The 130,649-nt window shown below is 43.5% G+C and overlaps 1 protein-coding gene across 1 annotated transcript; it reads right to left on the bottom strand.

The window, feature by feature from the left end:
• Positions 1-9,599: 9,599 nt before the first annotated feature.
• Positions 9,600-117,102, bottom strand: LOC126291468 (uncharacterized). The gene is made up of 7 exons (XM_049984979.1): positions 117,037-117,102; positions 116,644-116,881; positions 86,087-86,140; positions 70,684-71,680; positions 42,695-44,614; positions 33,391-33,477; positions 9,600-9,836 (listed from the first exon to the last, which is right to left on the bottom strand). The coding sequence occupies exons 3-7, from the start codon at positions 86,137-86,139 to the stop codon at positions 9,600-9,602; spliced, it is 3,294 nt and encodes a 1,097-aa protein (XP_049840936.1). The 5' UTR covers position 86,140; positions 116,644-116,881; positions 117,037-117,102.
• Positions 117,103-130,649: the final 13,547 nt, after the last annotated feature.

Genomic DNA, 130,649 nt, shown 5'->3' with positions numbered 1-130,649 from the left:
CCAACAGAATATCGTCTACGTAAATGGTTACTTGATCTAATATTTCCTGTCCTAATACATGAGCCATAACTCTTACAAAGGCACACACTGAAATATTCAATCCGAACGGAACTACTTTATACTGGTAGCATACTCCTTCATACAAAAATACTGTATACTTACGTGATTCCTTAGCCAGCGGCAAATTCCAGTAACCACATGTTATGTCCATGGAAGTAAAGTACTTAACCCCTCGGAACTTTTGAATTAACTCATCCATATTTTGAGGACGATCACTTTCTCTGATGACAATTTCATTTAACCAGCGTGCATCCAATACTAATCTAACACTTCCATCACGCTTAGGCACTACAACAAGAGGACTATTGTATTCACTAATTGCTTGCTCTATGACACCCCATGCCAACATACGTTTAATTTCATTTCGCACTGCTTGTTTCCTTGCAACATGTATTGGATAAGGCTTCTTAAAAAATACCTTCCCAGGCTTGATATTCAAATGGCATTCATAACCTTTAACTTCACCAGGTGCGTTTGAGAATACATTACTATGCTTAGTTAACACACTCTTTAACTCTGATCTTTGTTCGTCAGCAATTTGCTTTGTTGATTGTACCTTTTCCTCTATTTCCTTTAGGATGTGTCTCTCTTCAACCTTAGCACTTTCCTCATTCTCACTGAAAACCAAATTTTCCTGCAAGTATCCTTTATTCTTTATTACTCTAATAGGCAGTTCCCAAGTTTCATTACTACCGCCTATATGACTTCCTATAAAAGACTCTCTTATCACTATAGAGTCAGGTAAAGTTAAAATTAAGTTGTTCTGATCAAAATTGATCTTTCCCTGGTACTTTGATAAGAAATCAGTACCAATCAACATATCAACACTTAAGCCTAGCACAATCAAACAAGGATGATCTATTACTACGTCATTTATACCAATGGGTATCAAAGCTTCGTGTTGAACTGGTCTAGAGACTTTTCCAGTAGCACCTATAATCTTTAAGCCACTTACTTTCATAACTGTTAACTTCTCTTTATTGGGTATGGTGTCAAAAAATGTTTGTGATAAAGCACTTGCTTCACTGCCACTGTCAAGCAGACAACGCACAGTGACTCCTGATATGTTTACTTTGATAACAGGGTGAGTTATTTTACATTGAACAGGTTGCTCACACACCTCGTCTAATAAATCTCGTTCTATGTTCTTCCAGCTAAAGTAATTCTGATCAGTTGCAATTACATTTACATTTACATCCTGGGGCTTATCATGCTCTATAATCTTAGCTGCTTTCTCTAATCTGTCCACTAACTTTAAATCGAAGCATCTGACGACTTTTTCTACTTTTGTTTGCTGCACATCAGCCAAACTATCCTCTACCTCTGAGCAACTGCGTCCCTGCGCAATATTGCTGTTCATAAGAATGTCGTCACCTTCAACCATTTGTGGCACGTTTACACAGCTACTAGATTCTTTCACCTCGTTACTATTTCTACCCCCTTCATTCATCATTTCCTCCTCTCTAAAGTTTTGCAGTACTGATTCTACTTCTGCTACTTCTACTTCAGCTTTTAGATTGCCATTTTCATCGAAGATGTAAGCTTTTACTTCATCATTATTCCCATCAGACTCAAACCCATTATCTATTTCTTCCCCATTATCTACCTTGAGTTCCTGTTCTTCCTTGACCCATTTTTCTAGTGTATCCAAAATACTATCCACTATTTTGTGAGAGTGGCTCAACACATCACTGGTATTATCTGTATTTATTTCGTCATCCATGTTGTCTGTCTGTGTATGTTGGCTGATTGTCTGTGTTTCCGTTACTGGCTGTGTTACTGTTACCGCCTGGTGAGCGCCAGTTTCCTCATAGACGGGATTTAGTTTCCCACACGCGGCCTGTTGTGTTCATCTGTGACACCACTAGATATAGTAGCATCATGACTCCCTTCTTGTCTTAATGGCATAGTATTTACTTCTCCACTTTCGTCATAGTAGTTGTTACGAAAGCGTGGTGAGTATCTACCCCCTCTTCCTCTGCCACGGCTTTGGTTTCGATAGTTTGTTTTGGTGTGCCTAACTTCCATATTTCTAACGTTCACGTTTCCATTATTTTGTACGTGATTGTTAGAAGATTTGTTATTCTGCTGCACCTGCTCCTCAGCAGCAGCTACTCTTTCCACTCTTTCCAGATATTCAATAAATTTGTCTATATTATCTCTAGGGGCGGAAATGGTTCAAATGGCTCTGAGCACTATGGGACTCAACTGCTGTGGTCATTAGTCCCCTAGAACTTAGAACTACTTAAACCTAACTAACCTAAGGACATCACACACATCCATGCCCGAGGCAGGATTCGAACCTGCGACCGTAGCAGTCGCACGGTTCCAGACTGCGCGCCTAGAACCGCGAGACCACCGCGGGGGGCGGAAATGATCCTCTTCTGCCAGTACCACGGCAGCTTACCTTCTAAACCCATAATGATCATATCTGGCTTCATCTTTTCTGTCAAATGTGACAGTCTTGAAACCCACTTCCTAGCGAAATCCTTTACTGATTCACGCCCTGGGAAAAACTTCTTACCACTCCAGAATTCCCTTAACACATCATTTTGTTTGTTATGTGACCAGTATTCGTTGAGAAATGCAGACTTAAATTCAGATAAAGTTTTACATTTGATCATTACATCCGCTGACCATCGCAAAGCATCACCTGACAAATGACTTCTTATAAATGAAATTTTTTCTCTTTCTGACCAAGTGTTGGGGAGAACATCCTCAAAGTCATTCCAAAATTCAAGAGGGTGAATGTACTTATCAGGATCAAAGCGCAAAAACTGTCGACACCCTATAAAAGCGGCGTCAACTGAAGTCACATGCTGTACAGTAGAATGACTAGAATTAACAGAGGTTACTCTATTTTCTAGGTTAGCAATGTTAGTATTTAATTCCTCTACTTGTGACTCTACTGCTTCTATCCTGGCAGAACATCTTTGTTCCACTGCACCACGAATTTCGGTACAGGTTTCTTTTACTTTCTCAATGTTTTTCTGACAAGTATCTACTTTAATTTGTACCTCTTTAACTTTGTCAGAGCAAAGTTTGGACTCGTTGCTCAATCTTTCGGACAACCTCTCTTCCAAAAGTTCATCTACCTCTTGATAATTTTTTTGAATTTGATCTATTTCACATTTGAAAGTACTATGCATTTTAGTTAACTGTTGCCCTACTTTTACTTGAATGTCATGATGAATAGCATCTATCTTATAATTCAAACTATTCCATTTTGATTGCAGTTCTTCTTTTAGTTCTTTATTACTAACCTCAATTTTATTCTCCAACTCTTTATTACTATTTTCAATTTTAGCCTCAATTTTATTTTGGTTTGATTCGAGTTTGGCAAACAGTATTTGCATCCAATCCGGAGCTTCTACCTTGATACTTTGTATCTCTTGACTTGACTGAGCTGGAGATATATTGAGCTCAGTTTCACTACCTGACAAAGTTAGCAACTCTACTGGCTCCCTTTTGACTTCTATTTCACTTATTGATTGCATCCCTGCACTCTCATTTAAATTAAAGTCATAATTTACTGGTGACAAATTACGTTCTAGTTCAATATTTGAGGGATTAATGGAACCAGCCTCATTAAACTCAATTCCTGATCCTGAGGATTCTTGGTCAGAGACCGGTTCCCTTCTGAAATGTACACTACTTTCCATATCTTTTAGTTTGTTAGCAGCAGTTAATAAATATTTTAAAAGTCTTTGACTTAACTTAAATGCTTGATTTCGACGAATGATGTCGTCGCGGTGTACCAGCAATCGTGATGCGACGCGTCGCGACGTATTGAAGGCAGCAGCAGCAGCTGTAGCGTCGAGTACCGCCACAGGAATCGCCTACTGCAATAGCTCCAGGGGGGGGGCAGCAAGGCACCGTTGACCGCTCGGCGCAGCCGGCAGCTGTCTCGCAGATCAGCGCAGCTCCGCGATGACGCACCGTCTTCCTTAGTCTCAGCGCCGTCGGCAGCCGCGATCCAGCATCGTCGCCTTCCTCACCATCGTCACTAACCAACGTACAGCGGTAGACACTTATTGTTTATACACTACACCCGCCTTTACTGGTAACACTGTTCCCACACTAGTTCAATTCAGTGTCCTGTTATTGCCTACCGAGTTCGTTAATTTATACCAATCGCTTTCACACATCGAGCACTTTTATTTGCTTTTAATTCAGTTTTCCCGGCCGATGCACCATATGTGGGGCGGCGAAGAAGTTGTCGAATGAGTTGTTTGAATGTTCATTTCACGTAACAGACTATTGCCGATGCAACATATGTGGGACGGCGAAGAAGTCGTTGTTTAATGTTGAATGAAAGTTGAACATTGCCACCTTAAATCACGCGAGCCTGGCAACTAATTTGGTGGTCAGTCAGAAAGCGAAGGGAAACTTACTGACCTTAGTTCCCAGTCTGCACGGCCACATTCCTGTACAGCCCAGCTAAACGAAAAATATCCATAGTTCTTCACGGGATTAGGGCTGCTTCAATAAAATTTAAAGTTCCAAACAAGATTTTATTATCTTAAAGGCTCACACAAATTACTCGAAACTTCTGAAAATGCTAAAGACATTAAATATTGTTAATTCAGCCAATCGTTTAATAGTTCAGAGGCGACTTCTACAGCAAGTTCCTCCCGAATAGTTCATTACTCTAACTAACGGTGGTCTATTAATAGTCCGCAATAATGTTAAAAAAAAAGATTAATGCTCGCCTTAAAAGTGGAGTTAGTCACCACTTGCCACGCGGAATTATACTTCACACGGACGGCACAATAACAGTTTGTTACCGAAGTCTAAACGATCCAGGACGGTGTACAGTCCTCGCGATTTTCAATGTCCGTTTACATTGCTAAGTACGCGCATGTCACAGCCCGCTATGACGTCACCCGAGGCGAGGCGCGATCGGACGTTAAGCTCGCGTGGACTAGGCGTTGGTCTAATGCGGAGTGAGCTTACTACTGCCTCTGCCGCTCTTTTTATATAGCTCCGGCGCGTACCGCCAAGAGAGCATCTGTTCTTTCCGTTCCTATGCAGATGCCTGCAGCCTCCAAATGATCGCTATCTCAGGCACATAATCTTAAATATCACATTTAATAATAGCTTTACAAACTTCTCAATTTTTGTATACATACATCTGAGCAGTACAGAAGCACGTAGAAAACCTCAGCCCGCTAAAATTAAAACTTTACTCTCTAGAATTTTTACAATGGAACTAACGGTAGATTGTTACCTCTGAACTATAGCTTTATCAAGACTTGTATCAGCTGTTAATTATGCTACAAGACTAAAACTTGGTGTAGCTTTGTTAATTGTCCTATCTGATCATTGGTCTTAAAGAATTTGTTTTATCATTAAAATTTAAAGTACTTAATCTATAATGCTTATGTACATTTTACTCACAAAAGTAGTTTTTACTAAATTACTAAAAAACTAGAAGAGGTAACTGATTGTGGTATTTCCATTATTATTATTAGGGTGAACTGAAGCATCCTACCAATTTTCAATATTGTAGCTCTATTATTTCACGCCTCTGATTTTTCCGAAAAACGCGGATTCTGGAGTCAATTTTAGTTTTATGGTTTTGGAAACCAGCACCACTCATTAATGACTTCTTACTGCACCTTCTCACCAAATTTTGGCTTCCTAGCGTCATTATTTAGCGCCTCCTATTTTTCTTTCAAAACGTGAATTTTACGTAAACTACTAATTTTATAACATTAAGATTTGTTACCTGAAACATTATTACATAGAACTATACTTTAACAAAGTTTTACACACAAATCTTAATTTTTACTTTTATGTTAAATGTGGTGCAATACTATATGCAGGCGCGTTACGATGACGTGACACTACTAGCAGTGAACTAGGGTAAGTCCCGTGCACTCGCTCGCCTCTGTGTCTTATACATGATACAGCGCTTGCTTTGCTTCAAAGTGTCAGCGTGCGGACCATTCAACGAAGCATAATGGATATGGGCTTTTGAAGCTGAAGGCCCACTCGTGTATCTTTGATGACTGCACGACACAAAGCTTTACGCCTCGCCTGGGCCGACAATGGTCTGGCGATGACTGGAAGCATGTTGCCTCGTCGGACGATTCTCGTTTCAAATTGTATCGAGCGGGAGAAAATGTATGGGTATGGAGACGACCTCATGAATCCATGGACCATCTATAGCAGCAGGGAACTGTTCAAGCTGATGGAGGCTCTGTAATGGTGTGGAGCGTGTGCCGTTGCAGTGATATGGGATCCCTGATACGTCTATATACGATTCTGACAAGTGACACGTACGTAAGCATCCTGTTGATCACCTGCATCCATTCATATGCAGTGTGCATTCTGACGTAGACGGGTAATTCCAGCAGGACAATGCGACACCTCCAAGTCCAGAATTGCTACAGAATGACTCCAGGAACGCTCTTCTGAGTTTAAACAATTCCGCTGGCCATCAAACTCCCCAGACATGAACATTATTAGGCATATATGGGATGCCTTGCAACGTGTTGTTCAGAAGAGATTTCCAGCCCCTGGTACTCTTACGGATTTATGGAGAGCCATGCAGGATTCATGGTGTCAGTTCCCTCCAGCCCTACTTCAGACGTTAGTCGAGTCCATCCCACTACTGAGTGCTCGCGGGAGCCCTACACGATATTGGGCAGGTGTACCAGTGTCTTTGGCTCTTCATTAAAATGAAACATAGTCAGGTGGAAAAAAGCAAGTACATCAACTATTTATTATCAAACTGGTTATTACCAAAAAGTAATCGGTATTAGTGTTAATAGATTTATCCTGCTGTGAGACAAGGTGGTCAATGCTTTTGTGGGAATATGTTCGTGGTTGCCTGGGAGACCACGATTGTAGCCAACTGCGCATCTTCAGCGTTCACAAAAATCTGGAAACGTCGCGGCGAGAGATCGGTACTTCATGGAGGATGTGTAAGGGCTTCGTAGTAAGGGCTAGTTGAAACAATCTCGGCAACATGTGGCGACCATTATCATACAGCAGAGGGATGCGGTCCGCCAACACTCCTGGGCGTTTGAGCTCGTTGGCGCTCTTCAATTTTTGCGAAGTGTTCGCGTACGACTGTGCACTGCGCGTTAATTGTGGCGCCGTGTTCCAGAAAGTTAATAAAAAAGGAGATCAGCACTTTCCCGGAGATGGCGTTCCTTTGTCGACTACGCAGCAGAAATTTGGCTGGGAAGCCCTTACACATCATCTAACACAGCCCCGAACTCTACTCACACGATTTCAATTTTTTTGGAGCCCTGAAGAAAGACATTCGTGACTTTTGACTTGCTTTGGACGAACAGGTGCACGCCTCATCATATCGTCAGTGAATTAAAATAACAATAACTGTTGTTGTTGTTGTTGTTGTCTTCAGTTCTGAGACTGGTTTGATGCAGCTCTTCATGCTACTCTATCCTGTGCCAGCTCCTTCATCTCCCAGTACTTACTGCAACCTACATCCTTCTTAATCTGCTTAGTGTATTCATGTATTGGTCTCCCTCTACGATTTTTACCCTCCACGGTGCCCTCCAATGCTAAATTTGTGATCCCTTGATGCCTCAGAATATGTCCTACCAACCGGTCCCTTCTTCTTGTCAAGTTGTGCCACAAACTCCTCTTCTCCCCAATTCTATTCAATACCTCCTCATTAGTTATGTGATCTATCCCCCTAATCTTCTGCATTCTTCTGTAGCGCCGCATTTGGAAAGATTCTATTCTTTTCTTGTCCAAACTATTTATCGTCCACGTTTCACTTCCATACATGGCTACACTCCATACAAATACTTTCAGAAACGACTTCCTGACACTTAAATCTATACTCGATGTTAACAAATTTCTCTTATTGACAAACGCTTTCCTTGCCATTGCCAGTCTACATTTTATATCCTCTCTACTTCGACCATCATCAGTTATTTTGTTCTCCAAATAGCAAAACTCTGTTACTACTTTAAGTGTCTCATTTCCTAATCTAATTCCCTCAGCATCACCCGACTTAATTCGACTACATTCCATTATCCTCGTTTTGCTTTTGTTGATGTTCATCTTGTATCTTCCTTTCAAGACACTGTCCATTCCGTTCAACTGCTCTTCCAAGTCCTTTGCTGTCTCTGGCAGAATTACGATGTCATCGGCGAACCTCAAACTTTTTATTTCTTCTCCATGGGTTTTAATACCTACTCCGAACTTTTCTTTTGTTTCCTTTACTTCTTGCTCAATATACAGATTAAATAACATCGGGGAGAGGCTACAACCCTGTCTCACTCCCTTCCCAACCGCTGCTTCCCTTTCATGCCACTCGACTCTTATAACTGCCATCTGGTAGCTGTACAAATTGTAAATAGCCTTTCGCTCCAGATATTTTATCCCTGCCACCATTAGAATCTGAAAGAGAGTATTCCAGTCAACATTGTCAAAAGATTTCTCTAAGTCTACAAATGAACAATTAAAAATGAACAATAACTATTCCTTTATTTAAATATTAATTTACAGTTTCGTACCACTTACCAACTTTAAAAACCAACCAAAAATTGATTTGGATCACCAGAAGTAGGAAAAATTCATATTTAAGTAAATATATGCAATGCATGAATTAACAAAGTACACGGTGGTTTGAAAAGATTGACCTGATTTTGGGCGGTAATAATTACGAAACCTGGGACGTGCCAGCAATGAAATCAGTGTCGCCTGGAATTGGCGTGACCTAGAGCTTCAGAAAATCGCGTATTTGTCATTCAAAGCGTCTTCTCAGTTTAAAGTCAGCTCAACAGAAAGCGTCTTGTGTGCCGTAGTTTGCAAGGAGTTTCAGTGCAGCGTGCTTTACGTCAGCGCTTTGGGCCTGACCCCCATGCACCCAACAATATTCGTCGTTGGTATCGCCAATGTAAAGAGAGGTTGGTTCGACAAAAGTAAGAGTCCAGGTGATGAAATGGTGGAAAGAATTAGGCGAACGTTTGAGCGGAGTCCAGGAAACTCTACTCGCTACGACTCCAACGACTTCATTTTCCAACAGGATGGAGCTTCACCACAGGGCAGAACAACGTATGTCAGTTCCTCAGTGACGCTCAGCCCCAACGCTGGATAGGGTGCACGGGACCCTCATACACCGCCCTGTATTCTTGGCGTCCAAGATCGCTAGACATGACCCCATGCGGTTTCGTGTTGTGGGAATATGTGAAGGAAAGTGTGTTTATTTCCCCTCCAGCTCGTGGCACAGGTGAAGAACAGAGTAACTGCCGCCGTATCTTCTGTAAAAGCATATACGTTATGTAAAGTTTATGACGAATTAAAAAATTGCCTGGATTTGTTCGCGCAGCTGCTGCAGGACACATAGAGCATTTGTAATAGCTTAGCTAAAACTTTAATATTTTCTGAGTATTTTGTTATTAATCCCATGTTTGTAGTATTTTTTATCAATAAATATTGAGTTTTGAAATCAGGTCATTCTTTTTGAAACACCGTGTACTTCATTTTACAAATATAGTTTTCCCCCTATCTCTTTGACATAAGATACGTTATTTGTGTCGAGAGAAGCTGGCTCAATAACTCAGAAACGAGTCGATGCCACTTTCGTCTGTCCCCGTGTTCTGTGCCTCTGACTGCCCACTGCCACTGGTGGTCACTGAAGACAGCACGTCTGTCTGGGGTGTGGCGCCACCATCTGGAACCTCCGTGGCAAAACTGTAGCTGAAACTGCTCCTTTCTCTCTTCTGGCCAAAAAACATAACTTCTTCTGATATTCTCAAGTTCTCAACTGCCAGGAGGAAGGTGCACACCTGAAAAACAACATCAGTCTTTAGCGTGTAAACGTGGCACTGTACTAGTGTAATAAAAACTCTCACTGTAAATGTTTGTACTACTGTCATGTGCAAAAAATGTTCAAATGTGTGTGAAATCTTATGGGACTTAACTGATAAGGTCATCAGTCCCTAAGCTTACACACTACTTAACCTAAATTATCCTAAGGCCAAACACACACACACACTCATGCCCTAGGGAGGACTCGAACCTCCGCCGGGATCAGCTGCACAGTTCATGACTGCAGCGGCTGAGACCGCTCGGCTAATCCCGTGCGGCTGTCATGTGCAAAGAATGTTTCAAAATAAGGCGCATTCTTACAGCGAATAGATGAATGTTTTGCGCTAATAAACTGGAGGTAGGGTAGTGTGAGTAGCATAGCTCGAAAATTTGTAGTTTGTTCTTCCTAATAGCGCATATTTTAAAATTAATTTCGTTGTGTTGTTTAAGACATTCCTGATGTAATAACTGCTTCATTGGTTCATGCTGTGAAACTATGCCTCGTCCGAACAGGCCTCGAAAGCGTCAACGGTATCGACCGACCGCCGTGTCATCCTCAGATTATAAGCCGTACTGGATACTGATATGAATGAGTATACAGTCTACATCTACATCTACATCCATACTCCGCAAGCCACCTGACGGCGTGTGGCGGAGGGTACCTTGAGTACCTCTATCGGTTCTCCCTTCTATTCCAGTCTCGTATTGCTCGTGGAAAGAAGGATTGTCGGTATGCTTTAGTGTGGACTCTAATCTCTCTGATTTTATCCTCATGGTCTCTTCACGAGATGTACGTAGGAGGGAGCAATATACTGCTTGACTCTTCGGTGAAAGTATGTTCTCGAAACTTTAACAAAAGCCCGTACAGAGCTACTGAGCGTCTCTCCTGCAGAGTCTTCCACTGGAGTTTATCTATCATCTCCGTAACGCTTTCGCGATTACTAAATAATCCTGCAACGAAGCGCGCTGCTCTCCGTTGGATCTTCTGTATCTCTTCTATCAACCCTATCTGGTACGAATCCCACACTGCTGAGCAGTATTCAAGCAGTGGGCGAAAAGCGTACTGTAACCTACTTCCTTTGTTGTCGGATTGTATTTCCTTAGGATTCTTCCAATGAATCTCAGTCTGGCATCTGATTTACTAACGATCAACTTTATATGATCATTCCATTTTAAATCACTCCTAATGCGTACTCCCAGATAATTCATGGAATTAACTGCTTCCAGTTGCTAACCTGCTATTTTGTAGCTAAGTGGTAAGGGATCTATCTTTCTTTGTATTCGCAGCATATTACTCTTGTCTACATTGAGATTCAATTGCCATTCCCTGCATGATGCGTCAGTTCGCTGCAGTCAACACACCACTTTCCGGGCGGTAGTCAGCTTTCGCGGCTGGAGCCGCTGTTTCTAAGTCAAGTAGCTCCTCAGTTTGCCTAACAAGGCCTGAGTGATCCCCGTTTGCCAACAGCGCTCGACAGACCTGGATGGTCAGCCTTACGAGTGCTATCCGAGCCCGACAGCGCTTAACTTCGGTGATCTGACGGGAACGCTGCACGGTTGTGCACGGTACTTCAATTAGATAGCCACTCTTCATCTTCAGGTGCTTACTGGTGTTTTGCTGCAGTGGCTCGCCAGAAAACTCGCTAGAAAAACGCAGGCGCCGGTGGGTGGGGCTATAACGTCATCATAGAGCGCAAGATCGACCAGAGCCCCTTACCAGAGAAATGGACCGCGGTCTATGCTTTCTCAAGCCGCAGCCCTGCGTTCGCGTGGGCAGAGTGTTGCCGACTCCGATTCCCCGTCTGAATTGCTTCATTGGATTCCTTGGTATGCGGCCGACGATGCCGTAGTGTGGCCGTTGCTGGTTCCCACCTCTTGCTGAGTAGTCCCGTGTCTCCATTAATCAGGCAGTTACATCTACATCTACATCCATACTGCGCAAGCCACCTGCCGGTGTGTGGCGGGGGGTACCTTGAGTACCTCTATCGGTTCTCCCCTCTATTCCAGTCTCTTAATTTTCGTGGAAAGGAGGATTGTCGGTATGCTTCTGTGTGGGCTCTAATCTCTCTGATTTTATCCTCATGGTCTCTTCGAGAGATATACGTAGGAGGAAGCAATATACTGCTTGACTCTTCGGTGAAGCTATGTTCGCGAAACTTACTTACACTCATTTCGATTGCTTCTTTAATGATAGTCCCAGCACGTAGAGGCAGACGAAAGGATCTCTGTCTCTCCGTAGTTCATGCTATATCCTCTGTGTAGACAGTGCTCAGAACAGCAGACTTTTCTGGCTGACCCGATCTGGTGAGATGTCTGTGTTCACTGCGACACGTCTTGCTAAAGTATGATTTCCCACATTGGATTTTAGACATCCCTGATCTCCTTAGGTCAAGGTTGTATTTAACAGAACCTATCTTCGTTTGTACTCGTGTTGGACGGCGGAAGATACTTTTTTTTTTTTTTTTTTTTTTTTTTTTTTTTTTTTTTTTTTGAAATGGGGACGGGGCTATACGAGCAGCGGAACAAATCCTAACAGGTGAATCCCAATCGCCGTTTGTTTATGTGGTTGATCCGGAGTGCGAATTATCAGCGTTGTTATAATTATTAGCGAAAACCATAGATTCCAACTACCTGAATGGAAATAAACGAATAATTGGTAAGGAATAACTGGCAAGAAAAATTACGTATTAATCTCCTCGTTGTATCCAAGAAAATGAAATTTTGACAGAAAATGTTTGCCAGATTGCTACACTACTAAGGGTCACCTAGCATCCACTCAAGTTCTGTTCGCGGAATAGCGCGGAAAACGGCTTGTACGAAAACTTAGCCTACCGGTGAATAAACGCGGGATAACTAACTGGTGATTCTGGCAGGGTTATGGAAGTTAAGCGGAGAATAAATGTCGACAATGGCAGGAATAGTTACAGAATTAGTGGTGACAAGATTGTTTTTAGAATGATCAAGGAGAAAAATTGGCGATTCCAAATTTAAATAAAAATTTCGTACTACTGCTTTTCGATCTCACGCTTGAAAAACTTGTGTATAAATGTAATGTGAAACTATTTCTATACATAAAACTTTTTGTTTGTGGTAGGCCTAATAGGCATTTCGTATTGGTACTTCGTGAATTATATTCTGTCGTGTTATTTATGTAAATAAGGTAGATAAAAATGATCATTTGTGCCAAGACCGTCTTGCTTATTTGACGTATTTTACAATTGCTACAATATTAGGAAGGCTTATTTCGTTTTATCTAGCAGTGACAAAATGGACGTAATCAAACCGAGACACGATACCAGTCTTGGGTAATATTCGTATTACCAGCTTTTTCAGTATTAGACAACGATAGTTTGATTTCTCATGTAGCAAAACGTTTGACGAACTTTGATGAGGTAACTGATTCTTCTGCAGAAAGTGAAATGAGCGTTTGGCGTCATTGGCCGGGAGGCCCTTTGCGGGGCAGGTCCGGCCGCCTCGGTGCAGGTCTTATTACATTCGACGCCACATCGGGCAACTTGCGCGACGGATGGGGATGAAATGATGATGAAGACAACGCAACACCCAGTCCCTGAGCGGAGAAAATCTCCGACCCAGCCGGGAATCGAACCCGGCCCCGTAGGACGGTAATCCGTCACGCTGACCTTCTTCTTTTTCATTTTGTTCGTTGTTGATTGTTGTGTTTGGTCGTTGCGAACGTCACATGACATCCTTTCAGGTTCGTTCTTGATCCTTTCACACCTTTTTTATTACAGAGGTCAACCAGGTCTCTGACCGAGCATGCTGAGCTACCATGCCGGCTGTCCATTCAGCTATCGGGGCGGACACCGCAGAGAGTAAAGCACGCTGTGTAAAGCTGTAATAAGATTAGAGAGAAAAAATGCAGCGACCAAAGCGCTGAAGAAATGTGTACTGCCTTGCCTGTGTCTTGTCTTTACTGGTATTATGTTTCCTATATTTAATTTTATGTCACCAAAAAGAGAAAGTTGTTAGCTGATAGGCAATGAAGAGTGCAACTTTAAGAAAAGTTCTTATTCTCCCACTTACAAATAATCCTATCCAGTATTCATTGTGAGTTTTTTTAAGGAGGTCAGGCTGTCAACCTGGGAACAGGAGAGCACCACAGAACATTTTAATTTCCACTGTCGTAAATACAGGTTGGCGGCTTCCATTGCAAAGGATACACGTTTGAATTCCACAGAACGAAATACAGTTACGTGCGACAGAAGAATCCTGTGTACAGAGACGTGACACTGCACTTTGGCACATGCAAGATCGAATAACATGTCTTGCATATCAAACTCTTCAGAAAGAAGTGAGCTACAAAATGAACATATTTTGGAAAAATTGATTTTTTTTTTAAATTTTTGATGTCAAACGGTTTGATCTCAAACGCTCCAGGCGGGGGTGTTCGAGAACGGAAAGGAGGAGGGGGACTCAACTATCAAGTTTTGCCCCAGTTCGGAAATATCATAGATCTGGGGATGTTAATACAGTCAGGGGATTTCAACTCATCGAGGCATGGGAACCAGCAGTGGCAACACTAATGCACTGACGGCCGCAGACCAGGGAATCAAACTGGGCGCCAACACACTGCCCGCGATTTCAGGTCACGCTTTAGTCGCATCGTGTTGCGTAGACTATGACTCGTTTTTCGAACGTCGCGGCGCTCTGTGATTGGTCCTCGATTCCTTTATAACTCCATCCCTTGGCATCTCGGTTCTTCTAGCGAGCCAGCACATACACTATGTGATCAAAAGTATCCGGACAACCCCAAATACATTCGCTTTTCATATTAGGTGCATTGTGCTTCCACCTACTGCCACGTACTCGACATCGGCGACTTCAGTAGTCATTAGGTATCGTGAGAGAGCAGAATGGGGCGCTCCACGAACGTGATTGGGTGACAATTGTGTCATACGTCTGTAAGCGAGATTTCCACACTCCTAAACATCCCTAGGTCCACTGTTTCCAATGTGATGATGAAGTGGAAACGTGAAGGGACATGTACTGCACAAAAACGTACAGGCCGACCTCGTCTGTTGACTGACAGAGACTGCCAACAGTTGGAGAGGATCGTAATGTGTAATAGACAGACATCTATCCAGGCCATCACACAGGAATTCCAAACTGCATCAGGATCCACTGCAAGTACTATGACAGTTAGGCGTGGGAGGGGGGGGGGAGAAAACTTGCATTTCATGGTCGAGCGGCTGCTCATAAGCCACACATCATACCGGTAAATGCCAAACGATGCTTCGCTTGGTGTAAAGAGCGTAAACATTGGACGATTGAACACTGGAAAAACGTTGTACAGAGTGACGAATCACGGTACACAATGTGGCGATCCGATGGCAGGGTGTGGGTATGCCGGGTGAACGTCATCTGCCAGCGTGTGTAGTGCCAAAAGTAAAATTCGGAGGCGGTGGTGTTATGGTGTGGTCGTGTTCTTCATGGATGGGGCTTGCACCCCTTGTTGTTTTGGGTGGCACTATCACAGCACATTGATGTTTCCAGCTCGTTCTTGCTTCCCACTGTTGAAGAGCAATTCGGGGATGGCGATTGCATCTTTCAACAAGATCGAGCGTCTGTTCATATTGCAAGGCCTGTGCTGGAGTGATTACATGGTAATAACTTCCCTATAATGGACTGGCCTGCACAGAGTCCTGAAATGAATCTTATAGAACGCCTTTGGGATGATTTTGAACGCCGTCTTCGTAACAGGCCTCACCCACCGACTTCGATACCTCTCCTTAGTGCAGCACTCAATGAAGAATGGCCTGCCATTCTCCAAGAAGCCTTCCAGTACCTGATTGAACGTATGTCTGCGAGAGTGGAAGCTGTCATCAACGCTAAAGGTGAGCTAACACTACTGAATTCCTGCATTACCGATAGAGGTCGCTACGAACTTGTAAGTCATGTTCAGCCATGTGTCCGAATACTTTTGATCACATGATCACATGGTGTATATTGGCGAGCCACTGAAGCAACGCGTCAGTAAGCCCCTGATGATAACGAGCAGCTGTCTCTTTGAAACACTGTGCAGCATCCATATTAACCGACGCGAAGCTCGAGCACCATTGAAGCATTAATTTCGTTATTTATATGTAAAGACGTTCAGCACCAATAAGAGATTTTCATACAAACAGAGAAGTTTGATTTAATGGGTTAATGAACTGTGGAGAACTCACGCTCCCTCGATATCGCAGTCTGAGGAAAACAAGGGACTCGTTCGGAAGATGCTAATATTTGGCTATTTGGCCGCCATAAATAGGTAAAGGTCAATCTCGAAACTAGCAAAATAGATACACTGTACCTGCAGTCCTCATGGATCAAAAGTTTTACGTGTGAGGAAGCCATGATGTACAGGAAGTTGCACATAAAAATAGTCGTTGCGGAATAGAATTTGGGAGTAAATGTTGAATTGCGACAAGAATTGGAAACGTTTCCTGGAAAATGTTATATTAACTGGTGGAGATAATTTCCACGCCGGTAGTTTCATAAGTAGGTGCAACTGACATTTGTGCTCTGAATAAAACCTTGTAACGTGACTGTAGGGAAAGCACAGAGCGAACGATCAGTGACAGCATGGCATGGTATGACAGCCAGAGGGGAAACTGACCAATATCTGCTACATGACCCCACGAATGTCGACTATCAATTTCTAGTATTAAGTAAATATGTTCGGTACATGATACGTGATTGGCGAAATGTCAATAAAGTAGCTTTCATGCTAGACTGTGCACAAAGTCTTCACACTTGATTGGACGAGCTACTCCAAAGACATCAGCTGCTAATACGAGAATGTAAGAAAAATATAACAGAAGCTCTGGTCTCACGCTTTTGTGGTATTTGACAAAAAAAGTATATTGTCCAAAACTGGATGCACGAAATGAGCCGGAGGAGAGGTAGAATAAGCTACACGAGACATCCCAAACGTACTCTTTCAAAAGATTGTAGACTCATTACCCTCGTGTTTAAGCAGTCTGATTGACGCCGCTTGTGCCTAAGTGTGTTCCCAAACCAGACTGCAGTTCTAGATGAAGAATATGAAACAGTAGTTCAGAAGGGATTGTACACGGTTGTATTTCACATATTTTTCTTTCTGTACTCAGAGCATGGATGAAACGAAACCAAGGAGAAATTTGAAAATGGAATTAAAGTTCAGAGAGAAGAAACGACGTCAAAGAACTAGGAAGATCAAGTGAATGGAACGGATAATGTCTTGTGTAGCTCCACAACAGATGATTGTATATGACGACGGACTCTATGAAAGTAACTCTAAGTAAATATAGGCGCGAATTTTTTTTTGATCAACAAATTTACATTTGCAGATATAGCAACTTCATAACTTCCCTCTCAAACTTACAATGACATCATCATTTCCTTGCAAATAGAAAGCTATACAGTGAAGTAGGGAATGTCCTACAGAAACTAACAGTCACAAAATAAGGCAATAATCACGTCCGACATTAACTGTTGTTATGCATAATTTTCGTTACATTAATTATTACTTAAAACATGTTTGAATTTTTTAGAACTGAGTAAAAGTACCTATCGATGACGGCGCAGGGGTGCCGAAACATGTTTGGTAAAGTGCATTGTTCGAATTTTAAAATCAAAATTGGTATTACTTTTTGCTAGCCATATATGTGAGAGGCTCCTACAGATTTGTGAACTGGAGATAAAGGTACTTAGCAACTGGCTTTTTAGCAGACGGATACTACAAGGCTTTAGAACCTAAATTAAGAAACCAAATCAGAGGTTTGGGAGCCCGAATAAAGAAACCGACCTCTGCCAGGTATTGCACGGTTACCAGGTGTGACCCTACGGCGAGGGGGTTTGCCGGTTCCTGTTCTTGAACCGGTAGTTACAATGTCACCATGGATCAACGCAATAGAAAGAGATGTTACGTCTCAATTTAAAAATAAAAACAACGTGCAATGAAAAACAGACAATAGCTTGCTGCAATATTGTTACCTGGAACATTCCCTCAGATTTGTCTGTCATTTTCAGGTGTTGCTAAAGGACGTTGGAAAATCGACCACGATTTTTTAAATGCTTGAAAACATGCTCTCTCCAACTGAGGTTAGTTTGAAATCAGTTATGCAAAAGAGATTTACTAAAAGCAAATTGAATGTGATTTTTTCTGGTAATTTTTGTAATTTTTACGAAAATCAAGTCTGAGCTAGGGGTTCAAGAATGCAGTACGTGAATGATATTTTATACTAGAAATCCTTATGTTGCTAAGTTGTTGTGTCCAAAGTTTTACTTAGATTGTTGTACTACTGCTTCTTTGTTTTAGCTTCTCTTACACAAATATGGCACCGACCTTTCACTGCAGGAGGCTGACGTGCTTTTGTTGTCACTTCTTTGATTTTCTTTTGTAGAATAGTCTCCATTGATTGAACAATTTGGTTAGGTAACCCTTTTGCATTGGCACTTCTTTCTTCTACCTGCAATTTCACTAGTTCCATTCCAGCTTGCAGAATATAAAGTTTCCGTTTGTTGTGTTTCTTTTCATTCCATCTTGGATGTTGCTGGATGAATATGATGGTTGCATTGATAGCACGAATGTCTATGAGAGAGTAAAATACAGATAGAGGCCATCCCTTTGTTCTCCTCTTGCATGTGTACATATGCCCCATTTGATCAATGGTATCAATTCCACCTTTAGTGGAATTATAATATACATTTATCTCGGTTTTATTCTTCTCTCCTCCAACAGTGCCTTAATCTTGGCGCATTGTTGACAACATCAGTAAGTTTTTACTTTGTTTCGTTTTTGCTATGTAGGGCACCAAAGTTACTGTAGGCCTAGCTGATGATGGGTCTGTGAACAAGAACATTGATGAATATAGCTCTCGATTTGACGTGTTCTTAATTATGTCTGGAATATGCTTCCTGTTTGACTGGAGAGTTCCTACTGTAGTAACTTTGTAGTCTTTGTATAATTCGTCCGCCAAATCCATCTATGTGTAGTATCGGTCGCAGTAATATTTCGACCAGCATTTTTCACAGGTGTTACCAGACGTTTGATGACAGCTGCTGAACCCCGTTCTTCTTTCGACAAATACTGAACATTACCTGCATAGGGAACCATATTCAAGACGTATCTGTCAACTGCATACGGCATCATGCGTATAAGGATGCCATACTTGGCCGGTTTGTCCTTCATAAATACTTTGAAGGGGCAGCGCCCTCTAAACAAGCATCTCATCAATGGTGAGGTGGGCACCTGGTTTATATAGTAGTGGAAACCTATCATTCACTTTGTTGAGTACATCACGGATTGCTGTAAACTTCTCTGCTTCCCTTCTGGCGGGTACTTTTGTCATCAAACCTTATAACTGCAATAAGTTCCTTGAAACGTTCTCTTGCCATAATACTCTTGTAAACTGGCTGACCCATTAGGTCTGACCAAAGATCGTGTACACTGACAGAATTGCCCTCATTTGCCCCCATAAGTTTCAGGATTCCTATAAAGGCTAACAATTCTTTCTCATTAGTCAAAGTAACATTTCGCCTAACTGCCTCTTCATTTGAATGTTTCACTATAAAATCCATGATGTCAGGTATAAGAAGTAACTTCAAGGCTTCTTCAGGTGTATAGCAAACACCAGCTGGAGTTACTCCTGCCTGCTCTGTTACTATATTAGCAACAGACCTCCGAGGAATTCTACGTACCTTCTTCGAGACTTGGCCACAATAACAACCTGATGGTCACTGCCTGAAGCTGCGCTATCTTCATCTTCTCTAACATCCACATTACTTATCCGATCTGAACCATACTCCATAACACCATCCTCATATTCATTTTCAGTGCCAAAGTCAGAATCTTCATCTAAAATTTCATTCAGAACTCTTTCTAAAGACGAGTCACGTATTCTTTTAGTCATTTCTAGGGAACAGCACTAACTCACTGCAAGTTTACAAAATAAATAACAGCTGACTGACATCAACAATCATTTCCTCTGAAAGTAAACCGATTGTTGTGAATACCAAGAATACTAACCAACAAGAAACTAACTTGCATTGTTGTAGGGATGAGGAATACTAAATCCTACTAAGGGAAATTTTCTATAGCATGGAAGCCTAAGGGGGAGGGGGGTTTGTTGGGCCCATAATAAGTTTATTTATTTTTCTTTAAAAGCAGGAATTTTCTATAAAGTACATTGACACTAACGTTTCATAAAATAGCCAACAAACAATAACTCAAAGGGAATATGTAGTATGAAAGTTACTAAGGCAAAAGAAGGGGACATAAAAAAATTGTGGGTTCAACGAACCCCCCCCCCCTAAAGCGTCTTAGGATTAACAAGATATAAAAATCCAAAATTTGCATTTTTTTCATGCCACAATTTTCACCTTCAACTTTGATTCAAATTACATAGTATTGTTGGCTCAAGTTAGATAATGAAATATAATTTTTTAGGCGGGTAAAATAACGGTCTTTCTAGTGAGCCCAGTTTGGAGAGTTTTATAGAAAACAGCTTTTTGCAAAATGAGGTAGAGAAGAGCGCATTTTTGACCTTTTTACATAATCTTCAACTTGCACTTGATTTATTCAGTATCTGAAAATGATACATAAATGAAACTTTATATTTGAGATCCTTGTGTTATTAGGTTACTACGCGCCAGTGTTCACGTTCGTCACACCTTTAGTTCCGTAGGTATAAGAAGCTAAACTGAAATTTTTTCGGACGTCGATTTTGTATGGAATTTTGTCTAAAATTTTCCGACTGAAAATGATTCATAAAATTCTTTTCATTATTGTTCTTAAGAGAAAGCTTTTGGTTGTACAAGATGCCCTAATTTCATTTCTTTCAACAAAATATTGCCCGAGGTATAAGAGCTCAAATTCGCTAGAAATTCACGCTCGCTCTGTCCAAAGTTGCGCATGGAGCCGAACAAATGACTATATATCTCGGTCAGTATTGCTTTGACCAACATCAGTGTTCATTGGAGACATATGCGAATATTTGCATAACAGTTCGACGAAATCCGTGAGCGAGCAGGAAAATGTTCCGAAATTAGACGATTTGACATGAAATGACCTTTAGGCAGGTAGATTCTTTCGTGGGACACAGACACTTTGTTGCCCCGTTTGGATGAGGTAAGGCACTGGGTGGATGGGGAAAATGGTTCAAATGGCTCTGAGCTCTATGGGACTCAACTGCTGTTGTCATTAGTCCTCTAGAACTTAGAACTACTTAAACCTAACTAACCTAAGGACATCACACACATCCATGCCCGAGGCAGGATTCGAACCTGCGACCGTAGCAGTCGCACAGTTCCGGACTGCGCGCCTAGAACCACGAGACCACCGCGGCCGGCGATGGGGAAAATATGTACCGCTATGAGTACTGTAGAAAGGCCGTTATTCTATTTCTCGTTTGAGCTGAAATGAATATAAGTACTGTGATTAGCTTCCATATTGTCTTGCAACCACTGCTTCTTTGTTGACGCCACTTCTCGGCAAGCACGTGTGCTGTTTTTAGATTAGATTAGATTACTACTTGTTCCATAGATAATGAATACGACACTTTGTAATGATGCGGAACGTGTTAGGGTAATAAAAAGTATATATACAAGGTATTACATTACACAAAATATTACATGACACTTAATACTTTTCTTTTTTTTCTAAATTCTTTTGGTAGGTATTGGGGAATCCACTTACTATATCCAAATATTCATCTAATGAGTAGAAGGAGTTGCCATTAAGAAATTCTTTTAATTTCCTTTTAAATGCTATATAGCTATCTGTCAGACTTTTGATGCTATTAGTTAAGTGACCAAAGACTTTTGTGGCAGCATAATTTACCCCCTTGTGAGCCAAAGTTTTATTTAACCTTGAGTAGTGAACATCAACCTTTCTCCTAGTGTTGAAGCCATGTACACTGCTATTACTTTTGAATTCGTACGGATTGTAATAACAAATTTCATAAGTGAATATATATATATATATATATATTGTGAGGCTACAGTGAAGATCTCTAGCTCTTTAGATAAGTGTCTGTAGGATGATCTTGGATGAGCTCCAGCAATTATTCTGATTATACGCCTTTGTGCAATGGACACTCTTTTACTCAATGATGAGTTACCACAGAATCTGATGCCATACGAAAGCAAAGAATGAAAATAGGCGTGGTAAGCTAATTTACTGAGATGTATAACGCCAAAATTTGCAAGGACTCTAATAGCATAAGTAGCTGAACTCAAACGTTTCAGCAGATCTTCAGTGTGTTTTTTCCAGTTCAACCCCTCAGCAATGCATAAACCTAGTAATTTTGAATATTCTACCTTAGCTACCGATTTCTGATCGAAGTCTATATTAATGGTGTCATTTCATTTACTGCATGGAACTGTATATACTGTGTTTTGTCAAAGTTTAATGAGAGCCCATTTGCAGAAAACCACTTAATGATTTTCTGAAAAACATCTTTTACAATTTCAACAGTTCATTCTTGTCTGTTGAGTGTGATAGCTATACTTGTATCATCGGCAAGAAGTACCAGCTTTGCATCTTCGTGAATATAGAATGGCAAGTCATTAATATATATTAAGAATGGCAGAGGCCCCATGACCGAACCTTGCGGCACCCCATTCTTGATTATTCCCCAGTTTGAGAAATCACAAGTAGTTTTTATATTATGTGAACTCTCTGCACTCTTCCAGTTAGGTATGATTTAAACCATTTGAGAGCTGTCCCATTAATATCACAGTACTTGAGCTTACCTAGAAGTATTCCATGATTCACACAATCAAAAGCTTTTGAGAGATCACAAAAAATCCCAACAGGTAACTTCCAGTTACGCAGAGCATTTAATAATTCATTAATGAAAGTATATATAGCATTTTCCGTTGAAAAACCATTCTGGAAACCAAACTGACATTTTGTTAAAACTTTATTTTTACAAAGGTGTGAAGCTACTCTACAAAACGTTACTTTCTCAAGAATTTTGGATAAGGCAGTCAGAAGAGAGATTGGGCAGTAGTTGTTGATATCAGACGTATCTCCTTTTTTATGCAGTGGTTTAACAATAGCATACTTCAGACTATCTGGTAAAAAAACCTGCTGCAGAGAGCTATTACATATGTGGCTAAGAATCACACTTATCTCTTGGGAACAAGCTTTTATTATTCTGCTGGAAATGCCATCAATTCTACGTGAGCTTTTATTCTTGAGAGAGTTTATTATCTTCCTAATTTCAGAAGGAGAGGTGGGTGGATTTTCAATTGTATCAAATTGTGTGGGTAAGGTCTCTTCCATTAACTGCCTTCCATCTTCCAATGAACATTTAGGTACTACTTTCTCTACAACATTTAAAAAATGATTATTCAAAATGTTTTTGACTTTTAGCGTGTTGTTTGTCAATTTTCCATTCGCTTTGATGGTAATGCCATCATCCTGTACTCTTGGTTGCCTTTCGTCCTTGTAATAATATCCCAAACTGTTTTGATTTTGTTATCTGAGGTATTAATCTGAGACACGATGCACATGTTTCTGGACTTTTTAATAACCTTTCTTAATGTAGCACAGTAGTTTTTATAATATTTGGCTGTTTCTAGGTCATCACCCTTTCTTGTTGTTAGATACAGTTCCCTTTTGCGGTTACAAGATTTTTTATTCTTTTAGTAAGTCAATGTTTTTTGCATGGTTTCTTACAATTAGATTTAGCTACTTCCTTGGGGAAACAGTTTCCAAATTCTCTCACAAGTGTATCATGAAATGAGTTATATTTTAAATTAGCATCGGGTTCCTTGTACACCTCATCCCAGTCTAACTGCTGAAGATTTTCCCTAAAATTTCTAATTGTTGAATCATTAATTGAACTTTGGAGGGTAGTATTGAATTACTGAATGGAGCTATGTCATATACTGTAACTAGCTGAGCACCATGATCAGAAAGGCCATTCTCTACAGGACAAGAATTTATGTTTTTAAACTTATATTGGTTTATAAAAGTGTTGTCTATCAATGTGCTGTTGTCCTTTACTGCCCGAGTAGGAAAATTAATGACAGATGTCAAATTGAAAGAACCAAACTGAAAGGTTATTCCTTTTTTTGTGGGGTGAGTTGTAGTAGTGGTAGTGTGCGTGCTGATCTCTTTTGGTGGTTATCAGGAGAAATTACATTCGAAAGCTGGTCAAGTTTCTGACATGGATATTGTGGTTTGGAAAGTTCCACATGTTATGCACTTTTGTAGTGAAATATACCAGGCTGGTGCAGAAGTTCGTAGCATTTCTCCGTAATTTTAATAAATGCAACGGATACACATAACATCATCAATGATTTATTCTCCTTCACTATATACAACTATCTGCCAACGCTAGGATAACTTTTCGATGCAGCGACTGTAGAAATCACGTGGCTTTGAGGCGATGGACGCTTCGAGCCATGTCAGGAGCGCATTTTCCTTGAAGGTTGTTCAATGAGAGAGGGAAAGATTAAAATCTGAGGGAGCAAGATGAAGTGAACAGCAACTACTACCGACCCAATTTCTGTGTAGTGTTTTTTGTCAGTCTAGCAGAATGCGCTACCGTGGAGTAGCATCACTTCACACAGTCTTTCTGGTCGTTGTTCTTGTCTTCTTATTTGTTGACAATAAAGGTCAGCAGCGATGTTTACACCTCGGGGAAGCAATTTGTCTCGCACCACAACGTCGCTGCTCCAACAGACGCATAACATTATTCTTTGTGGATATTTGGTCTTTTTTTGTTGGATTGCTTCTTCGTTTGGGCTCCACCATTCCTTTCTTTTCCTTATGTTAGCGTAGTCGCTGTTGTTCATAAGCCAAATGCTGTCGGTGGCCGAGCGGTTCTAGGCGCTTCAGTCTGGAACCACGCGACTGCTACGTTCACAGGTTCGAATCCTGCCTCGGGCATGGATGTATGTCATATCCTTAGGTTAGTTAGGTTTGAATAGTTCTAAGGTCTGATGACCACAGAAGTTAAGTCCCATAGTGCTCAGAGCCATTTGAACCAATTGATGTCGCCCAAGAAGAGACGCACTTATGGCAACCCCATGATTTTCTGATTTTGGCTTAGACCGTGTGGTAGCCATACGCCCTCTTTGTAAACCTTCCTCACTGCATACAAATGTAACACGATGTCGGGATGTCCGCAGCTCGTGGTCGTGCGGTAACGTTATAGCTTCCCGCGCCCGGGTTCCTGGGTTCGATTCCCGGCGGGGTCAGGGATTTTCTCTGCGTCGTGATGACTGGGTGTTGTGTGATGTCCTTAGTTAGGTTTAAGTAGTTCTAAGTTCAAGGGTCTGATGACCATAGCTGTTAAGTCCCATAGTGCTCAGAGCCATTTGAACCTATTTTTTTGATGTCGGGATGATCGCAGGGTATCACATTTGACTGTTCTCGAGTTCACTGACGTGAATCATTGTGGACTCATGACATTGAACTATCTTCGTCAAAGACCGAAGTTCTTCTTGAAAGAGCCGGCCGTTGTGGAAAGCGGTTCGTGGCGCTTCAGTCTGGAGCCGCGCGTTCGCTACGGTCGCAGGTTCGAATCCTGCCTCGGGCATGGATGTATGTGATGTCCTAAGGTTAGTTAGGTTGAAGTAGTTCTAAGTTCTAGGGGTCTGGTGGCCTCAGATGTTAAGTTCAATAGTGCTCAGAACCATTTGAACCAACTGATGTCGCCCAAGAAGAGTCGCACTTACGGCAACTCACTGATTTTCTAATTTTGGCTTAGACCGTGTGGTATCCATACAACCGATTTATGAACCTTTCTCATTGCATACAAATGTCGCACGATGTCGGAATGATCGCAGTGTATCACATTTGGCTGTTCTCGAGTTCACTGACGTGAATAATTGTGGATTAATGCCTTTAAACTACCTTCATCAAAGACCTAAGTTCTCATTGAAAAAGCCGGCCGCGGGACCAAGCGGTTCTAGGCGGTTCAGTCTGGAACCGCGCGATCGCAGGTTCGAATTCTGTCTCGGGCATGGATGTGTATGATGTCCTTAGGTTAGTTAGGTTTAATTAGTTCTAAGTTCTAGAGGACTGATGACCTCCGAAGTTAAGTCCCGTAGTGCTCAGAGCCATTTGAAGCATCTTCTTGAAAGAGATGAGTTGTTAATGTCAAAACAATCCTCCTTAAAACGAGAACGTGCTCTATTCAATGGTGTTATTGCCCTACATGGCTCGAATGTTTGTGGCTGCCTCTGCTGTCACTCCTCTATTGAGCTCAAACAGAAGAGTATGTCGGGAATGAAAATTCCTGGCAGGCTACAACTGCGTGCCGATCCGGATCTCGAATTCGTGGTCTTGCAGGACTAGTGCTCGTGAAAGAACGGATACTGCGGGCATGACTTGGCAATAGCCTGGGGGATGTTTCGAGAAGGGAATTTTCAATCTGCAGCCGAGCGTGCTCCGATATGGAACTTCCTGACAGACTAAAACTGTGTGTCCGACAGAGACTCGAACACAGGAAGTGTTGTCAGTAGTGCTTGGATAACTTACTTAGCAGAGCGCTTGTGTGCGAATGGCAAAGGCCCCGAGTTCGGATCTCAGTCCGGTACACGGTTTTAATCTGGCAGGAAGTTTCGTAACAGAGCATACTCCGCTACAGAGTGAAAATTACATGTTGAGAATGTTCCGATTTCTCCTCTTGACGCTCCATTTTCTAGCAACCTCAGCTCCACTCACTATCTTCAAATGACTACACGGCAATATATAAACTCAAATAGCAACAGTGAATTACAAAAGAAAGGAATACCAACATGCAAAACAAGAACGCTACGAAGTTACTCACCAACCTAATATGTTGGCGTTGATCAATAGATCATTTCGTGTGTAGGCCTGTGGTGTGCGTACTGTAAGACCTTCGGCTCACACACCATCAGATTATTTGACTTGTCGCTCTATGCGAGTGTCAGCAATATGTATCGTGGTCTTATCGTGGCGTGTTTATCTTCTGCCGTTAGGTCAGACGATAGAAATGCCACTTGCACGCTTAGAGTAGCAGATTGACGGTGACCAACTTTAAACAGAACTTGATTAATTTTCACACACATTTATTAAAATAATAAAAAGCATAAACATTACTTAACTTGGTTCTAGATGCTATTTACAATTGACAATCGGAAGTTCCTTTCGTCTTGGTACGTTAATCTTATTCTCACATATCTCTGATTAATTTTTCTTCATGGCTATGTACAGCAATAGGGTAATCTTACTAGGCGCAGACTGAAACTTGACTATAGACTGTTACAGACAAATGTAGACTAATGCAGACTAATGTAGACTGACTAATCGGAGGTCTTTACACTCGTTATAATACCTCACGCGTTCATGTATCACTGCACGAGTGTGATCCGCGAGGAGAAAAGGTTCTACGTTAGCAGCGATCTCATTGGCTGCGTTACATATTAATACGCGGATCGGCGGAAGCAGAATTAGGTCCGTCTTTATGGCTGCGCCATCTCGTAGAGCGGAGATGAACGAGTGCTGCGCCTGCGCTGTTGTGCTTAGCGGGGCGCGCTCTAGTGAGAAAGTTGTGTACGCGCTGACTACGCGGAACTATGTACACAACAAGGCCCATGAAGAGATTCTGAATCCTAACTTGATTTCCAGGTTGTCTGATGTTTGATTCATATTAGTTTTCCCCCCAATTTGCAGTAGTTTGAACGGGTTATCAGTACTACGTATTGTTCAGATGTTGTTTAAATGACACCTGGTTATGTATTTGAATGTACATCGATGTGCCAGAACATTATAAGTATCTGCATGATAGCACGTTGGGCCGCATTTCGGACGCAATACAGCAGCGATTCTGCTTAGCCACTGCTCGGTACGTCTCCGGAGGTACGTGGCACCAGTCACATAGTCACAGATCACGAAATTCCCGTGAATCAGGGGCCGCTGGTTTGCATGCGTGGATCGATATCTAGTACTGTGGTACTGTCTATTGAAGGACGTGTAAAGTTTTATGGTTCGCGTCTGTCGGGAGTTCGGTTGGGACGGAGGTGGAGGGAAGTCCTGCAGTGTGGCGACCTGCCGGGACCCCTGGCGGCACGCAGGCATTGCCGGATCGAAGGGCTGTAGTTACGAGGGCCACAACCTCATTGTCCACAGGACCCAGCACGTTGAGTTGAGTGAACATTACTCCAGTAGTGAAACCTCCACTGTTTTGTGATCACACCATTTGTTCGTGCGTTGCTGCTCGTAGGGTCGCCGTGAGACGAACAGCAGCAAGTGGAGAGACCTACACTCCTGGAAATTGAAATAAGAACACCGTGAATTCATTGTCCCAGAAAGGGGAAACTTTATTGACACATTCCTGGGGTCAGATACATCACATGATCACACTGACAGAACCACAGGCACATAGACACAGGCAACAGAGCATGCACAATCTTGGCACTAGTACAGTGTATATCCACCTTTCGCAGCAATGCAGGCTGCTATTCTCCCATGGAGACGATCGTAGAGATGCTGGATGTAGTCCTGTGGAACGGCTTGCTATGCCATTTCCACCTGGCGCCTCAGTTGGACCAGCGTTCGTGCTGGACGTGCAGACCGCGTGAGACGACGCTTCATCCAGTCCCAAACATGCTCAATGGGGGACAGATCCGGAGATCTTGCTAGCCAGGGTAGTTGACTTACACCTTCTAGAGCACGTTGGGTGGCACGGGATACATGCGGACGTGCATTGTCCTGTTGGAACAGCAAGTTCCCTTGCCGGTCTAGGAATGGTAGAACGATGGGTTCGATGACGGTTTGGATCTACCGTGCACTATTCAGTGTCCCCTCGGCGATCACCAGAGGTGTACGGCCAGTGTAGGAGATCGCTCCCCACACCATGATGCCGGGTGTTGGCCCTGTGTGCCTCGGTCGTATGCAGTCCTGATTGTGGCGCTCACCTGCACGGCGCCAAACACGCATACGACCATCATTGGCACCAAGGCAGAAGCGACTCTCATCGCTGAAGACGACACGTCTCCATTCGTCCCTCCATTCACGCCTGTCACGACACCACTGGAGGCGGGCTGCACGTGTTGGGGCGTGAGCGGAAGACGGCCGAACGGTGTGCGGGACCGTAGCCCAGCTTCATGAAGGCGGTTGCGAATGGTCCTCGCCGATACCTCAGGAGCAACAGTGTCCCTAATTTGCTGGGAAGTGGCGGTGCGGTCCCCTGCGGCACTGCGTAGGATCCTACGGTCTTGGCGTGCATCCGTGCGTCGCTGCGGTCCGGTCCCAGGTCGACGGGCACGTGCACCTTCCGCCGATCACTGGCGACAACATCGATGTACTGTGGAGACCTCACGCCCCACGTGTTGAGCAATTCGGCGGTACGTCCACCCGGCCTCCCGCATGCCCACTATACGCCCTCGCTCAAAGTCCGTCAACTGCACATACGGTTCACGTCCACGCTGTCGCGGCATGCTACCAGTGTTAAAGACTGCGATGGAGCTCCATATGCCACGGCAAACTGGCTGACACAGACGGCGGCGGTGCACAAATGCTGCGCAGCTAGCGCCATTCGACGGCCAACACCGCGGTTCCTGGTGTGTCCGCTGTGCCGTGCGTGTGATCATTGCTTGTACAGCCCTTTCGCAGTGTCCGGAGCAAGTATGGTGGGTCTGACACACCGGTGTCAATGTGTTCTGTTTTCCATTTCCAGGACTGTATATCTCTGACGTCGATCTGTTGCAGAATTTTAGAAAATGTTTTTTGCTCGCGTATCATGTCGTTTTTGGAAATCCAGAATCTACTCTGTAGGAATCAACATGGATTCCGGAAGCAGCGATCGTGTGAGACCCAACTCGATTTATTTGTTCATGAGACCCAGAAAATATTAGATACAGGCTCCCAGGTAGATGCTATTTTCCTTGACTTCCGGAAGGCGTTCGATACAGTTCCGCACTGTCGCCTGATAAAGTAAGAGCCTACGGAATATTAGACCAGCTGTGTGGCTGGATAGCGGAACAAACACTGGTAGCAGTTACATCTGTAAAATATCTGGGAGTATGCGTGCGGAACGATTTGAAGTGGAATGACCATATAAAATTAATTGTTGGTAAGTTTTTAGCAAACAGAACACAGCATGTTGTTATCAATGGAGAGACGTCTACAGGCGTTAAAGTAACCTCTGACGTGCCGCAGGGGAGTGTTATGGGACCATTGCTTTTCACAATATATATGAATGACCAAGTAGATAGTACCAGAAGTTCCATGCGGCTTTTCGCGGATGATGCTGTAGTATACAGAGAAGTTGCAGCATTAGAAAATTGTAGCGAAATGCAGGAGGATCTGCAGCGGATAGGCACTTGGTGCAGGGAGTGGCAACTGACCCTTAGCATAGACAAATGTAATGTATTGCGAATACATAGAAAGAAGGATCCTTTATTGTATGATTATATGATAGCGGAACAAACACTGGTAGCAGTTACATCTGTAAAATATCTGGGAGTATGCGTGTGGAACGATTTAAAGTGGAATGATCATATAAAATTAATTGTTGGTAAGGCGGGTACCAGGTTGAGATTCATTGGGAGAGTCCTTAGAAAATGTAGTCCATCAACAAAGGAGGTGGCTTACAAAACACTCGTTCGACCTATACTTGAGTATTGCTCATCAGTGTGGGATCGGTACCAGATCGGGTTGACGGAAGAGATAGAGAAGATCCAAAGAAGAGCGGCGCGTTTCGTCACAGGGTTATTTGGTAACCGTGATAGGATTACGGAGATGTTTAGCAAACTCAAGTGGCAGACTCTGCAAGAGAGGCGCTCTGCATCGCGGTGTAGTTTGCTCGCCAGGTTTCGAGAGGGTGCGTGTCTGGATGAGGTATCGAATATATTGCTTCCCCCTACTTATACCTCCCGAGGAGATCACGAATGTAAAACTAGAGAGATTCGAGCGCGCACGGAGGCTTTCCGGCAGTCGTTCTTCCCGCGAACCATACGCTACTGGAACAGAAAAGAGAGGTAAAGACAGTGGCACGTAAAGTGCCCTCCGCCACACACCGTTGGGTGGCTTGCAGAGTACAAATGTAGATGTAGATGTAGAGCGTGTCGAGTTGGCGGAATCTATAAGCCGTCTTCTACTGCCTATTATTAGTTTTTGAATTTTGTTTTCTTATTTGGTGAGGTGCAACCAGAGGTATTTTACTGCCTAGTGGCAGCTAACGCCGCAGTTACCTGCCTTGGAAGTTAGCGTATTTTGCGGCAGTGTACTTTTCTTCGTTTTGCCGATGCTGTCCGGCATGACATGTAGTTCGGCAGCCTCCTTGACTGGGGTGTGTATTGTGGTTTCTTTTGTCTACCTTGCTTGTAGTGGTTAATTGTGCCTTTCGGTGTTTTAAACAGTGGATTCTGAAGAGGCAGTGCTGTGTGTCACTTTGCCCACACTTGAATTATTCCATCGTTGTACTGGTTATCACACTTTAGATGGATTTGCTAAGAGGATTGATCGACGTTTAAACGGTCCCTAGTTTGAGTTGCCATCCTATTAGGTGATCATAGCTCTTGGCTGCCTGTCTCACAGCTTACGCAGCTGTAGGGACTTTTCTCAGGTCGATTCTTGGAGCACTGTCAGTGGATCACTCCAGTTTTATTTGGACTGATTGTGTTATTGTTTAAAAATAATATTTGTTTAAATTATTCCTATTGCTTGTGGCCTTCAGCCGACAAATAATTTTGGATTATCTCTTAATAAAGCCTTCAGCCGTTGGTATAGTTTGTGTTGCAGTCAACTTTTTTAAAAAAATAATTGTTTTAATAAATATTATTTCCTTAAGTGTATATGTTTACTGTACAACCAACGGTAACTGATTAGGCCCAGTCCACATCTTTTCCTGCTTTCCCTAAGTCTCACGTTTCATAGCTGTAGTACAATATTCCTCTCTTTCCTGCGCTGGCCGGTGTGGTCGAGCGTTTCTAGGCGCTTCAGTCTGGAAATGCGCGACCGCTACGGTCGCAGGTTCGAATCCTGCCTTGGGAATGGATGTGTGGAATGTCCTTAGGTTAGTTAGGTTTAAGTAGTTAAGTTCTAGGGGACTGATGACCTCAGCAGTAAAGTCCCATAGTGCCCAGAGCCATTTGAACCATTTTCTTCCCCTGCTTCGTACCTAATGTCACAATAAATTACAAGTCATATCCTCCTACACCTCCTATCTCTTGAGCATACTACTTCTAAGGTAAGTTTTTCCAGACTCTCGGTCTACGAGTCGCGTGGATAAGTTAAAAAGAGTTCCCACTGCGGTAATTACAGCGAATGTCATCGACAGACTAATCGTATTGATTAAGTTCAGGACTGTGCGCTTCAACACTGATTCTTAGAACCGTACTAAAGCAGTAGGAATTTCTAGACAACCGACGGGTATTCATGGTCAGTTGGGTTTCTTCTTCGATACTTAGGAATCGGATTGTATATGAGGTAACAATGGGCTTCATCAGGTGTCAAAGGTAATGCATATTTTCAGGTCTGACTTTAGTGATATTGAAGCTGTTATTCTTGTCGTATCTGAATATGTGATTGAATGTGGCCACGCACGTTTCATTGTTACAGGACAGTCAAACATTTTGGTATTACTATTACTGTTAGCTTTATATTATTATTATGATGTACTTATAAGCTTTACATAGCTTTACATAGTTAGAAGTTGGCGCGACAATGTTGAGATAGACTTGTCTCTCATTCCGATTGTCTCTCCAATTGTTAATTCTCAAAAATCTTACATTCTTGTCGACATTATTATAAAATGAGCTATCCTCATTTTCCTCATTCTTAGGATTATTTTACCGCAATATTCGTGATTGCGTATACGTGTAATCTAATTACATTATCAATCCACTTAATGTTCTAGCATTTAGCTTTACTATAATGTTAGGTTCTTTAACTAATTCTTGAGCATGCGCCATCCCTTAGTGGCGTGGCCCCTCATTACACCAAATAATTTGCTATCTTCCTCTCGAGTATCCTTCGCACCGCATATGTTAAAACTGCAGTATAAGTGATCTACAGATCCCCGTCTTGCTTTTGCTATAGGTATATTTGATCCTTATGACTTCGCACAGGGCATAAAACACTTCATTTACGCCTTCAATGGTGATTTTAGCGTTATCTTTCATGCACTACATTTAGAAAACCACCCGTCTCAGATAGTAAACGACATATATTTGTTCAAATGTTTCGGTTTAGCCTTTCAAAGTTATCATTATCTTCGGTAGTATAAGCGAACACAGAATATTTTGTTGTTAATGTTTTACTGTAAAACTCTTGAAGGTAAAGTTAAGAAACTATAATTGATCCTCTCGGTAACACTAGTACAGTTTCGTGCAAATACGTTTAATATTATAATTCTACTCAAACAAAATACTGCAAATTTTTAATATGCATGGACCAATGAAAAATTTCATTATAGGATCAGTTGTGCAAAAACGCAATAAGAATAAAACTTTTATACAAATGGTCAGACTGTGTCAGTCATAAAAAAAGCTCCACATATCTTAGTGTGACGCCTCGATCATAGTTAAAAAACATTTATTGCAAACAACCGTCGTACTTACCGTCATATGCCCTTTCTTCCTGGCCTTGTGGCAGATGAGATTGAGACATTTTCTTCGCATCTTTGCAGAGATCAAGGATACAGCAAACTGCAAACCATGAGACTATGTCAATGCTTTTTTACTGTCTTGATGGTAATAAAAGAAACATTTAGCAGTAGTTCACAGAGAAACAAATAAGCTACTTTACAAGCCTACATATTTTCCATCAATGGAAATGTATTTTGAGTCCAATGTCGTCGTAAAGCACCCATGAAATTGTATGGAACTAGCAAACCTGTTAAAGCGCCGCAACTGCTAAAGATGCTTGGGAATTGGATATACATCCTAAGCTCCTAACCCCCCTCTCTTCTCTCTTTCCCCTCGTTTCTACCATCTCCTCCTCCTCCTTTCCCCCTCTCTCTGTCCATCTCCTTCTCCACCTTCTCTATATTCACTTCCCCCCCCCCCCCCTCCCCCGCCTGTCCGCTTACCCCTCTCTGACGTTGAGCCTTGTTTATTGTTATTGCAAACGAAACCTTGACTGCATACTGAAGTTGCTTAAAGAGAACGGGTAAAACAGCTGACACCACCGGCGTACTACGGGTATGCGAACACCTCTCCAGATAATGTATATGAGAAGCATGCACCTTCAGTGACGGTATTTCGCAATGTTTTAATATGTGAATGGATAGGATTACTAACTTTCGGACGATTCAAATTCCGTAGTAGTATTCTAACCATAAGCCCTAAACACAGCTTTCCTGTATTCTGTAAAAACGATGGCGAGGAATAAAACAAAACATCACACTGTTATCTGCAGAATTTTTGTTTGAAAATAAATATAAGGAGAAAAAGTATACATGGGAGAAAAAAGTTTGCCTAGTGGTTTACCTGCCCACTATCGTAGTTGAAACTGTCCGCGAGAAAAAAGAAACTGAAACTGCACATTTTTGCAGCACTCCATTTTGTTTTTTAGAGACGGTTTTAAGAAAAAACACTGCCGTTTAAAAGAATAAATCAGTCAAGAAAATTTCGAGATTTTGGGGTAACAACGTTTCCACTTTATAAATGAATATTTAAATTATATATAGCCTCTATCCGTCCGAAAGTTCATTAGAGTATCATGTAAAAATTTGAAGTAATATGGACAAAAAATTTTCGCAATTTTTGGTAACAACGTTTTCTACTTATACGTTACACATGTATTTATAGTTTATATACAGCCTACGTCTGTCCGAAGGTTCATTAGAGTACCGTGTAAAAATCCGAAGCAAACCAGTCAAGCACTTTTCGAGTTTTTCGGTAAGAATGGTAAACAACGACTTTATGCATTGCTGTAGTAGTTCGAATATGCGGCGCATTATATACGAAAAACCTCGCAAAGCTCTGAACAACGTGATCACAGTGTCCGTTTCTGGAGGGCCAACTGCTGAGCGGATACACCGAAAATGATGTAACGCGTCCGCGTGTTGACCTTGTCAAGTGTGGATCTGCTCCTGTGGCCGAAGTGGCCGAGCGGTTCTAGGCGCTACAGTCTGGAGCCGCGCGACCGCTACGGCCGCAGGTTCGAATCCTGCCTCGGGCATGGATGTGTGTGATGTCTTTAGGTTAGTTAGGTTTAAGTAGTTCTAAGTTCTAGGGGACTGATGACCTCAGAAGTTAACTCCCATACTGCTCAGAGCCATTTGAAGCATCTACTCCTGTCCTCTGCGTTTTTGTCACATCATTCAAACAAACCACACATTAGCACTCTGATAACGAATAATCGAGGAACAAACAACACAGCACCTTCTGTTTTGTGGAATATGACTCTGTAAGCAAGTGTTAACATGTTGTTGTTGTGGTTGTGGTTTTCAGTCCTGAGACTGGTTTGATGCAGCTCTCCATGCTACTCTATCCTGTGCAAGCTCCTTCACCTCCCACTACCTACTGCAACCTACATCCTTTTGAATCTGCTTAGTGTATTCATCTCTTGGTCTCCCTCTACGATTTTTACCCTCTATGCTGCCCTCCAATGCTAAATTTGAGATCCCTTGATGCCTCAGAACATGTCCTACCAACCGGCCCCTTCTTCTTGTCAAGTTGTGCTACAAACTCCACTTCTCCCCAATTCTATTCAATACCTCCTCGTTAGTTACGTGATCTACCAATCTAATCTTCAGCATTCTTCTGTAGCACCGTATTTCAAAAGCTTCTAATCTGTTCTTGTGTAAACTATTTATCGTCCACGTTTCACTTCCATACATGGCTACACTCCATACAAATACTTTCAGAAACTACTTCCTGACACTTAAATCTATACTCGATGTTCAAAATGGCTCTGAGCACTATGGGACTCAACTGCTGTGGTTATTAGTCCCCTAGAACTTAGAACTACTTAAACCTAACTAACCTAAGGACATCACACACATCCATGCCCGAGGCAGGATTGGAACCTGCGGCCGTAGCAGTCGCATGGTTCCGGACTGCGCGCCTAGAACCTCGAGACCACAGCGCCCGGCTATACTCGATGTTAACAAATTTCTATTCTTCAGAAACGCTTTCCTTGCCATTGTCAGTCTACATTTTATATCTTCTCTACTTCAACCATCATCAGTTATTTTGCTCCCCAAATAGCAAAACTCCTTTCCAATTTTAACTGTTTCATTTCCTAATGAAATTTCCTCCGCATCACCCGACTTAATTCGACTACATTCCATAATCCTCGCTTTGCTTTTGTTAATGTTCATCTTATATCCTCCTTTCAGGACACTGCCCATTCCGTTCAACTGCTCTTCCAAGTCCTTTGCTGTCTCTGACATAAACACATAAACTGTGTTAATATGTACTGTTTCAAAAAAATGTTAAGCTTTTTGCCAAATAAGAGCTCATTTATGTGATAGTCATAATAATTGCCTGTTACTCGTAATTGTACACTGAAGCGCCAAAGAAACCAATATAGGCACGGACATTCAAATACAGAGATATATAATCCGGCGCTGCGGTCGGCAACGCCTATATAAGACAAGAGTCTGGCGCAACTGTTAGATCGGTTACTGCTGCCACAATGGAGGTTATCAAGATCTAAGTGAGGTTGAACGTGGTGTTATAGTCGGAGCACGAGCGATGGGAGACAGAATCACCGAGGCAGTGATCCGGGGATTTTCCCGTACGACCGCTTCACGAGTATACTGTGAAAATCAGGAATCCGCTAAAACATCAAATCTCTGACATCGTTGCGGTCGGAAAAAGATCCTGCAAGAACGGAACCGACGACGACTAGAGAGAATCGTTCAACCTGACAGAAGTGCAACTCTTCCGTAAACTGCTGCAGATTTCAATGCTGAGCCATCAGCAAGTGTCAGCGTGAGAACCATTCAGCGAAACATTATCAGTATGGGCTTTCGGAGCCGAAGGAAACAACCTCATGAAGCTATAGACCATGCATATCAGGAGGGAACTGTTCAAGCTGATTGAGGCTCTGTAATGGTGTGGGGAGCGTGCAGTTAGAGTGATATCAGACGCGAGACACGTCTAGATACGACTCTGACAGGTGACACGTACTTAAGCATCCTGTATGATTACTTGCAGCTATTCATGTTCATTGCGTATTCCGACGGACTTGGGCAATTCCAGCAGGACAATGCGACACCACATTCGTCCAGAACTGCTACAGAAAGGCTCCAGGAACACTCTTCTGAGTTTAAATACTTTCGATGACCATCAAACTCCCCACTCATGAATATTAGGCACATCTGCAACGTGCCTTGTAACGTGCTGTTCAGAAGAGATCTTCACTTCCTCAGACTCTTACGGATTTAAGAACAGCCCTGCAGGATTCATGGTGTCATTTCCCTTCAGCACTGCTTCAGACATTATTCAAATCCATGCCACATAGTGTTGCGGCACTTCTGCGTGCTCGCGGAGGCCCTACATGATATTAGGCTCTTTCTTTGGCTCTTCTGTGTATATTCAGCAAGCTTATTTGTGTATTCTTTAGATTAGTTAACCATCGAACATTTACTGCACACAATGCAAACATTGATAGATGAATAACCTTGATGGGTGGCAGGAAAGACACGTCTTCGAATTTCAGAATCATTTTTTATTCGGTTTTAGCCGTTTTATTGGTAATTGTGTTTCTTTCCTTTTTGGAAGTGAAAGGCTATTACGTGGAAATGTGAAGTATGTTAACAGATAAATAAAACTGCGAATAACGTCTTTCTCTAAATAAGCTTCAATTTTCTGTTATCGAACCGCCATTACGTTCCGAATTCGCTTCGTATGTTAGTAAAATAATGAAATGAAATCGCATACAAAAACCGAGTACTACAAGATACGTACTATAGCACACAAGTCAATGTAGCATTTGAAGGAAACTGTCATGTTATTATGTAAAGTAAAAAAGGAAGTTAATTTGTGAGCGAGACAAGAGGAGACAAGTGGCGTGCGCAATAAACTCCACATCAATCAAATGAACGCACATTGTCGTCTCAACTGTAACACTGTTTGATATGGTGTTGTAATCCATCTACATGCCACGCCGGGTAGCCATGCGGTCTAAGGCGCTCTGCACGGTCCGCGTGGATCCCCCTGTCAGGGATTCGAGTCCTCCCTAGGGCATGGGTGTGAGTGTGTAGTCCTTAGCGTAAGTTAAAGTTAGATTGAACAGTGTGTAAGCTTAGGGAACGATGACTTCAGCAGTTTGGTTCCATAAGACCTTACCACAAATCTTTTGCCATCAACATGGCTACAGCGTCACAGAGTTGTTTCTGTCCCACCAAAAGTACGAAAAGAATTGTATATAAGTTCCGAATATGTCACTATTGCGGTTCTATGTAACACAAGATCCTTTCAATAGCACGAATGACATCTTACGTCAATGAACATTCATAGTCCGACCAAATTACGTCATTACATGGCAACCGCACGTTATACACTTTTAATGAAATTTACGCAACGACTGGTCGCTAATTCCGTTTTTGTGTAGGTCCATGTGGACCCAATCACTATTTGTTTAATATCAGTTGTTTTTATACAGTTGCGGAAGTTTGAACGAACTGTTAGCTTTACGTGTTGATCAGACTTTGTTTCAGCAAATGTGCTACATAATAGTATGATTCGATACTTATGATATATAACAATAAGTTCACCAAAACGGTCAAAGGTAAGGCGTTGTAATCCAAGTGCGATAATCCGCCCTTTCCCTCGGCCAATAATAAGGTTGCAACTACATCCTTCTCCTCGTACGAAGAGTTACTCCTGTGTCTTAAATTTCACCCTCCAAAGTACTTTTTTCCGAGCCTAGGAGAGATAGAGCATAGCTATGGCTAACCTGTTGTGCTAATCATTATTGTGGATTGAGACTAGAAAACAGTGCATAATGGCTAGGCACTAGCCGAAAACTGGATTTGTCGAATAAAGAACCTGCAAAAAAAGGATGACTGATTGTTATGCTCTATTCTTTATAAATCATATCAGAGTCGCTGAGTGTACCCACGATCGTAATGGAAGTAATCTGATTATATTTCGTTTCCCTATAGTGTATACCACCTAGCAGGGGTCCGCTTTTTAAGGATTTGAATTTTTTTTATTACTAGTTGAGAAGCCAGTGTCGCCTGGATATGTATTTACACTACTGGTCATTAAAATTGCTACACTAAGAAGAAATGCAGATGTTAAACGGGTATCCATAGGACAAATATATTATGCTGGAACTGAAATGATTACATTTTCACGCAATTTGGGTGCATAGATCCTGAGAAATCAGTACCCAGAACAACCACCTCTGGCCGTAATAACGGCCTTCATACGACTGGGCATTGCGTCCAACAGAGCTTGGATGGATTGTACAGGCAGCTTCAACACGATACCACAGTTCATCAAGAGTAGTGACTGGCGTATTGTGAGGAGCCAGTTCCTCGGCCACCATTGACCAGACGTTTTCAATTGGTGAGAGATCTGGAGAATGTGCTGGTCAGGGCAGCAGTCGAGCATTTTCTGTATCCAGAAAGGCCAGCGCAGGACCTGCAACATGCGGTCGTGCAATATGCTGCTGAAATGTAGGGTTTTGCAGGGATCGAATGAAGGGTAGAGCCACGGGTCGTAACACATCTGAAATGTAACACCCATTGTTCAAAGAGCCGTCAATGCGAACAAGAGGTGACCGACACGTGTAATCAATGGCACCCCATACCATCACGCTGGGTGATACGTCAGTATGGCGATGACGAATACAAGCTTCCAATGTGCGTTCACCGCGATGTCGCCAAACACGGATGCGAACATCATGATGCTGTAAACAGAACCTGGATTCATCCGCAAAAAATGGCGTTTGGCCATTCGTGCACCCAGGTTCGTTGTTGAGTACACCATCGCAGGCGCTCCTGTCCATGATGCAGCGTCAAGGTTAACCGCAGCCATGGTCTCCGAGTTGATAGTCCACGCTGCTGCAAACGTTGTCGAACTGTTCGTGCAGATGGTTGTTGTCTTGCAAACGTCCCCATCTGTTGACTCAGGGATCGAGACGTGGCTGAGATACGTTACAGCCATGCGGATAAGATGCCTGTCATCTCGACTGGTAGTGATACGAGGCCGTTGGGATCCAGCACAGCGTTCCGTATTACCCTCCTGAAACCACCGATTCGATATTCTGCTAACAGTCATTGGATCTCGGACAATGCGAGCAGCAATGTCGCAATACGATAAGCCGCAATCGCGATAGGCTACAATCCGACCTTTATCAAATGGTACGCATTTCTCCTCCTTACACGAGGCTCTGAGCATTATGCGACTTAACTTCTGAGGTCATCAGTCGCCTAGAACTTAGAACTAATTAAACCTAACTAACCTAAGGACATCACACACATCCATGCCCGAGGCAGGATTCGAACCTGCGACCGTAGCGGTCGCTCGGCGCCAGACTGTAGCTCCTAGAACCGCGCGGCCACTTCGGCCGGCATTACACGAGGCATCACAACAACGTTTCACCAGGCAACGCCGGTCAACTACTGTTTGTGTATGAGAAATCGGTTGGATACTTTCCTCATGTCAGCACGTTGTAGATGTCGCCACCGGCGCCAACCTTGTGTGAATACTATCTTCTGTTAGTACGTATTTTCCTTGCACCTCCTCCAGCAGCTCTCTGTGCTTATCTCCCCCAACACTCTGTCTATCAGCCCTTCCTCCTCTCTCCGTCCATCTGCTCGTTCCCCTTCTGTCCATTGCCCATCTGCTCCTCTCACCTCTCTCTGTCCATTTCCGCCTCTCACCCTCTCTCTGACCATCACCTGCCCCTTCCCCCCCCCCCTTTCCAATATCGGTGCCCATCTCTCCCTTTCCTCGTTTTGTCTGTCAATCTCCTCCTCCTCCTTCTTCGTCACGTTACCACCAATAGGAGACTGGCAGTTCTTGCTCTCATAATACTATTTCCCAAACATCACAGGAGAACTGCACTAACCTTGCAGAACTAATACTATTGGAAGAAATCATGTTTCGTGTCAGTGCAACGTCACTACAGAGAAAAAATTCAGTCTGAGTGAGCCATATTCCAGAAATATACTTTCTTCTAGGAGTAACAGTCAAGCCAGGAATGCAAGAGACCTTCAATTAGGTTTGCACAGTAGGAGACGAGGGACTGGCGGAAGTAAACCTATGATGGCAGATTGTGAGTCGTGCCTGGATAGCTTATTCCCTAATACAAGGTCCAGTCACATTCATGTTAGCACCACCTATTTATGACATCAACCCACAATAACCAGTCGCAGACTAGCAATGGAGGATATGGATATGTAAACCATATCGGGGAGCATGGAAAACGATGCAGTGATAGTGTTAATGCGATTTATCTGCTATCCCAAAGCCCAAGATCATTGGGTTTCGAGCCATGGGTGGATGAATTCCCGAGATGGCTAAATATAAAAACCAACTGCTTACCACAATGGATAAAGTACATTGTGCCTGGTAAAACGGAGCTACCCAAAACCACCGCCAACACAAATGTGGTGCACCATGGATCATAGGTGACAGAGGTGAATGCCGGACGCGGTGGCCAAGTGGTTCTAGGGGCTTCGGAATGGCGCGAATGCTACAGTCGCAGGTTCGAATCCTGCCTCAGGCATGGGTGTGTGTGATGTGCTTAGGTCAGTTGGGTTTAAGTAGTTCTAAGTTCTAGGGGACTGATGAGCTCCACTGTTAAGTCCTCAGAGTCAGAGTCACAGAGGTAAACGTCTGCTGCAGAGATGCATATGACAAATAGGCAGGCAACTGTTAAGCAACTACCGCCCAAATGAACCAAGGAGCCACTAACACTGTCTCCTCAATGACCGTTCAGTAGGTGCTGCCCCATATGGGCTTCAGCAGCAGGCACCTGGTTCGTGTACCCACGCTGAGTGCTGTGGTTCAGCAACAAAGGCTGGAATAAGCAGTAATGCAACTTGTCGTCCACTGAGTGAAGACACACGCCATTTTCAGACCTAACCAATGTCTGTTGTCGTGCACAACTTGAAATGTGTGGAAGCAGACATCCTGGAACAGAAATGTCAGGGCCACAGGAGGAAGCCTTATTGTCTGGGAATGATTTCGTGGCATACCTTCGGTGATCTAGTCATTCTGGAAGACTCAATGGATCAACACAAGACTGTATGTATCCTAGAGGACCATGTTCACCTCTGCATGGAGTTGGTTTTTCCTTGGCATGAGGGCATATACCAACAGAACAATGCAACATGTCACACAGCGGGCAAGGTACATGTGTGATTCAATGAGCACCAGAATGTGCTACCAAACCCCCGCACAATGAAAATCTCTAGTACCACCTCTATCAGGCTTTTCGCATCATGGATCAAAAAAATGGTTCAACTGGCTCTGAGCACTATGGTACTTAACATTTGAGGTCATCAGTCCCCTAGAACTTAGAACTACTTAAACCTAACCAACCCAAGGACATCACACACACCCATGCCCGAGGCAGGAATCGAACCTGCGACCGTAGCGGTCGCACGGTTCCAGACTGTAGCGCCTAGAACCGCTCGGCCACCCGGACTGGCCATAATGGATCCTCAACCAAGAGACCTAGTGCAGCTGACCATGACACTGAGGTCTTCATGGATCCATATCCCTATCAGTACCTTCCAGAACCTCACTGACACTCTGCCTGTCCATCTTCCACGCTGAAAAAAGTGCCTATTCAGGTTTTTGACAGGTGGTCACCAAAGTGTGACTTGACAATGAAGCGTTAACTAGCAACATGCCAAAGTTCCGGATCCAGTCCCGGCTAGCATGCAGTTTTCATCTGCCAGAAAGTTACAGCTACATATCATGTGGTACATGGTACATTTTGATTTACCTCGATTTGTTCTTCCATGCTTTCCTTTACGTGATGTTTCCCCTCGATGACATGTTTGTACAGCATCCAGTATCCGTACTGTTCGAATATGCCCTGCAGCGTTTCAGGGTCGTGTAGCCCCGCCTGGAAGTCTCCGAGGTGGCTGAGGTCACCGCCAGCGAACAGCAGCTTGTACAAGGCGAACCAGCGTCCACCCTCAACGGCGTACCTCAAGGGAGTCCACCCCAGCAGGCCATCCACAGCAGACAGCGTGGCCTCCCAAGCGTCTCCCCACAGTCGCTGCAGCACAGAGATGGAGAAGACCCCACCGCAGCCTACCGTATCGGTGGCTGCGGTCAGATGCAGTGCGTTGCGCCCGCACTCGTCTGTCTGTCCGGGGTCGGCACCGTCGGCCATCAGCTCCTGCACCTTGCCCTGGTCGCCGTCCAGTACAGCCTCCAGCAGCGGCCGACCCCTCACTGCCCTGCGGTTGAAGGACTCCACAAAGAACTCGAGTCGATTGCGCACGTAGGCCTTGCGGTACACTGCCGCACGACTCTGCTTTCCATCCCCGAGGAAACACCATTTGGCGAGGAAGTGTTCGGCGAACGTCCTGTGCAGAAACGCGGGTTTCCCATCGACAAACTCGTACACAATTCCGGCCTTCACAAAGTAGTCCCTCTTCAATGACGGCTTTACCGGTATGTTTGGACCGCGCAACAGAACCGATGCTGCGAGGAGCATCAACTGTTCCTCATGTTTCTTCTGTGCCTCCTTCACTTCTATCTTCTTCCCAGGAGCGGAAAAGTTGTCACCATATTTCTCCTCGTAAAGCCTCCTGAATTTATTTCGAAAGAAAGCTTCGTACAGCGTCACAATGTCGTATCTCTCACCTAATTCCTGAGGCAGATTTGCAAACATTTCAGCAAACAGAGGGGTTCTCAGAAGATTCCTCACGCCCTTGTTAAGACTACGGAAGCGCTGGATGTTTCCCGCCGAGGAGTGGCGTCTGAAGAATTCTTTTAGTTCTTGGTTACTGAAAGGCTCCAGCGGGTGTGCTTTCACACCCATCTGAGCCTTCAAGAGCTTGACAGTTTCTGGCCTCGTTGTCACCACGAGCTTGCCCTCACGTGGTGAAAGCAGAGGCAACACACCGAAACACCTTCTGATGTAATCTGGGCACACCTCGTCGAAGCCATCCACGAGACAGACCACTCTTGGGGACTCTCGCAGATTGTAGCGAAGTAGTGCGTATTCCAGTTCACCAAACTCGCCCTCACTAAACACTGACCGCCCTAAGATGCCTTCCACAGCTTTCTCGTCGCTATCACTGTGCTCTAAAACCGTGTAAAACTCCAACAGATTGACTCTTAATAGCCAACAGCCGGGGACCCTTTCTTTTATTTTCTTTGCCACATACGACAGCATCATCGACTTGCCCACTCCGGGTCTGCCCACCACGATCACTGTGTTCCTACCAGAGTCCATTGCTTCGAGCTTGACTGTTTGCTGTTTACTTTCATACTCATGAATCCCATCCAGAGACGAGAAGAACTCGTCCGTCAGCAGCCTCTGGTCCACCAACTCCCTTGTTACGTAGTGTGCAGGCAGCGTTTCCAACTCCCGGCCCATCCTCAGAGGTTGCGACAGCCGTGCCAGAGCCAGCAAGAGCGCCGGCTTTTCGTCCAGCAGCGACTTGAGAGCATCGACTCCTGCCACCAGGTCTCGCAGGTGGCATTCGTAGCTGTCCCCGTTCAGTCTGACTTTGATGTCCAGGCAATCATTCCAGCTGTCGTCGGAGACGTCAGATGATTTGTATTTGTCATCCAAGCAGTTAATTCCCTGCGATGACACAATGACGAGACGCCGTTCATCTTTTATCTGGCTTACCAGCTCATCCAAAATGGTAGGACTGCCTTCTTTATCATCGTCTACAATCACCTGTAAATGATTGAAACAGATTAGTTATATATAAATGTTTTCGAAACTTTGTAAAGAAAAAGTACATGATATGCAACTCACCTGAATCAAGGCACAAAGGATTTACAGTCATTGCACCTGGGTTTCTTGCTTAATACGCAGATGCTATGGTCACTAAGCCTTCTGGTCACTGTGGTCTGTGCAACTGCATGCCTCCCGCCAACCCTAAATTCTCAACTTATCCACAGCCCAATCCTATTATGTCCAAGTAAACAGACACGAACTCACACACACACACACACACACACACACACACACACACACATATATATATATATATATATATATATATATATATATATATATATATACTACTGGCTATTAAAATCGCTACACCACGAAGATGACGTGCTATAGAAGCGAAATTTCACCGATAGGAAGAAGATGCTGTGATATGCAAATGGTTAGCTTTTCAGAGCATTCACACAAGGTTGGCGCCGGTGGCGACCCCTACAACGGGCTGACATGAGGAAAGTTACCAGTCGATTCCTCATACACAAACAGCAGTTGACCGGCGTTTCCTGGTGAAACATTGTTGTGACGCCTCGTGTAAGGAGGAGAAATGCGTACCATCCCGTTTCCGACTTTGATAAATGTCGGATTGTAGCCCATCGCGATTGCGGTTTATCGTATCGCGACATTGCTGCTCGCATTGGCCGAGATCCAATGACTGTTAGCAGAATATCGAATTGGTGGTTTCAGGAGGGTAATACGGAACGCTGTGCTGGATCCCAACGGCCTCGTATCACTAGCAGTCGAGATGACAGGCATCTTATCCGCATGGCTGTGACGGATCGTGCAGCCATGTCTCGATCCCTGAGTCGACAGATGCGGACGTTTGCAAGACAACAACCATCTGCACGAACAATTCGACGACGTTTGCAGCAGCATGACCTATCAGCTCGGAGATCATGGCTGCGGTTAACCTTGACGCTGCATCACAGACAGGAGCGCCTGCGATGGTGCACTCAACGACGAACCTTGGTGCACGAATGGCAAAACGTCATTTTTTCGGATGAATCCAGGTTCTGTTTACAGCATCATGATGTTCGCATCCGTGTTTGGCGACATCACGGTGAACGCACATTGGAAGCTTGTATTCGTCATCGCCATACTGACGTATCACCCAGCGTGATGGTATGGGGTGCCATTGATTACACGTGTCGGTCACCTCTTGTTCGCATTGACGGCACTTTGAACAATGGACGTTACATTTCAGATGTGTTACGACCCGTGGCTCTACCCTTCATTCGATCCCTGCAAAACCCTACATTTCAACAGCTTAATGCACGACCGCATGTTGCAGGTCCTGTACGGGCCTTTCTGGATACAGAAAATGCTCGATTGCTGCCCTGGCCAGCACATTCTCCAGATCTCTTACCAATTGAAAACGTCTGGTCAATGGTGGCCGAGCAACTGGCTCGTCACAATACGCCAATCACTAGTCTTGATTAACTGTGGTATCGTGTTGAAGCTGCATGGGCAGCTGTACCAGTACAAGCCATCCAAGCTCTGTTGGACGCAATGCCCAGGCGTATGAAGGCCGTTATTATGGTCAGAGGTGGTTGTTCTGGGTACTGATTTCTCAGGATTTATGCACCCAAACTAAGTGAAAATGTAATCACATGTCAGATGTAGTATAATAAATTTGTCCAATGAATACCTGTTTATCATCTGCAGTTCTTCTTGGTGTAGCAATTTTAATCGCCAGTAATATATATTTTTTGGTGTGGTCTTCAGTCCAGAGAATGGTTTGATGCCGCCCTCCATGCTACTCTATCCTGTGCAAGGTTTTTCCTCCCCAAGTACCTACTACAACCTACATCCTTCTGAATCTGCTTAGTGTATTCGTGTATTGGTCTCCCTCTACGATTTTTACCCTCCACGGTGCCCTCCAGTACTAACGTGGTTATCCCTTGATGCCTCAGAACATGTCCATGCAAATCGATCCATTCTTCTAGTCAAGTTTGCCATAAATTTCTCATCTCCCCAATTCTATTCAGTACCTCCTTATTAGTTACCTGATCTACCCATCTAATCTCCAGCATTCTTCTGTATCACCTCATTTCGAAAGCGTCTTTCCTCTTCTTGTCTAAACTATTTATCGTCCATGTTTCACTTGCATGCAGGGCTACACTCCATACAAATACTTTCAGAAAAGTCTTCTTGACAGTTAAATCTATACTCAATGTTAGCAAATTTCTCATCTTCAGAAACGCTTTCCTTGCCATTGTCTGTCTACATTTTATATCCTCTCTACTTCGACCATCATCAGTTATTTTGCTCCCCAAATAGCAAAACTCATCTAGTGTTTTATGTGTCTCATTTCCTAATCTAATTACCACAACATCACCTGATTTAATTCGACTACATTCCACTATCCTCGTTTTACTTTATTTGATGTTCATCTTATACCCTCCTTTCAAGACACTGTCCATTCCGTTCAACTGCTCTTCCAAGTCCTTTGCTGTCTCTGACAGAATTACAATGTCATCGGCAAAGCTCAAAGTTTTTATTTCTTCTCCATGGGTTTTAATACCTACTCCGAACTTTTCTTTTGTTTCCTTTATTGGTTGTCAGTATACAGATTGAATAACGTCGGGGATAGGCTACAACCCTGTCTCACTCCCTTCCCAACCACTGCTTCCGTTTCGTGATCCTCGACTCTTATAACTGCCATCTGGTTTCTATACAAATTGTAAATAGCCTTTCGCACCCTGTATTTGACCCCTGCCACCTGCAGAATCTGAAAGTGAATATTCCAGACAGCACTGTCAAAAGCTTTAAGTCTACAAATGCTAGAAACGTAGGTTTACCTTTCCTTAATCTAAGATTAGTCGTTGGGTCAGTATAACCTTACGTGTTCCAACATTTCTATGGAATCTAAACTGATCTTCCCGAGGTCGGCTTCTATCAGTTTTTCCATTCGTCTGTAAAGAATTCGTGTTAGTATTTTGCGGCCGGGACTTATTAAGTCCTTCTGAGTAGTTTCCTTCCGGAGACCCGAATGGGGGACTATTTTACCTCCAGAATGTTGTACCCCAGAGGACAACTTCTCATTTAACCATGCAGTAAATCTGCATGCCCTCGAGAAAAATTATGGCTGTAGTTTTCCATTGCTTTGAGCCGTTCGCAGGCCATATAAGTCAATGATCCAGTTGCCCCTGCAACTACTGAAAAGGCCGCTGCCCCTCTTCAGGAACCACACGTTTGCCTCTTAACAGATACCCCTCCACTGTGGTTGCACCCACAATGTGGCTACCGGTATCGCTGAGGCACTGATGGCAAGGTCCATGGTTCTTGGGGGAGGGGGGATATATAAAATTAAGGTGAGGAAGATGTATATGTATACAAAATTAAGGTGAGTATGGCCAATGATCTCTTCAGTGTGGATGTACACCAAGCTCGAACTCTTTGGGAAGCGGCGAAATGCCACGAATGATGCGGAAATGGACAATGGGAGCTACGTTAGTAGCGTATGGATAAGTTGAGACTTTGGGTAGGGCGGGATGTATGCTGGGATGACCACTGTGTCGAGATGGCTTTGTTGTCAGACCGTCTACTTAGTAAGCTGGAGACCCTGATTCGAATTGCGGTCAGGCACAAATTTTCAACCTTCCCCACTGATTTAAATCAATGCCCACTTGCTACCAATGTCTGTAATTCCTTTGCGTCTCAGTTGTGGCCGCTGGGTCAAAAATTGTGTTTTCTCTTTTGGACATGTCGGAAAGAACACACCCCACATCTACACAGGCGAATCGTATACTGCTGGTTACAACATGAAAAGGGTTGATAGTTCTTTTTTTCAGACCAATGATTTCTCTGTTCTGTTAGTTATTTTCATACGATTCAGTTTTCGCTTTTAGTTTCGTTTAAGGACATTAAGCTTAAGCTGGATGAGATCTATTAGCAGCAAGAACTACCATTAGTTTTCAGTGAAATAATAGGGTTTGTGGCGGAGAGCGATCATAGGCTAATTTCAGCAATCTTATGACGCAAGAGCACTGCCATAATCAGCATGAGACACAGTTGAGAAACAGGTTATTAAACAAACTGAATTTTCTGCTTGGAAGTAGGAGTTCAAAACAACTCAGTTGAAAAATGGTTCAAATGGCTCTGAGCACTATGGGACTTAACATCTGAGGTCATCAGTCCCTTAGAACTTAGAACTACTTAAACCTAACTAACCTAAGGACATCACACACATCCATGCCCGAGGCAGGATTCGAACCTGCAACCGTAGCGATCGCGCGGTTCCAGATTGAAGCGCCTAGAACCGCTCGGCCACCAGCGGCCGGCGACTCAGTTCACACACTTTCCCACACGATACTTAGTCTTAACTAACATGAATAAACTAAAAGTTGAGTTTACTTCCACACAGTTTCCTATGTGAAATATGACAGATTCATGTTCCCTATATCAAACAAATCCGATAGTCTGACATGCTTCTCTGTACCATTCCATTCGACTTCTGCTTTAGTAACATTCTAGAGAATTTTTATATGCCACTAACAGTGCTACCTTCATATCAGCCTGTGCAAACAGAACCTTGCTAACATTATTTACATGCTTGAGGAAGTGGTGTTATGTGACTCACTGAAGCACACAAAAAATTCATTACACCGTATCACTAGCAACTACAATGAATTTTTCAACGTACAGTATTTAATAATAATAAACTTTAAAACTGTTCTGATACGCTTACTACATAACACCATTGCCATGTGGACCAAAACAACAGTAATTTTAATAAAAATATGGTAAATATCAAGGAGGTTTTAGGAAAAATGCCTACTCTCCAAGTAGCTTCTTTTGAAACTACTACTCAAAAATAAAAAAATAATATAATTGGAAGATTTTCCACATTTGTAAATTAGAAATGAGCTTATGACTTATAAGCATTCTGAAGACCAGTCCAACTATTAGAGAAACGCTAAATGGCGCAAAATACAAGTAAAAATTTAGGGAAAATTTAAGACAAACATTGAAATTAAATCAGGAATGTGACAAGGAATGTCTATTTGTTTCACACTGCATCACACAAAACTAATGGAATAATTTAACAAATCAAAGATTAAAATAGACCAATCAATCAAATAATGAAGAACGAATATCACGTTAGTCTGCTTAGCGTTGCACACAAACTGGTGATTCTGTGTTGGAGCATTGAAACAGCACAAAAACAAGCAGATATTCTTAAGGAAACTACAGAAGGAGTAAGTGTTCATATCTCATTAGGAACGGAAAAGTACATATTTGGTCCCCAAAGTTTCTCTACAATTTGGCGAAACCTCTCAAGAGACCAACCTAGAAAATATTGTTTATTAAATTCATTGCCACAAAACTGAAACAGGCTTTAGACTTACAGAAAACATTTACTATAAAAGATGCGTCTCAAAATACTGATAAGTAAGACATGAGATCAGAGCTTGTTTAATGGGTTTGAAACACGCATTTTAAACGGAAAAAGATTCACTGAATGAATAGTCCGCCCCGGTAGCTGAGTGGTCAGCGCGACAGACTGTCAATCCAAAGGGCCCCGGTTCAATTCCCGGCTGGGTAGGAGATTTTCTCCACTCAGGGACTGGGTGTTGTGTTGTCCTAATCATCATCATTTCATCCCAACGACGCGCAAGTCGCCGAAGTGGCGTCAAATCGAAAGACTTGCACCAGGCGACCGGTCTACCCGACGGGAGGCCCTCGTCACACGACATTTCACTTCACTGAATGAATATAAAACTGGACTAGACAAGATGCGGGATTCTGCTAAACTTGCGGCAAAGATAAAATGGATCACAGTAGTAAAACAAGACTCTTAAGAAACAGATACAACCCAACGAAATACAAGAGTGTCAGGCAGGATGTGCATGAGTGGGCAGTTCTCGAGGAAGCAAAACCCAAGAAGAGTTGAATCGCTTGGCGTGAAGGTAGGAAAAGAGCTCATTCCCAAAAAATTGGGTGGAACTGGCGATAAATAAAGAGTAAAAGTAAAAATTAAGTTGCACCTGAACGAATATAATATTAATAGTATACTATACTCAGGTGTTACATTTCTATTGTCCCGATTTTGTCAAATGAGGCAAGCTATATTTTTCACTTTATCATGTTTCTTTCGACGAACTGGCCTTTGGAACATTCAGTAATTTAAGAATATAGCAAATTTCGCTTACGAACTGAGTGCTATATTTGAGAATAACAGCGAATGGACGTGACTGAGGTTATATGGGGTTCGCCCAAAAAGAAATGCACCACATTTTTTTTCTTCAACAGTTATTTATCGAACACAATGAAACGTACACACAAAAATAATGATGTTTCCTCTACACTCCCTATTTTCACAGGTGAAGTCTTTCCCATTTTATGGATTTGGTCTTGCACAACACAAGGGCGTGTATACCACGTCGTCTCCACTCCTTGTTCTGATCACGAAGACATTTCTTCACTATCCGGATCACCTCTCTGTCATCTTCAAAATGTCTTCCGCGAATGGCATCCATTAATGGCCCAAAAAAGTGGAAGTCTGAGGGAGCTAGTTCACGGCTCTAGGATGGATGCGATAACACTGTCTAACCTAGTTTTTCCCGAAGTCCTCAAATTTGTGTTAGGTCGAGAGTTCGCCTGTTGAATCAGTCACCTGACTTGTTACGATAATGACATACCAGTTACACTGCTCTTTATATGAGTTGTATGGTGTGAATCACAGTGAGCTAATTTGGCATATTGCCATAGTAACATGTTCTGTAAACACATTAATAGGTGGTAGTCTTTATACTGCAAACAGTAACTATCAATGTTGCCATGTGCTGTCTTTCCTAGAATTTTTATTTATACGTTACTTGGACGTTTGTTGTATGTGTACTGTTATATGTGATTTATACACTCCTGGAAATTGAAATAAGAACACCGTGAATTCATTGTCCCAGGAAGGGGAAACTTTATTGACACATTCCTGGGGTCAGATACATCACATGATCACACTGACAGAACCACAGGCACATAGACACAGGCAACAGAGCATGCACAATGTCGGCACTAGTACATTGTATATCCACCTTTCGCAGCAATGCAGGCTGCTATTCTCCCATGGAGACGATCGTAGAGATGCTGGATGTAGTCCTGTGGAACGGCTTGCCATGCCATTTCCACCTGGCGCCTCAGTTGGACCAGCGTTCGTGCTGGACGTGCAGACCGCGTGAGACGACGCTTCATCCAGTCCCAAACATGCTCAATGGGGGACAAATCCGGAGATCTTGCTGGCCAGGGTAGTTGACTTACACCTTCTAGAGCACGTTGGATGGCACGGGATACATGCGGACGTGCATTGTCCTGTTGGAACAGCAAGTTCCCTTGCCAGTCTAGGAATGGTAGAACGATGGGTTCGATGACGGTTTGGATGTACCGTGCACTATTCAGTGTCCCCTCGACGATCACCAGAGGTGTACGGCCAGTGTAGGAGATGTTGGCTGCACGATGTTGAGGCGTGAGCGGAAGACGGCCTAACGGTGTGCGGGCCGTAGCCCAGCTTCATGGAGACGGTTGCGAATGGTCCTCGCCGATACCCCAGGAGCAACAGTGTTCCTAATTTGCTGGGAAGTGGCGGTGCGGTCCCCTACGGCACTGCGTAGGACCCTACGGTCTTGGCGTGCATCCGTGCGTCGCTGCGGTCTGGTCCCAGGTCGACGGACACGTGCACCTTCCGCCGACCACTGGCGACAACATCGATGTACTGTGGAGACCTCACGCCCCACGTGTTGAGCAATTCGGCGGTACGTCCACCCGGCCTCCCGCATGCCCACTATACGCCCTCGCTCAAAGTCCGTCAACTGCACATACGGTTCACGCCCACGGTGTCAAGGCATGCTACCAGTGTTAAAGACTGCGATGGAGCTCCGTATGCCACGGCAAACTGACTGACACTGACGGCGGCGGTGCACAAATGCTGCGCAGCTAGCGCCATTCGACGGCCAACACCGCGGTTCCTGGTGTGTCCGCTGTGCCGTGCGTGTGGTCATTGCTTGTACTGCCCTCTCGCAGTGTCCGGAGCAAGTACGGTGGGTCTGACACACCGGTGTCAATGTGTTCTTTTTTCCATTTCCAGGAGTGTAGATTAGTCAGTTTTTGCGCGTTGCTTTTTCCCTTGACTGCTTGGATGTCAGTGGATTTGCAATATTACATATTTCTATAGTCACCACTGGTAGTAAGTAAAGTGTGGACATAGTAACCCTCTAAATTACCGAGCACAAAAAATATACTGAAAACCTTATTCTTGTTATAAAACAGGAAAACGCGTAAAATAAACAAACTGGAGATACTAACAACACACATCCATAGTAACAGCATAAACACAACACCGTACTACAAAGATATAACGCCAAGAAAATATCACAACCCTTAAACCATAACAAAATTTTTACGTAAAAAATAAAACATAGTAATCTGAACACAAAACAGACAAAATGACAAAGAGACCTAAGATAATAATGAAAATATAACTGAAGTTTCCACACATCACCTACTTCCAGTGGTTACTATGTAAACAAGTAATATCGGTGATATACTGTCATCCAAGCACTCAAGAGAAAAATAATAAACACAAATTGACTAATATTTGCCTAAAAACCAGACAGAACAATATTCTCTATAAAGTCTAAATACAAATTCCAACAGAGACAGCATATGGCAGTGTCGATATTACAAGTAAGGTAAAAACACCAATTGAAGTTATAATACCTTTACGAACGCAGCAGGTGCATCTGGGCAGGCGTGACAGTTGTGGATGGCCGCCCTGAACACCACAAGTCTTCGAGATCTGCCGAACCACTTCTCGTAACAACCTCATTCTCTTTATCCAGCGACTAATCACACTTCTGCCGACTGCACATGCTCCCTCTACTGCTCACAAACATCTTCATTTGCATAGCCACGTTGTCCGTTATTGCTTTACTTTTGTACCGTCGTTGCAACTACAAGAAAATGCGTGTTTCTCTCACCAGACGCGTTCCGCTTTATTGAAGGAAAACATCATCACTGATCTGTAATTAAAGATATTTACAACTTGTTTTCTTTTTAATGTCGAAAAACAGTTCGTTTACAATTCGTTGGTTTTACTTAGGGTAATTTCTTCTTGGGTTTTCGCCTTCATCAGGAAATTCCCTCTGAAAGCTTTATCGTTGGACACTAGCACTTGTGGCCTAATTTCTAACTGTATTGAGTGGATGGACGTGTACGGGTATGGAGACAACCAGATGAATCCATGCACCCTGCGTGTCAGCAGGGGACTATTCAAGCTGGTGGAGCTCTGTAATGGTGGGGGGCGTGTGCAGGTGGAGTGATATGGGACCCCTAATCCGTCTAGATACGACTCTGACAGGTGACACGTCTGATCACCTGCATCCATTCATATCCATTGAGCATTCCGACGGACTTGGGTAATTACAGCACGACAATGTGACACCCCACTCGTCCAGAGCTACTACAGAGCGGCCCCAGGAGCACTCTTCTGAGTTTAAACACTTCCGCTGGCCACCAAACTCCCCAGACATGAACATTATTGAACATATCTGGGATGCCTTGCAACATGCTGTTCAGAAGAGATCTCCACCCCGTCGTACTCTTACGGATTTATAGAAAGCCCTGCAGGAATCATGGTGTCAGTTCCCTGCAGCACTACTTAAGACTTTAGTCGAGTTTCTGCCAGGTAGTGTTGCGACACTTCTGCATGCTCGCGGGGCCCAACACGTTGTTAGGCAGGTGTACCCGTTTCTTTGGCTCTTCAGTGTACGTGTGCTATTCTATTTAAATATGTTGTGTATTTATGTACTGTGTGAGAGTAATGAAGGAATAGTGATGAAGTTCTTTTGTGTTCAATACGTGGGGAAGGGAAAGCAAATATGAATGGATGTAAGCCATGGTAGTGTAATGGAGTTGCTGAATGACGAAATAAATATTGGAAACCAGAACTGTATAAAATAATTGAAGAAATCACATTTGAAAGAAAAGGGTCTCTTCCATTCTTCACCCTCTCCCACCTAACTCCTCCCTCCAATAACTCCCAGTTTCAGTTCACTTCTTGCTCTCCACCTTTTCCTCCATCACACAACTATGCACTCATTTTTGTTACTCCTCCCCACATTTATTGACTATAAAAACTCCATTACCATTCCTTCATTACTCTTACACAGTATATAAATACACAACAGCTCAATTAAATAGGATAACACACATATAATTAAATGCAGAGAAAAAGAGAAACGTCTAGGTCAAAGACAAAGTAGTGGCAATGTTGTCAACACTATAAAACACAATACAGACATAAAATCACACAAACAGTGAACAGTGGTGTACGAAAAAGTGTCTGTGTAACACGTAATTAATGCATAGTTCTGCAAAGCAGCGAAAAATTAAACCACAACTGTCAGTGAATAATGAAACAAGAAACCAAAGACGTGCTAGCATTTCCTGACGCAGACGAAAAACCAATCAGAAATTACCATAAGCAAAGCAATCTTATAGGCTAAGCAAATCAATTGTAAATATCTTACAGACAACTGATGATCCTTTACTTGAATAAAGCGAAATGCGTTCACTGAAGAAATCTTCTTGTAATTGTAGTGAGGGAACAAAATTTAACACAACCGTTTGCGAATGGTCCCAATAGTTCCTTTTTCTGCAGTGAGAAATTCAATGACGAAACGCTGCTTGTAATTTGTATCACTTATAAGCGCCATGCTGAAACACTGCTGCAGCTACGCAGTCTGTCGGAGGAAACGGAAACCCTGAAAATTTTAAACAGTGCGTACCTGCAGTTTCGCGTTAGTATTATTGTTGTTGGCTGATACGAAAATGTCGTGTATTAACCCTTGGGCGACCCTCGTATATCGGTCTAAAAAGCTCTAATCTAGAGTGATTCCCCATTCATCTCTGCTCTGCTTGTTTACTTTCCTTGCTGCGTCGCGTTTTCACAATGGCGTCAGTCTTCATTTCAGTCTCGCGATAGGCAGTGGTCACAGTGTTTTCGCTCATTCAGTCAAAAGCTTTTGCAGGCTGGATTAAGATAATAGTGAAAAGTTAAGACGCTGGTTTTAATACTTCAAGTCGTGTATGTAGATTGACCCCTTTTAATATAACACGTATAATGTTTGTCCAACTGCGTGAAACTCTCAGAAAAACCTTCTTTAGGTTGTTGTTCAGCTTTTGTGTCATATTTACAATTCGGGCATTGGTGGTCTGATACCCAGACTGCACTTTGTTGTTTTATGATAGGTTCATATTGATAACTCCAGCTCTCGTCTCCTGTGATGTACTTTCCCAGAAAACAACTATCCGAGTTTCTTGCGTTTATTCATTTCACTAAAGTGTACGCCTCGATAGCTGAGTGTTCAGCGCCGCAGACTGCCCTGTAAAGTTGTCTGGGTTCTATTCCCGGCTGGGTCGGAGATTTTGTCCACTCAGGGAGTGAGTGCTGTGTTGTCATCATCATCACCTCATTTCCATCAACACGCAGGGAGATTCTCGCGCGTCCCAATTGAACCTTCTTTCTTCGCTCGAAGAACAATGCCATCATGTGGCTTGTTGGTCATTATGTCCACTACGTGATGGTGTGTGGATATGACGCAGATCCGTTTGCCTCTTCCCAATATATGGCCACCGCACATTGGACGTGGCTCAGGATGCCCCGTTATCGTGAATTTTTTCTAATATGTTGTATCTTGTGTTTCATCGACAAGGCATTGGATGAGTTGCCATGTACCCCCTTTTCTTAAATGTTTATTTTTTATTTTTGTGGACACTTCTATGGATTTAGATGTTCCACCATGTAGAAGTGATGGAAGAAAGAATGTGTGTGCACGTTAAAATTGATGCCCCATTCCTTCCGATACGTTTTTCTGGTTTCTCCCCTTTGTTTTATTTTAATTGACTGCCGTCAATAAGTACTTTGGAAAAAAAAGAGTGAATATTTTCGTTTTTTGAAGGAATACACTGCCATTTGAGTGTTTAATTTCGGTGTTTTTCCTGTGTCGGAAAAGAAGAAGAAAAATTAAAATTGGTCGCGAGCAATGTAAAAAAAGAAAAAGAAAAAAAAACGCGCAAGTCGCCGTAGTGGCGTCAACTAAGAAGACTTGCACCAGGCGACCGGTCTACCTGACGGCAGGCGTCCACTTGCCACTGACTTTGTTCAGAAGTCAAAATGTGTCGGACAAATTTTGCACACTGGAGACTGTCTTGAACAGACGATTTGGAGAAGTTCATTTAATCGCTCCGTTGCGATTTGTGACGCAACTACGTGACCATAATTTGGTCGCACGCCCGCTACTTAATAATTCCTGGTTGGTTGGTTGTTTGAGGAAGGAGACCAGACAGCGTGGTCATCTGTCTCATCGGATTAGGGAAGGATGAGGAAGGAAGTCGGCCGTGCCCTTTCAGAGGAACCATCCCGGCATTTGCCTGGAGTGATTTAGGGAAAGGCCGGATGCGGGATTGAAGCGTCGTCCTTCCGAATGCGAGTCCAGTGTCTAACCACTGCGCCACCTCGCTCGGTAATAATTCCTGCTAGCTGGTTGAATGCACATATGTTTTTTACAATTGTTGGTTCTAGTTACCACTGAGATATTACTGTGGTGACTTCACTTATGCATCAAGAATAAAGTCATTCCAGAAATCGTATATTCATATATTTGAGGAATGTTCAGTGAGTAGGCATACTGCAACACACCTCTTTTCCCAAAGCAGGATGGTTTTATTCCGGATTCAAATACACTATATTATTCCCCATTCTTTCGGCTACAAAACCGTATTCATCGACGTGATCTCCTGTTCAATGCGACGGCCTTAAGCTACGTTACTGGGAGGGCTTGGATGCCCACATCGTACCACTCCACTGATCGATGTTGGAGCCAGCGTAAAGCTGCATCAGTAACTTCACCATGATGCACCCTTCTTTGGGCCAAGGATGGAAGTTGTGAGGTGTTTTCTATAGAGTGTATGAGGAATAACAGTCCAATGAAGTTTAGTGAGGGCTTGTGTTGTCGGGGAGAAGGAGACATTTCTGTAGCGACGAACACGCTGAAAAAATTTCTTCAGTTTTCTGAGGGTCGGTCGGCGCGTGAGGGATCAGACAGGTTGGTGCGACTTTGTTGTGATGATGACAGACACCTCGCCCGACGACTTTATGTGCTTTTGTTCACTGTCAGATTTCCGTAGACATTCTGCAAGTGCCTATGAATACTTGCGATGCTCTGATTTTCCGCCAAAAGACATTCAATGACAGCTGTCTGCTTGGAACGCACCTTCGTTACAGATACCATTTTAGAGACAACGTACAGCGCCCCCGTCCATCGGAACTTCATGAAACTATAGGGGCTGAAGCGGGAATACTCCACCATGTCACACAACAAATTCTGTATTTTTTCAACCAAAATCGGCAGAGAAAAAAATGTGTAGCATCACTTACTGGACGGGCCTCGTACAAGCTAACTGGAAAGTGAAGAAGCTGCAAGATATGGTTGGATGAAAATGATTTGAGTCGCAGTTCTCTGTGACACGTAGAATGGCAACCAGACTGGATTAGTGTCATTTGTGTTGGCTCATAGGTTATACAAAACGCGTGGACGGCATCAGATGTTGAGTAATTACTGTGAAGGATGCGGAAATGGAGCATACTCGTGTGAGACAGTGTTATCAGTACTCGACAGAGCTAGAACCAATTTGCCTAGGATTGACAAGTCGAGCGGTTCTAGGCGCTACAGTCTGGAACCGCCAGACCGCTACGGTCGCAGGTTCGAATCCTGCCTCGGGCATGGATGTGCATGATGTCCTTAGGTTAGTGAGGTTTAAGTAGTTCTCAGCTCTAGGGGACTGATGATCTCAGAAGTTGAGTCCCATAGTGCTCAGAGCCATTGCCAAGTGTTCGGGTTTAACCAGACGTTTCCCGCATTTTGTGGTTGAGGTGGGTCAAATATATAGCCTACAAGTAAAGCCCGGCCACCTTTTCTCAGGCTTTTTGGCAATGGAGAACGCACAATCATGCCATGCTAACGAGCAAAGCTCTGGGAATAAGAAAAGGAGGAATAAGGAGATATACCATACAGATGTTGCGAGCTACTAAGGACGAGAAAAACCCATTTACGAGCTTCGCTGGGTCGAGAACGGGAGAAAAACACTGGTTGCACTGGATGATCACAATAATTTTAGATCAAAGTCAGTTATCTAGTGAAACTAGATGGCTCGGGACCCCACGTGCTTCTGCAGAAAAAAAAACAAACTATTATCACCAAAGCACCTACATAGCATGTACCCCTTGGGGTTCCATAAAATGTGGTTGGACTTATTCTATGAATTAGCTACGTTAGGTCTGAGGGATGCCAACCACATCCGCTGCAATATACACAGTAATTTTAAATTGATGTCAAGTTTATAAAACAAATGTTAGCAGGCATGAATACTTTTTAGTGACTACAACACAGTTTTAGTTAACTGGAATTTATTTTAACTTGTTCAGAACAGATTTGACTGAAGTTAAGTGTTCCTGATTTGACCTAAGATATTTACCGAGTTAGTTCAACAGCGCCACTCAAATATTACTCACAATCGTTCAGCAATTTTTCATTTAATATTGCTTTTAAAATAGCTAAAACCCCAAGATGAACAAAGTTCCGAGCGGAGAATACTTCTCGAAAAATAATAATACGCCAAAGACAATCTTAAGTCCAACCGCAAGCTGAAATCACTATGTCCCACAGCGGTTATTCAGAGTTAAAGTTCGTCACGACTTCGCGGTACGAAAATATTCAAAGTTCAACTCGTGCGCGAAATTTTCACAAGTCTCACAAACGCACCACCGAGAATTCTTCAGAATCCAACAGCGCACAACAGTTTGAATCAGAAGTTCTTTGCGACTTCGCGGTACGAAAAATACTCCAAGACCAGTTCGTGCACGGAATTTCGCCAGTCGCACGTGCTACCCCTTTCAACTCAACTGAAAGACTGCCCTACCTCAGAAAATGGCCGTCGTTAAAAGCTCTCGGTTTGAACACTCTGAAGTCAAATCAAGTTTGTTTGCGCATAAAATTTTCTTTTACACTTAATGTAGATACAATAAAATGCATATAGCGCTTCTATTCAGACGGAAATTTTCCGCTGAATTCCGATTCATCATCAGGAATTTCTGTACGGAATGTTAATCTCTCATTATTAAAATTTATGTGTTCTTCATTTAGAACTTTCCGTTATTTACAATACTCTCAAGGCATAAATAGCTAATATTATTATTGTATTACCTTTTTCCTTATGTCTACTTTTCCGTACTGCCACTATCTTTATAGTTTCAATTTTTTATTTATCAAAATTCTGCATTTTAATCACGAAAACAGCATTCCAGCTCCTTACTTGAATTTTCAAACATGGAAAAAGAAGTTTCATAGATATCTTAATACTACTCATTCAGACCTTTCATTTTAGACCTTCTTCGTAAAATTTGGTCAAAGCGTCTGTAAGATTCCCAATTACAATTTTATTTAGTTACTAAAAGTATTCAATTTATTATAATTCAAAAACTACCAGGGCGCCTGAAGGCGCTTTTATATGGGCACAACCGGCTAATTTTCTGCTTTAAACTGAGCCTGCAAGCTCCTTTGTGCTACACTGGAACCAGTATTTTTTACTTCATACATTCACTTTAGCTCTATGCTAAAAGCAGCCCAGAGAAAGCCCGCCGGCAGTTAGCTTTCCCCGTCACGTGGCTGGACGCCAAACTAACCGTACTCATTTTATAGTACCGCCATCTGTCGGTTGGTGCCGAAAGTAGGATGACTGCGCTGCTGTCAAGACGGCTGATGCACACCCATCTTAGATGTAAACACGCCAGATTCTCAGCTGCCAATCTGTCTCGATTTTTACTACAGAAACTGCGGTCTTCACACCCGCCCCCCAGAGCCTGTCACCTCACAATGTACAGATAATACCAACGAATAATATTGCTATGTATGTGTCCTATGGTTTTCTTCTTAAGCCGAATGAACATAACGCACTACGCCGCCTCCTCGATTTCTATATCACCATCTACGGCCATCCTATCGCCCTCACCCCGACCCTTAGCGTCACCTTCGACCGTCGCCTCTCCTGGATCCCCCACCTCCGGTCGATCCAAGCCAAGGCATGCTCCCGGCTCCATCTCCTCAAGCTCGTTTCTGGCCGTACGTGGGGTCTGGACCCCTCCACCATCCTCCACACCTATAAATCCCTCATCCGCCCTATCCTCTGCTTCGCCCATCCTGCCTGTATCTCCGCCCCTCCTACCTTTTACAAATCCCTTCAAATCCTCAAACGCCATGCTCTGTCCCTCGCCTATCCGTCTCCCCTCCCCCACACGGATCCTGTATGATCTTATTCCGTTGCCCCACCTCCTCCTCTTCCTAGAACGGATACAGATCCTTTACACCTCCCGTAAACTAGATCTCCCTCACCTGCTTGTCTCTCACATCCTCTCCCACCCCCATCTGCTGCCGCACCTGTATTTCCGCGTCCCACCTTCTCTCCATCTCTCCACCCTCCTTACCCTCTCCTAAGGTGGCTTCCGCCAGATCCCCCTCCCTGATGATGCCCTCCTCCCCTCCTTTCAACTTTGATCCTCCCATCCCACTTTCTGTGTTTTTTCCTTAGGGCATCCTCTCTCCCTTCTCTCTCCTTTCCCTCCATCCTCCCTTCCTCCCCCCTCCTCCCCCGGGATTCCCCTACACCCTCCTCCCTTCATTCCTCCCCTCCATTCCCCCCTGCGATTGGCACCCCTGCTCTCCCCTCTCCCACCCCGACCACCTTCCTCTCCTCTTGGCAGGTCCCTGGACTCGCACACGCTAAGTGGACATTCACGCGCCAAAGATAATCGCCATCAGTTTATCGTGTGTGTGCCATCGTCTTTGTGCTTTAGTGTTTTTCGCTGTCACGCTCCTTCGTTCACCTGTACCGTCTAATTCATCAGTGTCTTTGTGCAGTGCCAACAGTTTCTTTCGGTGTCTTTGCGTGTGAACGGCTACGTGTTCTTTGTTTATGTGTCTACTGTTTTTTGCTCCACAATTTTGTTCTGTCTATTCTGTGTCTCCATTGTTTTTTCAATTGTTAAACTTGTGGCTGAAGAGCAGTGTAGTATGCTGCTGCCAGCCTACCTTATGTAAAAGTGTTTAAATGACAATAAAAGAAAAAGAAAACGCACGACGTTACAACCACGCTACACGCATAGCGAGTGATGCAGAGTAGGATATGCCAACTTACAGAAAGCAGATGAAACTTCAGAAACTTTGCCTCGAAGAAACGTAAAGCTGGATAGAGGTAATTTATTTCATCGGTAGCACAATTTCAAAAAATTCATACGAAAAAAATTCAGCCTTTAAAAAACCTTTGGCATACGAAAAGTGGACATTTTGTATCAGATAAATGCGTCATTAAGAATCCTGTTCGGAATTATTGAAATTGGCAGAATATTACTTTGTGTTTCCAGGAGATATTGGCAACGTTTAAAGGGTGTTCTATTTCATAAATATCCAATGGAGAAAGTAACGCAATAAATTGGAAGCCGACACAATCACAAAGAAGATGTTCTTGGTGTGTAATTTAAAATTATACTTTCAAGAGTTATGTGAAACGATTTCCAACAAAAATAACGTTCGGGGCTCAAAACAGAAATTTCAGTACCGGTAATTAGCAACACATTATTATTATTATCTCTTTATATGCCTAATTGTAATTATCAAAGCTATTGAATATCTTCCCGTCTTGCGTCCCAGAAGAATGGATAGTTGTTTATTTTGATTAATGAAGAACTTTTATTATACTTTGGCATAAGATTTTGTTCGGAAGAGGACTGAGCAGTTAAGAAGACTGACAACTTAGTTGCTATCATAATTTCCAAATTAGAAGGATGTTAAGTGATAGTTTAAGCACGTTGAAGACTGATCTCGCAAAACACAGACTGTAAGTGGTTATTAATAAATATTTTAAAATACCTAGCAGATTCTATTTCTACGCAAAATCCAGCTTCTGGAGCATAACGCCTGACTATATGCTACGCAGGGTCCGGGTTTTCTATTCTGGCGGAAGAAAATCGCAACACCGAAAAATAATTAATGTAGACTAATGAAATTTCGTGAATGCGTTTGTCAAGGTAATATATTTCAGGATTCAACATTGCAAGATACAGGTTAATGTGTGTCCGAGAATAGCTATTATAAATGTGAAACATTGATAACTGGTGTAACCTCCAGAATGTTGAATGTAAACACGAAAATTTGCATGCATTATGTTGTACAAGAGTTGGATGTCAGTTTGTGGGATGGACTTCCATGCCTGTTGCACTTGGTCAGTCAATACAGGGACGGTTAAAGCTGTCTGTGGATGACATTGGAGTCGTGTTGTGATGACTCATATGTGCTCGATTGGAGCATGTTGGGTTACAGCAGCGGTATGTGGACGAGTGTTTTTGATGTTTGAAAATACCCCCTGGAATGCTGTTCATTAACAGCAGCACAAGAGGTCGAACCACCAGAGTGGCGAACAAATTTCCAGTTACGGTACACGAGATAACCATGTGAGTGCTCCTGCTGTCATGTTGTTGTTGTTGTTGTTGTGGTCCTCAGTTCTGAGACAAAGCTCTCCATGCTACTCTATCCTGAGCAAGCTTCTTTATCTCCCAATACCTACTGCAACCTACATCCTTCTGAATCTGCTTAGTGTATTCATCTCTTTGTCTCCCTCTACGATTTTTACCGTCCACGCTGCCCTCCAATACTAAACTGGTGATCCATTGATGCCTAAGGATATGTCCTACCAACCGATCCCTTCTTCTAGTCAAGTTGTGCTACCAACTCCTCCTCTCCCCAATTCTATTCAATACCTCCTCATTAGTTATGTGATCTACCCATCTAATCTTCAGCATTCTTCTGTAGCACCACATTTCGAAATCTTCTATTCTCTTCTTGTCCAAACTATTCATCGTCCATGTTTCACTTACATGCAGGGCTACACTCCATACAAATACTTTCAGAAACGACTTCCTGACACTTAAATCTATACGAGATGTTAACAAATTTCTCTTCTTCAGAAACGCTTTCAGTGCCATTGCCAGTCTACATTTTATATCCTCTCTACTTCGACCATCATCAGTTATTTTGCTCCCCAAATAGAAAACCCCTTTACTACTTTAAGTGTCTCATTTCCTAATCTAATTCCCTCAGCATCACCCGACTTAATTCGACCACATTCTATTATCCTCGTTTTGCTTTTGTTGATGTTCATCTTATATCCTCCTTTCAAGACACTGTCCATTCCGTTCAACTGCTCTTCCAAGTCCTTTGCTGTCACTGACGGGAATTTCAGTGTCATCGGCGAACCTCAGAGTTTTTATTTCTTCTACATGGACTTTAATTTCTACTCCGAATTTTTCATTTGTTTTCCTTACTGCTTACATCGGGGTGAGACTACAACCCTTTGTCATTCCTTTGCCAACCACTGCTTGCCTTTCATGTCCCTCGACTCTTATAACTGCCATCTGCTTTCTGTACAAATTGTAAATAGCCTTTCGCTCCCTGTATTTGAGCCCTGCTACCTTTAGAATTTGAAAGAAAGTATTCCAGTCAACATTGTCAAAAAGCTTTAAGTCTACAATTGCTAGAAACGTAGGTTTGCCTTTCCTTAATCTTTCTTCTAAGATAAGTGGTAGGGTCAGTATTACCTCACGTGTTCCAATATTTCTACGAAATCCAAACTGATCTTCCCCGAGGTCGGCTTCTAAAAGTTTTTCCATTCGTTTCTAAAGAATTCGAGTTAGTATTTAGCAGCTGTGACTTATTGAATTAATAGTTCGGTAATTTTCACATCTGTCAACACCTGCTTTCTTAGGAATTGGAATTATTATATTCTTCTTGAAGTCTGGGAATATTTCGCCTGTCTCATACATCTTGCTCACCAGATGGTATAACGACGTCCTCTTTAGTAATCCCCACCTGGAGATCCGAATTGGGGACTATTTTACCTCCGGAATATTTTACCCAAGTTGACGCCATCATCATTTAATCATACAGTATATCTACATGCCCTCGGGAAAAATTATGGCTGTAGTTTCCCCTTGCTTTCAGCCGTTCGCAGTACCAGCTCATCAAGGCCGTTTTGGTTAGTGTTACAAGGCCATATCAGTCAATCATCCAGACTGTTGCCCCTGCAACTACTGAAAAGGCTGCTGCCCCTCTTTAGGAACCACACGTTTGCCTGGCCTCTTCCGTTGTGGTTGCACCTACGGAACGGGTATCTGTATCGCCGAGGCATGTAAGCCTCCCCACCAACGGCATCACTGGAACCGAGACAGAACGAGTTTTCAGCAGAAACCACCACAGACCATTGTCCTACTTTCCAGTGAGCTCTCTCTTGAGTCGCAATACACGCTGCAGGGTGTGTGGCTCGGAGCTCTTCTTGGAGTAACCGGTCTGCAACAATTCGTTATGTGACTGTGGTGGGAACTGAGGCTTATATGGCTGCTGCAGATGCGATGTGATGTGCTGTAGCCATACGCCGAACACGATGGTCTTGCCTGTCCTAGTGGCACGTGGCCGTCTGACGCCTGGTCTTGTAGCGAGCGTACATTCACCTGACCACCGCTGACAGCAGTCACGTGCAGGGGCAACATTCCTGCCAACTCTTCCTGAGCTATTGCAGAAGGACCGTCCAGTGTTTCGTAGTCCTATTACACGACCACGTTCAAACTCAGTGAGGTGCTGATAATGACGCCTTTGTCGCCTTAAAGGCATTCTTGACTAACATCGAGTTACAACGAACAATCGCAAAGGCAACTAAGGCTCACGATCATGTGTTTTCAGATCTGGGAACCCTAATTGTACCTCACGGTCATCCTGTGTTCTTATGTTCCACGTCTCATGCTACAGTATCATAATATCATTTTTCTATAGGACAATGTCTATCCACACATGTCACTTTGAAAGATGACTTGTCACCCTTTCATGGGTGTTAACTTAACACTTTTGCAAAATAGGCTATATTTATTTATTTGTTTATTACATGAGAAGGAGGTTTTAATTAAATGTAATAAAAACAAAATGTCAATTAATTTTTTTACAAAGAAAAGCACATTTACATTTTATTGATACCTTCTAAGACGAATGAGTATGACCAGGGCAATTGTATTTATCAGTGGTGCGAATTTTCTTTATCAAGTCTGTATTTTTCGACAACATATGAAAAAACTCGGCACAAGTTTCATCATAATTTATTCTACTTACTAACATTGCTTTCATGATTTCTACAGCCAACTGTCTTTGGTCACTTGTCCATATATTGTTCATGTGTGAAAATACGCTTTCAGATCTACAATCTCAATGTAGACAAGTGTAATGTGCTGCGAATACATAAAAAAATAGATCCCTTATCATTTAGCTACGAAATAGCAGGTCAGCAACTGGAAGCAGTTAATTCCATAAATTATGTGGGAGTACGCATTAGGAGTGATTTAAAATGGAATGATCAAATAAAGTTGATCGTCGGTAAAGCAGATGCCACACTGAATTGGAAGAATCCTAAGGAAATGCAATCCGAAAACAAAGGAAGTAGGTTACAGTACACTTGTTCGCCCACTGCTTGAATACTGCTCAGCAGTGTGGGATCCGTACCAGATAGGGTTGATAGAAGAGATAGAGAAGATCCAACGGAGAGCAGCGCGCTTCGTTACAGGATCATTTAGTAATCGCGAAAGCGTTACGGAGATGATAGATAAACTCCAGTGGAAGACTCTGCAGGAGAGACGCTGAGTAGCTCGGTATGGGCTTTTGTTGAAGTTTCGAGAACACACCTTCACCGAAGAGTCAAGCAGTATATTGCTCCCTCCTACGTATATCTCGCAAAGAGACCATGAGGATAAAATCAGAGAGGTTAGAACCCACACAGAAGAATGCCGACAATCCTTCTTTCCACGAACAATACGAGACTGGAATAGAAGGGAGAACCGATAGAGGTACTCAGGGTACCCACCGCCACACACCGCCAGGTGGCTTGCGGAGTATGGACGTAGATGTAGATGTAGATGTCAGTAGCAGCATTAGTGCTAGGAAGCAGTAAAGAAACTCCACTAGCTTGAGTACACTTGAGAATGGCACATGATTCTGGCTGAAATGAGGAATCATCTCAACCCATGTTTGACCTGGAACAGTGTGATTAGCAGTCCATTCAATAATTTTCTGAGTGGTTACAAACTGACACTGACGTACTCATCATACATTGCATTTTCTGCAAACTGAACATATGGCGCAGTTTCGCTAACTAGATAAGTTCTTTCAATGTCATCCCATACAGGTATTTGATTCTAGGTACCCCAATTGTAGCAGTCCAAGTTCTGGAAACTTTTTTAAGTAGGATAGAGCAGTTTCATAGAAAAATAATACAGCACCATGAAAACTCTTTACCTTTGCTCGAAGCAGACCTATCTCTGTTTGAAGAGTTTCAAGAATTGTTTTAACTCTTGACAAACAGGTGTCCCGAATTACCTTTGAAAAAATTCTGGACAGACACACAAAAATTGGGACTGACCCGAAAAAAAACGGGACTGATGATCACCTTAGTGTTACGGGCACTTTGCGACTTCACATGCGTGCAGTTTGTAATGAGCTGCCTGTAAGTCTTGTTTCACGCTGCTGCAGCTACGCTGAGCCCCTGCAGATCGGGTGAAAGATCTTTGTTTGGTTATTTCAGTTAATCAAAGTTTGTTCGTTACCTCATTCTCTCTGTATGTGTTGGTGTATAAATGACTGTGAGAGTGACAAGGTTTTGACATGTCAGAGACAGTACAGTAGCAACTTTGCACTGTCAGTCGAACTGAGCTGTGTCAGGCAGCAGAGTCCAGGGAGCTTCTTGACCAGTAACGAGACGAGAGCAGGGAAAATAAATCCCCGGAGAATGTTGGCACTTGTAATGTCTCTTGCAGCGGTCTCTCCGCGATATTTACAGAAATTTTATAAATTATATAACTCAGTACATATCTCGAAATATCTCTTCTTATCTTACCGATTCCTAAACTTCAGTATACGATGATTATCAATGCAAAGTAGTTTCAAGCCCTATTATTCCTTGGAGCGTCCATTTACTCCATGGAATAGCTTCTCTGCTATCTATGTTTTCTCTTATGAAAAGAATGAAAGAGATCTTGCCGATTAGCCGTGAAAGAAGGAGGATGTATATGTATGTATTGTTGAGCTAGTCGCCATGTTGATGAGATTCTGTATCAGAAGGAATTTAATACATAAACTAAAGGAAGCGTGTTCGCGTGTTATTTAACTGATTATTATTGACAGTGTCTGCTTACTACGCTGTGTTTCACGGGATCAGTGGGGAACGTCTGATTTACACTGGACGAACCTGCCATTTTGTATGCTCAAGATATCCAGTTACTTGAAATAAACAGGCTAACACGGTCTTACCAGCAGATCTCCGGTCCTCCCCATGTGATCACCGAAAGTTAATAATTATTACAAATGTTTTCAGGAGGTCGACTGACAATTTTCGTCAGTCCAGAACCGTGCGACTGCTGCGGTCGCAGGTTCGAATCCTGCCCCGGGCATGGATGTGTGTGATGTCCTTAGGTTAGTTAGGTTTAAGTAGTTCTAAGTTCTAGGGGACTGATGACCACAGATGTTAAGTCCCATAGTGCTCAGAGCCATTTGAACCATTTTTGAACAATTTTCGTCGCACCGAGACTTCGAAATTACTTCACTGCCTTATGGAATTTATGTTAAGCTCAATTTAATCAGGATAGAACAGTACTGAACTGTGTGAATGTGATAAGCGTGCTTTGTGAATGAAAATTCCCTTAATATAAGCATGTTTTTATTATCCTGACCAGTGAAGCTAAATCAGGCCGGTGTGGGAGAGGTTTTTTAAATTTTAGATCCCACAAAAAAATATTAAACACTCTCTTTCCGGTGCTTAAGGGAAACTACCCCACCATTTGCCGCCCAGAGGATAGCTAGGACTCGCAGTGAAACCGGTATATGTTGCTGGCTTTCCGGAGGTAGTGGCGGCTGGTTCTCGCCGTGCGCTAGACGTGAGGAGTAAGATATTGAATTCGTTTAAGGGGATTGTAGTGGATCATTAATCTCTTATCTTTCATCTTTGATGCGAATTTTAGCCAAATACTTGCTTTAATTAGTTAGTTAGTTACATGTGGATCATTTTGCACGATACATCGTAATATTGTCCAGTTTGATAGAGGAAACATGTATTTGAACTTGTTAGTCTTCTTAGAGAAACGCTATCACAGTCTCCTTCAAGTTCGTTTATGTTAGTAAAATGAGTTGTGGCCCAATATCTTGTTTGTTGATTGGATTTTGCGAGAAAGATTAGTCTCATAGCCAGCGCTTTGTTTGAATTTGAGCCATCGCTCTGTGATCATATAATCCATTTCCTTGAATCTTTGGCTTGACGTTTGTTAAATTACGGCTAGCGTTAACTTACATTGTGAGTGGAAATTTTGCGTGAGGTTCAGGTTTTTCTTTGTGCCCACTGGGATGCTCTTTGTCTATTAGAATCCCATGCTTTCCAGATCTCACATCTGCAAAACTGTAGTATCTTGCATGAGTGGTATGTAAAAACTTATCTGTGATCTCAATTACTGTCCAGTAACCATTTTTCTTACTTTTTTTTTCAAAATGTTGGCGATCATGGGTCTTTGAAGTGGCTTCACCCACAGTCCACTATTTTCATTTTCAGCTTATCTCACTGACAGCAGAGAGTAATGGAAAGCGTTGCTAGCCATTTTTAATAGTATAAGTGCATGAGTGAATTACGATTCGTGAAACTTGACAACTGTAATCCAACGCTGCATCAACTACCAATGATCTGTTTATCCAAATGAGTCCATCACCATAATATGTTAGGCGACTCATTATTCAATAATTATCCGTGATTCACTCCTTCTGCTGATACCATGAATATTGCGTACTGAACACGCTCCGGAGAAATGTTGGTGGCAATCCTCTGTCTTTTGATAAATAGTCACCATTTGTGATAAAAAGAATGTTACTCATTACACAAATTATTTTGTTACTGTCAATAATATTAGCCATTCCAACAAACCGTATTTAACTCTGAGAAATAAATGTGCCTACAGTGCCAAAGCGTATTTAAAGAAAGTAATAAGTAAAACGAAAAAATGATCATTATGACAAAATGCGTTATCTTCGCTGGCAGGCTCATTTAAATTAACTCTTTTGTCAATTTCTAGTTTGATTTATTCCTTGGGTCCTATCCGTTGTGCTATCAGTGAGTCAATAAGACGAGCATGCTAATCAGGAAATGCGACATATTCATTTGAACAATATCTATACAAAAACTAAACTTCTTCGTTCATTATCTGTACTCATGTTATTAATTTCCCCTATAATCAAAAGTGAAACACATAACCATCTTTCATGTGGAATCCTTGCTCAGTATCCGTACATTACCAAGAGTAAATAAATCATAACACACAGACACACACACTTTTTTGCCAAACATGACATACATCAGTATGCTGCTATGGAGGAAGGCTTACCACTAGACAGAACAACGTTTCAGTGTCCATAAATGGTGTAGATATTCACACATAGAACTTGCACAGCCTACGAGAGCATTTCTGACTAGCTTCCAAACAGTATACCGAATCCATCAAGGAACACAACCCAACTTGTGTGCGTGATCGCTAACAAACCATCAGACAAACATATCCACTAGCTTGGACCTCGATATGAAGGGCTTATTTCAATAGTGGTACAAGTCCATTACCTCCATTTTTCCGCCTATAATGCTTCTGAAATTAATTATCCAAACAAACAGAAAGAAAGGTTCATCTCTAGCAAGAAGCTATAGGCTAGAATATTTGTGGTATCTCAACTGCAGATTTTTCAGCGCTCATTTAACTTTAGGACTCTGTATCTCAAAATGAACAAACTGCTATTGAAATAAGCCCTTCATATAAGTGCATCCTGAAATTCCAACATTGTAAAACTTACCAGCCATCGACAAAATGGTCCCCAACAGCGGAGAATCTGGTATTCCAGCTCTCTGAACTTCTCCACAGCCACCATTATGTGTGACTCTGGAGGCAGCGCTTGGTGGATCTTTGTAGCAGAGAGAGCTGCAGTTCCTTTTTCAGTAGGCCTCACCCACGCTGGGTTACGGGACTCTATGTAGCCGCGAACATCTGCCACGCTGTAATACTTGAGTCTGGTGGTCACCGACCTGCACATATTCACCTCCTTCCTGATATATTCGTCTAAAAGTTTCTGCCACTTCTTCCAGCCACTTGTCAAACACACAGTCTCGTTGTTCATCCACTGCCTGAGATTCTTAAACAAACTCTCAGAGATGGATTCGCATAGGAGGCCACCTGCGCCCAGCAACTCTTTCAGCTCTCCATAAATGTCGTCCAGAATCTCCTCCCAATCCCTCTGCTTGCACAGCAGGTGGAAATGATTCACAAAGTCGGGGTCCTGACGCACTGCCTTCTGCACCTGTGGGTTGTCCCAGTTGAGCTTGTATAGGTCACCACCAGCGTGCAGCAGCTCTAGTCCTGAGACACTGTCCACACACTCACTCACAAATATGTTATCTTTACTGTCACCCAGAAGGGCATTCGTCAGCAACACAAATGTGACTCTGTCCCTCTTCAGGGACTCTGTAACTTTTACATAGGAGTCACAGTATTTCCTGATTCCAAAGTTGCGTTTGTGATCTTCAGACAACCACTCTTTACTGTCAATGTGCATATTATTGAGGGAGGTCTTGTGCTTGAGCTGCACCAGCAAGGTGTGCGCCTTGGTGTCTTCCTTGGGTCGCCACCCCAGCACCAAGTCGTCGAACCTGCCTGCATCGCGATTGTTGGCCGACAACTGGAAGAGCAGCCTGCGCTTCAAGCAGCGTAGGAAGACCAAGGCTAGCATGCGCTCCTCGTACCTGTCCCCTTCTCCTGTAGCGTGTGGTCTCTTATTGTATTCCAGGGCGACAGACCTGCAACAAGAATGGTGATAACAACGATGATTATTATTATTATTATTATTATTATCATAATTTTAGTCTGCTCAATGGCAAGAGTACAAGCGGCTTTGCTAAATATGAAAGTATCTATTTACTACGAAAGTAAGTCAGAAGTATCCTCACAGCAGCCCGCCCGGTTGGCCGTGCGGTCCAACGCACGGCTTTCCGGGCGGGAAAGAGCGCCTGGTCCCCCAGCACGAATTCGGATTTGTGTCGAGGTCCGGTGAACCGGACAGTCTGTGGATGGTTTTTAGGCAGTTTTCCATCTGCCTCGGCGAATGCGGGCTGGTTCCCCTTATTCTGACTCAGTTACACTATGTCGGCGATTGCTGCGCAAACAAGTTCTCCACGTACGCGTACACCACCATTACTCTACAACGCAAACATGGGGGTTACACTCGTCTGGTGTGAGACGTTCCCTGGGGGGTCCACCGGGGGCCGAACCGCAAAATAACCCTGGGTTCGGTGTGGGGCGGCGGAGGGGTGAAGTGGACTGCGGTAGTCGTCGTGGGGTTGTGGACCGCTGCGGCTGCGGCGGGGACGGAGCTTCTCCATCGTTTCTAGGTCCCCAGTTAACATACAATACAATACAATCTTCACAGCAGCTTTCTAATTTATTACAACGATAAATACTCTTCAATGGCACCATTTCTCTACATAGATACCCTGCCTTTTAATGCATACCTTCCGTCATTGTCCACGTTTTCCAGCATCATCAGAAACAACTTTTCAGTTGAGCAGCAAACGACATATACACCACTCGCTACCTTCACCTCTTCCTTCACTGACGGCTTCTTAAAACAGTGCTGCTATCTAGGTTATAACCAGCTGGCCAGTAATAATTTAAAATTAAAAGACTCCTGTAGTGTACCCCTCATTATAGTCGTGTAAGGCGGAGGTGTAACTGCACTGTGCAACAATTTAAGGAACGTATGAATTTGATATTTGGCTCAAAGGCACCTACGCCCTTCCTCTGCAACGGTGCAGAAGCGTGGAGCCCTGCGACGTGAGTCTCGGGTTCAGCGAGGCTTCAGACAGCACGGCTTCGACACATGTGAAAAGTGGCCAGAGCTCAGAAGTCCATGTTAGGCGTCACGTGGATTAATGCTGTCACACTGGCATCAGATTTTACCACGATTCTGCCCAACGTCACCGTGGACGTGTCAAACGATGGGAAGGCTGTCGCACCCCATCTTATCCACAGTTCAATCCTTCCTTTGACACCTCTGAAGTGGGGATGAGAACCGCAGCACCAAAGTCGAAATCACATGGGGTTTACTTATGGGAAGCCAATGAACACATTTCGGACGCACCAAACCTCAGAATCAAAACTAAAAGGCCTCAGGGGATGGCATAATGAGCTTCAATGAAACCATACCTTTCCTTGGCGCGTTGATTCTCACACGTTCCGCTGTCAGAAACACCATTTTGCAGTGCAATGACGAACAAGATGGCGTTCTCAACAACGTTTCACTCTGCTGACACCCCCCCTCCCTCCCGCCACTCAATTCACCCTTCTCTAACGACTTTGTAGCCATGCAGGCCCATTGATCGTGGTCGTACCCATTAGGAAGGCAATGCGAACACAACTACTCTCGAGTATAGTGTGGAACAACTAGGGAAGGTTCAAAACCAATGTTGGAAAATTGAACGTGATCCGAAGTAGCAAAGTGCGCTTAAGGTTTTGCAGATCTCCTAATTGGCATTTTCCTCTGTTATGCTGGTGTGCTGCAAAATACTAACGCGAATTCCTTACAAACGAATGGAAAATAAATCTGGTAGAAGCCGACCTGGGGGAAGATCAGTTTGGATTCCGTGGAAATGTTGGAACACGTGAGGCAATACTGACTTTATGACTTATCTTAGAAGAAAGATTAAGGAAAGGCAAACCTACGTTTCTAGCATTTGTGGATTTAGAGAAAGCTTTTGACAATGTTGACTGTAATACTCTATTTCAAATTCTGAAGGTGGCAGGGGTAAAATACAGGGAGCAAAAGACTATTTACAATTTGTACAGAAAAAAGATGGCAGTTATAAGAGTGGAAGGGCATGAAAGGGAAGCAGTGGTTGGGAAGGGAGTGAGACAGGGTTGTAGTCTCTCCCTGATATTATTCAATCTGTATATTGAGCAAGCAGTAAAGGAAACAAAAGAAAAATTTCCGAGTAGGTATTAAAATCCATGGAGAAGAAATAAAAACTTTGAGGTTCGGCGATGACATTGTAACTCTGTCAGAGACAGCAAAGGACTTGGAAGAGCAGTTGAACAGAATGGACAGTGTCTTGAAAGGAGGATATAAGATGAACATCAACAAAAGCAAAATGAGGATAATGGAATGTAGTCTAATTAAATGGGGTGATGCTGAGGGAATTAGATTAGGAAATGAGACATTTAAAGTAGTAAAGGAGTTTTGCTATTTGAGAAGCAAAATAACTGATGATGGTCGAAGTAGAGAGGATATAAAATGTACACTGTCAATGGCAAGGAAAGCATTTCTGAAGAAGAGAAATTTGTTAACATCGAGTATAGATTTAAGTGTCATGAAGTCGTTTCTGAAAGTATTTGTATGGAGTGTAGCCATGTACGGAAGTGAAACATGGACGATAAATAGTTTAAACAAGAAGAGAATAGAAGCTTTCGAAATGTGGTACTACAGATGAGTGCTGAAGATTAGATGGGTAGATCACATAACTAACGAGGAGGTATTGAATTGGAGAGAAGAGGAGTTTGTGGCACAACTTGACAAGAAGAAGGGGCCGGGTGGTAGGACATGTTCTGAGGCATCAAGGAATCTTAAATTTAGCATTGGAGGGCAGTGTAGAGGGAGACCAAGAGATGAATACACTAAACAAATTCAGAAGGATGTAGGTTGCAGTAAGTACTGGGAGATGAAGAAGCTTGCACAGGATTGAGTAGGATGGAGAGCTGCATCAAACCAGTTTCAGGACTGAAGACAACAACAACAACAGCTGGTGTGATCAAATGGGAAGCGGCGCGAGGAGGGGTGTGGGGGGGAGCGGGTGTGCGACAATGACCAATGATATCAGTAGAATTTCAATGGGTTCCTCTAATGCCACCCAGTTGGGCAGCACTCTAGGCGCCAACTGCTCGTCTTTGTTGAGTGCTTTTAAAATGTACTTGTGCAGAGAGAATTCGTGATGGACTCCATTGGCAGGCAACCTCCTGAGACCCCTCCAATTCCACAAGTCCACTAGAAGGGCAAGAGCAGCAGCTTAACCGATAGTGAGATTAACGATGCAGGGTGTCATACTTTTGCACAATTACAGAGGGAGGTTGGTGGTAGCTTCGAGCGAAATTTCAAACTTTTATGTCACAATGGGAGACACGTAAATGGTTTACCATAACTGACCCTTTAATTATGCTCTGTAGGGTATTTTCTATGCATTTATTTGGCTGAATTAAATGGTGGACAGCTGCCACGAATTAAGTCAACATGCACCTCTCAAACTTCGCCCCTTCAAATTCCAATTTGAGCCGTGTTAAACGCATCGCACTTCGGTTGGAAAATTTGCACTACTTTTAAAGGAATGCTTAACGCAATTTTGTCTGTTTGATGTAAGTTCGATACTACGGGAGGAAAATTTCTTCAGTATGTCATTTCATCCCAGCCAAGATCCACAAGATGCCAGTCACTGCTTTCCTAACATCGAGGTCGGTCTAAGAACATACTTATCACTTACGATCGAAAGTAGTACTCGATAAATGTAATTTTAATACTGAAGCTGCTCAAACCTCTGTTCCAAACTTTCTTGTTAGAAGACAAGCATCGGTGTTTTGGCTTCTTCAACAATAAATTACATGACAACAAACTGATGAAGGTACATGGAACATTCTGAAAGAAATTTGTGTCATTGTTTTTTCAAAAGGAAACCTTACCACAAGAAACAAATACACTATGAAACCAAAGTATCCGGACATCTGGCTGAAAATGACTTAAAAGTTCGTGGAACTGGAATCCAATATGGTTGTGGCCCACCCTTAACCTTGATGACAGCTTCCACTCTCGCAGGCATGCGTTCACTCAGGTGTTGGAAGCAGTTTTGGGAAATGACAGCCCATTATTCACGGAGTGGTGCACTGAGGAGAGATATCGATGACGGTCGGTGAGACATGGCCCGAAGTCTGCGTTCCAAAACATCCCAAAGGTATTCTATAGGATCCTGGTCAGGTCTCTGTGCAGGCCAGTCCATTACAGGGATGTTATTGTTGTGTAATCACTCCTTCAAGTGCCGTGCATTATGAACAGGTGCTCTATCGTGTTGAAAGATGCAATCGCCATTCCTGAATTGCTCTTCAACAGTGAGAGGCAAGAAGGTGCTTAAAACATCAAGGTAGGTCTGTGCTATGATAGTATCATGCAAAACAACAAGGGGTGCAAGCCCCCTCCATGAAAAACACGACAAGACCATAACACCACCGCCTCCGAATTTTACTGTTGGCACTGCAGACGCTGGCAGATGACGTGCACCAGGCATTCGCCATATCCACACCCTGCCATCGTATCGCCACATTGTGTAGCGTGATTCGTCACTCCACACAACGTTTTCTCACTGTTCAATGGTCCAATTTTTACGCTCCTTACACCAAAGGAGACGTCGTTTGGCAGTTACCGGCGTGATGTGTACGCTTTTCTGCTGGAAGTTTCCCTTCACGTTTCCACTTCAGTATCACATCGGGAACAACGGACCTAGGGACGTTTAGGAGTGTGGAAATCTCGCATAGAGAGGTATGAAACAAGTGACACCCAATCACCTAACCACATTCGAAGTCCGTGAGTTGTGCGGAGTGCCTCATTCTCCTCTCTCGCGATGTCTAATGATTACTGAAATCGCTGATATGGAGTACCTGGCAGTAGATGGCAGCACAATGCGCCTAATATGAAAAACGTATTTTTTGGGGGTGTCCGGATACTTTTGATCACATAGCGTACTTCGTGGCATAATGAACTACACACCTTGCACTGTTTTTCGACATAGTCGCCAGCAACATTGAGATATTTGTCGTAGCATGCAAGCACTATGAAATCGCCACTGTGGTAAAACTCGGTGCCCTGTGATGCAAGGAGTGGCCACAACCTGCTCCACCTCAGTACTGGTTTGCTAGCGACGTCCAGTGAGTGCCGATTTTGCACGCGACATCTATGACCAACAATTTGACGCAACGTGACCTCTTCCCTATAACCGGTCTGTAGGCACTCGTGGATGACGTACACACTAGTCCCACATGACCGTTCATAGTGGATAACGGCACGCATCTCCATTGGCTTTGTCAGTACACATCGATCTGCCGTCGTGACCACCATGATGTGCAGTGGAGCAGCCTCGGTCAATCCGGTGAGCTGCTGCTCTTTCCTCTTGGGCGCTCTGCGCATGCGCCATTCCTCTGCGCTGTTGCCGCTTCTGTCACTGACCACCAGTGCGTGTGGATTCATATGCCGTTCTTTTGCATCATCTTGTAATTAACGGACTACTGAAACTACCTATACCACCGGTTGGCGAGGTGTGCGGTGCTGTCAATCAACTTGAAGGAGCAAGTAAACTTTAACTACGTAAACATAAAGTGAAATATTATTATTTTGTTACAATACTGTTAATATGACGACAATAATGAGGTATATTGCCACAGAACTTTATTATAAACACTTTTCATTTTTCATACTACGTTTTTCATATATGTATACGTGCGATGTGTAAAATATCGATATACAACGAAGGTTAGCAGTATTGCACAGTTTGTAAGCTGTGTGAGCAGGAGCCGGTTGTTGGCAGGTGTAGAGACAATGGGCAGTTGGTCTTGAGACGTATTGTAATACGCATGCTTTCAGGAGGTGAAGGATAGAGGGAACGAAATGATGTATTGGAAAAGCTGTTACACTGAAAATGATTGAATATCGTCATGATCAGTATTTATAAAATAAAAGGTGGACGTTTAACTATGTGTGAGTTCTCACGCACCAAAATACGCACCCTGGATCTCAAATTGATTTAACAAACAGCGGATGGCGAGATTCATCACTGGACGTCGAGCGTGCAACAACGACCAATAAAGGTAAGAAAGTTACATTACTCTAAATGCAAATTGTGGCGATACCTTTCTTTATCCATGTCTTCAGCCCTGTATGTACTCTGTTGTTAGAGTGAACAGTGTGACGGGGGCTTGTGGTCGACTAGGCACACCAGTGAGACCACACAGGTTTAAAATGATAATTTGCAGCTTAATGTACTACTTCTGATAATAATTAATACAACCTGTATATCATCTTCTCTTCCAAAAACAATGACGAAACTTACCTTTAGAACACCCTTCGTATTATAAGTAACTTCATTGCTAAGAAGTGTAGGCACAAACCAATTGGTCAGTAAGTTTGAAACACATTTTAATGCTGATTATTTGCGAAAGTACCAAATTTGAATTCGATACAGGTAAAATTTGATTGGTGGACACATTCCCGTGGTTATCTTGTATTTTACTAACAAACCTGTTTGCTTCTAGTTGCAAAATGTATTTTTTTTTTAATTGAGACTCTGAGTTTCTTCGTGGACATAAATCTCAACTTTTCATCAAAAATATTAAGTAGATGTTTATTACAATGTTCATAAATCATGTCAAACATATTAATGATTTCATTTGTTTTACATTTTCGTGTCATCAGTTTAGCAAATTGTAAATGCATGATCAAATAATTTATATACAAGTAAGTAACAAACTTTAAAAGCTTGCATTATAGGCTTTTAATTCAAAAATTATTCTAAAGTGCTATTTTTGCTGGTCAGTCATCACAGAATTTCCCAACGTGGGACCAGCACCATATGGCCATCCTATGAACCTACAGATCCTAAAAATAGAATTATTTTAGTCCACCTTCAAATGGCCCAAACCAATGAAATAAAACTGCCCAAGTACTAGCAGGACTCGCATGTTAAGGGTTATTTACAAACTCAGTTATGTACATGTATGTGGTTCGTACACGCTGGGAATTGAGAATATCAACAATTTTTGCCTCTTGTCGGTATGGATATTGGCAATATATTCCTCCCGGGAAATCAGAGACTGCATCAAAATCTCTGAGGTAGTTCTTCAGACTAGCCCAAGCATACAAAAAGAAGCGAGCAGGAGACTTCAGTTTATATATTTAGAAAGTCAGGATTTAATAAAACATTTTTATTAATTTACTAAAACGCGAGTACAGCTTACATTTAATGTTTGCATGCAATAATTTTCTCGTATTATGCTTTTGACAGATGATGGATGCAATGTTGTTGTTGTGGTCTTCAGTCCTGAGACTGGTTTGATGCAGCTCTCCATGCTACTCTATCCTGTGCAAGCTTCTTCATCTCCCAGAACCCACTGCAACCCACATCCTTCTGAATCAGTGTAGTCATCTCTTGGTCTCCCTCTACGATTTTTACCCTCTACGCTACCCTCCAATACTAAATTGGTGTTCCCTTGATCTCTTAGAACATGTCCTACCAACCGATCCCTTCTTCTGGTCAAGTTCTGCCACAAACTTCTCTTCTCCCTAATCCTATTCAATACTTCCTCATTAGTTTTGTGATCTACCCATCTAATCTTCAGCATTCTTCTGTAGCACCACATTTCGAAAGCTTCTATTTTCTTCTTGTCTAAACTATTTATTGTCCATGTTTCACTTCCATACATGGCTACACTCCATACAAATACTTTCAGAAATGACTTCCTGACACTTAAATCTAGACTCGATGTTAACAAATGTCTCTTCTTCAGAAACGCTTTCCTTGCCATTGCCAGTCTACATTTTATATCCTCTCTACTTCGACCATCATCAGTTATTTTGCTCCCCAAATACCAAAACTCCTTTACTACTTTAAGTGTCTCATTTCCTAATCTAATTCCCTCAGCATCACCCGACTTAATTCGACTACATTCCATTATCCTCGTTTTGCTCTTGTTGATGTTCATCCTATATCCTCCTTTCAAGACACTATCCATTCCGTTCAACTGCTCTTTCACGTCTTTTGCTGTCTCTGACAGAATTACAATGTCATCGGCGAACCTCAAACTTTTTATTTCTTCTCCATGGAGAAACTTTTCTTTTGTTTCCTTTACTGCTTGCTCAATATACAGATTGAATTACATCGGGGAGAGACTACAACCCTGTCTCACTCCCTTCCCAACCACTGCTTCCCTTTCATGTCCCTCGACTCTTATGACTGCCATCTGGTTTCTGTACAAATTGCAAATAGCCTGTCGCTCCATATATTTTACCCCTGCCACCTTCAGAATTTGAAAGAGAATATTCCAGTCAACATTGTCAAAAGCTTTCTCTAAGTCTACAAATGCTAGAAACGTAGGTTTGCGCTTCCTTAATCTAGCTTCTAAGATAAGTCGTAGGGTCGTAGCGTCAGTATGCAATATCAAAACATATTTTAATGTGATATAATTACTTTTCAACGTGTTTCAGAGTTTTTAATTTGCTTACACTATGAAATTCTGTTTCTTGCCGAATATCATCATCCTGCATCAAAGGGGAACATACACTATAGGTTTTCATGAATCAGTTTGCAAGTATCAAAACGTGTGACATGAATGACCGTATTTTAAATTTTTTACACCTCCAAGGGACTATAGGTTTCAGTATGTGACATAAGACTGAACATGATACACCAAGCAGTTCCAGAGAAAAAGATATCTTATAAGACAGACACACCCAGGCAGACGGCTAAAATTAGACGAAAATATTTTTTCGTGCTATATAATAACAAATTAACAATTTTAGGATTGTCGCCTTTATTTAAGCTATAAAACCTTTCTTCTTGCGAAATTTCATTTTTCTAGGTGAACGTAAAGTACCCTATAGATTTTGATGAATGAGTTTATGAGTGTCAAAATATGTTTCATAAACGGCCTCATCTTTTGGTAGCATTGACTTAGAAGCTTACAATTTTTACGCAGCAAAGGGATCATTGACTTTGCTAAGTGACATAAATTTGAATTCGATGCGTGTAACCGTTCCTGAGGAAAAGGGTTTTCAGTAGTCATGCAGACAGACAGAGAGACACATAGATGGGCAATAAAGCGATCCCCTGGTTTCATGGCTGGCTTCAACTCGTTGCAGAACATATCAGTGACTGTTTACTGTTGACCCATTTTTCGGGTGATAGACCAGAAGTGGCCGTTGTGCATCCCAAAACTGTTCCTGAAGAACGCTGACTCTAGAATTTCTTTTGGCTACAGATCCTAGGAGTTTCCATTTCATTTCAGTTTTGTTAGCATGGCGGTCCACTAGCTGGAGACAGATACTCAGACGACAGTGAATGTGTTCTTCATAGAGTTGTTTTGGGACAAATGTTGCACATATTTAACGAAAATTGTGCCAATTACAGATAGTGTCATCTGCAGAACCGTGACTATTGCTCGTTTGGTTTAGCGCTCCATTAACAATCACCCGTCTGGTATTCAAACTAATGCTATCTCATGGACTTGCTGCATGTTGAAAAATCTGTAGCGGACGTAATGGGAAGTCTTGCTGTTTCCTATTCCTTCATAGTTGTGTTGTGCTGAAGGTCTCCTATGGATCTATCTTCAGATCACAAAAACTAATAACAGAATCCTTTTCTTCATTGTTGCCAACAGAGTGTGCCGGAAGGATGTACACTTGGCAGGAGTGCGGAGCCAACAGATGTGACAACGCCAAACCGCTCCAGCAGTGAAGAGAATCCTGCCATCCAGGAGCAGGCGTATGTACTAAGCCGTACGGCTGACCTAAAGACGATAATATCGAAAGTGCAAATAGTTACTGAGTGAGTCTCGTAAAGCCATGGATTGTTGCCAGAAAGAAGCCCAGGGATCTAATTGGCAAGGATTGTCTTCAGCACACAAGTTGACCCCTTCTCTCTGTGTGTTTTGTCTCGTAAGCGGACATGCTGGGCGTTGGTGACTGTAGTGGATGTGTACAGTATGTCAAAGAAGTCTCCATGACTCCCAGCTGAAGAAAGTATGTTGTGTAATGGTGTATTTCCAGGCAAGAAACTATGTATCAAGTGATCTGTATGTGCGGCATCGCGCCTTGCACAAGTCTGTGCGCGTCGATGTCGTACCTGGCATACGGCCTCTTACGAATTAATGCTACGACTAGCATACTCAACGTTTTTGCACGATTCCTCTTCAGCCTTGTACCGGCGTTGATCCACGTGGGACGTTATTACTGCGCATAGTGATTTGCCTGGCGTGGTAAGGTGCGAAAATCGTGGTCGTGATTTCAGTGGAGCAGGAGTCGTTGCTGAAACACGCCCAATTCAGTTGCCTCGAAATTATCCTTCAAGGAATACCTGTACCTGATTAACAAAAAGTCCTGGGTATCCATCCTGCTCTGACCCATTATGTTCTACAAATCGTTCTTTTTCGAGGTGAAATATCGACACACGTTTGCACGATGTTTGCGTAAGATTTTCCATGCACATGCCCTTCGAAAAACACGCGTCCAGGAGTACGGTCGTTGTGACATTGTGTATCATGACACAAGTCACGTTTCCTATGGGGACCATAGAACGACATTCCTCCTGTGTGAACAGTATTATGTACTGACAGAAAAAAAAGTGGAGCAATGAAATTTCGGGAATACGTTTCTATAGGTAAAATATTTAAGTGATTAAAATTGCAGGATCGTAGGTTAATGTACTTGCGAGAAAAGCCAATGCAAATGTGAAATGATGGTACATTAATAACCGGTGTAACTGCTTTCACCAGAAAACACAACAGACCTATGTCCTGCTCTCCACTGAGCTCTCACGCAAATGTGCATACATTATGTTGTACAGGTGCCAGATGCCATTTTGTGCCGTGGTGTTCCATGTGTGTTGCACTCGGTTGGTCAATAAAGAGATGGTCAATGTTATTTTGGGATGACATTGGAGTTGCCATCCGATAGCGTCCCACATGCGGTCCATTGGAGACAGACCTGGTGATCGAGATGACCGTGGCATCATGTCGACACACTTCAAAGCACGTTCGGTTACAGCATCGATCCTTGGGCGAGCGTTACCGTGTTGGAAAACACTTCCTGGAATACTGTTCATGACTGGTAGCACAACAGGTCGATTCACTACACTGACGTACAAATTTGCGGTCAGGGTACATGGGATAAACACGGCAGTGCTCCTGCTGTCATATGAAATCGCACCCCAGACCATAACTCCAGGTGTAGGTCCAGTGCGTCTAGCACGCAGATAGGTTGGTTGCAGGCCCTCGGCTGGCCTCTTTCTCACCACCAAATGGTCATCATTTGCACCGAGACAGCATCAGCCTTCACCAGAAAACACAACAGACCTATGTCCTGCTCTCCACTGAGCTCTCACTTGATACCACTCAAGTCGCAAATAGCGATGGTTTTGGGTAAGTGGAATGCATGTTACAGGGTGTCTGGTTCAGAGCTGTTCTTGAAGCGCTCCAGATGCAGTATGAGCGAGAGAACCATGCACCGAACATGTTGGCCTCCACCGGCCGGTGTGGCTGAGCGGTTCTAGGCGCTTCAGTCTGGATCCGCGCCACCGCTACGGTCACAGGTTCGAATCCTGCCTCTGGCATGGATGTGTGTGATGTCCTTAGGTTAGTTAGGTTTAAGTAGTTCTAAGTTCAAGGGACTGATGACCTCAGATGTTAAGTCTCATAGTGCTCAGAGCCATTTGAACCACTTTTGTTGGTCACCCAACTCGGTAGTGCCATGTGGCCTTTCATAGCCTGGTCTTCTTGCGACCGTACGCTCTCGTGACCACCACTGCCAGCAATCATGCACAGTGACTAAGATCCTGTCAAGTCTTTCTGCAATATCGCAGAAGGAACATCCAGCTTCTCATAGCTCTGTTAGGCGACCTCGCTCAAACTCAGTGAGGTGTTGTTGAAAGGCATTCTTGACTAACATCAACTCACCACGACCAGTCACAAAGGTATCTAACGCTCACGTCCCTTACAGTGTGTATGTAGAGCGTGCCTGATTTGAATTCTCGTAGCAGCATTACTAGCGGCATTTTGGTTCATGTGGCTCTGAGCACTATGGGTCTTTACATCTTAGGTCATCAGTTTCCCTAGAACTTAGAACTACTTAAACCTAACTAACCTAAGGACATCACACAGATCCAAGCCCGGGGTAATATTCGAACCTGCGACTGTAGCAGTCCCGCAGTTCTGGACTGAAGCGCCTACAACCGCATGGCCACCGTGGCCGGCAGTGGCATTTTGATGCGACTGGTGTGAATCTGAATAGACTTCATCTGTCAAGTGCAGAAACACACCTACCAACTTCAGTTTATGTTGGGAGTTTTTCCCATCAGTTTACAAGGTGTCTAAGAAAAGTAGTCAGACTGACAACACTGGAAGCGATCTGGCAACGATGCATTGCTCAAGTTGTGTTGAGCGGTGTGTTCATCCCTTCCAGAAGCTCCGAGTTTCAGCTTCGTAAGACCATCACATGATTTTTGGTAGCGCCGTCAGTTAATCTGTGTTTTTGTTGTGTGTTAGAAAATGGATCAATGGAATTTAGGGCAGCTTTATGCCATGAAGTTTTGTGTTAAACTTGGGGATATGTGAGTGTGAAAAGCTGAAGCAGGCCTACAGGGAGCAAATAATTATTGTGAGGCTGAGGACACATTGAAGACGAACTTCGCTCATGGAGACCTTCAACTTCAAAAACTGTCAACATTTAACAATAATGATGAGGGGTGAGCTGTGAAACTCATACTTTCACGGTACATCGAATTTTGAGCGAATTTTTGCACATACCACAGATCTGTGCTAAAATGCTGCCAAAAGCCCCCCAACTGAGCAGAAGGACAATCGAAGAAATGCGTGCGTCGACCTTCTTAAGAGGACTGCCGATGACTGTGAATGGCTCAGTCCTATAATCACGGGTGGATGAATTCTGGATTTTGTTAGTGTGAGACAAAGCGGCAAAGTGAGGAGTGGCACACTGAGATATCTGGACCATGGGGGTACAGTGCATGAAGAGTTTGTTCCTCCAAGACAATTTATCAACGAAGTGTTTTACAAAGACGTTCTAGGTTGGTTTGGGGGAAGAGACCATTTTACGAGGTCATGAGTCTCATCGGATTAGGGAAGGACGGTGAAGGAATTCGGCCGTGACCTTTGAAAGGAACCATCCCAGCATTTGCCTGGAGCGATTTAGGGAAATCACAGAAAACCTAAATCAGGATGGCCGGACGCGGGATTGAACCGTCATCCTCCCGAAAGTGAGTCCAGTGTGAAAGATGTTCTTGAAAGCTTAGGAAAAAGGTGAATCTAGTGACTGGACATTGCAGACTAGTGGATCCTGCATCATGACAACGCCCCATGCCACATAGCCACTTCCATCACAGAATTTTTGACCTCGTAAGGCTTTTCTGTTGTTCCTCCGCCATCCTCACCCCTATTCTCCTGATATGAGTTCTCGTGACTTTCTCTTTTTCCAGAAATTGAAAAATGTCTTAGGAGGACATCATTTTGGGCCTGTGGAGCATACTGAAAAGAACTTCACCAACAATTTTAAAGGCCCTACCAGTTGAAACATTGCTAATTCCAAGACTTGGCCAATGGGTAGCTGCCAAAGAAACTACTTTGGAAGGGACAGTACTGATATATGAAAAGGTAAAAGTTTGGTAGATAAAAAATCAGTCTCATTGCTTCCTTTCTCACACACGTCGGGGACCTGGATCAGAAAATAACGCTCTTGAACGTGGCGCATTTACTTAGGTCCAACGCGTGGCAAGTCGTTGACACTATCTGTAACACGATGTTTTATGAAGTAGGCACTTGCCAAATCAGGAATATAGATAAAACAGGTATACACTTCTCCAGTTTAAAAAAAAAGCTAAGAGGGGTATGCAATCTTCTCAGACACTCTGCAAAGCGGTGCGTTTGTAGTTTAAGATAATAAAAGAACAGAAATAGTGAAACCCATAGTCTACTCCACTCCACTCCACTCCATGTCCACCTTCAACATATGGATGACCAAGAACTGTGCCACTTCCCCCACTCTATGAGGAGCTGTCAAGAGGTACTAACTTTCCTGAGAAGAAAAGTGGAGGAAAATCTGGTGATTAGAAAATGTGTGCTGCTACCACTTCCAGCCTTACTGGCCAAATATCTGCGATGGAATTTTTTTCTACCAGAATTTTAATCAAGTGTCTCTGACCATGAGTCGCATGCCGCATCACAACAATGCTATGTCAACTTTGTCTACAGGGATGGGGATGGGTATGCAGTTACTGTTACTAAAATAGACCTTCCTTCTTCTTGTAACGTCTCCCAAAGTTGTATGGCAACGTTAACCATTTGGTGTGAATGCTACAGATCTTTTGCAAATGTTTTAAAGGAATAAATAGAATACTCACCCATCACAAGTAGACTCGTCCACTGCACTTAATATGCCCCGTAGTACAGACATTCTGAAAAATAAAAACGGAGATATGAGCAAATAAATGTCCAGGGACATGTCTCAGCATTAGTTTTTCATTGATAGTGATGCACACGAGTACAGATAGGATTGCTGATGAAAAATTGGCTGATATTCTCCCCATGTACGTACTCACTGAACGTCATGGGAGATTAGCACAGAGGCACAATACTGATTCATTCCCACAGCGACGGCGACCACATCACAGTACTTTTGGATCTGTATAATGGTTGCTGCATTGCTCAGTGTTTTGTGTTCTGTATTTTGGGGATTACAAACAGCCGGTTTTTCCAAGGTGTTTGAAAGTATTTACACAGAAACAATTTAGGTAACAAACTGAATAAATCATAATTACTTTATCACTCTGTAACGAGCAACCAAAGACAAAGAGTCCCTTAAGGCAATATATTCATAAAACAAACGTCAACGGTGGATTCAGGTTTATCCAATACTAACTGTACCGATCGACACTTAGGCAAGGCTCAGTCTGCTTCAATGGAAAAGAGAGCAGAAAGCACACGTTTATAATATATTTGGGAATTGGATGTATGTTCTCATCTCCGCTTGCTCTGTACATCTCTCCCTCTCTTCTTTGTCCACCTCCTCCTCCTTCCCCCTCTCTCTTCCCATCACCTCCTTACCCCCCTCTCTCTCCATCTCCTGCAGCCACCTCTCTCTGTCCATCTCCTCCATCCTGTTTTCTGTATATATATATATATATATATATATATATATATATATATATATATATATCTTTGTGTGTGTGTGTGTGTGTCTGAAAGTTTGTTGCAATAACATGTAAAAATTTGACGTAAACCAAAAAGGTACATTTTTAGATTTTTGGTAACAATGTTTTCCCCTTATATACTGCATACATGTATTTATACATCACATGTATTTTTTTTCTTTATTGTATTTCAGTTCCCCATCGGGGCGGGCCGACAGCAGCATATGTGCTGCTCTTTAGCCGAAAGACATAGAACAAACAAAAGAAGACAGTGAAAAAAATACAAAGGAGAGAATATGGTGAACATAGATATAAAAAGGGGGAACATCATGGAAGGCAATAGACAACACAAAGGGGCGACTGTAAAATGGAGATAAAAAACTGTAAATAAGTAGCGCACACAAAAAGCCACACACTGCAACAATTAAAAGAACACAAGGCACAGTATGACCAGAACACAAAATGCCACACTCTGCAACAATCAAAAGAACACAAGCACAGTATGACCGGAGCATAAAAGGTATCGACGGATGGCATCGCACATAACAAACACTGACAGCAAACCTCAAGGCAGCACACAATTAAAATCACACCTCTTGACACACACGAGAAACTGCACTAAACACAACACTGACATGGCACACTGATGATGATCAAAACGGAGGATCTGCTGGGTGCAAGGAGATGAGGGAGTTCGGAAGAAGGGAGGAAAGGAGGGGAAGAGAGGGGGTAGATTGATTGGGGGCACGTTGAAGAGGGCCAGGTAGAGAGGGATGTGAGAAAGAAAGAGGCAAGTAGGGGCTCCAGGGTCTCGGTGGGGGGGGGGGGGGGGGAGGAGGAAAATCCGCTCTGGGAGAAGGAGGGGAGAGGGAAAAGGGGGTCCTGGGGAGGGTGGGAGGGTGGAGGTAGCAGACAGATTGCGCGACAATCGGGAAGCTCAAAAACTTCGGTGTTGAGAATGCTACATCAACATCGATTACACCCGTACCACATTTCTATGCACGAGGAATTGCATGGCGACGAGCTTGAACGTTGTGTATAGTTCTGCCACTGGGCACAAGAGAAATCACGGGACGATGACAAATTTTTTTCACGCGTTCTATTTAGCGACGAAGTGTCATTCACCAACAGCAGTAACGTAAACCGGCATAATATGCACTATTGGGCAACGGAAAATCCACGATGGCTGCGACGAGTGGAACATCAGTGACCTTGGCGGAATGTATGGTGCGGCATTATGAGAGGAAGGATGATTGGCCCCATTTTATCGATGGCAGTCTAAATGGTGCAATGTATGCAGATTTCCTGCGTAATGTTCTACGGATGTTACTACAAGATGTTTCAGTGCATGACAGAATGGCAATGTACTTCCAACATGATGGATGTCCGGCACATAGCTCGCGTGCGGTTGAAGCGATATTGAATAGCATATTTCATGACAGGTGGATTGGTCGTCGAAGCACGTTCACTGGATCCGATGTCCCCGGATTTCTTTCTGTGGGGAAAGTTGAAGGATATTTGCTATCGCGATCCACCGACAACGTCTGACAACATGCGTCAGCGCATTGTCAATGCATGTGCGAACATTACGGAAAGCGAACTACTCGCTGTTGAGAAGAATGTCGTTACACATATTTGCAAACGCATTAAGGTTGACGGACATCATTTTGAGCGTTTATTGCATTAATTTTGTATTTACAGGCTAGATAAGCTTCAAGATAGACAAGTTTCGTTCTTTGTAGTTTTTTCGTTTGACGCTTATTTCGTGAGATATTTGGCCCGATCACGATCAATGGACCACCTTATATATATCTATATTGTGGTACGATTAAGGAATAACGTATCAATTACTATTTCCTTAAATTAAAACCCTGTCTTGTCTACACTTCATAGTCAGGAGTACTGTCTCTCTCTGGAAGGCTCAAGCGAACTCTTATCTGCATTTTTAAAAATATGTATGAAAACTGTGTTTATGCTTAATATGTAAAATAAAGGTTTCTAAAAATTATGTTATTTTATCTTACTGTTATCTCCACAGATGTTCAGCTTCAAAAAGAAGCGTAGTTTACTGAAATCCGATATGTGGTTCCCGAGTTTCGTGGCAGACCTATTGTGCCATTCGGAAAAGAACTCAAATTTTATCGAATTTTAACTCGAAAACTAGAAAACACTTAAGAGTTTACTTTATGAAATATGATTTCTTTTACAGTAATTGAACCATGTGAGAATTATTAATAGTTTTAACAAATACGAATATTTTTCATACGATTTGAAATGAAATAGGCCAGCCACTTTCACCGACGCAGCAAGTACGTCCGATAAGTTACATGAATTCACAAGACGTTTTATGACTAAAACAACAGTAGGAAACCACATTTCCCATAGTTCGAGTAGCGCAGTCCAACAAACGTCTGGGACAATACCGAGGCGGGAGACGATTTTAGTACTCAGAACGGTAAATTACTCTATCGGTAAATTAAAGAGACAACCTCCTCATGGATCCTATGAGTAATAGTTATTTACCATTTTCTTCGATTCATAATATTAAATTTATCAATTTTCTTTGTCTGCTATGAAGACAATGACAAATAAACTGATAAATGATCCTTGTTTCGAAGTTAGATGAATAATTGGCAATGTTATTGTCGTCGTCTTCATTCCAGAAACTGTTTTGACGCAGCTCTCCATGCTACTCTACCCTGTGAAAGCTTCTTCATCTCCCAGTACCTGCTGCAGCCTACATCTTTCTGAATCTATTTAGTGTATTCATCTCTTTGCAATATGTTGTCCGAAACTACAATGGTCAAAACAAATGATGCATACTGCCGAAATTCCAATAGTTAACACCAAGATCCAGAAATACTTTATGATATCAGTAACTTTATTTGTTTCTAATGTAATTAAAGCGGAAACAGTGCATGTTTCTACCGTGAGAGGGCAGTATGTGCAGGGTATGACAACTGTATTACTTGTAAACTTTGCAATACTTGTGCTGTGAGGCAATACGAGAGCTGTGTTGCTTCATGATGATTCGGACAACAATTTACAACCAAATGTAGCTGTGACTGAGAGTGGTGTATCTGGAATCTGAAACACGTTCTAGAGACAGGATCAGATCCTCTGTTATGCCAGCGTAGCTTGGATTTTTTCCCCTCCCCAGTTCTATCAAGCCCTCCAAATCCTTGAACGCCATGTGGTCCGCCTCGCCCTCTGCATTCGCCTTCCGTCCCCCATACGCATCCTCTACGACCTCATCCCCTTCCCCCACCTTCTCCTTTTCCTTCAACACATCCGCACACTCTATATTGTCCGCCGCCTTGATCCCACTCACCCCCCGGTGTCTCCCTTTCTCTCCACCCTCAACCAGTTGCCGCACCTTTACCATTGTGTCCCACCCTCTCTCCATCTCCACACCGTTTATCTCCTTTCCCAACGCAACTTCCACCGTCTACCCCTGCTGGATGATGAGCTTTGCCCTGACATCTACCCTTCCTACCAACTCTAACCTCATCTTCCTGCCTCCTCCTCAGGGCTCCGTCTCCTCGCCCTCCCTCCTTCTGAGCGGCTTCCCCCTCCTCCTCCCCCTCCCTCTCTTGTACCCCATTTCAGTGTCTCTGCACTCCCTCCTGCACTGTCTTCCCTCTTCATCTCCCGCCCCACGTGTCTCCTGCATTTTCGTGTACCCACTGACGCCCCTACTCTCTTCATCCTGCCACTTCCCTTCTGCCCCTTGCTCTCCCCTCCTTTTCCATCCTCTCTGACCTTTGCCTTGGCAGGTCCCACCTGGCAGTTTTATTCTTCGCTGTGTGTGCTACAAGTGGTTAAGTGTGTTGTTCAGGAGTGTTTTTACTACTGTGGCCGACTTTTAACTTGTGCATGTCCATTCAGTGTCTTCTCTGTGTTTTAAGAATCGCTGAGTTTTTTTAAAACTTTCTGGTGACTTTTTTAACTGTCCCCCTTGAACATTTCCATGTCAGTCTATTTTTACCTCCATTTTCTCCCTTTACTCTGTTTTATCTTCCCCTTTTTATCGCCTTATGTATGTAACATTTTATCCTTACTTTAGTTGTCATGTCACTCGGCTGAAGCGTGGCAGATTGTGCCACTGACAACCCTCTCCTGCCCATCTGGGGCAGGGGAATGAAATCACAATTAAAAAAAAAAAAAAAACGGGATCAGTCGAGGATCGTCAATGATGCGGCCGCAGAAGAAAAACAATAGGTCTGCTTACTACAACAAGCACGGCTGGTCGAACGGGCACGAAACTACTCTTTGTTGTCTGGGCAGCAATGGGACGCAACGCTCTTTTCAGATGAGACCCTTATCATTCTCCACCTCCCCAATACTTATATTCGTGTGCGGAAGCGACGAGGACCACGGTTACACTCCGTGTCTTAGACCGCGATCTGTATCAAGGCGCTAGGTTGCCTAGTGATGACTGGGTGTTGTGTGATGTCCTTAGGCTAGTTAGGTTTAAGTAGTTCTAAATTCTAGGGGACTGATGACCATAGATGTTAAGTCCCATAGTGCTCAGAGCCATTTGAGCCATTTTTGAGCAAGGCGGTTGGAGACGAGGTACTAGCGGAGTTAAAGCTGTGAGGACGGGGCGTGAAACGCGTAGCTCACGTGGTAGAGCACTTGCCCGCAAAATGCAAAGGTCCCGAATTCGAGTCTCGGTCCGGCACACAGTTTTAATCTGCCAGGAAGTTTCAAAATGGATGTCTTTTATTTGTGTTGAGTTGCTCACGCACTTAATTGTGTCACTTGTGTTAATGGATCAGCAACATTCAGTTCCTTGGGGCAGAAATGTTGGAAAATCGTCGGGTTTTTCAAAAGCGTTATTGTAGAAAACAGTTAAAGCTGAAACAGTAGCAGTTCAAAAAATGTTTCAAATGCCTCTAAGTACTACGGGACTTAACATCTATGGTCATCAGTCCCCTAGAACTTAGAACTACTTAAACCTAACTAACCTAAGCACATCACACAACACCCAGCCATCACGAGGCAGGGAAAATCCCTGACTCCGCCGGGAATCGAACCCGGGAACCCGGGCGTGGGAAGCGAGAACGCTACGGCACGACCACGAGATGCGGGCACAGCAGACGTCCAGGAGGGGAAGCTCTACGTTTCTTATGATGCGTTGCCTAGTATTTGGCAAATATTCGCACATAATGACATTGCTACATGCCATCTGCGAGGTTCTGACAGGAGAAGAGTGGAGCGGTTTGAAAGATTGCCTTCGTCTACTGGAACCTCTGTTCGAGTTAACAGAAGAGATATCTGGGGAGCTGTTTACAGCTTCTACCGTTTCCCAACGATACGAAAGGTAGACTCAACCCCAACCATAAAGGCAGGCACCGCTTTGAGAAAACTCTAACGGAAGACCTGTCAAAAAGGATGGTCGCCTTACGAATACAGTAATCGGCATACGTATCGAAACAAATATTTTGAAACCTTAGATCGAAAGTGTCGCCTCGGAGCAGTCTGGGCCCGTCTCACACAAAGATGGCTGTTGAGGACGCCTGGCGGTGGCGGGGCAGGGACGTGGGCAACGCCCACTGAAGCAACGGTGGACGGTCGGCTTCGAACAGGTCAGTATATGATCTGTCTTCTTCAGGGTAGCGCAGAGACTCGAACTAACAGACAAGGGGAGCCCACGACGCCGGGGCCACAGATTTGCTTCAAACTTTCTACGCCTTTAAAATTGTTCAAATGGCTCTGAGCACTGTGGGACTTAACATCTGAGGTCATCAGTCCCCTAGAACTTAGAATCACTTAAATCTAACTAGTATGTGCCTAACATACGATGACAAGCAGATAGAAGAATTGGACAGTGTTAAATCCTTGAGATTACAGCTTGATAATAAATTCAACTGGGAGGAGCTCACCACAGAACTGCTGAAGCGTCTTAACAAATCTCTATTTGCAATGCGAATTGTGTCAGACATAGGGGATATAAAAATGAAAAAGCTGGCATATTATGCTTACTTTCATTCCATAACGTCATATGGGATTATTTTTTGGGGCAGTTCATCAAGCCAAGCTAAAGTTTTCCAGGCATAAAAAACGTGCAGTAAAAGTTATATGTGGTGTGAACTCAAGAACATCCTGCAGTAGCCTGTTTAGGGAACTAGAGATACTAACTACTGCTTCCCAATATATTTATTCCTTAATGAATTTTGGAATTAAAAATATATCACTTTTTCAAACCAACAGCTCAATTCATGGAATCAATACTAGAAATAAGAATAATCTTCACAAGGATTTATAGTCACTTAGTCTTGTACAAAAAGGCGTACATTATTCAGGAACACACATTTTTAGTAACTTGCCAGCAGCCATAAAGAGCTTAACAGCCAATGAAATTCAGTTTAAGAGAAGCGTAAATGATTTATTGGTGGCCAACTCCTTCTACTCCATTGATGAATTTCTCAGTACAACCAACTGATTTGCGTGTAAATAAGTTGTAACTTCATAACTCTAGTGCTCTACGGATTTATTTTGTTTTTGTTTCATTTAATGTTACATCATTGAGTATCTGTAAATGTGTTTGAATCGATAACATAAAATTGTATACTCCGTTCTTCGTTAAAACTTTGATGACGTGGTTTGACTCTATGCAATGTAGTATATCTGTCATTCAAATTGTTTGTCCCATTTGGAGGGAACAAAACTTACCATAAGTAATTGTAATTTCTGTGTAAATAATTTTTTGTAGAAATGTCAATATGTGCAAATGTTCTGTTTTATTTAATGTGTTTGGTTGCTGTTACGTAAACTGCTTATCCTCACTTAGGGTTCTTAGTTCTTTAGTATATAAAAGGTGTAGTGGTTCACCTCGGGAACGGAACTGTGTAGCGCGCGCAAATTGTGGTTGGCCTAGGTAGAAAAGGTGGAACAAGAGTCAGTCAGGGACGAGCTACCAAACTGTGCACTGCTATGTAAAAGTTGCATATTGCGCTGGTTCTGAGAGAGGCTTTTTGTGCCGCTTTCCAATGCCTCGGATGGATGGATAAATAGCTGGAACGATTCTGGAATTGGTATCCATCATCGCCACCAAGAAGGGACAGAGTCCAGCAGTTCTGCCTGGAAATCCACATACCAACATGCAGTTGCCACCACATACCGCAATCACTGTAACGCAATACTATAATGATGTACAGTGAAGGATCAGCTTATTGGATGTTTTAGTGTGCACAAATAAAAGGTAACTTATAACTGAATTCATGTGCCTACCTTAATTTTTCCCTATTACAAGACCTCTCGTGTTCCTCTCCATTTGAACTATTATTACCGAGTGTCCTAGTTTGTGGAAAAAATGAAAGCCTCAAAACATTAAATGATGTTGTTTGATCTTTGGTAATAAGAGAGTATTCAGGTTTACTGTGGATTTCATGAAATTGTGGAATGGAAATAGTTCAACTTTTGTGGAGTTTTAAAGTCAACTATTTAATCATTTACTTGCAAGTAGAAGACTGTGGTAATAAAGACAAGTTACTGTTTCTCTTAAAGAATAAAATTTCATAAAACTGAGGCTCATAGAGTTTTGCTTAGTAAATGATCAGATTGCTGACTGTAGTAAATTTTAAAAGGTGAGCCAGTTTCTTGCAATTTTGTCAACATTGTGTTTCACTGTAGTAAAAGTGGAAAACTGCAATAGTAGAAAATTATATGTTCATGATTGCTAAGTGTTTGTCTCTCTTGTGTATTGGAAGCGCATATTAATAGTATAACAGGATCCACTGTTTGTCTATTGTGCTAATGCTAGGTAAACCGTAATGGGATGACCACTATTTAAGAAAATCATAATTTCTTTGTTAAAAAAAACAGTGAGAAGTAACCTGTTAGTGAATTTCAACTAACTTTCATTTTAAATAGTAAAGTATTTAACTCAGAGAGACTTAACCTGTGACCATCTCATAATTTTGCAGTGCATTACATTTAAAATTTTATGTCAGCTAGGAAAATATTTGAACAATATTACTGAACTTATGTCCAATTAATGATTCTGCGGTAATAATAGTAATAATAACGTTATAAAGACCATTCAGTTTGAATAATCACTGAAAGTAATAGTGTGTTTCGTTATTTGTTATATTTATGCAAATAGTTTGTGCTGCTCTAGCTGTTAGTTCCAACCTTAGCGTTAACATATGCAGGTGTCAGAGTTCATTGCACTCGCGTGTAGTAAAATATAGGATGTGTTATCCGTTAAAGTTACTCATACCTAATTTCTTAAACAAGAATGTTAGTTATTCTCTTGCCTAATTAGGCTGGCGACCGTTTTCTTTACTCTTCAAACAGTATAGCCAAGTAAAATATTATTTGTTACTGTTTAAATGTTTACGTAATTCTGACTTGCACTTCCGATAAGCCACTTCCGTCAGGCACAATACGGTCAACATAACAAAATTCCTTTCAGAGGGTACCACTGCTCTGTTGCTTTATACCATAATTACTCTAACAAAATAATTCTGCTTTGCAAACTGCATCCATCTTCGAGGTTATGATATAGCATTGGAGACAGCAGTGTTATAAAGTGTGTGTGTGTGTGTGTGTGTGTGTGTGTGTGTGTGTGTGTGTGTGTGTGTGTAAGTACAATCTAACTTATGCACCAGCTCAGTGCACTAAATAAGTATTTAGTAGTTGTATTTAGCGTTTATTACCTTATAAATAAATAAAAAACTTTTTATTTGAAATTCAGTGCATTAGTATTTGTAACATGATTCTTTCATATAGCGTTCATTAAAAAAGACGACCATCCCACTTGCGACCTGTGTAATGGTACATTAGCTTATTTGTCTGAGTTGTAAATATTTGCCATGTATTGTTGTTTTTCTGACATGTTCTACATCCTGGAGGACGTCCTTACTACGCATCAATTGGAATGAAAGTAAATCTAATCTAATCTAATCTTAAGGACATCACACACATCTATGCCCGAGGCAGGATTCGAACCTGCGACTGTAGCAGTCGCGCGGTTCCAGACTGAAGCACCTAGAACCGCTGGGTCACATCGGCCGGCATGTTACGTGGATTACGTATCTGCGCATAGGTGGCACGTTTTAGAGTTCACGCTGGTCAAGTGGTTAACATCCGAGTTTTGTAAACTGAACGTGTATGCAGCGACCGACTGCCATGCAGACTTAAATACGAATCTCCCTTTTTCATCACTGGTCATATTATTTAATTTATACGACACTTAAGAAACAATATAATGAGAAAAACAAGTTCATTAGCATGAAGTTTCAATTTACGTTTTCCATGTCTGTATGACGAATACCATCCTGCAACGTGTGATGTCGAGAGCACATCCGAAGAGTAATTGTACATTACTTCTGTGGTCTAGCACACTGTGTCTTAGTATATTACTGACTGTGAATAACGTCACTCGCATCAGTATTTATCGTGGTTTGACTTGAGATTTCCAAGCCTGCCCTCGTCCATCAAAATTTAATTGCAAAGAGTAAATAGTCAAATAACGTATGAAATTCACCACAATTTTATGAAAATGCTCGTGTCTCTTTCATTATATTACCTCTTCAATGTCATATGGATTAAATAACCAGTGTTGTAAAGAATATCGATTAAAAAGTACGTGCTTTCGAACCGCTGTCTCGCTCGTTACCCGCTTGCAGCGGGCGAATGCTAACCACTTTTTTTTATTTGTCCGGAGCGGTCGTCCTATGATACTCGTGAAAGATCATCGTTGATCAGTTAACTCAGTTTTTTTTTTATTACAGAGCTGACCCTCTGACCGGCTAACCACTTGCCCACAACGACTTCTTGTCGCCTGCACCTGCGCACAGATATATCAGTTACATAGTAGACAAGTAAAACTTCTTTTGCAATTTTCTCGCAATTGCCAGAGCAGAGCACCTTACTACTTGCACAGAATGTTGTTCTAGTGGCCTACTAAAGATGTGCAAAGTTTGAAATAAACCCGTGACCTCAATGCCGTGGCCTCTCCCGTGAGTACGCCTGATGGCTACACATTTCATGTGACTCTAAGAGGAAGGAAAAGTCGTAACATCTAGCAGCCGTGGATTTGCCAGAGCATTGCAAGGAAGTCGTGGTGTACTGGAAAAAGAAATGTGCCACTAAGAAACATTTCGGTTTTGCCCGTCTTCTACGGTAAACTATTGCCAGTAAAAAGAGCCAAGAAGAAAGCCTTACTCGATATATAACAATATATCCCAGCTCAACAACGGAATTGAAGAAGTACCAAGTGAATGGCGGATTTGTATGTCTGTCCGCCGAGACTCACTGACTGCGGACAGAAAATATAATGCTGACTGTACATGTTTAGTGTAACTGCAACAGGAATAGTGTTACATTTCTCGTTATGTTCTGTTACGACTTGTACGGATTTGTATTAAAGTAAACATTATATCTTACGACATGTGATGTACCTTCTTAAAATAACCCTGCCATTTCAGCAATAAGTAGAACAGAAATACTAGAGTGTTTCAGCAGCACAACGTTGAAACTGCACAGATTCAACATTGTTAACACAGGAAAATTAAAAATTTAGTGCTATTGTTCAAAGATAACATACCTAATGCGTAATAACTCTTACAAAAATATGCAAAATGGCGTTTTACCTCATGTACACTGCTGCATCAAGGAAGCCGAAATAGGTACGCATAAAAGAGGTAAGCAAATAGGTAAGCATAAAACATGTAGGACAAGGTGAACTTATGTTATATCAGTAGTAAAATCGCATTTCAGATTCATCGCTCGCTGGAACACATGTCATTTGTTCGAGGCATGTGAACAAAAATAGTTAATGAAGGTTTCACGAATTAAATTATTTGTTAGGACAAGAAAAATTGACGTATACAGTATATAGCTAACTCTCCTGCTGGACGCGGGATGTTCTGTCTCTAGTTACAAAATGAAAATAATTTTTAATGCAATGTTAACTTAAATTGTGATTGTAACTAACTTCATAAACTAAATACGAAGGAGAAATGCGAGTCATAAATCAACATAGCGCGCGTTCACAATGTTGAGTGTGGTGCATCGTAGTACGTGCTGGAAAAGTGTCAAAAATTCGCTAACTGAAAGAAAAATTGCAGCACCAAAAAATAACTAATGCAGAGTAACGAAATTTGTCTACGTAACATAGTGAAGCGATCGGCATTCCCAGATCACAGGTTAATGTAAACGCGAGATAAGCCATTGTAGATGTGAAATTCTGGTACATTAATAACCGATGTAACCACCAGAATGTTGAATGCAAGCATGCAAACGCGCATCTATTGTGTTTTACAGATGCAGGAGGTCAGTTTTTTGGATGGAGTTTCATGCCTGTTGCATTAGCTCCATCAAAAGAGGGACAGTTAATGCTATTTGTGGATAACGCAGGGCTGTCGCTCGATGATGTCCCATATGCGCCCGATTCGAGACAGATCTGGTGATCGAGGAGGCAGATAAGACTTTATTAATAATTATAGTACATGGTTAGATCACCAGTTACAGTTACATTCTCTGCAAGTACACCAAGTCCTTTCATCCATTACTACCTTTACGACAGGAGCGGGTATACAATGTAAAAGGCATATTACTATACAGGGTGTTACAAAAAGGTACGGCCAAAACTTTCAGGAAACATTCCTCACACACAAAGGAAGAAAATATGTTATGTGGACAAGTGTCCGAAAACGCTTACTTTCCATGTTAGAGCTCATTTTATTACTTCTCTTGACATCACATCAATCAAGGAATGGAAACACACAGCAACAGAACGTACCAGCGTGCCTTCAAACACTTTCTTACAGGAAATGTTCGAAATGTCCTCCGTTAGCGAGGATACATGCATCCACCCTCCATCGCATGGAATCCCTGACGCCCTGATGCAGCCCTGGAGAATGGCGTATTGTATCACAGCCGTCCACAATACGAGCACTAAGAGTCTCTACGTTTGATACCGGGGTTGCGTAGACAAGAGCTTTAAAAATGCCCCCACAAATGAAAGTCAAGAGGGTTGAGGTCAGGAGAGCGTGGAGGCCATGGAATTGGTCTGCCTCTACCAATGCATCGGTCGCCGGATCTGTTGTTGAAAAGAGTACAAACACTTCGACTGAAACGTGCAGGAGCTCCATCGTGCATGAACCACATATTATGTCGTACTTGTAAAGGCACATGTTCTAGCAGCACAGGTAGAGTATTCCGTATGAAATCATGATAACGTGCTCCATTGAGCGTAGGTGGACGAAACTAAAATGAGCTCTAACATGGTAATTAAGCGTTTCCAGACACATGTCAACATAAAATCTTTTCTTTATTTGCGTGTGAGGAATGTTTCCCACAATGCCAGGTCTTGTAAGAGATGACATCTCGATCGGCGAATGATTCCAATCCAGGCATTCTCACATCGGACAATAGTGAGAGTAAACCATCCACTTCCAGTACTCCCTGTGGCAACGTCAAGACTGAAATTAACTCGACATCCACGGAAAAAAATCGGTCTATTCAATATGACAGATTGTGCAGTTCCATTTGTGCCAAGTTTATTCTCCAGTCTTATTATGTGTTTGTAGACAAGCATGCGATGACGACATTGACGGTACAAACGTCGACGAGGCATAGTGCTTCAATGCTGTTGCAGATATAGCTCACAGCGGAATGATTCCGCTGTTTTTTTCTTGTGATTTCATTCCCCTGCCCCACATATGGCCAGGGGAGGGCTGTCAGCGGCACAAACCGCCGCGCTTCAGCCGAGTGACACTACAACTAAAACAAGAATAAAATGATACATACATAAGGAGATAAAAAGGGGGAACATAAGACAGAGTAAGGGGAGAAAATGGAGGTAAAATATAGACTGACATGGAGACGTTCATGGGGGCCATTTAAAAAAAAGTCACCAGAAAGTTAAAAAACACAACTGACGATACTTAAAACACAGAGAAGACACTGAATGCGCAGGCAGAGGTTAAACGTCGACCACAGTAGTAAAAACACTCCGGAACAACACACTTAAAATCCACTTGGAGCACACACAACGAACAATAAAACTGCCAGGTGGGACCTGCCAAGGGAAAAGGTCAGAGAGTAAGGAAAAGGAGGGGAGAGCAAGGGGCAGCTGGGGAAGCGGCGGGATCAAGAGAGGAGGGGCATCAGTGGGTTCACGATGAGGCAGGAGACACGTGGGGCGGGAGAGGAAGAGGGAAGACAGGGCAGGAAGGAGCGCAGAGACACTGAAAGGAGGCCCAGGAGATGGAGGCGGAGTACGAGGGGGAAGCCGCTCGGGAGGAGAGAGGGGGAGGAAAGGGAGCCCAGAGGAGGAGGCAGGAAGAAGGGATTAGAGTTGGTAGGAAGGGTAGATGTCAGGGCGAAGCTCATCATCCGGGAGGGGTAGACGGTAGAAGTTGTGTTGGTAAAGGAAATGGAGTGTGTGGAGATGGAGAGAGGGTGGGACACAACGGTAAAGGCGCGACAACTGGTTGGGGGTTGAGAGGATGGGAGAAACCAGGGGGTGAGGGGGATCAAGGCGGCGGACAATATAGAGTGTGCGGATGTGTTGAAGGAAAAGGAGAAGGTGGTGGAAGGGGATGAGGTCGTATTCCGCTGGTCTGTGTTGACCGCTTATATACTGAGCGCTTGACCTTCAATACATAAGAGTGCTGATAGCGGACTTAGCCACTGCGAGGGATGGTGCGGGAGTGTTATCCCGTACGCGTGCTGTAGTCTTAAGCCGGGTTCACACAAGCAACAAAAGTATCGCCACTGCTAATGGCGAACTGCAGTTGCTTTGTAGTTGCATGTGTGAACTAGTTATCGGTGGCGCCATTTAAGAAGCGCAACTTTTGTCACGCCACAAAAAGTTGAACTTGGTTCTACTTTGTTGCGCCATTTTGCCTTCTCCACAATCGAATAACGTCATTCGATTGCTACCTCGCAGCTGGTTTCAAACCTTTCTAGCGCATACTTGTTCGCAGGTAGTGCTTTTGTTTGTGCGTTTGTTATTAATATGTCGAAATCAGCGAGAATTATGAGATTCTTGGAAATGTGTCAAGAACGAGAATGCATTTGGAGCCACAAAAGCGAATCATACAAAGACAGAAATTTGAGAGATGCTGCATTAATTGAAATAGTAAACAGTATGCGTGAATATGTACCTGGAATTGATGTAGGTACAACAAAATTAAAAATTCGAAGCATTCGAAATGCTTACATGGATGAACATAAAAAAGAACTGAAATCACTTAAGAGTGGTGCGCCTACAGAAGGTATTTATAAACCCACCCTTGCTTGGTTTGAAGCTGCAGACCGATTCTTAAAACATGTAGTCGAGACAAGAGAGACGGCAAATACTTTGGTAAGTAATATTTTACATTTATTATGTTTCCGCAACATCTTAATTAGAAATATGTACAGCCGTTTAATCAGCTGAGACAGGTGGCGCCATTTTGCAAACTGCACAATTACGAAGAATTTGTGGCATGCTGTGTGAACGGTAGCTCACAGCGCCACTTCAGAATGACTTGACTTGTGGCGATACTTTCGTTGCGTGTGTGAACCCAGCTTTCCTAGCAGGGTTACATCACCAGTTACAGTTACATTCTCCGCAAGTCCACCAAGTCCTTTCATCCTTACATGTATTTTTTCGTCATTACTAACTTAACAACAGGAGCGGGTATACAATGCAAAAGACATATTACTATATACCTAACTAGGTCTAGATTGGGTCTTAGCGTCTATCCCACAATGCCAGGTCATGTAAGCGATGACATCTCGATCGGCGAATGATTCCAATCCAGGTAGAGAGGCATTCTCACATCGGACGATAGCGAGTCTCTACGTCGACACTGTAGATCGTGTTGGGTTACAACAGCGGTATGTGGACGAGCGTTATTCTGTTGGAAAACATCCGCTGGGACCTTGTCAATGAGTGGCAGAACAACAGCTGAAATCGCCAGAGCCGGCCGCTGTGACAGAGTGGTTCTAGGCGCTCCAGTGTGGAACCACACGACCTCTACAATCGCAGATTCGAATCCTGCCTCGGGCATGGATGTGTGTGATGTCCTTAGGTTAGTTAGGTTTAAGTAGTTCTAAGTTCTAGGGGAGTGACGGCCTCAGATATTAAGTCTCATAGTGCTCAGAGCCACTTGAACTATCAAATCACCAGACTTATGTACAGACTTGCTGCCAGGGTGCGTGGGATAACCATGAGAGTGCTCCTGCAGTCATGTGAAATCGCACAGCAGATTTAACTCCAGGTGTAGCTCCAGCGTGTCTTGGACACAGACAGGTTGGCTGCAGTACCTCAACTGGGCTACTTCTAACCAACACAGGGCTATCACTGGCACCGAGCCAGAGCCAGCTTTCATTGGAAGACACAACAGACTTCCAACCTGCCCTCCAATGAGCTTTTGCTTGACACCACTGCAGTCGCAAATGGCGTTGATTTTGGATCGTTGGGATGCACGCTACGTTTTGTAACCGATCGTACTGTCACTAAGGTGGCAACTGCTGCTGAATTTGCTGCTGCAGATGCAGTACAATGGACCAGTGCCATACACCAAACACAGTGGTCTTCTGTCTCGGTAGTTCCACATAACAGTCCGCCGCCCGGTCTTCTTGCGACCGAATATTGGCTGACCACCGCTGCCGGGGTTGGATCACTTACACTGCGCTGAGCCTGGGTCTCTTGCCGGGCTAGATACAGCCACGCTAAGAAGTCTAGCAGTTCAGAACAGCTGCTCGTGCGAGCTGGATCGCGTTCCCACCACAGCAGCGTGGAAACGTGTATCGCTTCAGGATGGCTCATCAAGCGCTTCGTGGCAAATTTATTTTCGAGAGTGGTTTTTTGTAATGACAACTGACAATGAAATTCAACGTCTCTTTTTTAATATCTTGATGATGCAAAGAACGCGGGGCAGCTAACTAGGGTACCTCCCCATCGCACCCCCCCCCCCCCCCCCTCCCAACCTCAGGTTTACTTATAACTTGGTACAGTGGATAGGCCTTGAGAAACTGAACACAGATCAATCGAGAAAACAGGAAGAAGTTGTGTGCAACTACGAAAAAATAAGCAAAATATACAAACTGAGTAGTCCATGCGCAAGATGTTCAAGTTTTCCTTCGAGTGAAAAGTTTAATTTTTTATTTTCAGTTTATGTGACAAACTCTTATGTTTTCATCACTTGTTTGGGAGTGATTATCACATCCACAACAAAACCGAAATCGGGTAAGGTAGAAGAATCTTTTTACCCATTCGCCAAGTGTACAAGTTACGAAGGTCGACAACATTTTCCTGTCATGTGACGCATCAGACGCGTTTTCCTGTGGAGGAATCGGTTGACCTATGACCTTGCGATCAAATGTTTTCGCTTCCCATTGGAGAGGCACGTCCTTTCGTCTACTAATCGCACGGTTTACCGATGCGGTCGCATAACACAGAGACGTCAATGAACGAACGGACAGATCATAACTTCGGGAAAGTAAAGAAATTAAACTTTTCACTGGAGGGAAGACTTGAACCAAGGACCTGTCTTTCTACAGCTGCTGACGCTAACCACGGGACCACGGCGCTCCTGAGCTCTATTAACCTTGATGTTGCATATCTTGTGCATGGACTACTCAGTTTGTATATTTTGCTTATTTTTTCATAGATTCACACAACTTCTTCCTGTTTTCTCAATTGATCTGTGTTCAGTTTTTCAAGGGTTATCCAGTTTGATAACTTAAACCTATGCGATGCGGAGGTTCCCTTGTAAGAAAGAACATACTTCTTACGATTGTTGCAGCCTTATGACGACTGCTGTTTTCGGACAAGATTTAAATTGACAAATTTATATTTCGTTACAATTTGATTTAAATGTAAAACATAAAAACACAGAATGCCACTGAATGTTATTACAAGGTGTACAACTTTGCTTCCGCCGTTTGCCGATAGGTGGCGACAACGGTAAGCAGCGGTCGAAAGAAACAGATCGCAGACGTCAGGCAGTTAGCTTGGACCTCGGTCAACATAACCTCATTCAAACATTAGTCGATTTGTGTCTGCATCATAAAGTTGTTCTTGACTGAAAATGTCAGTTTACGAGCCTAATTCTCGTCATTTGCTGTAGGTGTTACTGTTTTGTTTCGACGTGAAAAATCAGCGGCTCAGTCTCATCGAATGCTCTCAAGTACGTACGGGAACGACGCTATTAGTGAAAGAACGTGTCGTGAGTGGTTTCAACGCTTCAAGAACGGTGATTTTAACGTCGTAGACCGGCATAGCTGTGCAAGAGAGAATGTTTTCGAACATGCATCATTGGAGACATTTTCGAGTGAAGACTCGCGTCAAAGTCAAAAAGAATTGGCACGATTACTGGGAGTGACGCAGCAAGCCATTTCAAAACGTCTCAAGATTATGGAAATGATTAAGAAAGAAGGAACGTGGCTCCCCTGTGAGATGAAACCAAGAGACGTTGAACGGCGTTTGTGTGTTTGTGAACAGTTGCTTCAGAGGCAAAAACGGAAGGGATTTCTGCATCGCATTGTGACCGGAGGCGAAAAATGAGTTCATTGCGATAACCCTATACGCAAAAAATCGTGGAGATATTCCGGCCATGCTTCCACGTCGAAGGCCAAACCGAATATTCACGGCTCCAAAATCAAGCTCTGCATTTGGTGTGACCAGCTTTTCGTTGTGCACTATGAGGTGTTGAAAACCGAGTGAAACAATCGCAGGTGCTCGTTATCGAACGCAATTAATGCGTTTGAGCAGAGCATTAAAGGACAGCGAGTGATTTTGCAGCACGACAGTGCTCGACCCCACGTGGCAAAAGAGGTCAAAAGTACTTGGAAACGTTAAAATGGGAAGTCCCAACCCACCCGCCATATTCTCCAGACATTGGTCCCTCCAACTATCACCCGTTTAGATAAATGGCGCATGGCCTGGCTGACCTGCACTCCCGATCTCATGAAGAAGTCACGAGTTGGATCGATTCGTGGATCGCTTCAAAAGATGAACAATTTTTTCTACACAGGATTCGTACACTGCCCGGAAGGTGAGAGAAAATAGTGGCCAGAGATGCTCTGGAAAATACTTTGAATGATACATGTGTAACCAATCTGTTTCATTAAAGCCTCAAATGTTGGGGATAAAACGGCGGAAGCAAAGTTGTACACCTTGTAATTTTGTCTTACAGCAAAGGATCAATCTCTTAACACTTCTCGAACACATGCTCTTAAGTTGAAGACTGCCAGTGAGATTCTGAGGTGGATTTCGTTTTCTTCGCTGTGTAAAAAAAGCAGCATGTACACATAAGTCTAAATATCGACATAATCATAGTAACAGACTTGTAAAGTCGTGAAAACTTACTTTATGTAAACAGAAGTCTCAGAGACTAATTTTCATATGAAACTAATCTCGTGAACGTCACACTATAGGTGTGTAAGTTACGGCTGAACCAGAGTTTCCAAACCGTCGACATAACCCGAAAATCAATGAAACTGTGCAATCCTTTGCAAAGCAGTATGGTAACTTGTTCTAACTGAGATTCATTCATTGAGCATTCCTTCTGAAAAATCATAGCGAAAAAGTTGGGAAAGTAATTGAGAAATTTGTTTCTCTGCTACAGCTACACCTACATCTTCATATATACTCCGCTAGCCACCAAGCGGTGTGTGGCGGAGGGCACAATTCGCACCAAAGTCATATCCCCCCCCCCTCCTCCCCCTCTGTTCCACGCGAGGGAAAAACGACTGTCTGAACGCATCAGGACGAACTCTAATTTCACTTGTCTTTGAATGGTGATCATTGCGCGATGAAAGTTGGTGGTCATAATATATGCTCTACATCCTTGGTGAAGATCGGATTTAGGAATTTAATGAACAGCCCCTTCGGTTTGGCGCGCCTTCTATCTGCAAGTGTGTTCCACTTCAAACTTTCTATAAGATTTGTAACGCTCTCGCGATGTCTAAATGTACCAGTCACGAATCTTGCCGCTCTTATTTGGACCTTCTCAATCTCTTGAATCAGACCCAACTGGTAACAGCTCCATACAGATGAACAATAAGACTGGACGAACTAACGTATTGTAAGCAATTTCCTTTGTTGAAGGACTGCATCGCTTCAGTATTCTACCAATAACCTGAAATATAGAGTTCGCTTTACCTATTACTTGTATAATCTGACTATTCCATTTGAGATCATTTCGAATAGTTACGCCCAGATACTTGACGGATGTTACTGCTTCCAAAGACTGGGCATTTATTTTGTACTCGTACATTAATGGGGATTTTCGCCTTGTTATACGCAGTAGGTTAAATTACTAATATTGAGAGATAACTGCAAGTCATAACACCATACATTTATTTTCTGCAAATCCTCATTGATTTGTTCACAACTTCCGTGTGATACTAGATTTCTGCAGACTACAGCATCATCGGCAAACAGTCTAATGCCGCTGACAGTACCATAAACCAGATCGTTTATGTGAATCGCAAATCTGCTCCTGTATGATGAATCATTTTTCCATCGAAGTGTTCATACGCTTCTCAACAACACATTCGGTGGCCAATGGATTGGTAGAGGCGGACCAATTCCATGGCCTCCACGCTCTCCTGACCTTAACCCTCTTGACTTTCGTTTATGGGGGCATTTGAAAGCTCTTGTCTACGCAACCCCGGTTCCAAATGTAGAGATGCTTGTATTGTGGACGGCTGTGATACAATACGCCATTCTCCAGGGCTGCATCAGCGCATCAGGGATTCCATGCGATGGAGGGTGTATGCATGTATCTTCGCTAACGGAGGACATTTTGAACATTTCCTGTGACAAAGTGTTTGAAGTCACGCTGGTATGTTCTGTTGGTACGTGTTTCCATTCAATGGTTAATGTGATTTGAAGAGAAGTAATAAAATGAGCTCTAACATGGAAAGTAAGCGTTTCCGGACACATGTCCACATAACATATTTTCTTTCTTTGTGTGTGAGGAATGTTCCTGAAAGTTTGGCCATACCTTTTTGTAACAACCTGTATAAATGTTCATGTGTGTGACTGCTTTGAGGTTCCAAAATACGATCATCTTGCTGATTTTCATGCCTTTCAAAACAGAGACCCTTCATTTTAAGCGCAGATTCCACCTTTAGACTCCAACTTTACAAAATAAAAGTTAGTGGCTATTTCACATCTTTGGAGTGTTTAGTCTTAGAGGCCGAAACGGTTTGGCTTTGTTCGAAGTACAAGTGCATCTAAGTTACTGACCGTGTAAGAAGCTGTGGCACACCGACAGATGCCAAAAGATAATTTTTCTATTACCATCAAACAGAACCACTTTATTCCGACCTTGGCATAAGCTCAATCTAGGAAAAACAAGTTGCAAGGTTTCCAGGAAAACTGAGGCGAAATACACTCCTGGAAATGGAAAAAAGAACACATTGACACCGGTGTGTCAGACCCACCATACTTGCTCCGGACACTGCGAGAGGGCTGTACAAGCAATGATCACACGCACGGCACAGCGGACACACCAGGAACCGCGGTGTTGGCCGTCGAATGGCGCTAGCTGCGCAGCATTTGTGCACCGCCGCCGTCAGTGTCAGCCAGTTTGCCGTGGCATACGGAACTCCATCGCAGTCTTTAACACTGGTAGCATGCCGCGACAGCGTGGACGTGAACCGTATGTGCAGTTGACGGACTTTGAGCGAGGGCGTATAGTGGGCATGCGGGAGGCCGGGTGGACGTACAGCCGAATTGCTCAACACGTGGGGCGTGAGGTCTCCACAGTACATCGATGTTGTCGCCAGTGGTCGGCGGAAGGTGCACGTGCCCGTCGACCTGGGACCGGACCGCAGCGACGCACGGATGCACGCCAAGACCGTAGGATCCTACGCAGTGCCGTAGGGGACCGCACCGCCACTTCCCAGCAAATTAGGGACACTGTTGCTCCTGGGGTATCGGCGAGGACCATTTGCAACCGTCTCCATGAAGCTGGGCTACGGTCCCGCACACCGTTAGGCCGTCTTCCGCTCACGCCCCATCATCGTGCAGCCCGCCTCCAGTGGTGTCGCGACAGGCTTGAATGGAGGGACGAATGGAGACGTGTCGTCTTCAGCGATGAGAGTCGCTTCTACCTTGGTGCCAATGATGGTCGTATGCGTGTTTGGCGCCGTGTAGGTGAACGCCACAATCAGGACTGCATACGATCGAGGCACACAGGGCCAACACCCGGCATCATGGTGTGGGGAGCGACCTCCTACACTGGCCGTACACCTCTGGTGATCGTCGAGGGGACACTGAATAGTGCACGGTACATCCAAACCGTCATCGAACCCATCGTTCTTCCATTCCTAGACCGGCAAGGGAACTTGCTGTTCCAACAGGACAATGCACGTCCGCATGTATCCCGTGCCACCCAACGTGCTCTAGAAGGTGTAAGTCAACTACCCTGGCCAGCAAAATCTCCAGATCTGTCCCCCATTGAGCATGTTTGGCACTGGATGAAGCGTCGTCTCACGCGGTCTGCACGTCCAGCACGAACGCTGGTCCAACTGAGGCGCCAGGTGGAAATGGCATGGCAAGCCGTTCCACAGGACTACATCCAGCATCTCTACGATCGTCTCCATGGGAGAATAGCAGCCTGCATTGCTGCGAAAGGTGGATATACACTGTACTAGTGCCGACATTGTGGATGCTCTGTTGCCTGTGTCTATGTGCCTGTGGTTCTGTCAATGTGATCATGTGATGTATCTGATCCCAGGAATGTGTCAATAAAGTTTCCCCTTCCTGGGACAATGAATTCACGGTGTTCTTATTTCAATTTCCAGGAGTGTTATTGACTGCAAGTCGTTGGAAATCAATTACCTTGCCTGCTGACCTTGTGAATACAATTTTTGGGAATTCACTGAAGTCCTGTTCAGTACAAGCTCCACGGAAACAGGCACTGGTTTACAATCAGATATCCCTATCACTGCCCCTCCTCAAGTAGACTGTAACCAGATTTTTATTCAGAAAATTCAACACAAAGGTACCCTGAGTTTGAAAGTACATGAAGCAGCCTCATAGAAGCAGGAATGAAAAACGCAGTGGTGACAGTGTTTCTTAATGGGTATGTGTCTTGTAGCAAAATTCATTTTTTTATAAAATGCTAAAATTCATTTTGCCGTAAGTTTGTCTTTCTATGATAAATGCCTACTTTTTTATTATAAATATTAACCCACCTGAATGAAATTTTTGCAGAAAGTAGTCTTTATGTGTTTACATACTTCTGTGCATTAATATTACCGAAAGTGCAATTTGTTTATTCTACCATCACTAATTAAAGAAAATTGAAGGTTGAAGTTTGAGATAGACACAGGACACTAATTACTCATATTTCTCATAACATCAGCACCATCAATACACAGAACCGTTGAACTATATCTTGTGAATGTACGAGTACATACCAAATTCAACATGTGAAAACTGTGTTGTGTTTACCAACAAAAAATGGTTCAAATGGCTCTGAGCACTATCGGACGTAACTGCTGAGGTCATCAGTCCCCTAGAACTTAGAACTACTTAAACCTAACCAACCTAAGGACATCACACACATCCATGACCTAGGCAGGTTTCGAACCTGCGACCGTAGCGGTCGCACGGTACGAGACTGTAGCGGCTAGAACCGCTCAGCCGGCTGGCTGTGTACCAACAGTTGGTTTTCAAGAATACCAATAAAATAATATTAAAAATTCAGAACTCGAAAACCAATGAAGGTATGGAATTCAAAAATCTTAGGTATTGCTACGTCTTTGCATAATAGATACGATTTTGAAATTTGGTTGCTACCAGTAAAGTTGAAGAACATTTTTCGTTGGAGTCTCCGATCAAGCAATGCGCCTTATGAACCGTATGTTCGTATCTAATGCTACGTCAAACCTAATTACGATCATTCCTTTGAAGGCAGCATATTGTTTGCACTTCTCCTGTGCTACAAGTCGGGCTTGCTGCACTACATTACGACAGTAGTGGAACAACAAGAATGCCACCCTAGTATGCATTGTTGCCAGATTTATCGAAGATGGCGTCAATAGATATGGCATTGTTGCAGTGATGTCGTGGCGGAAAGTTCAAATTTTGGTGGGAAGAGAGGTCAATTGGGCTACCTCCACTAATGTAACTGCTCCCCTTCCCCCTCCTTCCGCCCAAAAAATGGCAGGAAGTTCAAATTTTGGTGGCGAAAATGGGTACTTGGGCTACCTCCACTAACATAAGAAAATGGCAGGAAACCTCCACTAAGTCATCCGACTGCCACATCTTCCTTGGAATTGGTGGGAAAAGGACTCAGCCTGTGCTAGGCTGCTGGATAGGATGTATGTAAGTATTTATCTTACAAGCAGTCTTTATTTAAACAATTTAAGGCAGTAGCTCCATCCAGTGTGTCCACCATGAGGTCTGGAGTTAAACTGACCTATTACACAGTACTGCTACCAGAGGAATCGTTGACCAATGGCGGTGTGGGGAAAAAGGCATGAAAAGAACTCCTTCTGTTCTGGGCTGCTGGACAGGAAGGACTGTACTAAATTTAATTTGGAACAATTTATTTATTGGTAGATTTCACATAGTTTAGTTATTAAACTGATATAAAACACTCACTCTGATGTTATTGAGGTCACACTATACAGGGTGGTCCATTTATAGTGACTGGGCCAAATATCTCACAAAATGGGCATCAAACGAAAAATCTACATAGAACAAAACTCGTCTATCTTGAAGGGAGAAACCAGATGGCGCTATGGTTGGCCCGCTACATTTTGCTGTCATAGGTCAAACGGATATCAACTGCGTTTTTTTAAAAATATTAGCCCCCATTTTTTATTACATATTCGTGAGGTACGTAAAGAAATATGAATGTTTTAGTTTGACCACTTCTTTCGCTTTGTGATAGACGGCGCTTTAATAGTCACAAACGTATAAGTACATGGTATCACGTAATATTCCGCCGTAACATTCCCCATTCAAGCTAGACAAGTTTTGTGCTTTGTAGTTTTTTCGTTTGATGCTTATTTCGTGAGATATTTGGCCAAGTCACCATCAATGGACCACCCTGTATAGCCTACAGCCGTGAAAACTGCTCGTAAATCACCGAAACAATGCAGTTCACCCACGTCCAGACACGAAAACAACTCGTAAATTGTCAAAATAACACATCTAAAACGCTCTGCAGACACTCTCACTAATTCTAAACTATCCAAATAATTCAGTGCTTTGATGTAGAGACACACAAGGCCGGCCGGCGTGGCCGTGCGGTTCTAGGCGCTTCAGTCAGGAACCGCGTGACCGCTACAGTCGCAGATTCGAATCCTGCCTCGGGCATGGATGTGTGTGATGTCCTTAGGTTAGTTAAGTTTAAGTAGTTCTAAGCTCTAGGGGAATGATGAACAGATGTTAAGTCTCATAGTGCTCAGAGCCATTTTGAACCATTTAGACACGCAAACCGAAATAATGCAGTACACTGATCTACGGACACGCAAACAACTCGTAAATTGTCAAAATAATGCATGTAAAAGGCTCTACAAACACGCTCACAACGCTTAGACAGTCGAAAACAATGGAGTGCACAAACACTCAGTGCACGTAAAAAACGCTTTCGAACTATCGTCAACCGTGACGTATCAGCAAACTCTTCCCTACAAAGGTCCCAACGCGTGCCGGCGCTGTCGACTATGAATACGAGCCACCACCGGAGAGACGAACACAGGGATGTGAGCCATTGCTCTCAGGACACTGTCATCTACAGCCAGCAGGTGAAAGTCTAGTCTATTTTTGGGTATCTTCAAGTGTTATACTGACGTCACATGTCTATGTAAATAAGAGCCTTCACCCTCTGGATGTGCACATGTTTTCTGTTGCTGGCTGGATGCCTTTCTACCTGCGGGCCAGTGAAGACTAATTAAACGAAGACCTCAAACCTCAGATGCGTGCTGCTAGGTTTGTTAGTGGAAGGTTGGATCAGCACATAAGTATTATGGAGAAGCTTCGTGAACTCAAATGGGAATCCCTGAAGGGAAGACGATGCTCTCTCCGCGAAGCACCAGTGCGGAAATTTAGAGAACCGCCCTTTGGCATCAACTGCAGAACGATTCTGCTGCCGTACATTTCGCATGAGGGCCACGAAGATAAGAAGAGAGAAATTAGGACTCGTAAGGATGCTTTTGGGCAGTCATTTTTCTGTTCTCTTTAATCGACCTCTCTGTCTTTCTCGAGACTGCGGAAGACATCGCAAAACGTTTCATTGTACAGAATGTAATTTAGTTACAAACTACAGATCGAGTGCAGCGAACAATATTCAGCATAATTTCCAAAAAAAGTCCTTCAGTAGTACTGGCGAACGCGAACTGTACTATTCTCGAATTGCAAAAATTTCATAGATCGAAGAGGAAAATCTATAACTTGTTCTCGTCTCTCAGCACAGAAGAAATATTGCATGATGTCCCCCTTACAGTCGTTTGTTCGGTAAATACCTTGCTAAAGATTAGCGGTCGTTTTTACAATTTCCTAGCTATTGTTTTCTTATCGTCCAATGGCTAGATACTGAATTTTCAGCCATTACATTGTCGAGTAAAAAAATATTGTTTTTTTCCAGTTACACGCTTAACACACACTTTTTCTGGAGGGTAATTCGCACATGAACCCAGTTCTTATTTTAGAAATTCTGTACCAGCAGCGACAATGCATTTTTTACATCTTATTCCAGGCAGATGTTAAAAAACACTGGCAGAAGTAAGGCTGTGAGTACCGGGCTACCGAAGCTCAGATGGTAGAGCACTTGCCCGCGAAAGGCAAAGGTCCCGACTTCGAGTCTCGGTCGGGCACACAGTTTTAATCTGCCAGGAAGTTTCATATCAGCGCACACTCCGCTGCAGAGTGAAAATCTCATTCTGGAAACATCCCCCAGGCTGTGGCTAAGCCATGTCTCCACTATATCCTTTCTTTCAGGAGTGCTAGTTCTGCAAGGTTCGCAGGAGAGCTTCTGTAAAGTTTGGAAGGTAGGAGACGAGATACTGGCAGACGTAAAAGCTGTGAGTACCGGGGGTGAGTCGTGCTTCGGTAGCTCAGATAGTAGAGCACTTGCCCGCGAAAGGCAAAGGTCCCGACTTCGAGTCTCGGTCGGGCACACAGTTTTAATCTGCCAGGAAGTTTCATATCAGCGCACACTCCGCTGCAGAGTGAAAATCTCATTCTGGAAACATCCCCCAGGCTGTGGCTAAGCCATGTCTCCACTATATCCTTTCTTTCAGGAGTGCTAGTTCTGCAAGGTTCGCAGGAGAGCTTCTGTAAAGTTTGGAAGGTAGGAGACGAGATACTGGCAGACGTAAAAGCTGTGAGTACCGGGCGTGAGTCGTGCTTCGGTAGCTCAGATGGTAGAGCACTTGCCCGCGAAAGGCAAAGGTCCCGACTTCGAGTCTCGGTCGGGCACACAGTTTTAATCTGCCAGGAAGTTTCATATCAGCGCACACTCCGCTGCAGAGTGAAAATCTCATTCTGGAAACATCCCCCAGGCTGTGGCTAAGCCATGTCTCCACTATATCCTTTCTTTCAGGAGTGCTAGTTCTGCAAGGTTCGCAGGAGAGCTTCTGTAAAGTTTGGAAGGTAGGAGACGAGATACTGGCAGACGTAAAAGCTGTGAGTACCGGGCGTGAGTCGTGCTTCGGTAGTTCAGATGGTAGAGCACTTGCCCGCGAAAGGCAAAGGTCCCGACTTCGAGTCTCGGTCGGGCACACAGTTTCAATCTGCCAGGAAGTTTCATATCAGCGCACACTCCGCTGCAGAGTGAAAATCTCATTCTGGAAACATCCCCCAGGCTGTGGCTAAGCCATGTCTCCACTATATCCTTTCTTTCAGGAGTGCTAGTTCTGCAAGGTTCGCAGGAGAGCTTCTGTAAAGTTTGGAAGGTAGGAGACGGATACTGGCAGAAGTAAGGCTGTGAGTACCGGGCGTGAGTCGTGCTTCGGTAGCTCAGATGGTAGAGCACTTGCCCGCGAAAGGCAAAGGTCCCGACTTCGAGTCTCGGTCGGGCACACAGTTTTAATCTGCCAGGAAGTTTCATATCAGCGCACACTCCGCTGCAGAGTGAAAATCTCATTCTGGATACATCCCCCAGGCTGTGGCTAAGCCATGTCTCCACTATATCCTTTCTTTCAGGTGTGCTAGTTCTGCAAGGTTCGCAGGAGAGCTTCTGTAAAGTTTGGAAGGTAGGAGACGGATACTGGCAGAAGTAAGGCTGTGAGTACCGGGCGTGAGTCGTGCTTCGGTAGCTCAGATGGTAGAGCACTTGCCCGCGAAAGGCAAAAGGTCCCGACTTCGAGTCTCGGTCGGGCACACAGTTTTAATCTGCCAGGAAGTTTCATATCAGCGCACACTCCGCTGCAGAGTGAAAATCTCATTCTGGAAACATCCCCCAGGCTGTGGCTAAGCCATGTCTCCACTATATCCTTTCTTTCAGGAGTGCTAGTTCTGCAAGGTTCGCAGGAGAGCTTCTGTAAAGTTTGGAAGGTAGGAGACGGATACTGGCAGAAGTAAGGCTGTGAGTACCGGGCGTGAGTCGTGCTTCGGTAGCTCAGATGGTAGAGCACTTGCCCGCGAAAGGCAAAGGTCCCGACTTCGAGTCTCGGTCGGGCACACAGTTTTAATCTGCCAGGAAGTTTCATATCAGCGCACACTCCGCTGCAGAGTGAAAATCTCATTCTGGAAACATCCCCCAGGCTGTGGCTAAGCCATGTCTCCACTATATCCTTTCTTTCTGGAGTGCTAGTTCTGCAAGTTTCGCAGGAGAGCTTCTGTAAAGTTTGGAAGGTAGGAGACGAGATACTGGCAGACGTAAAAGCTGTGAGTACCGGGCGTGAGTCGTGCTTCGGTAGCTCAGATGGTAGAGCACTTGCCCGCGAAAGGCAAAGGTCCCGACTTCGAGTCTCGGTCGGGCACACAGTTTTAATCTGCCAGGAAGTTTCATATCAGCGCACACTCCGCTGCAGAGTGAAAATCTCATTCTGGAAACATCCCCCAGGCTGTGGCTAAGCCATGTCTCCACTATATCCTTTCTTTCAGGAGTGCTAGTTCTGCAAGGTTCGCAGGAGAGCTTCTGTAAAGTTTGGAAGGTAGGAGACGAGATACTGGCAGACGTAAAAGCTGTGAGTACCGGGCGTGAGTCGTGCTTCGGTAGCTCAGATGGTAGAGCACTTGCCCGCGAAAGGCAAAGGTCCCGACTTCGAGTCTCGGTCGGGCACACAGTTTTAATCTGCCAGGAAGTTTCATATCAGCGCACACTCCGCTGCAGAGTGAAAATCTCATTCTGGAAACATCCCCCAGGCTGTGGCTAAGCCATGTCTCCACTATATCCTTTCTTTCAGGAGTGCTAGTTCTGCAAGGTTCGCAGGAGAGCTTCTGTAAAGTTTGGAAGGTAGGAGACGAGATACTGGCAGACGTAAAAGCTGTGAGTACCGGGCGTGAGTCGTGCTTCGGTAGCTCAGATGGTAGAGCACTTGCCCGCGAAAGGCAAAGGTCCCGACTTCGAGTCTCGGTCGGGCACACAGTTTTAATCTGCCAGGAAGTTTCATATCAGCGCACACTCCGCTGCAGAGTGAAAATCTCATTCTGGAAACAACCCCCAGGCTGTGGCTAAGCCATGTCTCCACTATATCCTTTCTTTCAAGAGTGCTAGTTCTGCAAGGTTCGCAGGAGAGCTTCTGTAAAGTTTGGAAGGTAGGAGACGGATACTGGCAGAAGTAAGGCTGTGAGTACCGGGCGTGAGTCGCGCTTCGGTAGCTCAGATGGGAGAGCACTTGCCCGCGAAAGGCAAAGGTCCCGAGTTCGAGTCTCGGTCGGGCGCACAGTTTTAATCTGCCAGGAAGTTTCATATCAGCGCACACTCCGCTGCAGAGTGAAAATCTCATTCTGGAAAATGCATTCTATCTCTTACCACCAATGTCTGCAATTTCAGTCAGTTGGTTGAGGGCTCATTTGTCCATAAAATTTAAGATCTAACAGTGAAAGATATCATGTACAGCTGTGTGTGTCCTTCACTTAAAAAAAAAGTTTCCTGACTGCAGTCATATCTCTTAGGCAAAACAAATTAATTATGCCTGTTCATCTTTTTCCCTCATACTAGACGCGATAGAAGTACATGAATGTCAACTAATATACTTCTAGCAAAAAATAATTTTCAGAACACCAGAGATAAGAAAACAAAAGAAAAACAGAGTTTACAATATACAAGAAGTCACGCATGTTTTTAACATAGCGTAAACTCCTAACATTTGCGTGGGATAGCTGACTTGGAAGTAAATTACTAAAATTTATGTTCCATTGTTAATAACACACAGAAAACCAGCTGTGAAGGTAGCCAGCCTTGCAATCTGCTATGAACATCTGCGATGCTCTGGTTTTCCGCTAAAACAAACTCAGTGACAGCTCTCCGCTTGGAACGCATCTTCTTTACATACGCCATTTTGACGGCTACCACCTATCAGATTTTCGTGAAACCATAGGGGCTGAAGCGGGAATATTCCGCGATGTCCCACAACAAATTCAGCATTTTTGCAACCGAAATTGGCTTAGGAAAACGTGTTGCATTACTTATTGAACGACCCTCGAAGTTACAGCTCATGATTTTTGTCTAAAGCAGAACCTTGTTCTCATTCAAAATAATCAATTGCTAAACACTACACACTTGGATAACAATTCCGGTTTCGAAACCTTTTCAACTCCTTACTCGACAGGCACTATCCTTTCTACACACGCAACACAAATAGGTCCAAAAATATACCAAAAGTCGTTATTGTCTTACCTTTGTCCTTATTTTAAGGTCCGTTGTTACTGATCCTTTTCCAATCCAGAATCGGCTCTCCTCATTTTCAATTTTTCACGCCGCACACCGTCAGGTTATGTAGGCTGATATCTTGTGTTCTCTGATCGGGACGATTTGTGTAGCTGCGAGTCTCGATAAAGTTGCTGAACTCTCACAAACTCTCACGTACAAGCACGTTAATACTGTATGCACAAAAACTCCATCTCTCTCAAATTTCCTGAAACCAAAGTTTATATTACCAAATATTTTCCTTTCAGGCCACATGCGCAAAAAATTTCGACAGACCGGTATTTGCCTCTCACAATGTTAGAGTAATACCTTACTCTTTGCCAAAAGAACGTTAGATAAATGGAAATGTAACAAAATTCTTACCGTCGATGTATGCAATCGCAACCGGTAAGCAGAATGCCTGCCTATTGACGAATCTACAGTTCAAACGGTAACAGGCACTGATCGACTTGTGAGAGAGACTGCGGGAAAATATATTTAAATGGCGGATGGCGGTTGAAAGAGTGATGCGATAAGGAGCTATCAGCGCGTGCCTAACCACCAAACACACACACAGCATGATGGGATAAGATAGCTGCAGATATGGATCGCAATTATCGTATTTGATTGGAAGCTGAACTAACCTACCGGAGAGAAATTTTGCTCAAAACAGTCTACGTCTACATCTACATCCATACTCCGCAAGCCACCTGACGGTGTGTGGCGGAGGGTACCTTGAGTACCTCTATCGGTTCTCCCTTCTATTCGAGCCTCGTATTGTTCGTGGAAAGAAGGATTGTCGGTATGCTTCTGTGTGGGCTCTAATCTCTCTGCATTTATCCTCATGGTCTCTTCGCGAAATATACGTAGGAGCAAGCAATATACTGCTTGACTCTTCGGTGAAGGTATGTTTTCGAAACTTTAACAAAAGCCCCTACCGAGCTACTGAACGTCTCTCCTGCAGACTCTTCCACTTGAGTTTCTCTATCATCTCTGTAACGCTTTTGCGATTACTAAATGATCCTGTAACAAAGCGCGCTGCTCTCCATTGGATCTTCTCTATCTCTTCTATCAACCCTATCTGGTACGGATCCCACACTGCTGAGAAGTATTCAAGCAGTGGGCGAACAAGCGTACTGTAACCTGCATCCTATGTTTTCGGATATCATTTCCTTAGGATTCTTCCAATGAATCTCAGAGTGGCATCTGCTTTACCGTGAATCTCAGAGTGGCATCTGCTATACCGACGATCAACTTTATACACTCCTGGAAATTGAAATAAGAACACCGTGAATTCATTGTCCCAAGAAGGAGAAACTTTATTGACACATTCCTGGGGTCAGATACATCACATGATCACACTGACAGATCCACAGGCACATAGACACAGGCAACAGAGCATGCACAATGTCGGCACTAGTACAGTGTATATCCACCTTTCGCAACAATGCGGGCTGCTATTCTCCCATGGAGACGATCGTAGAGATGCTGGATGTAGTGTTGTGGAACGGCTTGCCATGCCATTTCCACCTGGCGCCTCAGTTGGACCAGTGTTCGTGCTGGACGTGCAGACCGCGTGAGCCGACGCTCCATCCAGTCCCAAACATGCTCAATGGGGGACAGATCAGGAGATCTTGCTGGCCAGGGTAGTTGACTTACACCTTCTAGAGCACGTTGGGTGGCACGGGATACATAAGGACGTGCATTGTCCTGTTGGAACAGCAAGTTCCCTTGCCGGTCTAGGAATGGTAGAAGGATAGGTTCGATGACGGTTTGGATGTACCGTGCACTATTCAGTGTCCCCTCGACGATCACCAGAGGTGTACGGCCAGTGTAGGAGATCGCTCCCCACACCATGATGCCGGGTGTTGGCCCTGTGTGCCTCGGTCGTATGCAGTCCTGATTGTGGCGCTCACCTGCACGGCGCAAAACACGCATACGACCATCATTGGCACCAAGGCAGAGGAGACTCTCATCGCTGAAGACGACACGTCTCCATTCGTCCCTCCATTCACGCCTGTCACGACACCACTGGAGGTGGGCTGCACGATGATGGGGCGTGAGCGGAAGACGGCCTAACGGTGTGCGGGACCGTAGCCCAGCTTCATGGAGACGGTTGCGAATGGTCCTCGCCGATACCCCAGGAGCAACAGTGTCCCTAATTTGCTGGGAAGTGGCGGTGCGGTCCCCTACGGCACTGCGTAGGATCCTACGGTCTTGGCGTGCATCCGTGCGTCGCTGCGGTCCGGTCACAGGTCGACGGGCACGTGCACCTTCCGCCGACCACTGGCGACAACATCGATGTACTGTGGAGACCTCACGCCCCACGTGTTGAGCAATTCGGCTGTACGTCCATCCGGCCTCCCGCATGCCCACTATACGCCCTCGCTCAAAGTCCATCAACTGCACATACGGTTCACGTCCACGCTGTCGCGGCATGCTACCAGTGTTAAAGACTGCGATGGAGCTGCGTATGCCACGGCAAACTGGCTGACACTGACGGCGGCGGTGCACAAATTCTGCGCAGCTAGCGCCATTCGACGGCCAACACCGCGGTTGCTGGTGTGTCCGCTGTGCCGTGCGTGTGATCATTGCTTGTACAGCCCTCTCGCAGTGTCCGGAGCAAGTATGGTGGGTCTGACACACCGGTGTCAATGTGTTCTTTTTTTCCATTTCCAGGAGTGTATGATCATTCCATTTTAAATCACTCCTAATGCGTACTCCCAGATAATTTATGGAATCAACTGCTTCCAGTTGCTGACCTGCTTTTTTGTAGCTAAACGATAAGGGAGCTTTCTTTCTATGCATTCGCAGCACATTACACTTGTCTACATTGAGATTCAATTGCCATTTCCTGCACCATTTGTCAATTCGCTGCAGATCCTCCTGTATTTCAGTACAATTTTCCATTGTTAAACCTCTTGATACACCACAGCATCATCTGCAAAAACCCTCAGTGAACTTTCGGTGTCATCCACAAGGTCCTTTATGTACATTGTGTGTAGCACCGGTCCTATGACACTCCCCTGCGGCACTCCTGAAATCACTCTTACTTCGGAAGACTTCTCTCCATTGAGAATGACATGCTGCGTTCTGCTATCTAGGAACTCTTCAATCCAATCACACAATTGGTCTGATAGTCCATATGCTCTTACTTTGTTCATTAAACGACTGTGGGGAACTGTACCGAACGCCTTGCGGAAGTCAAGAAACACAGCATCTACCTGTGAACCCGTGTGGATGTACTTAGCCAACACCCGTTGCCAAGGGACATACAGCAACAATTTTTCTTGTGTTTGTTGCACATCAGGCACTCTACGAATATCATGCGTCCTTGCAAATGTACAGTGTTCGTAAAAGTATGTCTCTCTAGAACACTGCTTCCCAGCTTTTCTGAGGCGATTACGCCTGATTACAACCAGATAGTACCTAGCCAGACCCCACTCCCTTTCCCTTTCCATGCCATTATTCACATGAGTGCCTAACTAAGCTTCAGAATGGAAAAGAATGTTCTTCGAAAACTTTTATTTTTCAAATTATGGAAGGTAAATAATATTTAATTTCCTGTGGGTGTTATATTAAACCACGAACTAAGGACTCAATGTGACAATTACTACTGTTTATTTCTAACTACTTTTTCATAGGACGACGAAGGAATTCTCAGTGTGTCGCGAGAGTCACCTGTAATTCCTCCTGAGAAAAGAAGCCTAATATTCCACAGTGAAGGCAGACGATGGTTCAAAAACGTACTTCTGCCCAAGTCCTCTTCCTAGTGACATTTGCTTCACTAACATCCAGCACTCCCATTTAAAATCAGCCATATTAAAATGCGTGCGCTATACTTATTGTTTGAGAATCACTTGATTGCCGATCTTCTTACTCCTGAATTGTCAGAAAGCGGAAGATTTCTGGCTGCCAGTGCCCTACCCATGACCACGCCCACTAATATTAACTCCAATAATAATAATAATAATGTGTGGGGTCTACAGTAGTATAATAACCATTACCCTAGTTACTGTTCCATTGTATGGTCAGGTAGTTCATTTATTGCTGTGAAATGAATAACCAAGCATTTTCTGGTCTATTCTGGAAACCACCTATAACTTAGAGAAGTCATTTTCATAAGATATTTAAGGATATTTCATGAATATGTCACAACTTTATTGCCATAGATGCATTGCATAAAGCAAAAAGTATGTGTGTTGTGGGTGGACTGTGTAATCAGTGTACCGGCGGAGGTTCGAGTCCTCCCTCGGGCATGGGCGTGTGTGTTTGTCCTTAGGATAATTTAGGTTAAGTGGTATGTAAGCTTAGGGACTGATGACCTTAGCAGTTAAGTCCCATAAGATTTCACGCACATTTGAACAAATCACATTTGTGTAATCAGTATTACAGCCTTACGGAATAGTGATGTGGGAATGATGTTTTACAAACAATTTCATTTCATGACCAAAACACAATTGAATGCTTTTGCTCCTCAGAAAATTTAGTTTTACCCGTTAGGGATAATTGCCCCCAGGTTGGGAACCAATCTAGAGTCTAGAGAAAGATGCCATATTTACTAGATTTGATACTTAGACATCCACAGCAGAGATGTACGATAGTTAGCTTAGAGAGATCTGCTTCAGTTGTACTAATTATTTATTCAAACCACGACCAGTTACGGGAGTTTCAAATCCCATCTGCAGGTGTACAAAATTATTTAATTGGGACCGCATAACATGCAGTCAGCTGCCCGGCGCGGACAGTCTCCGCCAACATGCAGTGAGTGATTGGAGATCTTGCAGTGACTGGTCCGACTGCATGTTATGTGCTACCAAATACAATAATTTCATGCACCTGAAGATGGGATTTTTAAAATCCCGAAACTGGTCTCAATTTGAATAAATAACTGAGTACAAATGAAACGGATCTCTCTAAATTAAATGTCATGCCATATTAGCCCGCCTGGCTAGCCGTGCAGTCTAACGCGCTGCTTCCCGAGTGGGAAGGCGTGCCGGTCCGTGACACGAATCTGCCCCGCACAAATATTGAGCCATGCTGCCTCTATACCCGTCCATACTTGCGGAAGTGTTGCCGATGCAGGATTTGGTGCACGAAGAGACCTCTCGGTTATATCCCATAAATTTTCATCGAACCGATTGATGTTGGGCCATCCTGGTGGCCAAATCATTCGTTCGAATTGTCCAGAATGTTCTTCGAATCAACCACGAACAGCTGTGGCCCTTCGACATGGCGTGTTATCATCCACAAAAATTCCATCGTTTGGGAACGTGAACTCCAAGAATGGCTGCAAATGATCTCGAAGTAGCTAAAAGCAACGATTGCCAATGAATACTCGGTTCAGTTGGGCCAAAGGACCTAGTCCATTCCATGTAAATGCACCCACACTATTATGGAGTCGCTTACAGTTTGCGCAATGTCTTGTTGACAACTTGGGCTCATGGCTTAGTGGAGTCCGCAACCACACTCGAACACTCCATCAGGTGTTACCAAGTCAAATCGGAACTCATCTGACCAATATGGTCACGAGTGCTGGAGAGATGCTGCACGCACGACGTGCTGTTAGCAAAGGCACTCACATCTGTCTTCTGTTCTAATAGCACATTAACGCCAAATCTCACTGCACTGTCTTAGCGGATACTTTCATCTCACGTCTCACATTGATATCTGCGGTTATTTCATGCAGTGTTGCTTGTCTGTTAGCACTTACAACCCTATGCAAATGTGCATGGTCTCGGTAGTTAAATGTAGGCCGTCGGCTACTGTGTTGTCCGTGGTGAGAGGTAATGCCTGAAGCTTGGCATTCTAGGCACACTCTTGCGTCTAGCTCCAACTTCCATTCCACATTCAAAAAGTTGTTAATTGCCGCCGTGCTGCCATAATTGCGTCGGAAAGCTTTTCACGTCAATCAACTGAGTACAAACGACATCCCCGCCAGTGTACTGCACTTTTACTCTTTGTACGTGGAATACTACCGTATAAGACGTGTATATTTCTATTGTCTATTGTCAAACCACAATTTATGAAAGATTTTTATATTTTATTAATAGGGTTAAGTAGGAATAATTAATATTTGCCATGTTGGAAATAATTGTGGTAGCGGGGAATGTCTGCACCAAAGTATTGTTGGCGGGAGAGGTCGCACATTGATATAATTTTAAAAAAGTGCGGGAGAGACCGCACTTAAGCGTTCGTAGGAAGTCAGTAGTAAGCGAGATGTGAGCGAGTCGGTAGCAGGTCTGAAGCGAGAGGTTGAGAGGAGCGGTGTGCCTGCCAGCCACCAGCTATGATTTACAAGAGATTATAAACGTATGTACAGAGACCTCAGCTAACTATTATCCTAAGAGTGACTAATATTATTGAATCTTTTTAATTTTTTTAGGAACTCAAGATTACTAAAGGTATGTTTGCGCAATGCTAATTGTAAGATTATTGTAAAAGGTAAGTCCCATTTGAACTTTTGTAAAATCATTTCATTACCGACAGTAAATATATGAAGAATCGTTCTCAGAATATAATTAATTTTTGCCAGCATTACTGATTATAATCCATCCCAAAAACCATCAACGTAAAACTTCGCAAAATTTTATTGTTGCCAAGAAAAAGTATAACTATGAATTACGTAACTTCAGTCAAATTAATTAAAGAATAACGCCAGCTTTGGTAATAAATACAGCCACTTATTATGAAAGTCCACCAGCAGCTATTAGAGTATAGTAAAACAGAGTAAGTATATTCATGTCGCAGTTCGATGTAGCAGTCAGATGGCGATCCAGCAACAGTAAAAAAGGTGAGGAACGATTTTGGGTTATTGCAGGTAAAGACTGAGGGCCACGACGACGACACGTTCTATGTTTCGTCGAAATAATCAGCAACTCACTTTTAATAAGCAGCATTTAATTTAGTATGCGAAGATTGCACTTATTATTATTGAGAAAGAGAATTAATTTCAAAGGGAATATTTCATTTGTTATTATTAAGCAAGAGATGGAAATCCTAAGGAAAGGTTTCGTAGGTTATTGTAGAAGGAAAGGTTGCATAACAAAAGAGATATAGAGGAGACGTGAAGGTTTCAACCGTCCTCTGTATATGTGTATATCGCTGTCCGATAACTACCAGTACTGGAAGAAATCAAGGAAAACAGTCACAGAAAACCTATAAAAACAAATAATTATGCCCAAATACATTTCCTTCTCGAATTTCCTGCGATACTTCGCCTCACAAGCCTCATTCGTAAGTACCAGCAGTTGTCGGGCAACATCGCGGTGTGAGACTTTCTGGCAGATTAAAACTGTGTGCCGGACCCAGACTTTAATTCCGGACCTTTGCCTTCTTTTTTTTTCACGCGTTTTTGGTGTCGTCCCTAGTCAGGAAAGGGAAGTGCAAAAAAAGAGCAAGTTGCCACCGCTACTTGTATCATAAGAGAAGAAAAGATTTGCAACTCTTCAGGCGTTGGCAGCTATCTATGTCTATCCCAAAACACCTAACCTATTACTAAAAGAGGGCAGGAAACGAAAAAAGTAGGGTGAAAAACACAAAGAAGAGCGACGAAAATGAAGTAGTTGTGTATAAGTTTTATTTTGTCATTTTATTTATTTTTGTATATTTTGTATTAGATTTATTTTTTATTTTATTTTATTTATTTATTTTTGTTTTATGTATCAGAATTCCAGGAGTCGGTCGCGCCTTTGCGTGGTGGAACATCTAAACGCGTCTTCTCGAAATTTTAATGGCGGTTCCGCTTGTAGTTGGTTCAGAGCATCATATCACCAAAATAAGTATCAATATCTCAGCTTGGACGACCCAGCTGGAAGGCAGATAATGAAAGGTGCTGCAAAGAAAATTGGAAAACAATATTGCTTATAACTGGGTTAGCGAATAAATGCATACTGTCGATCATTAAGGTACGTGCAATGACCCAGTTTGGGTTTGCCGTCGGGGTCGAAAAGGTAGCGGATGATATAGCTGCGCCTTACCTCACATCAGTTTTAGCTGCAGGGTAAGAAATCACACCTGCGAAGGAAAGCGTCTGAAATGTGATCTGAGTAGGAGCCTGTCGGGTAAGGAAAGCCAAGGGACGCTGCCGGATCCTCCAGATGTCGGACGACGATCACATGTGTATCGGTGGGCGTGTTTGTCGTCCGCACCACAGTGAACAAACAGGCCTGTGTCAGCGAGGTGGATGCGGTGCAAACCAACCTGGGCGACCTGTTTACCATTGACAGTGATATACCAGGCAGATTGGACGCTGGTGTAGAGGAATCCTGCATGCACTGCTTTCCATACCTGACGCCATATGATCTGAGGAAAATTGAGTTCGATACGATTGGGGAGCCGATCCATTTGTAATGTGTCATGTACAGTCTTCGTCCGGAGTATTCGTGGAAGCGCTAAGAAGTGGAAGATGTAACTTAATTCCAGAAAGGAAAGGCGGAAGTGATAAAAGGGGAGGGAGGAGGGAGGCGTGGAACGTCTTATACAAGACTGGGGCTGACATGGAGACTGGCGCATATTCGTGTAAAAGCAATCTGGTGAGGCTTGTCGGGCAAAGGCGCCACGCTTTCACTTGGGAGCTAACAAAAAGTGCCGCAATTCTGTGTGGCACGTAGAATAAGCCAACCCCACCACGTTATCATCAGAGGGTGAGGGAGGATTGTTGAAAGAAATAACATCCCGGTACAGACAAAGGATCTCACCAACATCAACATGGTGATGGACGAGGGTAATTGGGACCAGGAACACTTTGTGCCACATGGGGGATGCGTGAGGCGTGGTTAACATTAACATATTGCGCACGCTGTACAATATCGAGGGATCTAAGCCAGTAATCCACAAGGATAGCCCTAACTTTGGAGGAGACGTCTGTTGCAGCCAACCGACAGAGATAATTCATAAAATCTGTGGGCAGACCACGGACGCTGGAGGCCACTCTTAGAAGAGTGACATATCTCTCAGGTAGGCCCTCAGCAATGACCATAACCTGCGATTTGAGAACGTTACTAGAACTGCCCAATGTCTCCCCATATGTCAACACCCACATCAAAGCTGTGTGTGTTACAGAGGAAAGTCAAGCGCCGGCACGCCAGTCGGGAACGATAGAGAAGAGATTGCTGTGAGCCATCTCCAGGACGACAACGCGACAGGAGCGGTCCCTATGTGAAGAGGACTAACGCGCCGCGCCCGCCATGTTGCGGCCCAACAAGCTTCAAGATTAGTGAGTTCAATAGTAGCTCCAAGATTGTGTAGCACTGACTTAGATTTGTTTATAGTGAAGAACACTGCTTATTTTGCATGTCGCCCTTTGCTTGCGATACTTCCGTGTAACAGTCAAAGTACGAGGGGCCTTTGAAAAGTCCGAGAGATGGCACCACCGGCGCGTATCGAGGTCATGTTTAGTTAGTAGCAACTTTGGAAAGAACGCACACCAAGGTTCAGCCATATTGGTCAATTTCTTTGTATTTGGCATTCCTGTAAATCAAAGAAGTCCAGTGATTGTCAAAAAATGAACGAAAAAGAATTTCGTGTGGTGATTAAACATTACTTTATGAAAGACAGAATGCCTCAGGAGACTAAAGGGAAGCTTGACAAACAATACAGTGACTCTGCACCTTTGATTACAAAAGTTTACAAGTGGTTTCTAAATGTTCGGAGTGGCCATACAGGCACAAGTGATGCTGAACGTTCTGGACGCCCTGTAGAGCTTACTACTGCAGAAATCATTGATAAAATCCATGATATGATGATGGATGACAGAAGAGTTAAGGTGTGTGAGACTCTTAGTGCTGTGGGCATCTCGAATGAACCGGTACATAAGTTTGCATAGACATTTGGACGTCAAAAAAATATCCGCAAGATGGATTCCGCAATTGCTCGCGCTTGACCAAAAAGGGATTCGTGTGAAGTGTTGCAAGGATGGTTTGCAGCTGTTCAGGAAAAATCCGCAGGACTTTAAGCGTCGTCTCGTCACTGTGGATGAGACGTGGATAAATTACTATACTCCTGAGACCAAACAACAATATAAACAATGGGTTACCGAGGGAGAATCTGCACCAAAAAAGGGGAAGACCATTCCTTCGATCGGAAAGGTTTTGGCGACTGTCTTTTGGGATTCGCAAGGGATAATCCTCTCGACTACCTGAAAAAGTGAATATTATTCATCGTTATTGGACCGTTGGAAAACGGAGCTGCAAGAGAAACGCCGGCGATTGGACCGCAAAGAAGTCCTTTTCTATCAAGACGATATACCAGCACACACCTCAGCAGTTGTGGTCGCAAAATTAATGGAAATAGGATTATAGCTCGTTTCCCATCCCTATTCTCCAGACTTGGCTCCCTCGGACTACTATTTCGTTCCCAAATTTGAAGAAATGGCTGGCGGGACAAAGATTTTATTCAGACGAGGATGTGATTGCAGCAACTAATAGCTATTTTGCAGACTTGGACAATTCCTATTATTCGGAAGGGATCAACAAATTAGAACAGCGTTGGACGAAGTGTATAAGTCTAAAAGGAGACTGTGTCGAAAAATAAAGAAGGTTGACCCCAAACACGTAAGTAGTTTTTATTTTTGCACGGACTTTTCAAACGCCTCTCGTATCATAATCTTTTCCTTTTGTAATAAAACTTATCAATACGATTTGTTTGAATGTTGTCTAGCTATCCGAGAAAGCAGGTTTGACGGCTAGAGTGAATTTAACACTTAGCGACGAAGATGTGATTAAGAACTCACGCCAGGCTGCCACAAAGTTTTCTTTTGTCGTTAGATTTTGAGTTTTGCTGGTGCCTTAATTCTACCTTGTCGTTTCTTCGCAGGGGTGTGTTTACATGTTTTAATAGTGTCTTTTCTATTCTGTGTTTTCACGTGGGCGTTGCACAAATTTTCTTTGTGTGCTTAATTTTCTTGTCTGCCTTGTTTTTTTTTATTGTATTCGTCTAATCCAATGTAACCCACCTCTCCCACCCGCTCCTCAGGCGCCTAAGCTACAAACGATGGATGCAACACAGCTAACATAGATGTATCACTTTCAGACGCAGTAGGTAGCTTCGCTGCTAAACATGGTACAGCAGCTCCTGGCGAGTCAAGCCACTAGCGTTGTGCGCCAAACAGAACAAGAAGCAATACCTATAGCTCCGAGTGCTATACCACCATCTCGCCGTTTAATGACAATGACGAGGAGTGGCTTGAGTAGTTTCAATAGTACGAAGCCGCTGTAATTGCTCACAACTTACCAGTTACTGCGAAACTACATTACTTTTTGTCACCGGTAGGAAGTCTTTCGCCTCATTCAGAAATTGTTCCCTAACACCACAATGAGTGAACTTTGCTGTGACCAGGTTGTAGACTAGCTAACTAACTATTATGACAAACAAGAAAATGTGATGGCACCTAGGTACCAAATCTTTCTTTGCAATTACAACTAACTTGTCATGCCGGCCTGGGTGGCCGAGCGGTTCTAGGCGCTACAGTCTGGAACCGCGCGGCAGCTACGGTCGCAGGTTCGAATCCTGCTTCGGGCATGGATGTGTGTGATGTCCTTAGGTTAGTTAGGTTTAAGTAGTTCTAAGTTCTAGGGGACTGATGACCTCAGCAGTTAAGTCCCATAGTGAAACTTCCTGGCAGATTAAAACTGTGTGCCCGACCGAGACTCGAACTCGGGACTTTTGCCTTTCGCGGGCAAGTGCTCTACCATCTGAGCTACCGAAGCACGACTCACGCCCGGTACTCACAGCCTTACTTCTGCCAGTATCTCGTCTCCTACCTTCCAAACTTTACAGAAGCTCTCCTGTGAACCTTGCAGAACTAGCACTCTTGAAAGAAAGGATATAGTGGAGACATGGCTTAGCCACAGCCTGGGGGATGTTTCCAGAATGAGATTTTCACTCTGCAGCGGAGTGTGCGCTGATATGAAACTTCCTGGCAGATTAAAACTGTGTGCCCGACCGAGACTCGAAGTCGGGACCTTTGCCTTTCGCGGGCAAGTGCTCTACCATCTGAGCTACCGAAGCACGACTCACACCCGGTACTCACAGCTTTACTTCTGCCAGTATCTCGTCTCCTACCTTCCAAACTTTACAGAAGCTCTCCTGCGAACCTTGCAGAACTAGCACTCTTGAAAGAAAGGATATAGTGGAGACATGGCTTAGCCACAGCCTGGGGGTTGTTTCCAGAATGAGATTTTCCCTCTGCAGCGGAGTGTGCGCTGATATGAAACTTCCTGGCAGATTAAAACTGTGTGCCCGACCGAGACTCGAACTCGGGACCTTTGCCTTTCGCGGGCAAGTGCTCTACCATCTGGGCTACCGAAGCACGACTCACGCCTGGTCCCATAGTGCTCATAAACATTTTTTTTTAAAAAACTTGTCATGAGTGGTAACAGTTTTTGTGGGTATGGCAAGGAAAAGCAAATTCAGATGTGCTTGCGGTGCTTTATATTCAGATGCTATGTTGCGTGATGTGATCGTGTACAAAGTAACTGATGTCAAACTTAGAGAACAGATTTTGAAACAGTCAGAGCCATCATTTCAGCACATAGTGTAAATACTAGATCAGTGCGATTGAGATACCATATTGGCCAATATATCTGAGCAGTCACCAATTTATCGGGTTTGGTCGTCCCTTGCTCGTGACTGGCTCAGTAGGCAGCAACAGCCCTCGCGTGCCGCGCTGCGTAAACAGTTCCCTAAACGGGCTAACAGAATTAAGTCTTGTCCTCAGTGTTATTCATGGGACGAACGCCAAGACTGCCTGTCCAGACAGTCAAAGTGTTATGCTTGTGGCAAGGAATGTCACATACAATCTGTATGTTTGCTATGGAACAAACATCAATATCCTGTACACTCAGAAAAATCTAGTCACAAGACCCATGTAATCAATACAGTGTATTCAAAGCCTGCTTCAGGCGCTAGCAAAACTAGCAATGAAACAGATTCTTCAGTGCTATGCCAGTCCAACAAACGTTTTGTTCATTTGCATATTAGTGGAAAATGTGTGCAATTTTGGTTGAACACAGGTGTCTGTTACATTGCTGAATCGTAACACATATGAACTGTTAGGCTCCCCACGCCTGTCTAAAACTAGCACGGACTTGACGGCTTATAATGGACGAGACACTCCTGTTCTCAGAAAATGTACTTTGCCTGAAATGTATCACTCGCATACGCAAACTGTGACTTTCACTGTGCTACAAATGGTTGAAATGGCTCTGAGCTCTATGGGACTTAACATCTTAGATCATCAGTCCCTAGAACTTAGAACCGTAGCAGTCCCGCGGTTCCGGACTGTAGCGCCTAGAACCCCGCGGGCGGCCCACTGTGCTACAATCACGTGATTGTGAGAACATATTTGGCCTTGATTCGTTTGATTTGTTTGGCTTTAACATTCAGGACAGTGTGTTGCCAGTGACTGCATTCAATGCCAAAGACAGTGTAGCTAACTTGCTGAAGGAATTCCCTGAACTCTTTTCTGAAGGTTTAGAGAAGGCTAACAATTTTGCTGCACATATAACTATGAAAGACAATGCTCAGCCGAAATTTTGCAGGGTCATTACTGATCCCATCGCATTACAGGACAAAGTCGCTGCTGAACTTTAAGAATTGCAAGATAGCGGACCTATTGCATCCATACACGCTAGTCAACGGGCAAGTGCACTGGTTTTGCTCCCCAGGCCTCATTCGCCTCTGTGTTGCCTTTAAGTCTACCGTCAACACACAAACTGTGCGGCTGGTCCCGGCGGAGGTTCGAGTCCTCCCTCGGTCATGGGTGTGTGTGTTTGTCATTAGGATAATTTACGTGAATTAGTGTATAAGTGGAGGGACTGATTACCTTAGCAGTTAAGTACCATAAGATTTCACACACATTTGAACATTTGAACAAACTGTGCCATTCTCAGAGGATCGCAGGGACAGATTAGGTGCTGGTCGCTAATTCTCAAAAACTGATTTGCGGGACCCATAAATACCACATGGTGAAGAGTCTCAATACGTGTATGTTGTGA

Source organism: Schistocerca gregaria, chromosome 9 (genome assembly GCF_023897955.1).
Source record: "Schistocerca gregaria isolate iqSchGreg1 chromosome 9, iqSchGreg1.2, whole genome shotgun sequence".
In the NCBI taxonomy this organism is placed as follows: domain Eukaryota; kingdom Metazoa; phylum Arthropoda; class Insecta; order Orthoptera; family Acrididae; genus Schistocerca; species Schistocerca gregaria.
Note: the sequence above shows the minus strand (reverse complement) of the source record. Positions and strands in the feature narration are given on the sequence as shown.

What these genes read in the sequence shown, in the direction of transcription:
- LOC126291468 (XM_049984979.1), bottom strand. Translation starts at nt 86,139, where the DNA reads ATGTCTGTACTACGGGGCATATTAAGTGCAGTGGACGAGTCTACTTGT. An exon ending in GACGAGTCTACTTGTGATGG is followed by an intron (nt 71,681 to 86,086) that starts GTGAGTATTCTA and finishes TTCTTGTTGCAG; the next exon opens with GTCTGTCGCCCTGGAATACA. An exon ending in GCATGGAAGAACAAATCGAG is followed by an intron (nt 33,478 to 42,694) that starts GTAAATCAAAAT and finishes CATGGTTTGCAG; the next exon opens with TTTGCTGTATCCTTGATCTC.